Raw genomic sequence first — 144,179 nt, 5'->3', positions numbered from 1 at the left:
TAAATCTAGGATCGAGCACGGTGGCCAAAATGTAGTGCTCTGATTTCAACAGATTGACCACCCGTGAATCCTTGTTAAGCGAATTAAGGGCTGCATCCACAAGTCCCACATGCCTAGCGGAATCGCTCCCTTTTAGCTCCTTCTTCAATGCCTCCAGCTTCTTCTGCAAAAGCCTGATGAGGGGAATGACCTGACTCAGGCTGGCAGTGTCTGAACTGACTTCACGTGTGGCAAGTTCAAAGGGCATCAGAACCTTGCACAACGTTGAAATCATTCTCCACTGCACTTGAGACAGGTGCATTCCACCTCCTATATCGTGCTCAATTGTATAGGCTTGAATGGCCTTTTGCTGCTCCTCCAACCTCTGAAGCATATAGAGGGTTGAATTCCACCTCGTTACCACTTCTTGCTTCAGATGATGGCAGGGCAGGTTCAGTAGTTTTTGGTGGTGCTCCAGTCTTCTGTACGTGGTGCCTGTACGCCGAAAGTGTCCCGCAATTTTTCTGGCCACCGACAGCATCTCTTGCACGCCCCTGTCGTTTTTTAAAAAATTCTGCACCACCAAATTCAAGGTATGTGCAAAACATGGGACGTGCTGGAATTTGCCCATATTTAATGCACACACAATATTGCTGGCGTTGTCCGATGCCACAAATCCACAGGAGAGTCCAATTGGGGTAAGCCATTCCGCGATGATCTTCCTCAGTTGCCGTAAGAGGTTTTCAGCTGTGTGCGTATTCTGGAAAGCGGTGATACAAAGCGTAGCCTGCCTAGGAAAGAGTTGGCGTTTGCGAGATGCTGCTACTGGTGCCGCCGCTGCTGTTCTTGCGGCGGGAGTCCATACATCTACCCAGTGGGCTGTCACAGTCATATAGTCCTGACCCTGCCCTGCTCCACTTGTCCACATGTCCGTGGTTAAGTGGACATTGGGTACAACTGCATTTTTTAGGACACTGGTGAGTCTTTTTCTGACGTCCGTGTACATTCTCGGTATCGCCTGCCTAGAGAAGTGGAACCTAGATGGTATTTGGTAACGGGGGCACACTGCCTCAATAAATTGTCTAGTTCCCTGTGAACTAACGGCGGATACCGGACGCACGTCTAACACCAACATAGTTGTCAAGGACTCAGTTATCCGCTTTGCAGTAGGATGACTGCTGTGATATTTCATCTTCCTCGCAAAGGACTGTTGAACAGTCAATTGCTTACTGGAAGTAGTACAAGTGGGCTTACGACTTCCCCTCTGGGATGACCATCGACTCCCAGCGGCAACAACAGCAGCGCCAGCAGCAGTAGGCGTTACACGCAAGGATGCATCGGAGGAATCCCAGGCAGGAGAGGACTCGTCAGAATTGCCAGTGACATGGCCTGCAGGACTATTGGCATTCCTGGGGAAGGAGGAAATTGACACTGAGGGAGTTGGTGGGGTGGTTTGCGTGAGCTTGGTTACAAGAGGAAGGGATTTACTGGTCAGTGGACTGCTTCCGCTGTCACCCAAAGTTTTTGAACTTGTCACTGACTTATTATGAATGCGCTGCAGGTGACGTATAAGGGAGGATGTTCCGAGGTGGTTAACGTCCTTACCCCTACTTATTACAGCTTGACAAAGGGAACACACGGCTTGACACCTGTTGTCCGCATTTCTGGTGAAATACCTCCACACCGAAGAGCTGATTTTTTTGGTATTTTCACCTGGCATGTCAACGGCCATATTCCTCCCACGGACAACAGGTGTCTCCCCGGGTGCCTGACTTAAACAAACCACCTCACCATCAGAATCCTCCTGGTCAATTTCCTCCCCAGCGCCAGCAACACCCATATCCTCCTCATCCTGGTGTACTTCAACACTGACATCTTCAATCTGACTATCAGGAACTGGACTGCGGGTGCTCCTTCCAGCACTTGCAGGGGGCGTGCAAATGGTGGAAGGCGCATGCTCTTCACGTCCAGTGTTGGGAAGGTCAGGCATCGCAACCGACACAATTGGACTCTCCTTGTGGATTTGGGATTTCGAAGAATGCACAGTTCTTTGCTGTGCTGCTTTTGCCAGCTTGAGTCTTTTCATTTTTCTAGCGAGAGGCTGAGTGCTTCCATCCTCATGTGAAGCTGAACCACTAGCCATGAACATAGGCCAGGGCCTCAGCCGTTCCTTGCCACTCCGTGTGGTAAATGGCATATTGGCAAGTTTACGCTTCTCCTCCGACAATTTTATTTTAGGTTTTGGAGTCCTTTTTTTACTGATATTTGGTGTTTTGGATTTGACATGCTCTGTACTATGACATTGGGCATCGGCCTTGGCAGACGACGTTGCTGGCATTTCATCGTCTCGGCCATGACTAGTGGCAGCAGCTTCAGCACGAGGTGGAAGTGGATCTTGATCTTTCCCTAATTTTGGAACCTCAACATTTTTGTTCTCCATATTTTAATAGGCACAACTAAAAGGCACCTCAGGTAAACAATGGAGATGGATGGATTGGATACTAGTATACAATTATGGACGGGCTGCCGAGTGCCGACACAGAGGTAGCCACAGCCATGAACTACCGCACTGTACTGTGTCTGCTGCTAATATATAGACTGGTTGATAAAGAGATAGTATACTCGTAACTAGTATGTATGTATAAAGAAAGAAAAAAAAACCACGGTTAGGTGATATATACAATTATAGACGGGCTGCCGAGTGCCGACACAGAGGTAGCCACAGCCGTGAACTACCGCACTGTACTGTGTCTGCTGCTAATATATAGACTGGTTGATAAAGAGATAGTATACTCGTAACTAGTATGTATGTATAAAGAAAGAAAAAAAAACCACGGTTAGGTGGTATATACAATTATGGACGGGCTGCCGAGTGCCGACACAGAGGTAGCCACAGCCGTGAACTACCGCACTGTACTGTGTCTGCTGCTAATATAGACTGGTTGATAAAGAGATAGTATACTCGTAACTAGTATGTATGTATAAAGAAAGAAAAAAAAACCACGGTTAGGTGGTATATACAATTATGGACGGGCTGCCGAGTGCCGACACAGAGGTAGCCACAGCCGTGAACTACCGCACTGTACTGTGTCTGCTGCTAATATATAGACTGGTTGATAAAGAGATAGTATACTCGTAACTAGTATGTATGTATAAAGAAAGAAAAAAAAACCACGGTTAGGTGGTATATACAATTATGGACGGGCTGCCGAGTGCCGACACAGAGGTAGCCACAGCCGTGAACTACCGCACTGTACTGTGTCTGCTGCTAATATATAGACTGGTTGATAAAGAGATAGTATACTCGTAACTAGTATGTATGTATAAAGAAAGAAAAAAAAACCACGGTTAGGTGGTATATACAATTATGGACGGGCTGCCGAGTGCCGACACAGAGGTAGCCACAGCCGTGAACTACCGCACTGTACTGTGTCTGCTGCTAATATATAGACTGGTTGATAAAGAGATAGTATACTCGTAACTAGTATGTATGTATAAAGAAAGAAAAAAAAACCACGGTTAGGTGGTATATACAATTATGGACGGGCTGCCGAGTGCCGACACAGAGGTAGCCACAGCCGTGAACTACCGCACTGTACTGTGTCTGCTGCTAATATATAGACTGGTTGATAAAGAGATAGTATACTCGTAACTAGTATGTATGTATAAAGAAAGAAAAAAAAACCACGGTTAGGTGGTATATACAATTATGGACGGGCTGCCGAGTGCCGACACAGAGGTAGCCACAGCCGTGAACTACCGCACTGTACTGTGTCTGCTGCTAATATATAGACTGGTTGATAAAGAGATAGTATACTCGTAACTAGTATGTATGTATAAAGAAAGAAAAAAAAACCACGGTTAGGTGGTATATACAATTATGGACGGGCTGCCGAGTGCCGACACAGAGGTAGCCACAGCCGTGAACTACCGCACTGTACTGTGTCTGCTGCTAATATATAGACTGGTTGATAAAGAGATAGTATACTCGTAACTAGTATGTATGTATAAAGAAAGAAAAAAAAACCACGGTTAGGTGGTATATACAATTATGGACGGGCTGCCGAGTGCCGACACAGAGGTAGCCACAGCCGTGAACTACCGCACTGTACTGTGTCTGCTGCTAATATATAGACTGGTTGATAAAGAGATAGTATACTCGTAACTAGTATGTATGTATAAAGAAAGAAAAAAAAACCACGGTTAGGTGGTATATACAATTATGGACGGGCTGCCGAGTGCCGACACAGAGGTAGCCACAGCCGTGAACTACCGCACTGTACTGTGTCTGCTGCTAATATAGACTGGTTGATAAAGAGATAGTATACTCGTAACTAGTATGTATGTATAAAGAAAGAAAAAAAAACCACGGTTAGGTGGTATATACAATTATGGATGGGCTGCCGAGTGCCGACACAGAGGTAGCCACAGCCGTGAACTACCGCACTGTACTGTGTCTGCTGCTAATATAGACTGGTTGTTGATAAAGAGATAGTATACTACTAATATTATATATACTGGTGGTCAGGTCACTGGTCACTAGTCACACTGGCAGTGGCACTCCTGCAGCAAAAGTGTGCACTGTTTAATTTTAATATAATATTATGTACTCCTGGCTCCTGCTATAACCTATAACTGGCACTGCAGTAGTGCTCCCCAGTCTCCCCCACAATTATAAGCTGTGTGAGCTGAGCAGTCAGACAGATATATAATATATATAGAATGATGCAGCACACTGGCCTGAGCCTGAGCAGTGCACACAGATATGGTATGTGACTGAGTCACTGTGTGCTGTGTATCGCTTTTTTCAGGCAGAGAACGGATTATAAAGTAAACTGCACTGTCCTCACTAGTAAACTCTCTCCACTCAGTCTCTACACTTCTACAGTAACAGTACTCCTCCTAGTCAGCTCCAGTAAATCTCTCTCAGTCTCTTATAATCTAAATGGAGAGGACGCCAGCCACGTCCTCTCCCTATCAATCTCAATGCACGTGTGAAAATGGCGGCGACGCGCGGCTCCTTATATAGAATCCGAGTCTCGCGATAGAATCCGAGCCTCGCGAGAATCCGACAGCGTCATGATGACGTTCGGGCGCGCTCGGGTTAACCGAGCAAGGCGGGAAGATCCGAGTCGCTCGGACCCTTGAAAAAAAACATGAAGTTCTGGCGGGTTCGGATTCAGAGAAACCGAACCAGCTCATCTCTAACACACACACACACACTATATATAGCACACATGCATATGACCCCCCACACACATATGCACTACAGAAAATATAGGCTGCTGCAATCATAATAGCCCACCAACCCTGCAAATATTGACTGTTGCTATAATTTATTATAGATCCCCCCCCATCCCCAGAACTCCCGTCCCAGCAAATATAGACAACAGTCATCTATTGTAGATCCCATCTCTCCACCCACACATATACATACTTCCACCAATCCCCCTCCCTCATCTAGTAAATATAAGCTGCCACAATCATTTATAATAGACACATCCCCCCCCCCTCCCCGCACATACACAAGCAACCTACCCGGGCTCCAGCACCACTGCATGTACCATACAGTTTGAGCGCTGTCTTACCTGCGGACCAGTATGGAGAAAGAGCCCCATAGGAAGTTACTGCAGGAGAAGAGCTGCGGCTCTCCCTGCATTAGATTCAGGCAGCCGTCTCAGTCGAGCTCCACTTGGTCAGCTGCGCCAATGCTTCGGCGGGCAGGAAGGGGGGTTCAAGGTACTCAGAAACCCCTGTGGGCGCGTATGCGGTGCCTCGCATGTGTCGCCCCCTCCCGCAGCAGTGGCAGCAGCAACAACTCCTCTTCCAACTCCTACAGCCACTGCAACCGCGCAGAAGGGGTGAGCGCTGGAGGGACATCGTGGCCGACAGGCATATAGGCATGAGTCAGTCTGACTCATTATGGCCGGCACAGACATGAGACAACGGAGGCGAGATGCCCCCTTTAGGCCAGGAGCCCGGCGGCAGCCGACTCCGTTGCCTCCCGGAGTTCCGCCTCTGACGAGAAACCTTATTTAACATGCATGTAGCCATAGGGATCATTGGGGCAGATGTATTAACCTGGAGAAGGCATAAGGAAGTGACAAACCAGTGATAAATGCAAGGTGATAAACACACCAGCCTATCCACTCTCATATGTAAATTAACAGTTAGGAGCTGGTGCATTATCACCTTGCACTTAACACTGCTTTATCACTGGTTTATTACTTCCTTATGCCTTCTCCAGGTTAATACATCTACCCTGTGCCTTATAACCACTGCAGGGAAATGGCACTGATGAGCCCATTTGAATGAACAGTATGTATCTCTGATTTTTATTTTTTTTCCCCCAAGAATGTAACAGCTGCATAATGGGGATAAGGTGGAATCAGGGAGATTGATGGATTATTCAGGGAGTGAGGGAGATTACTACTATTTCAGGGAGTCTCCTGCAGAATGAGGGAGGGTAGGTAACTATGCAGTGCAGGTCATACACAGTGCTAGTTACAGTGCAGGTCAGATAGAGTGCGGTTCAGATACAGTACGAGTCGGATACAGTGAAGGTTACAGTGCGGGGTGGATACAGTACAGGTTGGATACTGTGTGAGTCAGATACAGTGCGGGTTATATACAGTGCAAGTTACAGTGCAGGTTAAATACAGAGTGGGTCAGATACAGTGCAAGTCAGATACAGTGCAGGTTACAGTGCATGGGGTAAATTTACTAAGATTCATAATTGTCGGGATTTGGAGGGAGATTAAACACGAATGACATCGGTAGTGTGAATTCGCAACTTTTTGTTTTTTTTACGTCTCATTTACTATGCAGTCGTATTCTGCATTTTCGTATTTTCCGATGTCATTCGTAATTTTGGGCAGTGTTTTACGGGAGTGATTAGTAACACTGCCTGACAAAACACAATGAATCCCGGCCGGATCTGTGAGACCCGTGCAGGGCTTCATTGTGTATATTATGATAAGTGTGTAAAGTGTTAAAATGTAAAAAAAAAAATTGTGTGGGGTCCCCCTCCTAAGCATAACCAGCCTCGGGCTCTTTGAGCCAGTCCTGGTTGTAAAAATACAGGGTGTGTGTCTCTTGTTTTTATTTGGGGTTTTTTTTGTAGTAGAACTACAGGTACCAGCGGTACCATTTCCCCCCCATGCTGGTACTTGTGGTTCTCCAAGTACCAGCTTGCATGGGGAGGCTTGCTGGGACTTGCAGTTCTTTCTTTACACAAAAGGCTATCAGCCTCCCATCCACCGCCCACGGAGGGGGGGCACAGACTCGGGCTTCACCCCTGGCCCTTGGGTGGCTGGAGGGGGGGACCCCTTCATTTAAGGGGTCCCCACTCCTCCAGGGTACCCCGGCCAGGGGTGACTAGTTAGGGATTTAATGCCAGGGCCGCAGGGACCAATATAAAATTGTCCCCCGGCTGTGGCATTATCTCTCTGACTAGTGGAGCCCGCTGCTGGTGTTAAAAATACGGGGGGACCCCTACGTTTTTTGTCCCCCGTATTTTTTGCACCAGGACCAGGTGCAGAGCCCGGTGCTGGTTGTTTAAATATGGGGGAACCCCAGTAATTTTTTTCCCTTGTCAAAGTCGAAAAATATTGCAGTACACACATCACGTACAAACAACACACAGATGGCCTCCGCGCGTGTACTTGTTCTGCTGTGCAAGCACATATTCGCAATTTGCGTATGGTCACTCCCGCGGTCGTGCGCATCAGTGCGTGGTATAGTTATTTACGGTAGAGTTTGAGAATGCATGGAGAGCTATCAAAATACATTACATATTTTATCCAAATAGTGCACAATGTACACATAGTCCCCCTGCACCACACCAGAAATTAACATCAGTTTAAATGGTAACAGAACAAAGGGATTCACCTTTACAGGATAGGAGGGGACAGAACAAGGTTACAAGGTGGTGTTTGGTATCCAGGTGTAGAGTATTTTAAGGGAAACATTCCGGTGTTGGTTTGAGGAAGATCGCATGTTCCTGCGGATAGTTATGTGCAGGAGCAGAATATAGATATAAACTGTATTTACTGTACATTATGTATGCGGTGGGAATCCAGAGGAGACCACCCACAAGAGCAGTTGGGAAAGACATCGCCTACCTTTTCAAATCGACCTATGATCTCTCCTGTACTGTAAAAGTGCATTCCTGTGTCCAATAGACAAAGGGATTACAGTATCCATTGTATTGCCTTTGGAAGAATTGTATAAATAAAGCCTGTTGCAGCCTGGCCGGGCACAAGACTCACAACGCAATCAACCTGATAGCGGAGGACCGGGCCGGGTTGCGCAAGCGAATATTCTCATGTATGTACATTGACTGTAGCCATTTACTCTGTTGTATTGTAATGAATAATTTGTATTGTTAACCCCCTTTCAGAAATATTACTCTGTGGTGTCGGAACCCAGTGATTAACTACAAATCGGTGTTGTGTCCTCTTTTCCCTGCTAAGGTTTAAAGTGTATTGCATTGCCTAACTGTATAAGGTTTAAAAGCGTATTAATTGGGTGTGTACGCGCTGCGAGTACTTTGTATCGTCAGAGCGGCGTGTGTACGCAAAGTCCGTACATTGTACGGGACTCATTACGCAAATTGCGTAAAAGGTACGTAGAGTGCATATTAAGTCTAGCGGCCGCAGCGGCTCCATGGTAAAAGTGTGTTTAAAGGTATAGCTTTATGTTTTAATATAAAATCGACATTATCAATTGGGGGCATCGTCCGGTTTTTCCTCATACCCGCAGCCTAGCAGGTTAAAGCAGACTGTATCTATCAGCAAAGGGCGGACAGGTATCCTACGTAAACCTTTTTCTGGTCGGTGGATACACTGGAAACCCTATTTTATTGCTGATTAGATGGCATCTGCTCTGCATGCTGGTAGGACCCGTAAAGTAAATACGCAAAGCTATTTGAAAAGTCTGTGAATTTCTGTTTGGCGCCAAATGCGCCAAATGCGCACACAACACAATCGTACACCCATACTCTTTGTATACCCGCTCACATTGTTTCCATAAGTACGGATTACTAGATTCATTTAGACCTGCGTAAAGGCCGGAGAAATTTGTTGCTATTTAGTTAAAATATAGAATAAATATTAAAGGAGTAAACGTAAAACACAAACACAGTCTGGCCTAGTTAAAAAGGTTTATACAGAAAGACACTGTGTTGTGTTAAGTGAGCGATTATAGGTAATATCCCTTACATTTATAGAAGTGTGGGATTTGTACTATTGCGGACGTACGGTTTTTGTACACGTGTCTCGGACAAAGTACGGGACTGCGTATGCAACGTAAAGACGTACGCACGGTCGCGTGTTTACGCAACGTGCATAAGGGTACGGCCGCTAAGTACAAATTACACAATAGTATCATTTAGTTTAAAGGCGGGACAGTAGCCACGCTACATTAGCACAAATTGCTCGGTTTCCAAGATTTAGTTTAAATAAAACCTTTTTTACTGTATTGCCTCTGGGAATAAAGCTGTTTTATCTGAATGAAAGATCATTTTCTGTACAGAAAAACCAAAGTGTATTTGAGTGAGCGAACGTGAGTGAGCGAACGTAACATTGAACGTAGTGTACCCCAGGAATTCGGGATCCCGTCGAAGTGGTACACCGAGTGAGTGGAGGCTTGGTGGCGTGAGGCAGCTGACTCATGTTAATATAGATTGAAGTACAAAGGAGCAAGGTAGTAGAGTTCCGCGGTCCAGGAGGTCAGCGTGGTTTAGAGTACCGCGGCCCAGGGGGTCAGCGAGGTTTACCCATATAGTTTTTGATACGCTCCGGCTGAGTTTTCGCAGCTTGTGATTCGATTCCAGTGGTCGTACGGCGGATAAGTAACAAGTACCTATACGCTGTGCGATTGGACCGTGCGTTCGAGGGTGCAATATTTAGCGCAACGTGATACCATTTTTACGAGCTTTGCGTAAAATCGCGGTATCATTAGCGCTGTATATAGCATACGCAAGCATGATTTATGTATAATAAAGGTTTAGGGAGTTTTCGCTGGCCTCTCTCAGAAACGGCCTATATTTACTGGAAAGGGTAAGTTATTCCCATAAACTTCCAGTAAATAGAGGTTACATGGGGGCCCTAGGTTGGGTACATTGCCTTCGCTATCAACAGTGTATGGTAGTACTGGCCAACGTGGGCGTGAGTGGGTGAAAGCACTCGGAGAACTTTAACCGTTGCCTTATATTGAGTATTTTGTTTTTTTGTGGGATTAGCCGAAAGGGCAATACCTGCAAATTATGGGGGCCAGTTGCTCAAGTAAGGGACGTGCAACCAGGGTTGACATACCGCGGCCCAGGGGGTCAGCGAGGTTCATTATGTGTGAAAAGTATGGTTCACACACAGAAGTTTTATGCAATGAATGGGAACGTATGACTGCGGAAGATAGGGAACCATTCCCTAAGGTAGGCAGTTTTGAACCAGAGGTATTGCAAAATTTAAGGATTAGGATATGTCTAATAAAATCCAGAAAACAAAGGATTAGACATACAGATTGTTTGAATTTATGGCAACAAGAAGGGGATATGCAAGGGAAATTAACATACGCAGCAGGTTCCAAACCTAGCGGGAATGAGAACACAAACACACCATTGTCGACACAGGTTGAAGGGGAACAGAAGGCTACAGTCAATGATACATCCGTAAATGATAGTAATATGAAAGAGCAATGTATTAACCCTAACTTTTGCAAAATGTAACCTGTTTTGAAGTCTCTCCAAGGTTTTAGGTCACGGGAAGATGAAGGATTCAGCCAAATCGCAGCTCTCCTCCAAGCAGTCACCTTGCAGGAAACTCAGGTGGGGCCTGTCCAACCAGGTAGTGCAGTAACAATATTCCCCAATGAAAGAAAGAGTGAGGTCACAGCTACCGGTAAGTGTGAGACAGTTCATTGCACAGAGACAACAACACCTCACTGTAAACAGATTAGGAACGGAATGGTAGAATTAGACCCTGTCTTGGAAATAGTAACTCCCAATGGGGGAACCGATAGTCAGGGAGTAATCCTCACCAGGAATAATGCAATATATTGCTCGTGGCCCAGAGATGAGCTGCGGTCAATCATTTCAGAATTCCCGACCCTCGGAAGCATTTAGCCAGATGTCAAAAGTTTATCAGAGATCTGGGTAATGCGTATGAACCGACAAACCAACATTGGCGGACATTTTTAAAAGCGTGCCTACCCCCTAATATTGACACCCAAAAATGTATCACTGATTGTAGGTTAGTGTCGGATAGTCTTATGACTGACGAAAACAATCAGGAGAACTTAGAACAAATTAATAGACAACTAGAGTTGTGTTTTCCCATTCACGTTAAGTGGAGAAGAATTTTCTCCATAAAACAGAGGGAAAAATGAAACGACATCTGAATATTTCCATCGGGCCCTGCAAATAATGGATAGATACATTGGGGTATCAGATACAGGGAACGATACGAATTACAGGGAGGTGGCTGTCTCTGTGCTAATGGACGGACTCGATAAGACAGTAAGGGACAGAGTACAAACATCTTTGCCTAATTGGAGAGGGGTCACAGTAGCTTGCCTTAGAGAGTGCGCAATTGTACACCACAAGAATATTGTTAGGCATAGAAAACAACAGGAGGAGAGGCTGAGGATTGAAAGTATACAGGCTCTTACACCAAAGTCTCATCAGCCTAAACCCCAGACCCCTGCTGTTTGGAAAAGACAGAGAATATGTTACAGTTGTAAAAAGGAAGGGCATTTTGCCAGAGATTGTAGGTATAGTAGAACACATAGCCAATATAGACCCCTAGACAGAGAAAACAAGCCACGTTATTAAACACAGAGGGGTAAATTTACTAACATTCGTATTTTCCCGTTTCAGGTCAAAGTTCAATCACGAATGACATCGAAAGTGTAAAACTGCAACTTTTTGAATTTGTTACGACGGATTTACTAAGCTGTCGTATTCGGGTTTTTCTTTTGTTCCGATGTCGATGTCATTCGTGTTTTTATTTTTATTTTTACGGCAGTGATTAGCAAAACACTGCCGACTTTTTTACAATGAATCTCGGCCGGATCTGTGTGATCCGTGCTGGGGTTCATATTTTTTTTTTTTTTTAAATTAAACACTGTAAAATCCAAAAAAAAAATTGCGTGGGGTCCCCTCTCCTAAGCATAACCAGCCTCGGGCTCTTTGAGCCGATCCTGGTTGCAAAAATATGGGAAAAAAATTGACAGGGGTTCCCCCATATTTAAGCAACCAGCATCGGGCTCTGCGCCTGGTCCTGGTTCCAAAAATACGGGGGACAAAAAGAGTAGGGGTCCCCCGTATTTTTAAAACCAGCACCGGGCTCCACTAGCTGGACAGATAATGCCACAGCCGGGGGTCACTTTGATATAGTGCCCTGCGGCCGTGGCATCAAAAATCCAACTAGTCACCCCTGGCCGGGGTACCCTGGGGGAGTGGGGACCCCTTCAATCAAGGGGTCCCCCCCCCCAGCCACCCAAGGGCCAGGGGTGAAGCCCGAGGCTGTCCCCCCCCCATCCAATGGGCTGCGGATGGGGGGGCTGATAGCCTTTTGTGATAATGAAAAGATATTGTTTTTAGTAGCAGTACTACAAGGCCCAGCAAGCCTCCCCCGCATGCTGGTACTTGGAGAACCACAAGTACCAGCATGCAGCGGAAAAACTGGCCCGCTGGTACCTGTAGTACTACTACTAAAAAAATACCCAAAAAAAGACAAGACACACACACCGTGAAAGTAAAGATTTATTACATACATCCACACAAACATACATACATACTTACCTTATGTTCACACGAGGGTCTGTCCTCTTCTCCAGTAGAATCCAAGGGGTACCTGTTGAATAAATTCTACTCACCAGATTCCGGGTCCCAGGGTCCTCGGGGCAACCATTTGTAATCCAGGTACTTGCATAAAATAACAAAACGGAAAGCCGAGCCACGAACTGAAAGGGGCCCCATGTTTTCACATGGGACTCCTTTCCCCGAATGCCAGAAACCCACTCTGACTGATGTCTAAGTGGGTTTCTTCAGCCAATCAGGGAGCGCTACGTTGTAGCACCCTCCTGATCGGCTGTGTGCTCCTGTACTGAGTGACAGGCGGCACACGGCAGTGTTACAATGTAGCGCCTATGCGCTCCATTGTAACCAATGGTGGGAACTTTCTGCCCTGCGGTTGACCTAAAGTGACGTCACCGCTGAGCAGAAAGTTCCCACCATTGGTTACAATGGAGCGCATAGGCGCTACATTGTAACACTGCCGTGTGCCGCCTGTCAGACAGTACAGGAGCACACAGCCGATCAGGAGGGTGCTACAACGTAGCGCTCCCTGATTGGCTGAAGAAACCCACTTAGACATCAGTCAGAGTGGGTTTCTGGCATTCGGGGAAAGGAGTCCCATGTGAAAACATGGGGCCCCTTTCAGTTCGTGGCTCGGCTTTCCGTTTTGTTATTTTATGCAAGTACCTGGATTACAAATGGTTGCCCCGAGGACCCTGGGACCCGGAATCTGGTGAGTAGAATTTATTCAACAGGTACCCCTTGGATTCTACTGGAGAAGAGGACAGACCCTCGTGTGAACATAAGGTAAGTATGTATGTATGTATGTTTGTGTGGATGTATGTAATAAATCTTTACTTTCACGGTGTGTGTGTCTTGTGTTTATTTGGGTATTTTTTTAGTAATAGTACTACAGGTACCAGCGGGCCCGTTTTTCCGCTGCATGCTGGTACTTGTGGTTCTCCAAGTACCAGCATGCGGGGGAGGCTTGCTGGGACTTGTAGTACTGCTACTAAAAACAATATCTTTTCATTTACAACAAAGGCTATCAGCCCCCCCATCCGCAGCCCATTGGATGGGGGGGGACAGCCTCGGGCTTCACCCCTGGCCCTTGGGTGGCTGGGGGGGGGGACCCCTTGATTGAAGTGGTCCCCACTCCCCCAGGGTACCCCGGCCAGGGGTGACTAGTTGGATTTTTGATGCCACGGCCGCAGGGCACTATATCAAAGTGACCCCCGGCTGTGGCATTATCTGTCCAGCTAGTGGAGCCCGGTGCTGGTTTTAAAAATACGGGGGACCCCTACTCTTTTTGTCCCCCGTATTTTTGGAACCAGGACCAGGCGCAGAGCCCGATGCTGGTTGCTTAAATATGGGGGAACCCCTGTCAATTTTTTTCCCATATTTCTGCAACCAGGATCGGCTCAAAGAGCCCGAGGCTGGTTATGCTTAGGAGGGGGGACCCCACGCAATTTTTTTTGAGAAAATAATCACTTTCCCACCCCTTCCCACTGATATACATGCACGGATCTCATGGATCCGTGCATGCCTATCCAATCACGGATTAAAAAAGCAGGTCTGTTTTTTTTTAGCACTTTTTTACGAGTTGTAATTTTTCACGGCAGTGTTTGTGTTTTTTTTGCTTTGCACTTCTTAGTAAATTACCGAGATTCATACTTAAACAGCCGCGTTTTGACCGATGGTGTATTCATTTGTATTTTTTTTGTTGGACTTCCAAGAAATTACGAATGCCCTCATCACTGCCGTGATTATTGCTTAGTAAATTACCGAGATGACACTTTGATGAAAAAACGGCATCTCGGTCAAAATCGGGACCTTAGTAAATTTACCCCATAGACGGGATCAAGGGACATATAGTAAGGGGTTCACTACGGCTGGCCGGCGGTCGGGCTCCCGGCGACCAGCATCCCGGCGCCGGGAGCCCGACCGCCGGCTTACCGACAGCTTGGCGAGCGCAAATGAGCCCCTTGTGGGCTCGCTGCGCTCGCCACGCTACGGGCACGGTGGCGCGCTACGCGCGCCACACTATTTTATTCTCCCTCTATGGGGGTCGTGGACCCCCACGAGGGAAAATAATTGTCAGTATTCCGGCTGTCGGGCTCCCGGCGCCGGTATACTGAGCGCCGGGAGCCCGACCGCCGGCAAACAGAAGACCACCCATAGTAAGGAATCACGATACTGTATAGAAAAACACAGATTTGGTTAATGGGAAGAACAGAATAAATGCAACTTTACCCTTTTGACAGAACTTACTAAACTTCTGCTTCTCTTTCTAGCAGAAGTGACCTCTAAGTAACTTAACTGGAGTTTTGTTAGAGATGGTAAACATATTGAGTGCTCCCACCCAGGAAGCACAAAATATGTTAGATACCCACGAAGACTAATGTTGCATTTCACTGTTCTAGATGCATGTCCATCACAGGTAGAGGAAATTATCTCAAAGATACCGGGTTCCCTATGAACTTAGAATGGACAAGACACTGAATTGATGGCTGGGATAGTCCCAGTAGAGATATAACACACATAAATTTTTTTTTAGGGGAACAGACCGATTAGGGAATCATTCCCCGTAGTGCCCAATCCAGATGTCAAACTTTGTAAAATCTTCTTTGCCTCTACAAACTTATCTGTTACTAAACTCTGTGATTTGTCTTCAAAGTTTCCTCTTCATCCTCTTACGTTCACCGACAGGATTACAGTTCAAACGTCACATGCCTACTCGGTCTTTTCAGAGTTCTGCCCAAACCCAGTATATCTCACCAGCATAGGGACACCAGTATCAGTGTGCCTGGTCATGCACAAAGGGTGGAGAATGGGAATACTGGTGAAGGGAGACTGTGCATAGATACCGATATAAATGATGGTGTGACAGCCTGATAGTGAACGCAAATCTGACAAATTTTCTTTTTATTATTTCCCCTCGCTTTTCACTTTCCACAGATGGCTTACTTCACACAACTGATAATACACAACAGTTAAACACATTGAAATGCAAGATTTATGTTCCCTACAGAAAGGTCGCTGACCCGGAGAGAACCCGTGACAAAGAGCAGAGTGTAGAGAACATCGTATCACTGGAGTGTCTGTTCCGGGAAGGTTGAGAGGCAGGACTGTTGAGACGGCACCTGAGCGCGGAGAACAACAAGACCAGAGGCGGTTGTCGCACCAGTTTTTATTTTTTTTATTTTCTCCATCTACCACTACCCTCTGTTATGCACACCAGTGCCAGCAGGAATGTACTGGTGTCTGAACGGTGAGGGATGCAAAACAAATGAACTCACAGACAGACTGGGGAATATGACATTACATACACAGAAGGTGATAGGGTAACAAAATAAACACAAAGTGAACAGAGAAGCCCAAAGGCTAAGAAACTGGGTGTCTCCCTAGTATTAGGAATGCTCAGATGGAAAGAAGCGAGATGTAGTGATTTAATACGTAGAGAACCCGAAATGCTGTTGCTAAGGGCAACAGCAAAACCCTAAAGGGTTACCAACGGGTGTGGCAGTAAACTCCTTGGTCAGAGATGGAATAATAGACACAAGGAGAGTCTCCACAATCCTAGTCCTCACTTGCAGTGCACTGGTTCAGCTTACTGCCACTAAACTGACACCTGAACACCTTGCACAGTGAGAAAGAATTTTGGCAGGCAAGTCTGAGAATACAGCCGCAAACTTGCTAGGTTCACAGAGTAGCAAAAGAACCCCAGCAGGTTAAACGACTGACTCCAGTCTTACTGCTAGGTCTGGATTGGCAGAGTGTAATACCAAATCCCAAGGCCTACTTGCAGTAAGCAACAAACAAATACAAAGTTTACACAGTACTAGCTAGCTTTCAGGAACTGACTAACCAACAAAGATTCAGCAGCATCTGCTTAACCTGAGAAGAGGGTTTATATAGCAGGTGCTGTCCACGCCCCACTCAGACCTCACAGACTGTGAGCACAAAAACCAGCACCGGATCCCCTGCCGTGCACAGAGCCTGTAACCACTGCACAGCAAAAGACCCGAACCGGAGTATCAGCTACGCTCAGGTTACTCCGCTAGCACTTGTCTCCCGGTTGCCATGACGTCGTGGCAGCACAGAGCAGGAGACCCTAACAGTACCCCCCCCCCTCTGACGAGGGGTCAAAGAACCCCTACCACCGGGTTTATCGGGAAACTGCGAGAAGAAAGAGCGTAACAGTCTGGGGGCATGAAGATCACAACTGCGCACCCACGACCGCTCCTCCGGGCCATACCCCTTCCAGTGCACCAAAAATGACAGCCGACCCCGAACCATCTTGGAGTCAAGAATCCTTTCAACAACAAACTCCCTCTGGCCACGTATCAGAAGAGGGGAAGGTCTTCCACTGGAAGAAGGATTACTAATCGCCCGTTTTAAAAGGGAACAATGAAATGTTTTATTGATACCCAAAGAACGGGGTAGATGTAACTGAAATGCCACCGGATTGATAACCCTGGTGATCTTATAAAGACCGATGAACCGGGGGCCTAACTTATGAGATGGCTGTCTCAACTTCAAATTCTTGGTAGACAACCAGACGAAGTCTCCTAATTTGAAGCTGCAGGGTCTTCTCCGCTTATCAAAAACCCTTTTGGTCACTAATGACACAGACACAAGGGCTTTCTTCACTTTCCTCCAAATACCTCTAAGGACCGGAACCACCAGGCGTGGAGTCCAGGGGGTCAAAAGAATTGGCCTTAGGATGATGCCCATACACACAAAGGAAGGGAGAGATCCCTGTAGCAGAGTGAGCCGCGTTGTTATAGGCAAACTCCGCCATGGACAGATGAGCAACCCAGTCAGTCTGACACTTGGAGACATAACATCTGAGGAACTGCTCCAAGGACTGGTTCACCCTTTCAGTCTGCCCATTAGACTGCGGATGGTAGCCTGACGACAAGCTGAAAGAAATCTGGAGATCGGAACAAAATGCCCTCCAGAATTTGGCCACAAACTGGGATCCGCGGTCAGAGACCACATCAAGTGGCAACCCGTGGAGGCGCACAACATGCAGCATAAATAATTCAGACAGGCGTCTGGCCAATGGCAGCCCAACCAATGGAACAAAGTGCGCCATCTTCGAAAACCTGTCAACGACAACCCAGATGGCTGTCATCCCCGAGGATTTGGGCAAGTCCACCACAAAATCCATTGAAATGTGGGTCCATGGCTTAGCTGGAATAGAGAGTGGATGTAATGGGCCAACAGGAACCCCTCTAGGAGTCTTATTTCGGGCACAGATGTCACATGCCCGAACCCACTGATCCACATCCCTAGCCACCGAGGGCCACCACACCGCCCTAGATAGCAACTCCCGAGTTCTGGCAATACCCGGGTGACCTGCCGACTTCTTGGCATGGAATTCCAGGAACACTCGCTGTCTTAACCTAGGAGGCACAAACAAAAGACCTACCGGAAGGTCTGGAGGAGCCTGCTCCTGTGCTTTAAGGACTAATGACAAGAGGTCCTGGGTAATGCCCACTTTAATACATGATGGGGACACAATGGGCAATGGCTCCTCGGTGGTCTCCTGGATTGGAGCAAAACTCTGCGAGAGCGCATCAGCCCTGATGTTTTTTGACCCAGGGCGATATGTTATCAAAAAATTAAAGCAAGCAAAAAACAAAGCCCATCGTGCCTGCTTGGCATTGAGGCGCTTCGCTGACTCTAAATATGCCAAATTCTTATGGTCGGTGAGAATTGAGACCACAAACTTAGCCCCCTCAAGCCAGTGTCTCCACTCCTCGAGTGCATCCTTAATAGCCAACAATTCCCGGTTACCCACGTCATAATTCATCTCGGCAGGCGAAAATTTACGGGAAAAGTAAGCACAGGGATGAAGGCGATTATCAGACACCCCCATCTGAGAGAGCACTGCCCCAATACCCATCTCAGAGGCATCCACCTCCACCACAAAAGGACGCTCTGGATCTGGGTGTCACAGCACCTTGGCCAAGACAAATGCCCTTTTGAGACGGGCAAAAGCCGCTTTGGCCTCACAAGACCAGTGAGCAACATCCGCCCCTTTCTTAGTGAGTGCCACCAAGGGCGCCACTATAGACGAAAATCCAGCGATAAATCGTCTATAAAAATTCGCAAAGCCCAGAAAACGCTGAAGCGCCTTCAAACTAGTGGGCTGCACCCAATCCAGGACTGCCTGTACCTTGGAACCCTCCATTTGGAAACCCTCTGGGGAGATAATATATCCTAGAAATGCGATTTGCTGAACTTCAAATTCGTACTTCTCCAGCTTCGCCCCAAGCCGGTGGTCTCTGAGTTTCTGGAGGACTAAGCGTACATGCTTCCGATGTTCCTCCAGGGAATGGGAGAAGATTAGGATGTCATCTAAGTATACAACTAAGAATCTATCCAAATATTCCCTGAGCACATCGTTCATGAAGTCCTGGAAGACTGCCGGGGCATTACAGAGCCCAAAAGGCATCACCAAATATTCATAATGCCCTGAGTGGGTATTAAAGGCAGTCTTCCATTCATCCCCCTTTCTTATTCGGATTAGATTGTACGCACCGCGTAGGTCAATCTTAGAAAAAATGGTGGCAGTACGAAGCTGGTCAAACAAGACCGAAATGAGAGGCAGTGGGTATGAGTTTTTAATCGTGATACGGTTCAATTCCCTGAAGTCGATGCAGGGTCGCAACGAACCATCCTTTTTACCCACGAAGAAGAACCCCGACCCAACTGGAGACTGTTAAGGTCTGATAAATCCCTTAGCCAAGTTCTCCTGAATGTACTCTGCCATAGCCTGAGTCTCAGGACGTGACAGGGAGTACAACCTGCTCTTGGGAAGCTTAGCATTCGGCAACAAATCAATGGCACAGTCATAGGGGCAATGGGGAGGTAGTACCTCTGCAACTCTTTTGGAGAACACGTCCGCAAAATCTGCATAACATCCTGGCAATCCTGGCAAACTTAGCTGCGAAAGCCTGACTGGAAGGCTCAAGCAACTCCTGAAACAATCAGTACCCCAACTAAGAATCTCCCCAGAGACCCAGTCAAATTGAGGATTGTGGGCCCTTAACCAGGGTAACCCCAACACCAATGGGGCAAAAGTACAGACAGTCACATAAAAGGACAATTTTTCAGAGTGTGTGGCTCCAATAAACAAAGAAATCTGGCTAGTGCAAGAGGTAATTTTACCCTGGGATAATGGTTCCCCGTTTAACCCACAAATCTCAATTTCCGATGCCAAGGGTACTAAGGGAACAGAGTGTTTCAGGGCGAATTGGCGGTCCATAAAAACCCCGTCGGCCCCACTGTCCACAAAGGCCTCAGTCTTGACAGTTTGACCGAGGATCTTCAAAGTCACCGGAATGATAAAAGTCTTCTTGGGAAATTCTGACTTCTGGCCTGACAGGATATTTTCCATCACCCTCAGGCCCTGAAGTTTTCCGGCTTTTCTGGGCATGATACTACCACATGACCTTTATTCCCACAGTACAAACATAACCCCTGCTGTCTCCTCCGCGTCTTCTCACGCGAGGAGAGGCGGGTAGCCCCAATCTGCATAGGCTCCTCGGAAAATTCCTCAGAGTCTGAGGTTCCCTTGGGAAAGAAGGAAACCTCGGTCTCCCTTTCAAGCCTGCGCTCTCTCAGCCATCTATCCACCCGAATGGATAACTGCATGAGCTGATCTAAGCTATCAGGCAAGGGATATTGTACCAGTTGGTCTTTTAACTGGTTAGAAAGACCTCTTCGGTACTGGTGTCTCAGGGCTGGGTCATTCCACTGGGTATCATGGGCCAACCTCCGAAACTCTGTACAATAAACCTCAACTGGCCTTCGCCCTTGCTTAAGGATCGAAATCTGAGCCTCGGCTGAGGCCGTCTTGTCAGGGTCATCATACAACATGCCCAGTGCCGTAAAAAAAGCATCAACACTTTTAAGCGACGGACAGTCAGGCTGCAACCCATATGCCCAGACCTGTGGGTCTCCTTGTAGCAAGGAAATCACTATGCCCACCCGCTGAATCTCCGACCCAGAAGACTGAGGCCTAAGCTGGAAATATAGCTTGCAGCTCTCCTTGAAACAAAAGAACTGCGAGCGATCTCCAGAAAAACGATCCGGGAGATTTACTTTCGGCTCCTTAACCCCTGAAGGTACTGCTGCTGCGGGAGCTCCGCCAGCGGCCTGCGAGGTGTGCATTTTAATGGACAAATCATTAAATTGTCGAGTCAGGACCTGCACCTGATCGACCACCTGTTGCAAAGTATTTTGAGGGGTATGCTCCATATTCCCACAAAATTTCAACAGGAATATTAGGCTGCTGAATATGTTATGCACACCAGTGCCAGCAGGAATGTACTGGTGTCTGAACGGTGAAGGATGCAAAACAAATGAACTCACAGACAGACTGGGGAATATGACATTACATACACAGAAGGTGATAGGGTAACAAAATAAACACAAAGTGAACAGAGAAGCCCAAAGGCTAAGAAACTGGGTGTCTCCCTAGTATTAGGAATGCTCAGATGGAAAGAAGCGAGATGTAGTGATTTAATACGTAGAGAACCCGAAATGCTGCTGCTAAGGGCAACAGCAAAACCCTAAAGGGTTACCAACAGGTGTGGCAGTAAACTCCTTGGTCAGAGATGGAATAATAGACACAAGGAGAGTCTCCAGAATCCTAGTCCTCACTTGCAGTGCACTGGTTCAGCTTACTGCCACTAAACTGACACCTGAACACCTTGCACAGTGAGAAAGGATTTTGGCAGGCAAGTCTGAGAATACAGCCGCAAACTTGCTAGGTTCACAGAGTAGCAAAAGAACCCCAGCAGGTTAAACGACTGACTCCAGTCTTACTGCTAGGTCTGGATTGGCAGAGTGTAATACCAAATCCCAAGGCCTATTTGCAGTAAGCAACAAACAAATACAAAGTTTACACAGTACTAGCTAGCTTTCAGGAACTGACTAACCAACAAAGATTCAGCAGCATCTGCCTAACCTGAGAAGAGGGTTTATATAGCAGGTGCTGTCCACGCCCCACTCAGACCTCACAGACTGTGAGCACAAAAACCAGCACCGGATCCCCTGCCGTGCACAGAGCCTGTAACCACTGCACAGCAAAAGACCCGAACCGGAGTATCAGCTACGCTCAGGTTACTCCGCTAGCACTTGTCTCCTGGTTGCCATGACGACGTGGCAGCACAGAGCAGGAGACCCTAACACCCTCCTTCTCTCTTCTCCCCCTTTCTGTTTCCCTTCTCTTCCTGGTGTTAAAAATACGGGGGACCCCTACGTTTTTTGTCCCCCGTATTTTTTGCACCAGGACCAGGTGCAGAGCCCGGTGCTGGTTGTTTAAATATGGGTGAACCCCAGTAATTTTTTTCCCTTGTCAAAGTCGTAAAATATTGCAGTACACACATCACGTACAAACAACACACAGATGGCCTCCGTGCGTGTACTTGTTCTGCTGTGCGTGCACATATTCGCAATTTGCGTATGGTCGCTCCCGCGGTCGTGCGCATCAGTGCGTGGTATGGGTATTTACGGTAGAGTTTGTGAATGCATGGAGAGCTATCAAAACACATTACATATTTTATCCAAATAGTGCACAATGTACACAAAGTCCCCCTGCACCACACCAGAAATTAACATCAGTTTAAATGGTAACAGAACAAAGGGATTCACCTTTACAGGATAGGAGGGGACAGAACAAGGTTACAAGGTGGTGTTTGGTATCCAGCTGTAGAGTATTTTAAGGGAAACATTCCGGTGTTGGTTTGAGGAAGATCGCATGTTCCTGCGGATAGTTATGTGCAGGAGCAGAATATAGATATAAACTGTATTTACTGTACATTATGTATGCGGTGGGAATCCAGAGGAGACCACCCACAAGAGCAGTTGGGAAAGACATCGCCTACCTTTTCAAATCGACCTATGATCTCTCCTGTACTGTAAAAGTGCATTCCTGTGTCCAATGGACAAAGGGATTACAGTATCCATTGTATTGCCTTTGGAAGAATTGTATAAATAAAGCCTGTTGCAGCCTGGCCGGGCACAAGACTCACAACGCAATCAACCTGATAGCGGAGGACCGGGCCGGGTTGCGCAAGCGAATATTCTCATGTATGTACATTGACTGTAGCCATTTACTCTGTTGTATTGTAGTGCATAATTTGTATTGTTAACCCCCTTTCAGAAATATTACTCTGTGGTGTCGGAACCCAGTGATTAACTACAAATCGGTGTTGTGTCCTCTTTTCCCTGCTAAGGTTTAAAGTGTATTGCATTGCCTAACTGTATAAGGTTTAAAAGCGTATTAATTGGGTGTGTACGCGCTGCGAGTACTTTGTATCGTCAGAGCGGCGTGTGTACGCAAAGTCCGTACTTTGTACGGGACTCATTACGCAAATTGCGTAAAAGGTACGTAGAGTGCATATTAAGTCTAGCGGCCGCAGCGGCTCCATGGTAAAAGTGTGTTTAAAGGTATAGCTTTATGTTTTAATATAAAATCGACATTATCAATTGGGGGCATTGTCCGGTTTTTCCTCATACCCGCAGCCTAGCAGGTTAAAGCAGACTTTATCTATCAGCAAAGGGCGGACAGGTATCCTACGTAAACCTTTTTCTGGTCGGTGGATACACTGGAAACCCTATTTTATTGCTGATTAGATGGCATCTGCTCTGCATGGTTTGTAGGGATGCTCTCCTTCTCTCTTCTCCCCCTTTCTGTTTCCCTTCTCTTCCCTTAACAAGATGGACTTACCCCAAGAGACTGCGTTCCAGGTTTTCCTGTTAATCCTGTTGTTGACCAGGACAGTCTGTTTCGGTGAGGGTCCCAGAGAGGTCGAGAAAGGATCTGGAATGGGTTCTGATGGCGAGGATGGATTTGTAGAATCTCAAGAGCAACACATCACTATAGCAAAGGCGGGTATCAGAAAGCGCTCTGGTAGTCAGGGAGCTCAGAGGCACTGTGAAGGGTTATTGTCTGAGGAAAATTGCATCTGTAGGAATTGTGAGAACATAGTCGAGGATGGGTGCATCCAAAGATGCCAGTCCAGCCTTAATATCAACATGGACCGTCATCCATTGAGTGATTACCACTCACTAGTGGGTAAGGTCTTAAACCAGACAGAATGCTGGGTGTGCTCACAAGTACCTCAAGGTCAGAGCAAGTCAGGATTAGTACCATCGCCTTTAGCAATAGATGAGGTACTCGAATTACGGGGTGGGAGACCGGTGGACAAGAAATTTAATATTTCTAGGCCCCCTAGCTTGAAGCTCCACCAGTACCATGTAGATAGATCCTTATTATGTTTCAATATTTCCAATTACCGAAAACCGGGAAATTGGGAAGTGACGTGGAATAACCAGACAATGACCTTTTCACACAGAACTGATAGGATACCCATAGACTCGCAACTTGTACGCCAAATAGCCAACAGTGGAAGGTATTTCCGGTATAGGTATACTCGAGGAAGCAAGACCATGTGGGTTGGAGAAGTATCACCAGGGTACTGTGCTCATATCATCCAGCCCGATACTTGTACAGAGCAGATGGGAGAACTAGGGATTGGGTTTTTCACTTGGAAAGTTTGCAATATGGTGATGTCATATTTTGTCCCCTATGTTCTCCCCGATGATGCCTATTTCATATGTGGGAGGAAGGCGTACAAGTGGCTTGCCCCGAGCTCAGAGGGATTGTGTTATATTGGAAGAGTGTTGCCAGAGGTCATGACCATAACCCATGATAGGATGAAAGATGTTCACCGCAGTGCTCAGGCTCCTTATACTCATACTCACTATGAACACATCATCAAGAGACACCTCATAGCCTCGTAGCCTCTGATTTGATCCACGAATCCACCGGGATTCAATTCTTTCTTGCATTAGACATCACCCGTACTGCCAGAGGAATTACAAATTATAGGTATATCCATGCGCTAGCGAACTTGATAGATAATATCACTGAGATGTATGACGACACCTTCAGGTATACGGGAAGGGAGTTATAAGCTTACAAGACGGAACTGATCCAGCACAGGATGGTCCTTAATTATATCACAGCCGTGACGGGTGGGTACTGTGTCACTTTGGCAACTCAGTATGGTGTGAAGTGCTGTACGTATATTACAAACAGCACTGACAACCCCACAGAGATTATCGATCAAAAGATGGATGATATATTGCAGTTAAAGTGGGAGTTCCGGAGGAGACACAACCTTACCCTGACTGCTGTGTGTAATGAGCTGACCGGCTGGATCTCATGGTTGAACCCACGAAATTGGTTCTCAGGATTAGGAGAGTGGGCTCAAAATGTTATTATGAGTGCAGGGAAGTTTCTCTTTTGTATCCTGGAAGTCGTCATAATTATTGGCTTGATATTTAGCTGTGTTCAAATTCTGACGCGGCGCAAGCACGGCACAAATTTGATGAGTCTAAGGAGCGAGGGCATTGTTATAGCAGCAGATTTAATTTACGACCCATCCATAGAGACAGTGTTATGATAAGGATTGCAAATGAATTCCATGGCCTGTTTCTTTCACCCGTTTTTCCTTTGTCTCCCCCTCTGCCCAGATACACCCATCCGGAAAAGACATCAGCCCTACCCAAGAATGTTTATGAAAATGTTATGTGAATGTATTTTAGATATGTGTCTTATCTTCATCTCTACAACCTTCAGTTAATGACACACATAGTCGACAGGTGATATCCACATATACAAACCCTCACATATGTTCCCCCTCCATGTATCATCAACTAAATGTGCACCCCATTTGTTGGAACAAGAAGCCGAAAAGAGCTCGGTAGTGTTTGTTGGCCCACTTACAGACCCTTAATACGGGATGAGAAGGATTTAATGTATACTTCGCAATACCTCGAAGCTTATTTAAAACATATACGACACGACGATACATGCCCCTCAGACATGGATTCATACATACATGCTTTTTACTATCCCACTAGGTCATACATTTTCTACCTACCACTCTGCCCTGACCATCCAAAACTTCTGTAGATATTGTGTAGATATTTTTCTGTTTAGTGATTAGATAGTGGCAGTTATTGGTGACTGCCAAAGGTGGACTGTCAAAGTCGAAAAATATTGCAGTACACACATCACGTACAAACAACACACAGATGGCCTCCGTGCGTGTACTTGTTCTGCTGTGCGTGCACATATTCGCAATTTGCGTATGGTCGCTCCCGCGGTCGTGCGCATCAGTGCGCAGTATGGGTATTTACGGTAGAGTTTGTGAACGCATGGAGAGTTATCAAAACACATTACATATTTTATCCAAATAGTGCACAATGTACACATATTCCCCCTGCACCACACCAGAAATTAACATCAGTTTAAATGATAACAGAACAAAGGGATTCGCCTTTACAGGATAGGAGGGGACAGAACAAGGTTACAAGGTGGTGTTTGGTATCCAGCTGTAGGGTATTTTAAGGGAAACTTTCCGGTGTTGGTTTGAGGAAGATCGCATGTCCCTGCGGATAGTTATGTGCAGGAGCAGAATATAGATATAAACTGTATTTACTGTACATTATGTATGCGGCGGGAATCCAGAGGAGACCACCCACAAGAGCAGTTGGGAAAGACATCGCCTACCTTTTCAAATCGACCTATGACCTCTCCTGTACTGTAAAAGTGCATTCCTGTGTCCAATGGACAAAGGGATTACAGTATCCATTGTATTGCTTTTGGAAGAATTGTATAAATAAAGCCTGTTGCAGCCTGGCCGGGCACAAGACTCACAACGCAATCAACCTGATAGCGGAGGACCGGGCCGGGTTGCGCAAGCAAATATTCTCACGTATGTACATTGACTGTAGCCATTTACTCTGTTGTATTGTAGTGCATAATTTGTATTGTTAACCCCCTTTCAGAAATATTACTCTGTGGTGTCGGAACCCAGTGATTAACTACAAATCGGTGTCCTCTTTTCCCTGCTAAGGTTTAAAGTGTATTGGATTGCCTAACTGTATAAGGTTTAAAAGCGTATTAATTGGGTGTGTACGCGCTGCGAGTACTTTGTATCGTCAGATCGGCGTGTGTACGCAAAGTCCGTACATTGTACGGGACTCATTACGCAAATTGCGTAAAAGGTACGTAGAGTGCATATTAAGTCTAGCGGCCGCAGCGGCTCCATGGTAAAAGTGTGTTTAAAGGTATAGCTTTATGTTTTAATATAAAATTGACATTATCACCCTGTATTTATACAACCAGGACCGGCTCAAAGAGCCCGAGGCTGGTTATGCTTTGCCACGCAATTTTTTTTTAATGATTTTTAACTCTTTCACACCCCTTCCCACTGATAAACATGCACGGATCTCACTGATCCGTGCATGCCTATCAGAATACGGTAAAAAAAAGCAGGTCTATTTGAAAACTGCTTTTTTTTATGATTTGTACTTTTTCACGGCAGTGTTTGGCTATTGCCGGCAGTGTTTGTGAATACGAATTTTTAGTAAATTACCGCGTTGTATAAAATAACAGGCGTGTTTGACCGATGGTGTATTCATTCGTATTTTTTTCTCTGCCTTCAAAAAAAATACGAATGCCCTCATCACTGCCGAGATTTTAATTTAGTAAATTCCCTAGATGACACTTTGTAAAAAAAACACAAAATCGGTCAAAATCAGGACCTTAGTAAATATACCCCCATGTCTGATACAGTGCAAGTTTGATACAGCGCAGGTTTGATACAGTGTGGGTTGGATACAGATACACTGCAGGTTACAGTGCCGGTTGGATACAGTACAGTGCAGGTTACAGAGCGGGTTGAATACACTGCTGGTTACATTGCAGGTCGGATTCAGTGCAGCTTTGCAGGTTGCAGTGTGAGTGGATACTGTACATTGCAGGTTGGATACAATGAGGGTCAGATACAGTGTTGGTTACAGTGCTGGTTGGATACACCAATAGTGCACTTAGTGTGACAGTAGGCAGGAGGGTCCCCCAAATGGTAAATGTGAGGTTAATGATGGTCCGAGTGCTACAATGTACACAGCACTCTCTTAGTGAGCAGTCTCTGGGTGACGCAGCAGAAGCCTCCAGTAGCAGCCTGTTGGTTGACAAGAATGCAGGAAGCCTATTGGCTGAGAGCCGTGAGCGGTCAGCCAATTGATTTCAATGGGACTTTAAAATTTGGTGCCAAATCCAAAACCTACGAGAACAGACAGCGGGAAGATTACATTTTTCCTCGTTTTGGGATCCGAGACAGGCTGGAAGTTTGGGTGGGCTCGGTTCTTTAAGAACCGAGCCTGCTTATCTCATGTTTAGCTACTGGCTCACTGGCTTAAGGAAACAGAACCACCCCCAAGCATATCAATTACTGAGCACCTGGGGAATAATTTGACAAATATATAAAATATAAAGGTAAATAATTCCTGCACCAAACTTGTTCCAACTTCTGCAGCCTTGTTGTTGCTTCCAGTATTTTCTTTTAGGTGATGAGCCCCGACGCTCTCAATTTGGATTCACATGAAAAGAAATCACACATAACAATTTGTCAGTCACACATATACTGTAGTAGGTGTACATTTCTTTCCAAACCCGTAGGTAGTGTAGAAAACAACAAATTTGAATCTCTAACACCCTTAGTGGAAGAGATACAGTAGATGCTCACTTTTGTGCTTATATGCAGTAAGGATGTTAAAGATACCATAATGGGAGTACAAACTTTTAGGTTGAAGTAAGATTATGTAGAATTGTATCCTGCACATTGGTGTGTGTGTTTCGCTACTGGGAATCTGGAAAAGGATGCCTTGATAGGAAAGCACATCACTTACTGCATGTAAGCACAAAAGTGAGCATCTATCTCTTCCACTAAGAGTGTTAGAGATTCAAATTTGTTTTTTGAATCACAGGAGGTGTGGCCATGCACCCATAGATAAAAATACAGAAAAAAATAATATATTAAGTGCCTCCTTGGCTACACTCATAGGCTTGTGCAGAAGCTAACACGGGACCTCCTCCCTCCGCTGGTTATGGAATACCTCCTCCATCCCTTGCTCTCTCTGGGACATAGACTGCTCACCTTGCCTGCCCAGGTATGCAGTCTGTGCCCCGGACAGGGAAGTAGATCATAATGCGGCGGAGGGGGGAAGTCCAGGAGCAGCACATCCGTGTCGGCTTCTGCATGCACCTATGGCCACACTGATGCCCATCACACAGCAGCGTGTGCTGGGCTGAGGAGAAAAGCTGCAGCTGCTGCTGCCAGTTAAGAAGGGGGGGGACCTGGGCCCCACTCGCCCCCTCCATCAGACCTGGGTCCGAGTAATTAGTATCCTCTCCCCCCTTCCTCTCGGCGCCACTCCTGGGACCACAGGAGGATACTCAGGTGAGCTAGTCCCAAAATGAGCTTTTCACTTTAATTGTAAAGGAAACATCTCTGCCACTCAAATGAACACCATCTGTATCCTGTATAACCAGGCCAAGTTTCACTACTTTAAAAGTCAGAGGTTTCAGCACCTACTGTAGGTTGGGCAAAGCTAGTATATTTATGTTACCTGGGTAGGCTAGTGTTTTTGTATGTGACCCGTTTTTGGCATAAAGTTTAATGGGCATCGGAAAACAAGAAGCAATGGTAACAGAAATTTTTGCCAACTACAGATTTATTTTACTTACTATTGACAGCTACACACTACATTGATAAATAGGCCCCTAAATGTGCAAAACATAAACAAGTCATGATGAACTGTGACTGTTCTTGCATGGAATTTCAATAAAAAGAAATAGAAGCAGAAGTAGAAATATATTTACTGCATAACGAGTAACCTAAATCAAGCAAAAAAAACAATGGCATACATAAGAGCAAAACATAAGACACAGTTGTAAACACGATGATTGCTTTTTTTTTATACTGTTTCCATACAGGTTTTTAGTATTCCTTCTTTTTGCTCTTCAGGCACCATATTGATATTCATCCCATATTTATCTCAACTCGCCTGGATTTTTTCTGGCTGTGGAGTTTGGCTTCATTGTGAAAGCAGGTTTCAATGAAAGAGCTAGAAAATTTTTCAGTTTGCTCCTGTCCATCTGGCACTTAGTCGCACAGGGATTGCATAGATCTTTCTCATTCACCAGATAAAGGTCTTTCATTCTTTGTATACTCTCCTGTTGCTCTGCCTCCATTTCATCTTCTGGGGGTGGAATAGGGTTTCTCTTTGTATTTAGCTTCTTCAGTTTAGGCAGTTTGTGTATGCTAGGGGGTACTGCAGTCAGATGATTGTCAAAAAGACCTACCTCAGTGAGCTCTTTCAGTGCCCCTATTGTAGAAGGCAGTGCATCAATGGTATTGAGTCCTAGGTTAAGCTGGCGGAGGTTCTTCAACTGACTCAGTTCCATAGGGACACCATTTGCTGTTAACTTGTTGTTGCTAACATTAAGATACAGGAGGCTTTGGAGCTGCCCTATGGATGCTGGAACCTTATCTATTTGATTGCTGTGCAAGTCAAGCCAGCGCAGATTCTTAAAACGGTGTATCCAATCAGGTACCTTGTGTATCAAGTTTCTGCTAAGGTCTAACTCCTCCACATCACTTAGCTTTAACAAGCACTTGGGTATAACTGCAATGCCCATCTTAGAGAGGTCCAGTCTCCGCTTGCCATCTAATGTTATCCTGATGGAGTTCTTTGCCACTTTGAGGGTTATTTTCTTGCCCTTGGGGCCACCTTTCTTTTTAGCCATTTTCCTAAAGCAAAAGTGTTAGAGAAATTAAATTAGAATGTATATACCTTAAATCAATACAGTAAAAGTCAGTTAAACACATTACAGTGATTACGAGGTAATTAAAACGGGAAAAGAACATTCAGAAAATATCAAAAACCTAGAACTTTTCATCTACATCTTCCCATTTTTCTTATCTGATGCTACTTTACAGCTGTCAAACTGCACATATTTCTCAGGGCTTCTCTGAACCCAACATTATCTTTTTAATGCACAGATATAAGAGAAACGATAGGCTGAAAATCCACCTGGAGGATTATTACTTTACTAGCTTGTTTTTTTTATTTGACAACAATTTGTGCAGGTATGTAGTTATTCTGTTGACATTCAGATTGTAAACATGAATATTATGCAACCATTTTATCTACGCTTTTGGTTCACTTCAAACTAAATTTAGACCCATTGAGCTTACACTGCTTTTCTCACCTGCATTTCTGCAATTCTTCTGCTCTGATTTCCTAACAGCCTCCACTCCTAATTTCAGTTTCCCTCAATCTATTTACATATTCCACACTATGTCAAGGTTTTCTTCTACTCCCCACATCACTCAGTGGGGTACATTTACTAAGATTCGTATTTTCCAAATTCATGTCCAAGTTCAATCACGAATGACATCGACAGTGTAAAATTGCAACTTTTTGAATTGATTACGATGGATTTACTAAACTGTCGTATTCGGGTTTTTCTTTTCTTCCGATGTCGATGTCATTCGAGGTTTTTTACCTATTTTTACGGCAGTGATTAGCAAAACACTGCCGACTTTTTTTACAATCAATCTCGGCCGGATCTGTGTGATCCGTGCTGGGGTTTATTTTTTATTTATTTTTTTAATTAAACACTGTAAAATAATAAAAAAAAATGCGTGGGGTCCCCCCTCCTAAGCATAACCAGCCTCGGGCTCTTTGAGCCGATCCTGGTTGCAAAAATATGGTGAAAAAAATGACAGGGGTTCCCCCATATTTAAGCAACCAGCATCGGGCTCTGCGCCTGGTCCTGGTCCCAAAAATACGGGGGACAAAAAGAGTAGGGGTCCCCCGTATTTTTAAAACCAGCACCGGGCTCCACTAGCTGGACAGATAATGCCACAGCCGGGGGTCACTTTTATATAGTGCCCTGCGGCCGTGGCATCAAAAATCCAACTAGTCACCCCTGGCCGGGGTACCCTGGGGGAGTGGGGACCCCTTCAATCAAGGGGTCCCCCCCCCCCAGCCACCCAAGGGCCAGGGGTGAAGCCCGAGGCTGTCCCCCCCCCATCCAATGGGCTGCGGATGGGGAGGCTGATAGCCTTTGTTGTAAAAGAAAAGATATTGTTTTTAGTAGCAGTACTACAAGGCCCAGCAAGCCTCCCCCGCATGCTGGTACTTGGAGAACCACAAGTACCAGCATGCGACGGAAAAACGGGCCCGCTGGTACCTGTAGTACTACTACTAAAAAATACCCAAAAAAAGACAAGACACACACACCGTGAAAGTATAATTTTATTACATACATACACACATACATACATACTTACCTTAAGTTCCCACGCAGGTCGGTCCTCTTCTCCAGTAGAATCCAAGGGGTACCTGTTGAAGAAATTATACTCACGAGATCCAGGGGTCCAGGCTCCTCGGGAAATCCAGGGGTAATCCACGTACTTGACAAAAAAAACAAAACGGTGTCCCGACCACGAACTGAAAGGGGACCCATGTTTGCACATGGGTCACCTTTCCACGAATGCCAGAAAGCCACTCTGACTTCTGTCTAAGTGGGTTTCTTCAGCCAATCAGGGAGCGCCACGTTGTAGCACTCTCCTGATCAGCTGTGTGGTCCTGTCCTCACTGACAGGCAGCACACGGCAGTGTTACAATGTAGCGCCTATGCGCTCCATTGTAACCAATGATGGGAACTTTCTGCTCAGCGGTGACGTCACTTTAGGTCAACCGCAGGGCAGAAAGTTCCCATCATTGGTTACAATGTAGCGCATAGGCGCTACATTGTAACACTGCCGTGTGCTGCCTGTCAGTTAGGACAGGACCACACAGCTGATCAGGAGAGTGCTACAACGTGGCGCTCCCTGATTGGCTGAAGAAACCCACTTAGACAGAAGTCAGAGTGGCATTCTGGCATTCGTGGAAAGGTGACCCATGTGCAAACATGGGTCCCCTTTCAGTTCGTGGTCGGGACACCGTTTTGTTTTTTTTGTCAAGTACGTGGATTACCCCTGGATTTCCAGAGGAGCCTGGACCCCTGGATCTCGTGAGTATAATTTCTTCAACAGGTACCCCTTGGATTCTACTGGAGAAGAGGACCGACCTGCGTGGGAACTTAAGGTAAGTATGTATGTATGTGTGTATGTATGTAATAAAATTATACTTTCACGGTGTGTGTCTTGTCTTTTTTTGGGTATTTTTTTAGTAGTAGTACTACAGGTACCAGCGGGCCCGTTTTTCCGTCGCATGCTGGTACTTGTGGTTCTCCAAGTACCAGCATGCGGGGGAGGCTTGCTGGGCCTTGTAGTACTGCTACTAAAAACAATATCTTTTCTTTTACAACAAAGGCTATCAGCCTCCCCATCCGCAGCCCATTGGATGGGGGGGGACAGCCTCGGGCTTCACCCCTGGCCCTTGGGTGGCTGGGGGGGGGACCCCTTGATTGAAGGGGTCCCCACTCCCCCAGGGTACCCCAGCCAGGGGTGACTAGTTGGATTTTTGATGCCACGGCCGCAGGGCACTATATAAAAGTGACCCCCGGCTGTGGCATTATCTGTCCAGCTAGTGGAGCCCGGTGCTGGTTTTAAAAATACGGGGGACCCCTACTCTTTTTGTCCCCCGTATTTTTGGGACCAGGACCAGGCGCAGAGCCCGATGCTGGTTGCTTAAATATGGGGGAACCCCTGTCATTTTTTTTCCCATATTTCTGCAACCAGGATCGGCTCAAAGAGCCCGAGGCTGGTTATGCTTAGGAGGGGGGACCCCACGCAATTTTTTTTGAAAAAATAAGCACTTTCCCACCCCTTCCCACTGATATACATGCACGGATCTCATGGATCCGTGCATGCCTATCCAATCACGAATAAAAAAAAAAGGTCTGGTTTTTTTTAGCACTTTTTTACGAGTTGTAATTTTTCACGGCAGTGTTTGTTCTTTTTTTGCTTTGCACTTCTTAGTAAATGACCGAGATTCATACTTAAACAGCCGCGTTTTGACCGATGGTGTATTCATTCGTAATTTTTTACCTGAACTTGCAAAAAATTACGAATGCCCTCATCACTGCCGTGATTAGTGCTTAGTAAATTACCGAGATGACACTTTGATGAAAAAACGGCATCTCGGTCAAAATCGGGAGCTTAGTAAATTTCCCCCAGTGTCTAGCTAATCATTTATCTTCCCCTGTCATACCTTTCTTTATACTTCCAGCTTTTGGGGTCTATTTATTAACATTATTTTTACTAAAATAATGTGAAAAAGGGTGTTTTCACACCCTTTTCACATTATTTAGTATCACCTGAATGTATTAAAGGGCATTTGGGTAGAGATGAGCGGGTTCGGTTTCTCTGAATCCGAACCCGCCAGAACTTCATGTTTTTTTTCACGGGTCCGAGCGACTCGGATCTTCCCGCCTTGCTCGGTTAACCCGAGCGCGCCCGAACGTCATCATGACGCTGTCGGATTCTCGCGAGGCTCGGATTCTATCGCGAGACTCGGATTCTATATAAGGAGCCGCGCGTCGCCGCCATTTTCACACGTGCATTGAGATTGATAGGGAGAGGACGTGGCTGGCGTCCTCTCCGTTTAGAATAGATTAGAGAGACACTTGATTTACTAATTTTGGGGAGCATTAGGAGTACTCAGTACAGTGCAGAGTTTTGCTGATAGTGACCAGTGACCACCAGTTTTATTTATAATCCGTTCTCTGCCTGAAAAAAGCGATACACAGCACACAGTGACTCAGTCACATACCATATCTGTGTGCACTGCTCAGGCTCAGGCCAGTGTGCTGCATCATCTATTATCTATATATAAATAATATTATATATATCTGTCTGACTGCTCAGCTCACACAGCTTATAATTGTGGGGGAGACTGGGGAGCACTACTGCAGTGCCAGTTATAGGTTATAGCAGGAGCCAGGAGTACATAATATATTATATAGTGAGTGACCACCAGACACACAGTGCAGTTTATTTAATATATCCGTTCTCTGCCTGAAAAAAGCGATACACACAGTGACTCAGTCAGTCACATACCATATCTGTGTGCACTGCTCAGGCTCAGGCCAGTGTGCTGCATCATCTATATATATTATATATCTGTCTGACTGCTCAGCTCACACAGCTTATAATTGTGGGGGAGACTGGGGAGCACTACTGCAGTGCCAGTTATAGGTTATAGCAGGAGCCAGGAGTACATAATATTATATTAAAATTAAACAGTGCACACTTTTGCTGCAGGAGTGCCACTGCCAGTGTGACTAGTGACCAGTGACCTGACCACCAGTATATATAATATTAGTAGTATACTATCTCTTTATCAACCAGTCTATATTAGCAGCAGACACAGTACAGTGCGGTAGTTCACGGCTGTGGCTACCTCTGTGTCGGCACTCGGCAGCCCGTCCATAATTGTATATACCACCTAACCGTGGTTTTTTTTTCTTTCTTTATACATACATACTAGTTACGAGTATACTATCTCTTTATCAACCAGTCTATATATTAGCAGCAGACACAGTACAGTGCGGTAGTTCACGGCTGTGGCTACCTCTGTGTCGGCACTCGGCAGCCCGTCCATAATTGTATATACCACCTAACCGTGGTTTTTTTTTCTTTCTTTATACATACATACTAGTTACGAGTATACTATCTCTTTATCAACCAGTCTATATATTAGCAGCAGACACAGTACAGTGCGGTAGTTCACGGCTGTGGCTACCTCTGTGTCGGCACTCGGCAGCCCGTCCATAATTGTATATACCACCTAACCGTGGTTTTTTTTTCTTTCTTTATACATACATACTAGTTACGAGTATACTATCTCTTTATCAACCAGTCTATATTAGCAGCAGACACAGTACAGTGCGGTAGTTCACGGCTGTGGCTACCTCTGTGTCGGCACTCGGCAGCCCGTCCATAATTGTATATACCACCTAACCGTGGTTTTTTTTTCTTTCTTTATACATACATACTAGTTACGAGTATACTATCTCTTTATCAACCAGTCTATATATTAGCAGCAGACACAGTACAGTGCGGTAGTTCACGGCTGTGGCTACCTCTGTGTCGGCACTCGGCAGCCCGTCCATAATTGTATATACCACCTAACCGTGGTTTTTTTTTCTTTCTTTATACATACATACTAGTTACGAGTATACTATCTCTTTATCAACCAGTCTATATATTAGCAGCAGACACAGTACAGTGCGGTAGTTCACGGCTGTGGCTACCTCTGTGTCGGCACTCGGCAGCCCGTCCATAATTGTATATACCACCTAACCGTGGTTTTTTTTTCTTTCTTTATACATACATACTAGTTACGAGTATACTATCTCTTTATCAACCAGTCTATATATTAGCAGCAGACACAGTACAGTGCGGTAGTTCACGGCTGTGGCTACCTCTGTGTCGGCACTCGGCAGCCCGTCCATAATTGTATATACCACCTAACCGTGGTTTTTTTTTTCTTTCTTTATACATACATACTAGTTACGAGTATACTATCTCTTTATCAACCAGTCTATATATTAGCAGCAGACACAGTACAGTGCGGTAGTTCACGGCTGTGGCTACCTCTGTGTCGGCACTCGGCAGCCCGTCCATAATTGTATATACCACCTAACCGTGGTTTTTTTTTCTTTCTTTATACATACATACTAGTTACGAGTATACTATCTCTTTATCAACCAGTCTATATATTAGCAGCAGACACAGTACAGTGCGGTAGTTCACGGCTGTGGCTACCTCTGTGTCGGCACTCGGCAGCCCGTCCATAATTGTATATACCACCTAACCGTGGTTTTTTTTTTCTTTCTTTATACATACATACTAGTTACGAGTATACTATCTCTTTATCAACCAGTCTATATTAGCAGCAGACACAGTACAGTGCGGTAGTTCACGGCTGTGGCTACCTCTGTGTCGGCACTCGGCAGCCCGTCCATAATTGTATATACCACCTAACCGTGGTTTTTTTTTCTTTCTTTATACATACATACTAGTTACGAGTATACTATCTCTTTATCAACCAGTCTATATATTAGCAGCAGACACAGTACAGTGCGGTAGTTCACGGCTGTGGCTACCTCTGTGTCGGCACTCGGCAGCCCGTCCATAATTGTATATACCACCTAACCGTGGTTTTTTTTTCTTTCTTTATACATACATACTAGTTACGAGTATACTATCTCTTTATCAACCAGTCTATATATTAGCAGCAGACACAGTACAGTGCGGTAGTTCACGGCTGTGGCTACCTCTGTGTCGGCACTCGGCAGCCCGTCCATAATTGTATATACCACCTAACCGTGGTTTTTTTTTCTTTCTTTATACATACATACTAGTTACGAGTATACTATCTCTTTATCAACCAGTCTATATATTAGCAGCAGACACAGTACAGTGCGGTAGTTCACGGCTGTGGCTACCTCTGTGTCGGCACTCGGCAGCCCGTCCATAATTGTATACTAGTATCCAATCCATCCATCTCCATTGTTTACCTGAGGTGCCTTTTAGTTGTGCCTATTAAAATATGGAGAACAAAAATGTTGAGGTTCCAAAATTAGGGAAAGATCAAGATCCACTTCCACCTCGTGCTGAAGCTGCTGCCACTAGTCATGGCCGAGACGATGAAATGCCAGCAACGTCGTCTGCCAAGGCCGATGCCCAATGTCATAGTACAGAGCATGTCAAATCCAAAACACCAAATATCAGTAAAAAAAGGACTCCAAAACCTAAAATAAAATTGTCGGAGGAGAAGCGTAAACTTGCCAATATGCCATTTACCACACGGAGTGGCAAGGAACGGCTGAGGCCCTGGCCTATGTTCATGGCTAGTGGTTCAGCTTCACATGAGGATGGAAGCTCTCAGCCTCTCGCTAGAAAAATGAAAAGACTCAAGCTGGCAAAAGCAGCACAGCAAAGAACTGTGCATTCTTCGAAATCCCAAATCCACAAGGAGAGTCCAATTGTGTCGGTTGCGATGCCTGACCTTCCCAACACTGGACGTGAAGAGCATGCGCCTTCCACCATTTGCACGCCCCCTGCAAGTGCTGGAAGGAGCACCCGCAGTCCAGTTCCTGATAGTCAGATTGAAGATGTCAGTGTTGAAGTACACCAGGATGAGGAGGATATGGGTGTTGCTGGCGCTGGGGAGGAAATTGACCAGGAGGATTCTGATGGTGAGGTGGTTTGTTTAAGTCAGGCACCCGGGGAGACACCTGTTGTCCGTGGGAGGAATATGGCCGTTGACATGCCAGGTGAAAATACCAAAAAAATCAGCTCTTCGGTGTGGAGGTATGTCACCAGAAATGCGGACAACAGGTGTCAAGCCGTGTGTTCCCTTTGTCAAGCTGTAATAAGTAGGGGTAAGGACGTTAACCACCTCGGAACATCCTCCCTTATACGTCACCTGCAGCGCATTCATAATAAGTCAGTGACAAGTTCAAAAACTTTGGGTGACAGCGGAAGCAGTCCACTGACCAGTAAATCCCTTCCTCTTGTAACCAAGCTCACGCAAACCACCCCACCAACTCCCTCAGTGTCAATTTCCTCCTTCCCCAGGAATGCCAATAGTCCTGCAGGCCATGTCACTGGCAATTCTGACGAGTCCTCTCCTGCCTGGGATTCCTCCGATGCATCCTTGCGTGTAACGCCTACTGCTGCTGGCGCTGCTGTTGTTGCCGCTGGGAGTCGATGGTCATCCCAGAGGGGAAGTCGTAAGCCCACTTGTACTACTTCCAGTAAGCAATTGACTGTTCAACAGTCCTTTGCGAGGAAGATGAAATATCACAGCAGTCATCCTACTGCAAAGCGGATAACTGAGTCCTTGACAACTATGTTGGTGTTAGACGTGCGTCCGGTATCCGCCGTTAGTTCACAGGGAACTAGACAATTTATTGAGGCAGTGTGCCCCCGTTACCAAATACCATCTAGGTTCCACTTCTCTAGGCAGGCGATACCGAGAATGTACACGGACGTCAGAAAAAGACTCACCAGTGTCCTAAAAAATGCAGTTGTACCCAATGTCCACTTAACCACGGACATGTGGACAAGTGGAGCAGGGCAGGGTCAGGACTATATGACTGTGACAGCCCACTGGGTAGATGTATGGACTCCCGCCGCAAGAACAGCAGCGGCGGCACCAGTAGCAGCATCTCGCAAACGCCAACTCTTTCCTAGGCAGGCTACGCTTTGTATCACCGCTTTCCAGAATACGCACACAGCTGAAAACCTCTTACGGCAACTGAGGAAGATCATCGCGGAATGGCTTACCCCAATTGGACTCTCCTGTGGATTTGTGGCATCGGACAACGCCAGCAATATTGTGTGTGCATTAAATATGGGCAAATTCCAGCACGTCCCATGTTTTGCACATACCTTGAATTTGGTGGTGCAGAATTTTTTAAAAAACGACAGGGGCGTGCAAGAGATGCTGTCGGTGGCCAGAAAAATTGCGGGACACTTTCGGCGTACAGGCACCACGTACAGAAGACTGGAGCACCACCAAAAACTACTGAACCTGCCCTGCCATCATCTGAAGCAAGAAGTGGTAACGAGGTGGAATTCAACCCTCTATATGCTTCAGAGGTTGGAGGAGCAGCAAAAGGCCATTCAAGCCTATACAATTGAGCACGATATAGTAGGTGGAATGCACCTGTCTCAAGTGCAGTGGAGAATGATTTCAACGTTGTGCAAGGTTCTGATGCCCTTTGAACTTGCCACACGTGAAGTCAGTTCAGACACTGCCAGCCTGAGTCAGGTCATTCCCCTCATCAGGCTTTTGCAGAAGAAGCTGGAGGCATTGAAGAAGGAGCTAAAAGGGAGCGATTCCGCTAGGCATGTGGGACTTGTGGATGCAGCCCTTAATTCGCTTAACAAGGATTCACGGGTGGTCAATCTGTTGAAATCAGAGCACTACATTTTGGCCACCGTGCTCGATCCTAGATTTAAAGCCTACCTTGGATCTCTCTTTCCGGCAGACACAGGTCTGCTGGGGTTGAAAGACCTGCTGGTGACAAAATTGTCAAGTCAAGCGGAACGCGACCTGTCAACATCTCCTCCTTCACATTCTCCCGCAACTGGGGGTGCGAGGAAAAGGCTCAGAATTCCGAGCCCACCCGCTGGCGGTGATGCAGGGCAGTCGGGAGCGACTGCTGATGCTGACATCTGGTCCGGACTGAAGGACCTGACAACGATTACGGACATGTCGTCTACTGTCACTGCATATGATTCTCTCAACATTGATAGAATGGTGGAGGATTATATGAGTGACCGCATCCAAGTAGGCACGTCACACAGTCCGTACTTATACTGGCAGGAAAAAGAGGCAATTTGGAGGCCCTTGCACAAACTGGCTTTATTCTACCTAAGTTGCCCTCCCACAAGTGTGTACTCCGAAAGAGTGTTTAGTGCCGCCGCTCACCTTGTCAGCAATCGGCGTACGAGGTTACATCCAGAAAATGTGGAGAAGATGATGTTCATTAAAATGAATTATAATCAATTCCTCCGCGGAGACATTGACCAGCAGCAATTGCCTCCACAAAGTACACAGGGAGCTGAGATGGTGGATTCCAGTGGGGACGAATTGATAATCTGTGAGGAGGGGGATGTACACGGTGATATATCGGAGGGTGAAGATGAGGTGGACATCTTGCCTCTGTAGAGCCAGTTTGTGCAAGGAGAGATTAATTGCTTCTTTTTTGGGGGGGGTCCAAACCAACCCGTCATATCAGTCACAGTCGTGTGGCAGACCCTGTCACTGAAATGATGGGTTGGTTAAAGTGTGCATGTCCTGTTTTGTTTATACAACATAAGGGTGGGTGGGAGGGCCCAAGGACAATTCCATCTTGCACCTCTTTTTTCTTTGCATCATGTGCTGATTGGGGAGGGTTTTTTGGAAGGGACATCCTGCGTGACACTGCAGTGCCACTCCTAGATGGGCCCGGTGTTTGTGTCGGCCACTAGGGTCGCTAATCTTACTCACACAGTCAGCTACCTCATTGCGCCTCTTTTTTTCTTTGCGTCATGTGCTGTTTGGGGAGGGTTTTTTGGAAGGGACATCCTGCGTGACACTGCAGTGCCACTCCTAGATGGGCCCGGTGTTTGTGTCGGCCACTAGGGTCGCTAATCTTACTCACACAGCTACCTCATTGCGCCTCTTTTTTTCTTTGCGTCATGTGCTGTTTGGGGAGGGTTTTTTGGAAGGGACATCCTGCGTGACACTGCAGTGCCACTCCTAGATGGGCCCGGTGTTTGTGTCGGCCACTAGGGTCGCTAATCTTACTCACACAGCTACCTCATTGCGCCTCTTTTTTTCTTTGCGTCATGTGCTGTTTGGGGAGGGTTTTTTGGAAGGGCCATCCTGCGTGACACTGCAGTGCCACTCCTAGATGGGCCCGGTGTTTGTGTCGGCCACTAGGGTCGCTAATCTTACTCACACAGCTACCTCATTGCGCCTCTTTTTTTCTTTGCGTCATGTGCTGTTTGGGGAGGGTTTTTTGGAAGGGACATCCTGCGTGACACTGCAGTGCCACTCCTAGATGGGCCCGGTGTTTGTGTCGGCCACTAGGGTCGCTTATCTTACTCACACAGCGACCTCGGTGCAAATTTTAGGACTAAAAATAATATTGTGAGGTGTGAGGTATTCAGAATAGACTGAAAATGAGTGTAAATTATGGTTTTTGAGGTTAATAATACTTTGGGATCAAAATGACCCCCAAACTCTATGATTTAAGCTGTTTTTTAGTGTTTTTTGAAAAAAACACCCGAATCCAAAACACGCCCGAATCCGACAAAAAAAATTCGGTGAGGTTTTGCCAAAACGCGTTCGAACCCAAAACACGGCCGCGGAACCGAACCCAAAACCAAAACACAAAACCCGAAAAATTTCAGGCGCTCATCTCTAATTTGGAGCAGTTTTCATGAAAAACTGCTCCAAACCCTTTTTTCACTTTTTTTTTTATTAACCCACATCGCATTCCCCATACTTATAATGGGAAATGTGATGTGGCCAAATTTACTAAAAAATAAAAATGTGAAAAAATACCGCAGTGTGCCCTGTGATAATCTCGCCAGCTCAGACTGGCGAGTTCACAGGGCAGCACTGTGAAAAGCACCATTTTGCCCAGCTTTCTCTGCCCCTGGCAGAGAAAGCTGAGTGGGGACCCGGCAGAGTGATCAGCTATGTGTGTCCGATGGACACACAAGCTGATCACAGTGTAAAAAGTAAAATAAAAAGTCCCCCATGTGCTGTCGGGTCCCCCATGTGCTGCAAAGTGACCCCGGTGCAGTAAAGTGATGCTGCAAAGTGGCAGTGCACTTTACAGCACCGGGGGTCACTGCAGCGCACAGGATCCGGCGCTTGGGCAGCCCAGCAGAAGCAGCGAGGACCGGCTCCGTGGACAGGTGAGTATATTTATCCTCTTGGGGGAGTCCGCATCGCGTGGGGGTAGTCGCGACGGGGGGCTTGACCGGGCGGCAGCGGTAGTGGCACGGTGCATGCGCAGCAGGAAATCGGGGTATTTTATCCGAAAAATACCTCAATGATGCTGCGGAGTGTCATCACAGGGACAGAGCTTGACCGCAAGCTCTGTCCCTGCATGCAATAATTGATACATCCCCGCGATGTAATCAATTATTGCAGTGGGAGTTTGGGTGATTTTATCACCTGTCATCCGCATCCTGGATGCGGATGGTGATAAATGGGCCCCTTAGTCTCCTACACCCAGGGGCAGATTGGGATGGAAAACCAGCCTGGGAAATTAATGGAAGCATCCCTAATGGGGGTGCAGTCTGATGAGGGGTGTGATCTGTTGAGGAGGAAGCGGGATCCCTCCTCATAGGGCCTGATTGCACACTGTTGTGTCTTTTGCAGCAGTTGTGTCTGAGATAAGGGACAGAATTGGAAGTAAAAGTGGCCATGTACAATCTTGCAGAAGTGGCCCGACACAGGCTGCACAAGAGGTATAACATACCATGTAGGCATGGCAGCATCACTGGATGGCAACGTTACTGTACTGCAGATATGGAATAACAGAATGAATGGAGACAATGCAGTGTAATGAGTGTGGTGGGCTGCCTGTCAAGTGTGTGTGTTGGGGGGGGGGCACATGACAACACACAAAACAGGCCCCACAGACATGTCATCCTACCATGAATCTTCCTGGTGATCTCTATGGGAAATCCACCCCTGCCTACACCTCCTCCTTCTCCCCTCCTCTGTCTCCTGCCAGCCCTCTGTTTCCTTCCCGCTTCTCTCCTGTTACCCCACTTTCATTCACCTCTGCCCCATGGTCATACTATCCCACTACTGAGCCCTGCTCCCTCCCTCCTCTCCCTGTCATATCCCCACACCTCCATCCACATTACACTGAACTCCTTCCCTGCCCACCTCCTGTAGTTTCCCTTCCTAGCTCAGGCACCCGCACCATCACTACTCTCTCATTATCGCTACCCTCAAAGTTAATCTCACCTCAACGCTACAGCAAACATAATAATCTCATTCACATCTCTCCCACAAACTCACACCCCCTATCCTGTGCCCTCTGGAATGCCAGATTTATTTGTAACAAACTGGTCTCCACTCATGACCTTTTCATCTCCAAATCCCTGCATCTATTAACTATTACTGAAACCTGGATTACTCCCTCTGACACTACTTCCCCTGCTGCTCTCTCTGCTAGGGGCCTCACATTCACACACACCCACCGCTGCGGGTCACCATGATGGTGGGGTTGGGGTCTTTTTACCTTCTAGTTACTCCTACCAACTCATACCCCCAGAAACGTCCCATACATTCTCTACATTTGAGGTCCATGTTATATGTGCCTCTTCCAACCTGTCCATCTTAAAGTAGCTGTCACTTACCCTCCCCCCCCCCCCAGCATTGCCTCCAAATTCCTCGCCAACTTTGCTTCCTGGCTTCCTCACTTCTGACATTCCCTCCATTATCATAGGTGATTTCAACATCCATATCGATATCCCCACAAAATCCCCTGCCTCTAAACTCCTTAACCTCACATCTTCACTTGGCCTCTGCCAGTGGACCTCTTCACCCTCCCATGTGAATGGGAGCTCACAGGATCTGGTCTTCCCTTACCGTTGTGATATTTCTGATTTCTCCAACTCCCCTCTCTGACAACCACCTGCTCTCCTTTAACTTATCTCTCTGCTTCCCTATCTCTATCTCCTAAGGCTACCATCAAATGCACCAGATATCTGCCAAAATGCTCACGTACTGCTGAGAGACACTGGAGGAAATCACACTCTAAGGCAGACTGCCTCCATTTCAGAGTTATGTTATCATCCTTCAGTGCTGCTCTTTCCCACACTAAACAGTCAGAATTCAAGAACCTCATCTCCTCCCAGTCTGACTTCAAGAACCTCATCTCCTCCCAGTCTTCGAACCCCTGGCACCTCTTTGCCACTCTCCACCTACTCCTTTGCCCACCTCCACCTCGTCTCCCCTCCTCACTCTCTGCTCTTGACTTTGCCTCTTCCTTCACATCCATAATTGACTCCATACATCAGAACATCACTTCACACCAGACCATCAGCAACCAGCCTTCTCCCATCCCTTACCAACCCTCCCCAACCCACTCACCAACTCTGACATCTTTCTCCCGTGTATCTGGTGAGGAAGTCATGGTCCTTATCTGTTCCTCCCGCCACTACCACCTCCCCACTTAACTCTATCCCCACCCGTCTCCTCTGCTACCTCTCTCTTTCTGCCTGTTCCCATCTTTCCCACTTTTGCAATCTCTCCCTCTCATCAGGCACTGAACTTCAAGCATGCACTCGTCTCTCCAATTCTTAAAAAACTCACCCTTGATCCAAACACTGTCTCCAACTACCAACCCATCTCTCTCCTCCCTTTTGCCTACAAACTCCTTTAGTATATTGGGGGTCATTTCGAGTTGATCGCTCCCTAGCAGGTTTTAGCAGCCATGCAAACGCATTGTTGCCGCCCACTGGGGAGTGTATTTTTGCTTTGCAGAAGTGCGAACGCCTGTGCAGCAGAGCGCCTGCAAAAACATTTTGTGCAAAACAAGACCAGCCCTGCGCTTACTCTTCGTGTGCGTTGATTCTAACATTGGAGGGTTGGCTTTTGACGTCACCCACCCACCCAGTGTTCGCCCAGCCACGCCTGCGTTTTCCCTGGCACGCCTGCGTTTTTCTAAGCACTCCCTGAAAACGGTCAGTTGACACACAGAAACGACCTTTCCTGTCAATCTTCTTGCGGCCGCCAGTGCGAATGAAAACGTCACTAGAACCTGTGCAAAGCCACAAAAGCCTTTGTACCCGTACGTCGCGCGTGCGCATTGCAGTGCATACGCATGAGCAGAAATGCAGATTTTTAGCCTGATTGATGCGCTGCGAACAACGGCAGCTAGCGATCAACTCGGAATGACCCCCATTGTCTACAACCGCTTACTTACTTTCATTCCTCACACTCACTGATTGACCCAATCCAGTCTTGCTTCTGTCCTCTCCATTCCACTGAAACTGCCCTCACAAAATTCTGCAGTGACCTCAATGCTGCTAAATCTAAGGACCACTATTCTCTGCTTATTCTTGACCAATCTGCTGCTTTTGACACTGTGGACCACCTTCTCCTTCGCAAATCCTTCACTCCATTGGTCTGCGTGATACTTCCCACTCTTGGCTGTCTTCCTATCTCTCTAAACGTTCATTCGCAGTCGCTGTCTCCTCTCATCATTCCACCTCCCCTACCACTTCCACTAACTGTAGATGTCGCCCTAGGTTCAGTTCTTGGTCCTCTCCTCTCTCTATACGTCCTCTTTAGGTGAACTCAGTTCTTTTGACTTCCAATATCGTCTCTATTCTGATGATGCTCAAATCTACCCTTCCTCCCCAGATCTTTCCCCCACTCTCCTCACTCCTATCTCCAACTGTCTCTCTGCTATCTCTTCTTGGATGTCCCAGGGCTTTCTTGAACTTAATATGTCTAAGAATGAGCTGATCATCTTCCCACCTTCCCGCACAAACTCACCTCCCACAATTTAATTATGTATTGATGGCACAACTATCTCCTCTAGCCCCCAAGTGCGCTGTCTTGGCGTAATTCTTGACTTCTCACACCACTACAAACCACACATTCAGCACCTCTCACAAACCTGCCATTTTCATCTAAAAAATATTTCCAGGATCAGACCCTTTCTGACCCAGGATCAGGGCCGGATTAACAATGGGGCGGATGGAGCTGCAGCTCCAGGCCCCCCACTGAAAATAGGCCCACAGGATCCCCTGCAGTGCTGCCAGTGTTGACAGGGAAAAGTTTTTCCTGTCACCACCAGCAGCTCACTCCCTTCCCTCACCTCAGCCAGCCGACAAAACTCCTTCCTATCTCACAGTCAGACTCTGGGCCACCCGACCTGTAAGAAGCTCCGCCCCCGTTTTTGCGAAAGCTCCACCTCGCACACCAGACAAGCGGCGCCTCCCTCACCTGACAGAGACTCCACCTCCCGCAGCAGAAGCTCCCCCACAGCCGTCAGAAGCTCCGCCCACAGTACCCGACAGAAGCTCCGCCTCCCGCAGCCGTCAGAAGCTCCGCCCCTGCCCCCCTTCCAGAAGCTCCCGCTCCCCGACAGAAGCTTCTCCTCCAGCAGCCGTCAGAAACTCCACAGCCATCAGTAGCTCCGCCTCCTGCACCCGTCAGAAACTCTGCCTCCCGCACCTGTCACAAGCCCGCCTCCTGTACCAGTTGGAAGTTTGGAAGCTCCGCAGTCACGATGTCCGGGTAAGAACTTGAAGTTCAGAACTTTTGAAGCTAGATCGGCAGCACGTGAGTAGAGCTGGGGGTCATTGGGGATGCTAGGGGGGTGGTGGTGAGTAATTGACTGCTTAGGACAGAGGTTTAATACTTGGTTGTCAGGAATTTCACAATGCAGCCAATATCACAGGGTTCACAGCTCTTCCTGTGGATATGCTCCGCCCCATGACACCATTTTTGCTCCTACCCTGCTGCTCTTCCACCAGTATCTATGCTTTCTAGGGATCGGGATTGGCCTGATTGGTAGCCGCCTAATAGTAAGTAGTATTACTTACACCCACCCTCCCTCCGTGCAGTGCTCTCTAACAGCCTCCCTTCCGCGCCGCTACCTACACCCTCCTGAACCACTACCTACACCATCTCTCCCGTGCCGCTAACTACACCTTCCCTCCGCGCTAACTACACCCTCCCTCCCGCACCGCTACCTACACCCTCCCGCACCGCTACCTACACCCTCCCTCACGCGCTGCTCCCTACACCCTCCCTCCCGCACCGCTACCTACACCCTCCCTCCCGCACCGCTACCTACACCCTCCCGCACCGCTACCTACACCCTCCCTCCCGCGCTGATACCTACACCTTCCCTCCCGCGCCGCTACCTACACATTCCCTCCCGCGCCGCTACCTACACCCTCCCGCGCCGCTACCTACACCCTCCCTCCCGCATCGCTACCTACACCCTCCCTCCCGCGCCGCTATTTAGACTCTCCCTCCCGCGCCGCTACCTACACCCTCCCTCCCCTGCCGCTACCTACACCCTCCCGCACCGCTACCTACACCCTCCCTCACGCGCTGCTCCCTACACCCTTCCTCCCGCACCGCTACCTACACCCTCCCTCCCGCGCTGATACCTACACCTTCCCTCCCGCACCGCTACCTACACATTCCCTCCCGCGCCGCTACCTACACCCTCCCGTGCCGCTACCTACACCCTCCCTCACGCGCTGCTCCCTACACCCTTCACTGATCCCTACTGCAATCCCGAGATTGAGCGTTTTTCAATCCCGAATCCCGGGAATGAAAAACAGCCCAGGATTGGCCTCCCTAATGCTTTCCTCTCCAGCTGTATCTCTGCCCCCTCCCCACCTGTATCTCTGCTCCCTCTCCACCTGTATCTCTGCCCCCTCCCCACCTGTATCTCTGCCCCCTCCCCACCTGTATCTCTGCTCCCTCTCCACCTGTATCTCTGCCCCCTCCCCACCTGTATCGTTGCTCCCTCTTCACCTGTTCCTGCTCCCTCCCCACATGTATCTCTGCCCCCTCCCCACCTGTATCTCTGCCCCCTCTCCACCTGTATCCCTGCTCCCTCCCCACCTGTATCTCTGCCCCCTCCCCACCTGTATCCCTGCTCCCTCTCCACCTGTATCCCTGCTCCCTCCCCACCTGTATCTCTGCCCCCTCCCCACCTGTATCCCTGCTCCCTCTCCACCTGTATCTCTGATCCCTCTCCACCTGTATCTCTGCCCCCTCCCCACCTGTATCGTTGCTCCATTTCCACTTGTATCCCTGCTCCCTCTTCACCTGTTCCTGCTCTCTCTCCACCTGTATCTCTACCCCCTCCCCACCTGTGTCTCTGTCTCCCTCTCCACCTGTATCTCTACCTCCTCCCCACCTGTATCTCTGCCCCCTCTCCACCCGTGTCTCTGCCCCCTCTCCACCTGTATCTCTACCTCCTCCCCACCTGTATCTCTGCCCCCTCTCCACCCGTGTCTCTGCCCCCTCTCCACCTGTATCTCTACCCCCTCCCCACCTGTATCTCTACCCCCTCCCCACCTGTATCTCTACCCCCTCCCCATCTGTCTCTGTCTCCCTCCCCACCTTATCTCTACCCCCTTCCCACCTGTGTCTCTGCCCCCTCTCCACACATGTTTCTGCCTTCTCTCAACCCGTGCTTCCGCCTACCTCTCACACTTGTGTCTCTGCCACCTTCACTACTTGTCTCTCTGCCACCTTAACTGCCTGTGTGTCCACCCCTCTTCTCACCTGTGCCTTCCTACTTGCGGCTCTGCTTCGTTCCCCACTTGGGTCTTTGCCCCCTCCTTACTTGTTTCTCTGCACTCTCCCCACTGTGTCCCTTCCCCCTTCACCACCTGTGCTTATGGCCCCGTTTACACATGTGACTCTGTCCCCCTATCCAGCTGTATCTCTGCCTTCCACCCCACCTGTGGTTCTACCTTCTCTCTACCTGTGCTTCCACCTCCCTCTCCACCTCTCCAAAAGCATCTCTGTCTCCCTTCACACCTGTATCTTTCCCCCCCTCTCCACCTGTATCTCTATCTTCCTCTCCACCTATCCATCTACTATTCTGCCTCACTCTCCACCTGTGGCACTACTCCCTTCGACCCATGCTTCCGCCCATCTCACTGTAACCAGTTTCGCAGGGACAGAGCTCTCTCACAAGCTCTGTCTCTGAATATGATAATTGATACATCCTTGTGATGTATTCAGTCATCTCAATGTGATTTTGGTCGAATTTATCACATTCTATTCACATCTGAGATGTGGATTGTAATAAATATGCCCCATAGTGCAGAGATGTAGTGTAGTAGTAATTGTACTAAGCAGTGATAAGAGCGGAGAAGTGAGCCAATGGAGAAGTTGTCCCATCAACCAATCAGCATTGACGTAACATTTATCATTTGCAAACTATAAAAGTATACAGAGCAGTTCCACTGGCTCACTTCTCCACTTTTATCACTGCTTAATACATCTCCACCATAGTTAAGAGATGTAGTATGAGGAGGAAGTGCAGTGATGTAGTATGCCACCACACACCCCTACCCTCCCAGGGAGAAATTCAGTGACGCTAATCACACCCACTGCGTGGCGCGCAATAGGCCCTTCATAAATTTCAGCTCCAGGCCCATGTGAACCTTAATCTGGCACTGCCCAGGATGCTACTAAAGACCATTATCCACTCACTGGTCATCTCCAGACTGGACTACTGTAATCTCCTTCTGACTGGCATTCCTGACAAATGCCTTCCTTCACTTAAATCTATCCTCAATATTGCAGCCAGGCTCATCTTCCTCACCAAATGCACCATGTGCACCTCCCCTCTCCTACAAGTCCTTCACTAGCTTCCCTTCACTTTCAGTCTCAGAATCCAATTCAAGCTTCTCGCACTCGCCTACAAAGCCCTCATTCACTCCTCTCCTGTTTACATCTCTGACTTTATCTCCCTTTACACTATCACCCGTTCTCTTCACTAATGCTCGCAGACTCTCCTGCCTACTGATTACTTCCTCCCACTCCTAACTTCAGGATTTTTCACGTGCTGCTCCCTTTCTCTCAGCCAAATCTCATCCTAACCCTCTTTTCCATTCTTTGTCTTCCCTGTCTGTGTAACCACTGTCTGTCTACCCCTCCCCTTTAGAATGTAAGCTCTCACGAGTAGGGCCCTCTTCCCTCATGTGCTTATACTTTTCTTACTTTAATAATCTTCGACTGCACCAAATCCTGCGGTTTTCTGCCACCTGATACTTATTTCAGTGTCATCTGCTGATGTAGCTATGTTTATATACCCTGTACTTGTCCTATATTGTCTTCAACTGTTAGTTGCTGTTTTCCTGTTTTGATTATTTGTTTATGTACTCTGTAACTGGGCACTGCAGAACCCTTGTGGCACCATATAAATAAAGGATGATAATAAAAATAATAATAATTTTTTTTTATTATGATTACTTTGACAGAGAACATGTTGACTCAATGTTGATGATGGATAATGCTGACATGGCCATAAAGTCAGCACGGTTGTTACTGGATGTCAACATGGTGAATGTCATTAGTCTCTATATTGATATTTACAGATTTAGGGTTAGGTTTAGATTGCTGTTAGGGTTAGGCTAAAGTTAGAGTTACCATAGTGTTAGTGCTAAAACAGTAGAAAACAAGATAGTTTCCGGTGCTTTTAGATCTCCATTTGACCCACCTACAATGGCATACCTCCCAACTGTCCCGATTTTCGCGGGACAGTCCCGGTTTTTGGGGACTGTCCCGCTGTCCCACCCGCGGGCCGCAGTGTCCCGCGGTGGGGGGGCAGTCGGGAGGCTCCTGTCATTGCTGCCCTGCTTAGCAGAGCAACGGTGAAAAGACGCTGTGCGCATGCGCACAGCGTCTATTCACTGGAGATAGGAGGAGAGGAGGCATGCCAGCAGCTCACGGAGCGCTGGGCATGCCCCCTCAGTGACCAAAACGGGGCGTGGCTCGCGATCGCGGTCCTCTGTGAAGCCACGCCCCATCTTCAATAAGCCACACCCCTTTTCAGGAGCGCACACACGACTTCCCGCGCGAGCTTCCCTCTTTCGCTATTTAGAAAGTTGGGAGGTATGCAATGGAAGTATTACTTCCTGTTCCTTGTGAATTTAGATTGCTGGAAGCCGAACTGTCCACACTATGTATACTTTATAACCCCACAACCCGATACTCAGTTTTCACAAGAGTTACCCCTTTTCTTCTGTCTTTCTTACTAATTTCTTGCTTTTCTTTCTTTTTTTTCTCTTCGACTTCCTTCTTTTGACTGTTACGGAATTGAGTTACGACAATGGATATTGGGGGTCATTCTGAGTTGTTCGCTCGCTAGCAGTTTTTAGCAGCCGTGCAAATGCTATGCCTCCTTCCACTGGGAGTGTATTTTAGCTTAGCAGAAGTGCGAACGAAAGGATCGCAGAGCGGCTACAAAATTATTTTGTGCAGGTTCAGAGTAGCTTCAGACCTACTCAGCGCTTGCGATCGCTTCAGACTGTTCAGTTCCTGTTTTGACGTCACAAACACGCCCTGCGTTCGCCCAGCCACGCCTGCGTTTTTTCGAACACTCCCTGAAAACGGTCAGTTGAAACCCAGAAATGCCCTCTTCCTGTCAATCACTCTGCGGCCAGCAGTGCGACTGAAAAGCTTCGCTAGACCTTGTGTGAAACTACAACGTTCGTTGTAATAATACGACACGCATGCGCAGAAGTGCCGTTTTTTTGCCTGATCGTGGCACAGCTAACGAAAGCAGCTAGTGATCAACTCGGAATGACCCCCATTGTTATGTTGATATATATTTGTATCAGCTATTTCTGGAATACACTGAACAATGTATTGGTATGTTTACAGTTGTGCCTTGTCAATCTTCTCTCTTATTGATGTTTCCATACCTGTGTATAATGCTCAATTTGTATGTCCATTGTTTCAATAAAAACAGTTTACATAAAAAGAAAACGTGTCGACATGCAGACTGCCGATATGCAGTGTAGACATTATTGTGTATTTTGACATGCCATACTGTATGTCGACATAACATCCATATCATCATTCTGACTGTCGATATTTAGACCATGTTGATATTCTGGTGTCCACAGTCTGAATGTAGAAATTTTGTACCACACTCGTTTCAGCATGATATACCTTCATTTTCTTCTCGAACATACAGAAATGTATGCTATTTGAAGAGTTCTGTAAAACTAAGAAACAGTTTGCTTACTAAAAGCTAATCAATGTGTTGCTCAGTGACAAAGCACAAAGTACTTAGGCATCAGTGATGCTTTTGCATTTTCTTTGAGGCCCATTCTGATTATTTTACAGAAATGCACACATTTCACTGGGTAGATTAGGTGCAAGGCCATCTTAAAGCATGGGCACACTGTGCAGCTACTCAGGGCCCCACAATTCTAGCAGAGGTGGGTGGAGGTCACACAATGAGAGCCCCAAGGCAGCATTCTCTACCTGCCACCCAGCCTGCAGAGAGACAGTGAATGTTTATCAGCATGCTGATTGGTGGATGGCTGGAGCTATCCACCAACAGTGTGCTGACAGTCATTCACTGTATGGAAGTATGTGGAGAGATGTTGCAGGACCACAGGAGGAGTAAGTTATGATTCTTTTTAACTGGTTCCCATGAATGGGTGGGTAGGGGCCCCTGTGCATTGTTTTGCCCAGGGTCTACAATAATGTTAAGATGGCCCTCATTAGGTTGTCTTAAGTATAAAAAGATAATTACACTTGTGGCACCTAGAGCAGTGATATAATGTGTGATGAATTTGCAGGCCTACAATAAGGGTAAGTTTGATGCAGCCATACATTTTCGAATGAGTGTAAAGGGGGCCCAATTACCGTGGGAGCAGGTGTTGAGGCTGCTACGGGGCCTGAACACCCCCCCCCCTCCACTTATCTTACCTCAGTCACAGTTACTAGCAGGGAGACCAGTGCAGCACCACAACCATAGTTCCGTGTGGCAGTGATGAAGTGTGCACAGGTACACCACATCTTCAAGAAATTAATTGCAGGCACCCCCTTACTGTACGTACAAAAGGGCAAGGATTGGTCGCCCCCCACAACCTTTTAAAGGTGTGCCATGGCAACAACAGGAGTAGCCACCGGTCAGAGAGTGCCGCTGACACACCAGAGATGACAGGAAGTTCCAGTGCCAGCACTCAATGCTGTCCAGGACAAGATTTGCATATGGGACCCCCCTCTTGCTGGATACGGAAAAAAGTGCAAGCCATGGCGCGGAGGTGAGAAGGGAGCAGGGAAATACTGTGCTAGCAATCTGTGAGATTGAGACGTTGTACTAGCATGAAGGGAAGGAGAATTGTGAAACAGTTGTGAAAAAAAAAGATTGAGATATTGGGTGAGATGTACTAAGCATTGCATGTGCAATGCGGTACATCCTGCTTCTTATAGGACACATACCAGCGTAAATAACACCTGTATGTACCTAGAAAATGTGATTAAAATAAGAATTTACTTACCGATAATTCTATTTCTCGTAGTCCGTAGTGGATGCTGCGAACTCCGTAAGGACCATGGGGAATAGCGGCTCCGCAGGAGACTGGGCACAAAAGTAAAGCTTTAGGACTACCTGGTGTGCACTGGCTCCTCCCCCCATGACCCTCCTCCAAGCCTCAGTTAGGATACTGTGCCCGGACGAGCGTACACAATAAGGAAGGATTTATGAATCCCGGGTAAGTCTCATACCAGCCACACCAATCACACCGTACAACTTGTGATCTGAACCCAGTTAACAGCATGATAACAGAGGAGCCTCTGGATAGATGGCTCACAACAATAACCCGATTTAGTTGACAATAACTATGTACAAGTATTGCAGACAATCCGCACTTGGGATGGGCGCCCAGCATCCACTACGGACTACGAGAAATAGAATTATCGGTAAGTAAATTCTTATTTTCTCTGACGTCCTAGTGGATGCTGGGAACTCCGTAAGGACCATGGGGATTATACCAAAGCTCCCAAACGGGCGGGAGAGTGCGGATGACTCTGCAGCACCGAATGAGAGAACTCCAGGTCCTCCTCAGCCAGGGTATCAAATTTGTAGAATTTAGCAAACGTGTTTTCCCCTGACCAAGTAGCTGCTCGGCAAAGTTGTAAAGCCGAGACCCCTCGGGCAGCCGCCCAAGATGAGCCCACCTTGTGGAATGGGCTTTTACAGATTTTGGCTGTGGCAGGCCTGCCACAGAATGTGCAAGCTGAATTGTATTACAAATCCAACGAGCAATAGTCTGCTTAGAAGCAGGAGCACCCAGCTTGTTGGGTGCATACAGGATAAACAGCGAGTCAGATTTTCTGACTCCAGCCGTCCTGGAAACATATATTTTCAAGGCCCTGACTACGTCCAACAACTTGGAGTCCTCCAAGTCACTTGTAGCTGCAGGTACCACAATAGGTTGGTTCAGATGAAACACTGAAACCACCTTAGGGAGAAAATGAGGACGAGTCCTCAATTCCGCCCTGTCTGAATGGAAGATCAGATAAGGGCTTTTACAGGATAAAGCCCGCCAATTCTGACACGCGCCTGGCCGAGGCCAGGGCCAACAACATGACCACTTTCCATGTGAGATATTTTAACTCCACAGATTCAAGTGGTTCAAACCAATGTGACTTTAGGAACCCCAAAACTACATTGAGATCCCAAGGTGCCACTGGAGGCACAAAAGGAGGCTGTATATGCAGTACCCCTTTTACAAACGTCTGAACTTCAGGAACTGAAGCTAGTTCTTTCTGGAAGAAAATTGACAGGGCCGAAATTTGAACCTTAATGGACCCCAATTTTAGGCCCATAGACACTCCTGTTTACAGGAAATGCAGGAATCGACCTAGTTGAAATTCCTCCATCGGGGCCTTACTGACCTCGCACCACGCAACATATTTTCGCCAAATGCGGTGATAATGCTTTGCGGTTACATCCTTCCTGGCTTGATCAGGGTAGGGATGACTTAATCCGGAATGCCTTTTTCCTTCAGGATCCGGCGTTCAACCGCCCTGCCGTCAAACGCAGCCGCGGTAAGTCTTGGAATAGACAGGGTCCTTGCTGGAGCAGGTCCCTTCTTAGAGGTAGAGGCCACGGGTCCTCCGTGAGCATCTCTTGAAGTTCCGGGTACCAAGTCCTTCTTGGCCAATCCAGAGCCACAAATATAGTTCTTACTCCCCTCCGTCTTATAATTCTCAGTACTTTTGGTATGAGAGGAAGAGGAGGGAACACATACACTGACTGGTACACCCACGGTGTTACCAGAGCGTCCACAGCTATTGCCTGAGGGTCCCTTGACCTGGCGCAATACCTGTCCAATTTTTTGTTTAGGCGGGATGCCATCATGTCCACCTTTGGTTTTTCCCAACCGTTTACAATCATGTGGAAGACTTCTGGGTGAAGTCCCCACTCTCCCGGGTGGAGGTCGTGCCTGCTGAGGAAGTCTGCTTCCCAGTTGTCCACTCCCGGAATGAACACTGCTGACAATGCTATCACATGATTTTCCGCCCAGCGAAAAATTCTTGTAGCTTCTGCCATTGCCCTCCTGCTTCTTGTGCCGCCCTGTCTGTTTACGTGGGCGACTGCCGTGATGTTGTCCGACTGGATCAGCACCGGCTGACCTTGAAGCAGAGGTCTTGCTTGGCTGAGGGCATTGTAAATGGCCCTTAGCTCCAAAATATTTATGTGAAGTGATGTCTCCAGGCTTGACCACAAGCCCTGGAAATTTCTTCCCTGTGTGACTGCTCCCCAGCCTCGCAGGCTGGCATCTGTGGTCACCAGGACCCAGTCCTGAATGCCGAATCTGCGGCCCTCTAGAAGATGAGCACTCTGCAACCACCACAGGAGAGACACCCTTGTCTTTGGTGACAGGGTTATCCGCTGATGCATCTGAAGATGCGATCCGGACCATTTGTCCAGCAGGTCCCACTGGAAAGTTCTTGCGTGGAATTTGCCGAATGGAATTGCTTCGTAGGAAGCCACCATTTTTCCCAGGACCCTTGTGCACTGATGCACTGACACTTGGCCTGGTTTTAGGAGGTTTCTGACTAGTTCGGATAACTCCCTGGCTTTCTCCTCCGGGAGAAACACCTTTTTCTGGACTGTGTCCAGGATCATCCCTAGGAATAGAAGACGTGTCGTCGGGATCAGCTGCGATTTTGAAATATTGAGAATCCAACCGTGCTGCCGCAACACTACTTGAGATAGTGCTACCCCGACTACCAACTGTTCCCTGGATCTTGTCCTTATCAGGAGATCGTCCAAGTAAGGGATAACTAAAACTCCCTTCCTTCGAAGGAGTATCATCATTTCGGCCATTACTTTGGTAAAGACCCGGGGTGCCGTGGACAAACCAAACGGCAGCGTCTGAAACTGATAGTGACAGTTCTGTACCACAAACCTGAGGTACCCTTGGTGAGAAGGGTAAATTGGGACATGGAGATAAGCATCCTTGATGTCCAGAGACACCATATAATCCCCTTCTTCCAGGTTCGCAATCACCGCTCTGAGTGACTCCATCTTGAATTTGAACCTTTGTATGTAAGTGTTCAAGGATTTCAGATTTAAAATAAGTCTCACCGAGCCGTCCGGCTTCGGTACCACAAACAGCGTGGAATAATACCCCTTTCCCTGTTGTAGGAGGGGTACCTTGATTATCACCTGCTGGGAATACAGCTTGTGAATGGCTTCTGCTGCAGCCTTTTTCCTCTCCCTCTGCCACGGGGCAGAAATGAGGAGTCTTTTGCCCGCTTGCCCTTATGGGGCCTAAAGGACTGCGCCTGATAATACGGCGTCTTCTTATGTTGAGAGGCTACCTGGGGTAAAAATGTGGATTTCCCAGCCGTTGCCGTGGCCACCAGGTCTGTTAGACCTACCCCCAAATAACTCCTCCCTTTTATAAGGCGATACTTCCATATGCCTTTTGGAATCAGCATCACCTGACCACTGTCTTGTCCATAACCCTCTTCTGGCAGAAATGGACAGCGCACTTACTCTTGATGCCAGTCGGCAAATATCCCTCTGTGCATCACGCATATATAGAAATGCATCTTTTAAATGCTCTATAGTCAGTAATATACTGTCCCTATCTAGGGTATCAATATTGTCAGTCAGGGAATCCGACCAAGCCACCCCAGCACTGCACATCCAGGCTGAGGCGATTGCTGGTCGCAGTATCACACCCGTGTGAGTGTATATAAATTTTTAGGATATTTTCCTGCTTTCTGTCAGCAGGTTCCTTAAGGGCGGCCGTATCCGGGGACGGTAGTGCCACCTGTTTAGACAAGCGTGTGAGCGCTTTATCCAACCTAGGGGGTGTTTCCCAACGTGCCCTATCCTCTGGCGGGAAGGGGTATGATGCTAATAACTTTTTAGGAATTAACAGTTTTTATCGGAGGAAACCCACGCATCATCACACACTTCATTTAATTCCTCAGATGCAGGAAAAACTACAGGCAGTTTTTTCTCACCCAACATAATACCCTTTTTAGTGGTACTGGTATTATCAGAAATATGTAAAACATTTTCCATAGCCTCAATCATGTAACGTGTGGCCCTACTGGAAGTCACATTCGTCTCTTAATCGTCGACACTGGAGTCAGTATCTGTGTCGGCGTCTGTATCTGCCATCTGAGGTAACGGGCGTTTTAGAGCCCCTGATGGCTTTTGAGACACCTGGACAGGCACAGGCTGAGTAGCCGGCTGTCTCATGTCATCAATCTATTGTAAAGAGCTGACACTGTCACGTAATTCCTTCCATAAGCTCAGCCACTCAGGTGTCGACCCCCTAGGGGGTGACATCTCCATTACAGGCAATTGCTCCGCCTCCACACCATTTTCCTCCTCATACATGTCGACACAATCGTACCGACACACAGCACACACACAGGGAATGCTCTGATAGAGGACAGGACCCCACTAGCCCTTTGGGGAGACAGAGAGAGAGTATGCCAGCACACACCAGAGCGCTATATATATACAGGGATAACCTTATAGAAGTGTTTTTCCCCTTATAGCTGCTGTTTTATTAATACTGCGCCTAATTAGTGCCCCCCTCTCTTTTTTAACCCCTTTCTGTAGTGTAGTAACTGCAGGGGAGAGCCAGGGAGCTTCCCTCCAACGGAGCTGTGAGAGAAAATGGCGCCAGTGTGCTGAGGAGATAGGCTCCGCCCCTTTTTCGCGGACTTTTCTCCCGCATTTTTATGGATTCTGGCAGGGGTTAAAATACATCCATATAGCCCTGGGGGTTATATGTGATGTATGTTTGCCAGCCAAGGTGTTTTTATTGCTGCTCAGGGCGCCCCCCCCCCCAGCGCCCTGCACCCTCAGTGACTGCAGTGTGAGGTGTGTATGAGGAGCAATGGCGCACAGCTGCAGTGCTGTGCGCTACCTTGGTGAAGACTGATGTCTTCTGCCGCCGATTTTCCGGACCTCTTCTTGCTTCTGGCTCTGTAAGGGGGCCGGCGGCGCGGCTCTGGGACCGGACTCCGAGGCTGGGCCTGTGTTCGGTCCCTCTGGAGCTAATGGTGTCCGGTTCGCTTCTTCTCCCCTTAGTCCCTCGATGCAGTGAGCCTGTTGCCAGCAGGTCTCACTGAAAATAAAAAACCTAAAACTAAAGTTTCACTAAGAAGCTCAGGAGAGCCCCACTGTGCACCCTTCTCGGCCGGGCACAAAAATCTAACTGAGGCTTGGAGGAGGGTCATGGGGGGAGGAGCCAGTGCACACCAGGTAGTCCTAAAGCTTTACTTTTGTGCCCAGTCTCCTGCGGAGCCGCTATTCCCCATGGTCCTTACGGAGTTCCCAGCATCCACTAGGACGTCAGAGAAAATAAGAAAGGATAGCTCTCCCTATAAGAGCTATCCTTTGCTATAGAAGGACTTCCGGGTTGAGGACCCAGGAACCCTTCTTTGCACGTGCAGAGTGGTGCAGAGTGATGCAGCAGCCATGGGGGAGGGTTGGGTGAGTGCTGGGATTGGATTCCTCTCAGAGAAAATTGTGAAGAGATGTCCATAGGCTTCTACTGGGTAATGCCACATAAAGATGATGTAACCAACTGCATACAAGCTCTGGTATGCATCACATTCTGGAGGTAGGGTCACATGGAAAATGTGGCCAAGTTCCAAAATGGCAGTTTTGGGAATTTTGGCCACATTTTACCATTAGTACATATGGCCCAGTGTGAGGAAGGAGAAAGATTTGAATAAATAAATAAATAAATAAATAAATAGGATAAAATGTAGAGAGAAAATTGAGGGAAAGAGAAGGATGAATCAAAAGGTGAAAAGAAGGAACTTGTTTATGAGGACAGCACTAGTGATCCTTGGAGGAAAAAACTTCCTATCAGGAAAATGACAGAGCTGCTCCAATTCCACAAATAGCGTTCTGTAGCTAGGAAAAATAAGATTTTACTCACCGGTAAATCTATTTCTCGTAGTCCGTAGTGGATGCTGGGAACTCCGTAAGGACCATGGGGAATAGACGGGCTCCGCAGGAGACTGGGCACTCTAAAAGAAAGATTAGGTACTATCTGGTGTGCACTGGCTCCTCCCACTATGACCCTCCTCCAGACCTCAGTTAGGATACTGTGCCCGGAAGAGCTGACACAATAAGGAAGGATTTTGAATCCCGGGTAAGACTCATACCAGCCACACCAATCACACCGTATAACTCGTGATACTACACCCAGTTAACAGTATGAAATATAACTGAGCCTCTCAACAGATGGCTCAACAATAACCCTTAGTTAGGCAATAACTACATACAAGTATTGCAGACAATCCGCACTTGGGATGGGCGCCCAGCATCCACTACGGACTACGAGAAATAGATTTACCGGTGAGTAAAATCTTATTTTCTCTGACGTCCTAGTGGATGCTGGGAACTCCGTAAGGACCATGGGGATTATACCAAAGCTCCCAAACGGGCGGGAGAGTGCGGATGACTCTGCAGCACCGAATGAGAGAACTCAAGGTCCTCCTCAGCCAGGGTATCAATTTTGTAGAATTTAGCAAACGTGTTTGCCCCTGACCAAGTTGCAGCTCGGCAAAATTGTAAAGCCGAGACCCCTCGGGCAGCCGCCCAAGATGAGCCCACTTTCCTCGTGGAATGGGCTTTTACTGATTTAGGCTGCGGCAATCCAGCCGCAGAATGCTCCAGCTGAATTGTGCTACAAATTCAGCGAGCAATAGTCTGCTTAGAAGCAGGAGCACCTATTTTGTTGGGTGCCTACAGGATAAAAAGCGAGTCAGTTTTCCTGACTCCAGACGTCCTGGAAATATACATTTTTAAGGCCCTGACTACGTCCAGTAACTTGGAATCTTCCAAGTCCCTAGTAGCCGCAGGCACTACAATAGGTTGGTTCAAGTGAAAAGCTGATACCCCCTTAGGGAGAAACTGGGGACGAGTCCTCAATTCTGCCCTATCCATATGGAAAATCAGATAAGGGCTTTTACATGACAAAGCCGCCAATTCTGACACACGCCTGGCCGAAGCCAAGGCCAATAACATGACCACTTTCCACGTGAGATATTTCAAATCCACAGTTTTAAGTGGCTCAAACCAATGTGATTTTAAGAAACTCAACACCACGTTGAGATCCCAAGGTGCCACAGGAGGCACAAAAGGGGGCTGAATATGTAGCACTCCCTTTACAAATGTCTGAACTCCAGGCAGTGAAGCCAGTTCTTTCTGGAAGAAAATCGACAGAGCCGAAATCTGGACCTTAATGGAACCCAATTTTAGGCCCATAGTCACCCCTGACTGTAGGAAGTGCAGAAAACGACCCAGCTGAAATTCCTCTGTTGGGGCCTTCCTGGCCTCACACCACGCAACATATTTTCGCCAAATACGGTGATAATGGTTTGCGGTTACTTCTTTCCTGGCTTTTATCAGCGTAGGAATGACTTCTTCCGGAATGCCCTTTTCCTTTAGGATCCGGAATTCAACCGCCATGCCGTCAAACGCAGCCACGGTAAGTCTTGGAACAGACAGGGCCCCTGCTGTAGCAGATCCTGTCTGAGCGGTAGAGGCCATGGGTCCTCTGATATCATTTCTTGAAGTTCTGGGTACCAAGCTCTTCTTGGCCCATCCGGAACCACGAGTATCGTTCTTACTCCTCGTTTTCTTATTATTCTCAGTACCTTTGGTATGAGAGGCAGAGGAGGGAATACATAAACCGACTGGTACACCCACGGTGTCACTAGAACGTCCACAGCTATTGCCTGAGGGTCCCTTGACCTGGCGCAATATCTAGTTTTTTGTTTAGGCGGGACGCCATCATGTCCACCTGTGGCCTTTCCCAACGGTTTACCAACAGTTGGAAGACTTCTGGATGAAGTCCCCACTCTCCCGGGTGTAGGTCGTGTCTGCTGAGGAAGTCTGCTTCCCAGTTGTCCACTCCCGGAATGAACACTGCTGACAGTGCTAAGACGTGATTTTCCGCCCATCGGAGAATCCTTGTGGCTTCTGTCATCGCCATCTTGCTTCTTGTGCCGCCCTGTCGGTTTACATGGGCGACTGCCGTGATGTTGTCTGATTGGATCAGTACCGGCTGGTTTTGAAGCAGAGGCCTTGCCAGACTTAGGGCATTGTAAATGGCCCTCAGTTCCAGAATATTTATGTGTAGGGACGACTCCTGACTTGACCAAAGTCCTTGGAAATTTCTTCCCTGTGTGACTGCCCCCCAGCCTCGAAGGCTGGCATCCGTGGTTACCAGGACCCAGTCCTGTATGCCGAATCTGCGGCCCTCTTGAAGATGAGCACTCTGCAGCCACCACAGTAGAGATACCCTGGTCCTTGGAGACAGGGTTATCAGCCGATGCATCTGAAGATGCGATCCCGACCACTTGTCCAAGAGGTCCCACTGAAAGGTTCTTGCATGGAACCTGCCGAATGGAATTTTGCTTCGTAAGAAGCTACCATTTTTCCCAGGACTCGTGTGCAGTGATGCACCGCTACCTGTTTTGGTTTCAGGAGGTCTCTGACTAGAGATGACAGCTCCTTGGCTTTCTCCTGCGGGAGAAACACTTTTTTCTGTTCTGTGTCCAGAACCATCCCCAGGAACAGTAGGCGTGTGGTAGGAACCAGCTGTGACTTTGGAATGTATAGAATCCATCCGTGCTGTTGTAGCACTTCCCGAGATAGTGCTACTCCGACCAACAACTGCTCCTTGGACCTCGCCTTTATAAGGAGATCGTCCAAGTACGGGATAATTAAAACTCCCTTTTTTCGAAGGAGTATCATCATTTCTGCCATTACCTTGGTAAAGACCCTCGGTGCCGTGGACAGTCCAAACGGCAGTGTTTGGAATTGGTAATGGCATTCCTGTACCACAAATCTGAGGTACTCCTGGTGAGGATGGTAAATGGGGACATGTAGGTAAGCATCCTTGATGTCCAGGGATACCATGTAATCCCCCTCCTCCAGGCTTGCAATAACCGCCCTGAGCGATTCCATCTTGAACTTGAATTTTTTTATGTATGTGTTCAAGGATTTCAAATTTAAAATGGGTCTCACCGAACCGTCCGGTTTCGGTACCACAAACAGTGTGGAATAGTAACCCCGTCCTTGTTGAAGTAGGGGCACCTTGACTATCACCTGCTGGGAATACAGCTTGTGAATTGCCTCTAGCACAGCCTCCCTGCCTGAGGGAGTTGTCGGCAAGGCAGATTTGAGGAAACGGCGGGGGGGAGATGCCTCAAATTCCAGCTTGTACCCCTGAGATACTACTTGAAGGATCCAGGGATCCACCTGTGAGCGAGCCCACTGATCGCTGAAATTTTTGAGGCGGCCCCCCACCGTACCTGGCTACGCCTGTGGAGCCCCCGCGTCATGCGGTGGACTCAGAGGAAGCGGGGGAAGAATTTTGATTCTGGGAACTGGCTGACTGGTGCAGCTTTTTCCCTCTTCCCTCGTCTCTGTGCAGAAAGGAAGCGCCTTTGACCCGCTTGCTTTTCTGAAGCCGAAAGGACTGTACCTGATAATACAGTGCTTTCTTAGGCTGTGAGGAAACCTGAGGTAAAAAAATTTCTTCCCAGCTGTTGCTGTGGATACGAGGTCCCAGAGACCATCCCCAAACAATTCCTCACCCTTATAAGGCTCTATGTGCCTTTTAAAGTCAGAATCACCTGTCCAGTGTCGGGTCTCTAATACCCTCCTGACAGAATGGACATTGCATTAATTCTGGATGCCAGCCGGCAAAATATCCCTCTGTGCATCCCTCATATATAAGACGACGTCTTATGTTCGCAAAATAGTATCCCTGTTTGACAGGGTTACAGACCACGCTGCAGCAGCACTACCTGCAGGTCTCAGTCTAGTACCTGAGTGTGTAAATACAGACTTCAGGATAGCCTCCTGCTTTTTATCAGCAGGTACCTTCAAAGTGGCCGTATCCTAAGACGGCAGTGCCACCTTTTTTGACAAACGTGTGAGCGCCTTATCCACCCTAGGGGATATCTCCCAGCGTAACTTATCCTCTGGCGGGAAAGGGTACGCCATCAGTAACTTTTTAGAAATTACCAGTTTCTTATCGGGGGAACCCACGCTTTTTCACACTTCATTCACTCATTTGATGGGGGAACAAAACACTGCCTGCTTTTTCTCCCCAAACATAAAACCCTTTTTTAGTGGTACTTGGGTTAATGTCAGAAATGTGTAACACATTTTTTATTGCCGGGATCATGTAACGGATGTTCCTAGTGGATTGTGTATATGTCTCAACCTCGTCGACACTGGAGTCAGACTCCGTGTCGACATCTGTGTCTGCCATCTGAGGGAGCGGGCGTTTTTGAGCCCCTGATGGCCTTTGAGACGCCTGGGCAGGCGCGGGCTGAGAAGCCGGCTGTCCCATAGCTGTTACGTCATCCAGCCTTTTATGTAAGGAGTTGACACTGTCGGTTTATACCTTCCACCTATCCATCCACTCTGGTGTCGGCCCCACAGGGGACGACATCACATTTATCGGCATCTGCTCTGCCATCACATAAGCCTCCTCATCAAACGTGTCGACACAGCCGTACCGACACACCGCACACACACACAGGGAATGCTCTGACTGAGGACAGGACCCACACAGCCCTCTGGGGAGACAGAGATAGAGTATGCCAGCACACACCAGAGCGCTATATAATTTTGGGATTAACACTATATTGAGTGAATTTTTCCCAATAGCTGCTTGTATATACAATATTGCGCCTAAATTTTGTGCCCCCCCCCCCCTCTCTTTTTAACCCTTTGAGCCTGAAAACTACAGGGGAGAGCCTGGGGAGCTGTCTTCCAGCTGCACTGTGAAGAGAAAATGGCGCCAGTGTGCTGAGGGAGAAGCCCCGCCCCTTTTTCAACTGACTTTCTCCCGCTTTTTCTGGAATACTGGCAGGGGTAATTTTACATCTATATAGCCTGTAGGACTATATATGATGTAGATTTGCCAGCCAAGGTGTCATATATTGCCCTCAGTGCGCCCCCCCCCCGAGCGCCCTGCACCCTCAGTGACCGGAGTGTGAAGTGTGCATGAGGAGCAATGGCGCACAGCTACAGTGCTGTGCGCTACCTTGGTGAAGACCGAAGTCTTCTGCCGCCGATTTTCCGGACCTCTTCTTGCTTCTGGCTCTGTAAGGGGGACGGCGGCGCGGCTCCGGGAACGAACACCAAAGCCAGTTCCATGCGGTCGATCCCTCTGGAGCTAATGGTGTCCAGTAGCCTAAGAAGCCCAAGCTAGCTGCAAGCAGGTAGGTTCGCTTCTTCTCCCCTTAGTCCCTCGATGCAGTGAGCCTGTTGCCAGCAGGTCTCACTGTAAAATAAAAAACCTAAAATAAACTTTCTTTCTAGGAGCTCAGGAGAGCCCCTAGTGTGCATCCAGCTCGGCCGGGCACAGAAATCCAACTGAGGTCTGGAGGAGGGGCATAGAGGGAGGAGCCAGTGCACACCAGATAGTACCTAATCTTTCTTTTAGAGTGCCCAGTCTCCTGCAGAGCCCGTCTATTCCCCATGGTCCTTACGGAGTTCCCAGCATCCACTAGGACGTCAGAGAAAAACTAGTTACTATCAGGAGCAACTGAAACATCCTGAGAGAGACAGCAATTGTTACTGCAACATAGCTTAGCGAAAGGGAGCCCACTAATAAAGCAGATCATACCCCTGTCAATGTGAGACGTGTTTTAGCAATAAAGCTGAGACTTACTGCACCTCAGAGACTACCAGTGTCCACACACTCTTAAAGACCCAAACTGGAGACCAGGAGAGCAGAGAATTTGCTCAGCATAAGTCATTATCCTGTTGCTATATACAGTACATTGCTATAAAGTGGAATTGCATCATAGGATTTAGTGAAAGTTGCATGAGAAGGCTCTGATGGCATATACAGGGTATGTGGCAGGTTCTAATGGCATACAAAGAGCACATGCAGGGGTCTGATGGCCTGTACTGGGCATGTGGAGGGGAGTGGCAACATGCCCCTGTTTCCAGCAATGCAAATGCCCCAGCCCCCGTCTCTCCTCCCTGAACACCTCTGCCTGTTAATCCAGCGCATGCGCATTTTCCCGACCATCTGGAAACTGCAGGTTGGATCGCGATTGCAAACCAACCTGAATTAGGCGCATAGTTTGCAGAATGTGTTTTATTGTAACAGGGCTAATGGCAAAACACAATTGTACCCTGTCACCTACTGTATAATGTCCAGTCCAAAAAAAGCCCTGTACACACTGTGCGATCTCCCCTAATTAGCAATCAGTGCTATATCGCTGATTGCTAATTAGAGGAGATTGCCAGTGCATACACAATAAATTATATAGTTCAGTGACGTCATCCTCCGCATTCCCTGAACAAGCAGCTCAACGACATAGAGCTTCGCTATTATGTATATAGTCTAGTGCACAGGTTCTCAAACTCGGTCCTCAGGACCCCACACAGTGCATGTTTTGCAGGTCTCCTCACAGAATCGAAGTAAAATTATTAGCTCCACCTGTGGACCTTTTGAAATGTGCTAGTGAGTAATGAATACACCTGTGCTCCTACTGGGTTACCTGCAAAACATGCACTGTGTGGGGTCCTGAGGACCGAGTTTGAGAACCTGTGGTCTAGTGTCATCACCCAGCATGTACGGGGCTTAAGACTCAACATTCAATTTATAACTAAGAAGGACATTTACTACTAGTAAGAATTTTGGCTAGGTCGCTGGAAAAGAAAAAGCATCCCCTTGCTTAAATGAGTTAGCCAAAATCGACCATAGTCAAAATCGCTGGTAAAGTTAGTCAAAATCTCCTGCTGCCAGTTCAAGGGAAAACGCTTAGTAAGCAGTGATAAGAGCGGAGAAGTGAGCCAGTGGAGAAGTTGCCCCATCAATCAGATGTTCTGTATAATTTTATAGTATGCAAATTATAGATGTTACTTCAGTGCTGATTGGTTGCCACAGGCACTTCTCCACTGGCTCACTTCTCCGCTCTTATCACGGCTTAGTAAATATCCCCCTAAGGCTCCAAGATCTTGGGCTAGATGCATTATCGCTTGGAAGGTGCATACACACGGAGAGATTTTAACTATGAGAGATTTTGACTGAGCGTTTTCCCTTGAACTGGCAGCAGGAGATTTTGACTAACTTTACCAGCGATTTTGACTATGGGCGATTTTGGCTAACTCATTTAAGCAAGGGGATGCTTTTTCTTTTCCAGCGACCTAGCCAAAATTGACTTGCCTGCACAGTCTATTTTTAGCAGCAATAGCGACCTGGCGGGGACGTGCATCGCTATCGCTGGCTGTGTACACACAGAGCGATATGCACTAACTTTCTGAGCGATTTTGATTGTATGGACCTGGAGAGTGATAAAATGGAAAGTGACCAGCTGACCAGCTCCTAACTGTCATTTTTCAAAAAGGGCCTGTGACATGGCAGTTAGGAGCTGTTGGCTGGTACTTTTTCCCTCTCCATTTTATCACTCTCCAAGCGATAATGAATCTAGCATCTTTATTTCTCTAACGTCCTAAGTGGATGCTGGGGACTCCGTAAGGACCATGGGGAATAGCGGCTCCGCAGGAGACTGGGCACATCTAAAGAAAGCTTTAGGACTATCTGGTGTGCACTGGCTCCTCCCCCTATGACCCTCCACCAAGCCTCAGTTAGATCTTTGTGCCCGAACGAGAAGGGTGCACACTAGGGGCTCTCCTGAGCTTCTTAGTGAAAGTTTTAGTTTAGGTTTTTTATTTTCAGTGAGACCTGCTGGCAACAGGCTCATTGCATCGAGGGACTAAGGGGAGAAGAAGCGAACTCACCTGCGTGCAGAGTGGATTGGGCTTCTTAGGCTACTGGACATTAGCTCCAGAGGGACGATCACAGGCCCAGCCATGGATGGGTCCCAGAGCCGCGCCGCCGGCCCCCTTACAGAGCCAGAAGACAGAAGAGGTCCGGAAAATCGGCGGCAGAAGACATCCTGTCTTCACCAAGGTAGCGCACAGCACTGCAGCTGTGCGCCATTGCTCCTCAGCACACTTCACACTTCGGTCACTGAGGGTGCAGGGCGCTAGGGGGGGGCGCCCTGAGCAGCAATAAAAACACCTTGGCTGGCGAAAATACATCACATATAGCCCCCAGGGCTATATGGATGAATTTTAACCCCTGCCAGAATCCATAAAAAAGCAGGAGAAAAGTCCGCGAAAAAGGGGCGGAGCCTATCTCCTCAGCACACTGGCGCCATTTTCCCTCACAGCTCCGTTGGAGGGAAGCTCCCCTGGCTCTCCCCTGCAGTCACTACACTACAGAAAGGGTTAAAAAAAGAGAGGGGGGCACTAATTAGGCGCAGTATTAACAATACAGCAGCTATAAGGGGAAAAACACTTATATAAGGTTATCCCTGTATATATATAGCGCTTTGGTGTGTGCTGGCAAACTCTCCCTCTGTCTCCCCAAAGGGCTAGTGGGGTCCTGTCCTCTATCAGAGCATTCCCTGTGTGTGTGCTGTATGTCGGTACGTTTGTGTCGACATGTATGAGGAGAAAAATGATGTGGAGACGGAGCAGATTGCCTGTAATAGTGATGTCACCCCCTAGGGGGTCGACACCTGAGTGGATGAACTGTTGGAAGGAATTACGTGACAGTGTCAGCTCTGTATAAAAGACAGTGGTTGACATGAGACAGCCGGCTACTCAGCTTGTGCCTGTCCAGACGTCTCATAGGCCGTCAGGGGCTCTAAAGCGCCCGTTACCTCAGATGGCAGATATAGACGCCGACACGGATACTGACTCCAGTGTCGACGGTGAAGAGACAAATGTGACTTCCAGTAGGGCCACACGTTACATGATTGAGGCAATGAAAAATGCTTTACACATTTCTGATAATACGAGTACCACCAAAAAGGGGTATTATGTTCGGTGAGGAAAAACTACCTGTAGTTTTCCTGAATCTGAGAAATTAAATGAGGTGTGTGATGATGCGTGGTTTTCCCCCGATAACAACTGATAATTTCTAAAATGTTATTGGCATTATATCCTTTCCCGCCAGAGGTTAGGGTGCGTTGGGAAACACCCCCTAGGGTGGATAAAGCGCTCACACGCTTGTAAGGGCTCTACCCTCTCCTGAGATGGCCGCCCTTAAGGATCCTGCTGATAGAAAGCAGGAGGGTATCCTAAAATGTATTTACACACATACTGGTGTTATACTGCGACCAGCAATCGCCTCAGCCTGGATGTGGTCGGATTCCCTGACTGAAAATATTGATACCCTAGATAGGGACAGTATATTTTGCCTATAGAGCATTTAAAAGATGCATTTCTATATATGCGTGATGCACAGCGGAATATTTGCCGACTGGCATCAAGTCTAAGTGCGTTGTCCATTTCTACCAGTAGAGGGTTATGGACACGTCAGTGGTCAGGTGATGCGTATTCCAAACGGCATTTGGAAGTATTGCCTTAATAAGGGGAGGAGTTATTTGGGGTCGGTCTTTCAGACCTGGTGGCCACGGCAACAGCTGGGAAATCCACGTTTGTACCCCAGGTCGCCTCTCAACATGATCATGACCATTATCAGGCGCAGTCTTTTCGTGGACAAGCGGGCAAAATGTTCCTCATTTCTGCCCCGTGACAGAGGGAGAGGAAAAAGGCTGCAGAAATCAGCCAGTTCCCAGGAACAGAAACCCTCTCCCGCCTCTGCCAAGCCCTCAGTATGACGCTGGGGCTTTACAAGCAGAATCAGGCACGGTGGGGGGCCCGTCTCAATGAATTTCAGCGCGCAGTGGGCTCACTCGCAAGTAGACCCCTGGATCCTTCAGGTGATATCTCAGGGGTACAAATTAGAATTCGAGACGTCTCCCCCTCGCCGTTTTCCTAAAGTCGGCTTTACCGATGTCTCCTTCTGACAGGGAGACAGTTTTGGAAGCCATTCACAAGCTGTATTCCCAGCAGGTGATAATCAAGGTACCCCTCCTGCAACAGGGAACGGGGTATTATTCCACACTGTTGTGGTACCGAAGCCGGACGGCTCGGTGAGACCGATTCTAAATCTAAAATCTTTGAACACTTACATACAGAGGTTCAAATTCAAGATTGAGTCACTCAGAGCAGTGATTGCGAACCTGGAAGAAGGGGACTACATGATGTCTCGGGACATCAAGGATGCTTACCTTCATGTCAAAATTTACCCTTCTCACCAAGGGTACCTCAGGTTTATGGTACAGAACTGTCACTATCAGTTCAGACGCTGCCGTATGGATGGTCCACGGCACCCCGGGTCTTTACCAAGGTAATGGCCGAAATGATGATATTCCTTCGAATGAAGGGAATTTTAGTTATCCCTTACTTGGACGATTCCCTGATAAGGGTAAGATCCAGGGAACAGTTGGAGGTCGGTGTAGCACTATCTCAGGTAGTGTTGCGGCAGCACGATTGGATTCTCAATATTCCAAAATCGCAGCTGGTTCCGACGACTTGTCTTCTGTTCCTAGGGATGATCCTGGACACAGTCCAGAAAAAGGTGTTTCTCCCGGAGGGGAAAGCCAGGGAGTTATCCGAGCTAGTCAGGAAACTCCTAAAACCGAGCCAAGTCTCAGTGCATCAATGCACAAGGGTTCTGGGTAAAAGGGTGGCTTCCTACGAAGCAATCCCATTCGGCAGATTCCACGCAAGAACTTTCCAGTGGGACCTGCTGGACAAATGGTCCGGGTCGCATCTTCAGATGCATCAGCGGATAACCCTGTCACCAAGGACAAGGGTGTCCCTCCTGTGGTGGTTGCAGAGTGCTCATCTTCTAGAGGGCCGCAGATTCGGCATTCAGGACTGGGTCCTGGTGACCACGGATGCCAGCCTGCGAGGCTGGGGAGCAGTCACACAGGGAAGGAATATCCAGGGCTTATGGTCAAGCCTGGAGACATCACTTCACATAAATATCCTGAAGCTAAGGGCCATTTACAATGCTCTAAGCTTAGCAAGACCTCTGCTTCAAGGTCAGCCGGTGTTGATCCAGTCGGACAACATCACGGCAGTCACCCACGTAAACAGACAGGGTGGCACAAGAAGCAGGAGGGCAATGGCAGAAGCTGCAAGGATTCTTCGCTGGGCGGAAAATCATGTGATAGCACTGTCAGCAGTATTCATTCCGGGAGTGGACAACTTGGAAGCAGACTTCCTCAGCAGGCACGACCTCCACCCGGGAGAGTGGGGACTTCACCCAGAAGTCTTCCACATGATTATAAACCGTTGGGAAAAACTTGACAGGTATTGCGCCAGGTCAAGGGACCCTCAGGCAATAGCTGTAGACGCTCTGGTAACACCGTGGGTGTACAAGTCAGTGTATGTGTTCCCTCCTCTGCCTCTCATACCCAAGGTACTGAGATTGATAAGATGGAGAGGAGTAAGCACTATATTCGTGGCTCCGGATTGGCCAAGAAGGACTTGGTAACCGGAACTTCAAGAGATGCTCACGGAGGATCCGTGGCCTCTACCTCTAAGAAGGGACCTGCTCCAACAAGGACCCTGTCTGTTCCAAGACTTACCGCGGCTGCGTTTGACGGCATGGCGGTTGAACGCCGGATCCTGAAGGAAAAAAGGCATTCCGGATGAAGTCATCCCTATCCTGATCAAAGCCAGGAAGGATGTAACCGCAAAACATTATCACCGCATTTGGCGAAAATATGTTGCGTGGTGCGAGGCCAGTAAGGCCCGACGGAGGAAATTCAACTGGGTCGATTCCTACATTTCCTGCAAACAGGAGTGTCTATGGGCCTGAAATTGGGGTCCATTAAGGTTCAAATTTCGGCCCTGTCAATTTTCTTCCAAAAAGAACTAGCTTTAGTCCCTGAAGTTCAGACGTTTGTAAAAGGGGTACTGCATATACAGCCTCCTTTTGGGCCTCCAGTGGCACTTTGGGATCTCAATGTAGTTTTTTGGGTTCCAAAAGTCACATTGGTTTGAACCACTTAAATCTGTGGAGTTAAAATATCTCACATGGAAAGTGGTCATGCTGTTGGCCCTGGCCTGGGCCAGGCGCGTGTCAGAATTGGCGGCTTTATCCTGTAAAAGCCCTTATCTGATTTTCCATTCGGACAGGGCGGAATTGAGGACTCGTCCTCAGTTTCTCCCTAAGGTGGTTTCAGCGTTTCACCTGAACCAACCTATTGTGGTGCCTGCGGCTACTAGGGACTTGGAGGACTCCAAGTTGCTAGACGTTGTTAGGGCCCTGAAAATATATGTTTCCAGGACGGCTGGAGTCAGAAAATCTGACTCGCTGTTTATCCTGTATGCACCCAACAAGCTGGGTGCTCCTGCTTCTAAGCAGACTATTGCTCGTTGGATGTGTAGTACAATTCAGCTTGCACATTCTGTGGCAGACCTGCCACAGCCAAAAATCTGTAAATGCCTACTCCACAAGGAAGGTGGGCTCATCTTGGGCGGCTGCCCGAGGGGTCTCGGCTTTACAACTTTGCCGAGCAGCTACTTGGTCAGGAGCAAATACGTTTGTAAAATTCTACAAAATTGATACCCTGGCTGAGGAGGACCTGGAGTTCTCTCAATTGGTGCTGCAGAGTCATCCGCACTCTCCCGCCCGTTTGTGAGCTTTGGTATAATCCCCATGGTCCTTACGGAGTCCCCAGCATCCACTTAGGACGTTAGAGAAAATAAGAATTTACTTACCGATAATTCTATTTCTCGTAGTCCGTAGTGGATGCTGGGCGCCCATCCCAAGTGCGGATTGTCTGCAATACTGGTACATAGTTATTGTTACCAAAAAATCGGGTTATTGCTGTAGTGAGCCATCTTTTCAGAGGCTCCTCTGTTATCATGCTGTTAACTGGGTTCAGATCACAGGTTGTACGGTGTGATTGGTGTGGCTGGTATGAGTCTTACCCGGGATTCAAAATCCTTCCTTATTGTGTACGCTCGTCCGGGCACAGTATCCTAACTGAGGCTTGGAGGAGGGTCATAGGGGGAGGAGCCAGTGCACACCAGATAGTCCTAAAGCTTTCTTTAGATGTGCCCAGTCTCCTGCGGAGCCGCTATTCCCCATGGTCCTTACGGAGTCCCCAGCATCCACTACGGACTACGAGAAATAGAATTATCGGTAAGTAAATTCTTATTTTAAGCTCACATAGTACATGCACGGCATACACAATGGAATAAAACTGCAAATAGAAATGTGCATTTTGCACATACTGTGGTTACATAACCCTAAGAGTTAATGAATCACTTATTATTATTATTATTATTAATATTATTATTATTATTATTATTATTATTATATGTGTCAATTTTGGTATATGTTAATAACATTTTTTTTATTGCTACCTCCTCTATTATTTTAAAACTATTGAAAGCAATCATGCCCACTAAACTAAAGATTTTAAATACTGTCAGATGGATTCAGTATGATTTACCAGCGTCCGGCATGCCGGCTGTCAATATACCGACAGCGGAATCTCTGCCGCCAGTATGCCGGCAGTGGGGTGAGCACAAAGAGTCCCCTTGCATGCTCGCTGTGCTCACTACTCTGTGGGCTCAGTGGCTCACCACAGGATCTTTCCCACTCTATGAGTGTCGTGGACATCCACGAGTGGGAATAGTCCTGTAGCGCCGGTATTCCAGCTGGCGGCACTGACAGTTATCGGGATTCCGGCGTCGGTATCCTGACCGCCGGGATCCTGAAAGCCGGCAAATTAAATGTATCACTGTCAGATAAACTAGAAATGTATTTTGACAATTCCAACTACAATTGGATAAGCTGGTAAGCAGACAAAGAGGTGACACAGCCTCTAAACTGAGGGTCTTTACAGTGCTCCACCTGAATAGATATATGCCTGAGCCAAGCATCCTCACATATAGCATACTGAGTACTTACATCACCCTCAGGGTGTTAAGAGAGATCATTAATCATCTAGCAGACAGTAGCGAGTAGAGAGTGATTTAGAGCGGTAAGCATAAACCCTGTAAATAATACACATACGCATTTTTGCATTCAACACTTGGCTAGTGTATTAAATGAATGCCAGTGCCTCATGTCCTGCATCCCAGGACTGTGACTGCAATCACCAAACATGTAGAGCAATTTCATAGACTAGAGCATAATACAGGCATGCCATCACAATTCCACTGTGTTAGAAGCCTGGTATTAGGCTCTCGTGCAGAAGCCACAAAACAAACATCCATTTAAAAAAATAGTTTAAAATAGAGGAAACAAAGGTTAAATATGTTGCAGAGGCAAAAAAATGCTGCATTTAATTAAATCACTTTTTACTGTATAACAAATTTCGCTTGCCATTTTGATATAGAGATAGCTATCAGAGGATTGTGACATTACATGTATTGCGGTAATCTTTGATACATAGGCTTCCAGGGTCAGTAAATAAATAGGGAGAAGCCCTACTTGTTGCTGAATTTAAAGGCCTTCTCCTTATGATAAACAGACCCCTCAATCTCAGCTTTTTTTTTGTTACAGCAGCCAAATTTCCTTATTAGCATAGTCAATGTTAATAATCCAGACTGCAATGGATTCTGATTCTGTATGTTAATGTCCCGCTATATACTAAATTTAGCTTGCAGGGACAGTGGTATAACTAACACTGTCCCCGCAAGTTACTTCCCTGGCATTTTGGAGGAGTCATTCACAATTGTGAAAGTCACCTCCAGTAGAATCTGACCCTGCGCATGCACAAATGTCAGTTTCTGCCACAGGATGGAGGCTGTATGAGAGCAATCGGAAGATCTCTCTCCTGAAGTAAGCCTTCATGGCAGGTGTGTAGCCAGAACTTTGTGGGCCCCATATAAACATATTGAGGAGGCTCTATCTCAATGATTCTTGAGAGACACCTCTCCTCAGCACTTCTTCATTTTATGCCCCATAATAGTGCCCTAGTTAATAAAATATTATGCCCCATAGTAGTGCCCCAGTTTATTTTATGAACCATCTTAGTTTGCTAGTTGACAATATGTCACATTGTAGGACTGCCAATACATATTATGCCACACAGTGTCCCCAATTCACATGCTATACAGTGTCCCTGTTCATACTTTGCCACAATAGAGTGCCCTCCATTTGATATTGTGCCACATTGCAGTGGCCCAGTTCTCATTATGTAACATTATAGTGCCCTCCACATATACAATGAGCAGATCAGACTATGAAATATTACAGTGCCCTCCAGTTCATATAATGCCACATTATAGTGCCCCCTTGCCATTATAACGTTCACTACACACAACAGTCACTGAAGGCTGGGCAAAGGATCAGACCCAGTTGCTTAGCAGGCAAATCTGGGAAATTGTTACGCCAATACTCTATGGGCTTGAAGCAGTTTACGACATCTGAAGACAGTGTAAGCTAATCAGGCCATACTGCTCTTTAGGTGTATGAAGATGGCTGAAGGTGTCGGTGAATAGGTTGAGTTCGGTAACCCTTTCATAAATGGCAAGAAGCACTGAAGAGACAGTTTTCTGGAGGTATGGTTGGAAAATAGTCTCTTTGTTCATAAACAGGCCAATTATTTTGTAAAAAGAACAAAAATATGAATAAAAGTGACAAAAATATGAAATAACTGTACTCTCTAAGTTACTGTCAGTACTGATGTAGAGATGTTTTGAATGGAGTAATCCTTAAAATATGTTTATGTTGAACAGTTTAATCATTTAAACATTAAAAATTAGCAATGGATAATGTCAATGTTAAGGGCCACATACACTACAGCGGCATGTCCGACCCTCATGTTGCATAAGATTTCCCCTGAATCACCCTGGCAGCCTTCCGGGCGGCAGGATCGCATAAGATACATTGTATGCGGTCCTTTTGCATAAGATGTATCTTATGCGATCCCAGCCATGCCGGTGGGATCCGAGATATCGCGAGTGCAGCACTAACGACCTAGGGGCTCCGATCCGATGCTCACGGGACCGCGCATCGGATCGGATCAGATGTAAAACACATCCAATTTTCTACTTTCCATCCGATTTATCCACCCGAAAGGTTGAAATTGGATGAAATCGGGTATTATCGTTGTAGTGCATGGGGCCCTTTAGATTTGTATTTTCAGAAATTTCTAAATTTATTCTTTTGTCACCTTAGGAACAGTGCATGAGAGGTTGCTGTTTGTTTAAGGCATTCTTCTCTGCAATTAAATAGTTAAGTGTAACAGAACTATACTAAGCTTTTAATAATTGCTCTGGGCTCCAGAACCATACTTGCCTACTTTTGAAAAAGCATTTCAGGGAGATTGTGAAAGTAACACCTATCAGTGCGTACGTGTACTGCTACATCTGAGAGGCGTGTCATAAAACTGACTGACAACCAAATGTAAATGAGCCCCAAAGTTAGTAAGATCTACTTGTTGAAGAAAAGACACTGATATTTTTTAGGAATTGTCTGTGTATTGTGTTTTAGAAGAGCTTCCATATACTGTAAGTGGCCAAGAGAAACCTTATTTAAAATGCATGTAGCCATAGGGATCATTGTGCCTTATAACAATGCCGGGAAAAGGCACTGATGAACTCATTTGAATGTATGTATCTCTGATTTATTTTTATACCCCAAGAATGTAAAGTGAAATCAGGGAGATTGCTGGTCTTTTCAGGGAGGGAGATTGCTACTATTTCAGGGAGTCTCCTGCAGAATGAGGGAGGGTAGGCAACTCTGCTCCAGAACATATATAGTGAACTGTGCTGGGCAGATGCATATTAAGTTTAAAGTGACACTCCTCCACTTGTGATATAGTCCTGATTTACATTTTAAAGGAAGAAATGCAGTACATTATAAATGCAGTTGCCACAGAGACCAAATCAACATTTATTACATACTGATCAGCTTTTACAGTGGGATATTACGCTGCTATCCACAAGCAAAACCACCAATACTGTGATTATTAGTTGAAGTTAAAGACATTTTTTGAAAATCAAATTCATCTCAGGAGGGTGAAAAACATGCATTTAGAAACATGCATTTGCAGACTGCATTAAGCTGAATTGTAACAGTAGGAAGTAGAGTAGTATAACGCCCTTACTGCTTACTTGCCAACTCGCCCTGAATGTCAGGGAGACTCCCTGAAAAAGTATCAATCTTCCTGACTCCCTGAAGAGTTTAGCAATATCCTTGATTGCACCTTGCCCCCATTATGTATCTGTTATATACTTAAAAAAAAAAAAAAAAGCAGAAATATTGGGTTAATTTCCCTGCATTAGTTATAAGGAACTATAGCTACGTTCATTTTCAAATTAGGATTTCCATGGCCACTTGAGAGTATATAGCCCAACTCTAACTGCCTAGGGGCTCGTTTACGTTTGGATATAAGGTATTTTGTGACACACCTCTCAGGCAGTGTACATCCACTTTAATGCTGCTCTCATAGGTGTTGTTTTCACATTCTCCTGGAAATGCTTTTCAAAAGGAAGACAAGTATGCCTTACTGACCTGTACATTTACTTGGTAATAGTAAAGATTTCAATATCATGCAGAAAACAGATAAAATCAACAGCAGTTATTTCATCACCATTATCTCTACCTTGTTCTCGCACTTCCTTTCCCCAGGTAAAGTAGCTGCAGAATACAGATCTCTTTCTTAGCACTATACTTGTGCCTGACTCTGTAGCAATGTCTGTAACCAAGTAACAGGTTTGGAACACTGATAACAAAAAGCAATAAATAAATAGTGTTGAGAGAGGACTTGAGGAAACGTGCACGTTTCCCATACTCCCAGCTTGTGCATAATACAACCCCAAGGGGCACCACTGTGATCTAGCAATAGCCCTAGGGTGACATCATAACAATATTTTCTGCCACATACTCTTTGGTCATTGCTTGTAATGCATTACTGAAATTAATAACAATTTAGAGGTACATGAATAACATAGGACTGCTAATGTATCAGACAGTAACTTTTTGTTAAAATATAGTAGCTGTAAATTTCCAGATGTTTAATTCCCTTTTTCTTTCATTATCAACAAGTTCTAGATGAATAGTGTATATTCTGAGAGGTTTAAGTAGTCTATGGCCTCGAAAGTGTGTGTGTGTGTGTGTGTGTGTGTGTGTGGGGGGGGGGGGGGGGGGGAAGGGGGGAGGTTGTACACACCTTGCCCTTAGCCTGCACACACTGATGCGGAATTAGGGGCCTATTTATAAAATTGTCCTGAAAAGACAGATTTTTTTTTCTACCCATTCATTGCAGAAGAATACAGTGATATTTACTTCCCTCGCGACACTGGCTGGTAGAGGTAAAAGTAGTTTAACTGATTTCCAGGCTAATTAGGTGTCAAAGTGCGCATGTGTAAGAAGGCATATTGATATTTTTACAAAGAAAATAAATAAAAATATATAAAAAAATAAAATAATGAAAAACATTAAAATAAGAAAAGAAAAATTATTTACTTGATTAATAAAGCATGTCTCCATGTAGGCACCCCCCAGCTAGCAGTATACTGAGAAGGCAATAGCACTAAAGGACAGGTACCTTTACAGTCCATGAAAATTATGAGGTATAGAGATTACCCATATTATTGGATATACAGTATCTATCTCAAGACAGCTCCTGTGGTGGCCATCGGGCTGTGGAATGACAAATAGAATCCCCAAATCCTTTAAAAACTGATGTCAATCCTTATAGAGAAGGGTTGGAGTTGGAAAGGGTAGGAGCAATAAAATAGGAGAGATTCTGGTAACAAGTGACTTCAAATGACAGCACAATAAACATTATAAGATAGAACTTTAAAATCCTTCAGGTAGTTTTCAGGGTATGGTTGTCTATACAGCAATCAGTGGCCAGGATGCTGTGAGCCAAAGTTCACCCCCAAGTAAATTTGAAAGTTACAGGATTCTTATTTCAGTATTCAGGCTGCCAGTATGCAACTACTGTATGTTCTCTTTCTTTGTGCATTTCCAAAGTCTATGTGAACCTTTGTCTGACTTCCACAAGACCCGCCTGCTATTTTGCAGTCTTTTCTGCTCTGTTGCTATAAACACTGGTTGTCAAGACAAGAGGCTCTTTCAGAAGTGTAAATGCAATGTGATTGTAATCACTGTCATTTAAATAACCACGCGTATTTTCCTCATTTCTCTCATAGCATAGAATAACATACAGGCAGAAGTGTGTACATTGGTACTGTAGATGCATTTTTATCCATGCCATGATCAACACTTCTGTACTTGTCCCATTTTTATAGTTATTATAATAATGTGTCTGTTTCACCTGAATTTACTTATTATTTCCTTAAGTTCATTTTGATTGTGATTTGTTATATTGGTTTATGTGTCATTTGACCAGGCAGATGTGATGTTTCCATTAGTCATCTTTGTTAAAAGGTTAAGTGGGCCTCAAAATAATTACTTCTATATTTAAACAAAGGCTGGTATACAAACAGTGGAACATTGAGCTGTTGCAGTACTGTACATCTCATTTCTACTGTTTTGCTGGCTGCAGGGACTGACAGGATTCAGGTAACAGTACTGTGCATCCAAACAGAAGAGAAACCGATACCCCTTTCAGGCATCCTACAAAATCCCGGGTTCTTGCACATGAACACACATCAACCCAGGATTTTGTTATGTCTGAAATGCACGTTCTCAGTTCGACAACCCTGCAATTGACCTGAGTTTTTACTGGATCTTTCGTCCCGGGTAAAAAACCCGGGTTAAGTGTGAATAGTGCGACCCGGGAATTTACTGCCAGGTTGCACCTAGATGCCTCTGATTGGTGTTTACTGCCTGAAGGGGGTGGGACTGCCTGAAGGGGGCGTGCGCCAGCTGCTGCTATCCATGCTGCAGTGTGTAGTAGAATTAGCCGGCTCAGCCTAGCACCAGAGACATCACCGTTGTGGTGAGGTCTGGTGGCTGGTGTGTAACATGTGTGTGTGTGTGTGTGTGTGTGTATGAGTTTGGCATGTGTGTGTATATGACATGTATCTGTGTGTTTGAGTGTGACATGTGTATGTGTAAGGTGTGTGTGACTGTGTGTGTGTGTGTGTGTGTGTTTGAGCATGCCTCCCAACTGTCCCAATTTTTGCGGGCAGTCCTGATTTTTTGGGACTGTCCCGCTGTCCCACCCACGGGTTGCAGTGTTCCGCGGTGGGGGGGGGGGGAGTTGGGAGGCTCTTTCACGCAGAGCGTCTATTCAGTGGAGATAGAGGGAGAGGGGGCATGTCAGCAGCTCCCTGAGCGCTGGGCATGCCCCTTCAGTGACGTAAACAAGCCATGCCTCGCGATCGCGGGTCCTCCATGAAGCCACACCCCCTTTCAGTGGGCCACACACCCTTTTTGGCGCTGCGCACTACGCGCGCATGAAGATGTCCCTCTTTCCCTCAGTCAAATGTTGGGAGGTATGGTTTGAGTGTGACATGTGTATGTGTGCGTATGTGCGTGTGCGTGTGTGTGTGTGTGTGTGTGTGTGTGTATATGACATCTGACATGAGAGTAGCCTGCAGAATGCCAGGGCAGACCAGGCTTATGTCTGAAAGGGGTCAACCCGGTCTCAAGCAAAAACCCGGGATTTTTTAGAGGTATAAAACCCAGGACTGAGCATTGAAATTCCCGGGTCGTATGTCTGAAAGGGGTATAAGTCAAGCCGCCAGGGAAAGCTATGAGGAGATGAAGGGGGCCACCCTGCAGCTCTCACTATGCTTGTGCAAAACCCGGATTGTGAGGGTGGGGGTGGTTTCCATGTACCACTACGCCAGAATGTCTAGGGTTAAGTGGCAGCCCTACAGCAGCCTATTTTCAAAGTACAGTGGGGCATTCCTCAGCAGATGACTGGAGATTTGGAGTGTGGGAGGAAACCAGAGCACAGAGAGGAAACCCAGAATCGACGCTACCCGTTCAGCGTGTTCTGCGATGCAGTGAGGCGCCAGTCTGGATAGGTGCTCTCCCCACTCCGCTGCTTGCTGCACCTGTCAAACTACTGACAGGCAGTGGCAAGCTATGGCAGTGTAGGAGGGAGCACTTCAGCATGATCCCCTGGCTGTGTCTTCTCTCCCCTTCCCTCAGAGGCAGACAGCGCAATGTGAGGCAAGGAGGGTAGATATTTATTAAGCCAGCTGGTGAATGCTGAGGGCCTGGGCTAGTTGAAAAGGCAGGCTGAGGGGGTTATGTGAAGACTAAGCTGTGCCCCCCCCCCCCCCCTTTGAAGGGAACCAGACGCGTAGCGTCTAGTTTCCCTTCATTGAGAAGACCTTAGTTGTGCGCTGCGCGATGACGTCATCGCGCACCACACAGCATAGTGGCACAGACACTAGGGGTCATAATTGACCTCTAGTGTCTATGCTGTTCTATGGGAGAGACGTAATAACGTCTCTCCCATAGATCGAAGAGAAGAGAGGAGAGGAGAAGAGCGGCGCCGCCGGCGGAGGGGGTCTGCAGCGGTCTGGATCAGAAACGGGGATGGTAAGTATACTTTTTTTTTATTTAATTTTTTCTTTCAGCGTCGTGGCCACGCCCCCATTTGAAGCCACGCCCCTATATTTTGCCCGGGGCGCCACAAAGCTAAGAACCGGCCCTGCTGGGGGGGGGGGTGTGTGTGTGTTACAGAAAGTAAAGTGCCTTCAGGGGCCCCGCTGGTGCTGATGATCGCGGATGCAGGCAGATGACTGTGAGTGGGAAGCAGCAGCTTGGGGAAGCAGCAGCTTGGATCATCAGTGCCAGCAGCCATCTCTGGCAGCATTTTATCATTAGATCCAGGATGTAGTTACCAGCATGGGGGTTGTGTGCCCCCCTCCCTCACTCTGGAGTCACTGCTCTGTATGTTGCCCTGCCCCCAGGCCGCAGCGCCCCGGGCGCAGGCACTGCTTGCCCGCACCAATAACCGCTCCTGCTCTTCCGTTCTCCTCCTCCCCCTGCTTCCACTAGCTGGACTGGACAGAGGCTCTCAGAAGTTCCCCAGCTGTGCCTCTTTCTCTATCGTCCTAGTGGATACTGGGATGACATTAGTACCATGGGGTATAGATCGGGTCCAATGGAGCCTGGCACTTTAAGAAATCATTAGTGTGTGCTGGCTCCTCCCCTCTATGCCCCTCCTAGCAGACTCAGTTTAGAAAAATGTGCCCAAGAAGCCGGGTGCATTCCTCTGAAGCAGGGCCGGTGCTAGGGTGTTTGGCGCCTCCCTGCAAACTATAAATTTGCGCCCTCTCTCCAATACTTAATAAAGGGAAAGCACACACTGAAGGCAAGTGAGGTCTCACAAGGAAGGGGTGTGCCCACACAATTGTACCCCAAATTCTAATTACACCACACAGTAGCACAAAAGTATCGTCAGTATGTAGTGCCCCTATTTCATATTACGTCACACAGTACTGCCCCATATTCACGTTATGCTACACAGTAGTGCCCCATATACACAATTCCCATGATAGCACATAATAATGCCCACGGTATCAGTGCCACGTATACAGTTACACATAATAATGCTCACAGTATCCGTGCCGCTTACACATAATAATGCCCACGGTAGCAGTGCCGCTTATACAAACAATAATGCCCACGGTATCAGTGCCGCTTATACACATAATAATGCCCATGATATCAGTGCTGCTTATATACATAATAATGCCCATGATATCAGTGCCGCTTACACACACACTAATGCCCACGGTAGCAGTGCCGCTTATACACATAATAATGCCCATGATATCAGTGCCGCTTATACACATAATAATGCCCATGATATCAGTGCCGCTTACACACACAATAATGCCCACGGTATCAGTGCCGCTTACACACACAATAATGCCCACGGTAGCAGTGCCGCTTACACACATAATAATGCCCACGGTAGCAGTGCCGCTTACACACATAATAATGCCCACGGTAGCAGTGCCGCTTACACACATAATAATTAGAGATGAGCGCCTGAAATTTTTCGGGTTTTGTGTTTTGGTTTTGGGTTCGGTTCCGCGGCCGTGTTTTGGGTTCGACCGCGTTTTGGCAAAACCTCACCGAATTTTTTTTGTCGGATTCGGGTGTGTTTTGGATTCGGGTGTTTTTTTTAAAAAAACACTAAAAAACAGCTTAAATCATAGAATTTGGGGGTCATTTTGATCCCATATTATTATTAACCTCAAAAACCATAATTTCCACTCATTTTCAGTCTATTCTGAATACCTCACACCTCACAATATTATTTTTAGTCCTAAAATTTGCACCAAGGTCGCTGGATGACTAAGCTAAGCGACACTAGTGGCCGACACAAACACCTGGCCCATCTAGGAGTGGCACTGCAGTGTCACGCAGGATGTCCCTTCCAAAAAACCCTCCCCAATCAGCACATGACGCAAAGAAAAAAAGAGGCGCAATGAGGTAGCTGACTGTGTGAGTAAGATAAGCGACCCTAGTGGCCGACACAAACACCGGGCCCATTTAGGAGTGGCACTGCAGTGTCACGCAGGATGTCCCTTCCAAAAAACCCTCCCCAATCAGCACATGACGCAAAGAAAAAAAGAGGCGCAATGAGGTAGCTGACTGTGTGAGTAAGATTAGCGACCCTAGTGGCCGACACAAACACCGGGCCCATTTAGGAGTGGCACTGCAGTGTCACGTAGTATGTCCCTTCCAAAAAACCCTCCCCAATCAGCACATGACGCAAAGAAAAAAAGAGGCGCAATGAGGTAGCTGACTGTGTGAGTAAGATTAGCGACCCTAGTGGCCGACACAAACACCGGGCCCATTTAGGAGTGGCACTGCAGTGTCACGCAGGATGTCCCTTCCAAAAAACCCTCCCCAATCAGCACATGACGCAAAGAAAAAAAGAGGCGCAATGAGGTAGCTGACTGTGTGAGTAAGATTAGCGACCCTAGTGGCCGACACAAACACCGGGCCCATTTAGGAGTGGCACTGCAGTGTCACGCAGGATGTCCCTTCCAAAAAACCCTCCCCAATCAGCACATGACGCAAAGAAAAAAAGAGGCGCAATGAGGTAGCTGACTGTGTGAGTAAGATTAGCGACCCTAGTGGCCGACACAAACACCGGGCCCATTTAGGAGTGGCACTGCAGTGTCACGCAGGATGTCCCTTCCAAAAAACCCTCCCCAAACAGCACATGACGCAAAGAAAAATAAAAGAAAAAAGAGGTGCAAGATGGAATTGTCCTTGGGCCCTCCCACCCACCCTTATGTTGTATAAACAAAACAGGACATGCACACTTTAACCAACCCATCATTTCAGTGACAGGGTCTGCCACACGACTGTGACTGATATGACGGGTTGGTTTGGACCCCCCCCAAAAAAGAAGCAATTAATCTCTCCTTGCACAAACTGGCTCTACAGAGGCAAGATGTCCACCTCATCATCACCCTCCGATATATCACCGTGTACATCCCCCTCCTCACAGATTATCAATTCGTCCCCACTGGAATCCACCATCTCAGCTCCCTGTGTACTTTGTGGAGGCAATTGCTGCTGGTCAATGTCTCCGCGGAGGAATTGATTATAATTCATTTTAATGAACATCATCTTCTCCACATTTTCTGGATGTAACCTCGTACGCCGATTGCTGACAAGGTGAGCGGCGGCACTAAACACTCTTTCGGAGTACACACTTGTGGGAGGGCAACTTAGGTAGAATAAAGCCAGTTTGTGCAATGGCCTCCAAATTGCCTCTTTTTCCTGCCAGTATAAGTATGGACTGTGTGACGTGCCTACTTGGATGCGGTCACTCATATAATACTCCACCATTCTTTCAATGGTGAGAGAATCATATGCAGTGACAGTAGACGACATGTCCGTAATCGTTGTCAGGTCCTTCAGTCCGGACCAGATGTCAGCATCAGCAGTCGCTCCAGACTGCCCTGCATCACCGCCAGCGGGTGGGCTCGGAATTCTGAGCCTTTTCCTCGCACCCCCAGTTGCGGGAGAATGTGAAGGAGGAGATGTTGACAGGTCGCGTTCCGCTTGACTTGACAATTTTCTCACCAGCAGGTCTTTCAACCCCAGCAGACTTGTGTCTGCCGGAAAGAGAGATCCAAGGTAGGCTTTAAATCTAGGATCGAGCACGGTGGCCAAAATGTAGTGCTCTGATTTCAACAGATTGACCACCCGTGAATCCTTGTTAAGCGAATTAAGGGCTCCATCCACAAGTCCCACATGCCTAGCGGAATCGCTCCGTGTTAGCTCCTCCTTCAATGTCTCCAGCTTCTTCTGCAAAAGCCTGATGAGGGGAATGACCTGACTCAGGCTGGCAGTGTCTGAACTGACTTCACGTGTGGCAAGTTCAAAGGGCATCAGAACCTTGCACAACGTTGAAATCATTCTCCACTGCGCTTGAGACAGGTGCATTCCACCTCCTATATCGTGCTCAATTGTATAGGCTTGAATGGCCTTTTGCTGCTCCTCCAACCTCTGAAGCATATAGAGGGTTGAATTCCACCTCGTTACCACTTCTTGCTTCAGATGATGGCAGGGCAGGTTCAGTAGTTTTTGGTGGTGCTCCAGTCTTCTGTACGTGGTGCCTGTACGCCGAAAGTGTCCCGCAATTTTTCTGGCCACCGACAGCATCTCTTGCACGCCCCTGTCGTTTTTTAAATAATTCTGCACCACCAAATTCAAGGTATGTGCAAAACATGGGACGTGCTGGAATTTGCCCATATTTAATGCACACACAATATTGCTGGCGTTGTCCGATGCCACAAATCCACAGGAGAGTCCAATTGGGGTAAGCCATTCCGCGATGATCTTCCTCAGTTGCCGTAAGAGGTTTTCAGCTGTGTGCGTATTCTGGAAACCGGTGATACAAAGCGTAGCCTGCCTAGGAAAGAGTTGGCGTTTGCGAGATGCTGCTACTGGTGCCGCCGCTGCTGTTCTTGCGGCGGGAGTCCATACATCTACCCAGTGGGCTGTCACAGTCATATAGTCCTGACCCTGCCCTGCTCCACTTGTCCACATGTCCGTGGTTAAGTGGACATTGGGTACAACTGCATTTTTTAGGACACTGGTGAGTCTTTTTCTGACGTCCGTGTACATTCTCGGTATCGCCTGCCTAGAGAAGTGGAACCTAGATGGTATTTGGTAACGGGGGCACACTGCCTCAATAAATTGTCTAGTTCCCTGTGAACTAACGGCGGATACCGGACGCATGTCTAACACCAACATAGTTGTCAAGGCCTCAGTTATCCGCTTTGCAGCAGGATGACTGCTGTGATATTTCATCTTCCTCGCAAAGGACTGTTGAACAGTCAATTGCTTACTGGAAGTAGTACAAGTGGGCTTACGACTTCCCCTCTGGGATGACCATCGACTCCCAGCAGCAACAACAGCAGCGCCAGCAGCAGTAGGCGTTACACACAAGGATGCATCGGAGGAATCCCAGGCAGGAGAGGACTCGTCAGAATTGCCAGTGACATTGCCTGCAGGACTATTGGCATTCCTGGGGAAGGAGGAAATTGACACTGAGGGAGTTGGTGGGGTGGTTTGCCTGAGCTTGGTTACAAGAGGAAGGGATTTACTGGTCAGTGGACTGCTTCCGCTGTCACCCAAAGTTTTTGAACTTGTCACTGACTTATTATGAATGCGCTGCAGGTGACGTATAAGGGAGGATGTTCCGAGGTGGTTAACGTCCTTACCCCTACTTATTACAGCTTGACAAAGGGAACACACGGCTTGACACCTGTTGTCCGCATTTCTGTTAAAATAGTTCCACACCGAAGAGCTGATTTTTTTTGTATTTTCACCAGGCATGTCAACGGCCATATTCCTCCCACGGACAACAGGTGTCTCCCCGGGTGCCTGACTTAAACAAACCACCTCACCATCAGAATCCTCCTGGTCAATTTCCTCCCCAGCGCCAGCAACACCCATATCCTCCTCATCCTGGTGTACTTCAACACTGACATCTTCAATCTGACTATCAGGAACTGGACTGCGGGTGCTCCTTCCAGCACTTGCAGGGGGCGTGCAAATGGTGGAAGGCGCATGCTCTTCACGTCCAGTGTTGGGAAGGTCAGGCATCGCAACCGACACAATTGGACTCTCCTTGTGGATTTGGGATTTCGAAGAACGCACAGTTCTTTGCGGTGCTACTGCTTTTGCCAGCTTGAGTCTTTTCATTTTTCTAGCGAGAGGCTGAGTGCCTCCATCCTCATGTGAAGCTGAACCACTAGCCATGAACATAGGCCAGGGCCTCAGCCGTTCCTTGCCACTCCGTGTGGTAAATGGCATATTGGCAAGTTTACGCTTCTCCTCCGACAATTTTATTTTAGGTTTTGGAGTCCTTTTTTTACTGATATTTGGTGTTTTGGATTTGACATGCTCTGTACTATGACATTGGGCATCGGCCTTGGCAGACGACGTTGCTGGCATTTCATCGTCTCGGCCATGACTAGTGGCAGCAGCTTCAGCACGAGGTGGAAGTGGATCTTGATCTTTCCCTAATTTTGGAACCTCAACATTTTTGTTCTCCATATTTTAATAGGCACAACTAAAAGGCACCTCAGGTAAACAATGGAGATGGATGGATACTAGTATACAATTATGGACGGACTGCCGAGTGCCGACACAGAGGTAGCTACAGCCGTGAACTACCGTACTGTGTCTGCTGCTAATATAGACTGGTTGATAAAGAGATGTCGTAGTATGTATGTATGAAGAAGAAAGAAAAAAAAACCACGGTTAGGTGGTATACAATTATGGACGGACTGCCGAGTGCCGACACAGAGGTAGCCACAGCCGTGAACTACCGTACTGTACTGTGTCTGCTGCTAATATAGACTGGTTGATAAAGAGATGTCGTAGTATGTATGTATGAAGAAGAAAGGAAAAAAAAACCACGGGTAGGTGGTATACAATTATGGACGGACTGCCGAGTGCCGACACAGAGGTAGCCACAGCCGTGAACTACCGTACTGTACTGTGTCTGCTGCTAATATAGACTGGTTGATAAAGAGATGTAGTAGTATGTATGTATAAAGAAGAAAGAAAAAAAAACCACGGGTAGGTGGTATACAATTATGGACGGACTGCCGAGTGCCGACACAGAGGTAGCCACAGCCGTGAACTACCGTACTGTACTGTGTCTGCTGCTAATATAGACTGGTTGATAAAGAGATGTCGTAGTATGTATGTATGAAGAAGAAAGAAAAAAAAACCACGGTTAGGTGGTATACAATTATGGACGGACTGCCGAGTGCCGACACAGAGGTAGCCACAGCCGTGAACTACCGTACTGTACTGTGTCTGCTGCTAATATAGACTGGTTGATAAAGAGATGTCGTAGTATGTATGTATAAAGAAGAAAGAAAAAAAAACCACGGTTAGGTGGTATACAATTATGGACGGACTGCCGAGTGCCGACACAGAGGTAGCCACAGCCGTGAACTACCGTACTGTACTGTGTCTGCTGCTAATATAGACTGGTTGATAAAGAGATGTAGTAGTATGTATGTATAAAGAAGAAAGAAAAAAAAACCACGGGTAGGTGGTATACAATTATGGATGTACTGCCGAGTGCCGACACAGAGGTAGCTACAGCCGTGAACTACCGTACTGTGTCTGCTGCGACTGGATGATAAATAATGATATAAAAAATATATATATATCACTACTGCAGCCGGACAGGTATATATATTATATAATGACGGACCTGCTGGACACTGTCTGTCAGCAGAATGAGTTTTTTATAGAATAAAAAAAAAAACACCACACAAGTGAAGTCACACGACGAGTGTTTAACTTTTTCAGGCAATCACAATATAGTATACTACTAACTATACTGGTGGTCAGTGTGGTCAGGTCACTGGTCAGTCACACTGGCAGTGGCACTCCTGCAGCAAAAGTGTGCACTGTTTAATTTTAATATAATATGTACTCCTGGCTCCTGCTATAACCTATAACTGGCACTGCAGTGCTCCCCAGTCTCCCCCACAATTATAAGCTGTGTGAGCTGAGCACAGTCAGATATATAATATATATACATAGATGATGCAGCACACTGGGCTGAGCAGTGCACACAGATATGGTATGTGACTGTCTTGTACTCCTGGCTCCTGCTATAACCTATAACTGGCACTGCAGTGCTCCCCAGTCTCCCCCACAATTATAAGCTGTGTGAGCTGAGCACAGTCAGATATATAATATATACATAGATGATGCAGGCATGCAGCACACTGGGCTGAGCAGTGCACACAGATATGGTATGTGACTGAGTCACTGTGTACCGTTTTTTTCAGGCAGAGAACGGATATATTAAATAAAACAACTGCACTGCTGGTGGTCACTGTGGTCAGTCACTAAACTCTGCACTCTCTTCTACAGTATCAGCCTCAGGTCAATCTCTCTCTCTCCTAATCTAAATGGAGAGGACGCCAGCCACGTCCTCTCCCTATCAATCTCAATGCACGTGTGAAAATGGCGGCGACGCGCGGCTCCTTATATAGAATCCGAGTCTCGCGAGAATCCGACAGCGTCATGATGACGTTCGGGCGCGCTCGGGTTAACCGAGCAAGGCGGGAAGATCCGAGTCGCTCGGACCCGTGAAAAAAAACATGAAGTTCGTGCGGGTTCGGATTCAGAGAAACCGAACCCGCTCATCTCTAATAATAATGCCCACGGTAGCAGTGCCGCTTACACACACAATAATGCCCAAGGTAGCAGTGCCGTTTACACACACAATAATGCCCACGGTAGCAGTGCCGCTTACACACACAATAATGCCCACGGTAGCAGTGCCGCTTACACACATAATAATGCCCACGGTATCAGTGCCGCTTACACACATAATAATGCCCACGGTAGCAGTGTCACGTATACAGTTACACATATACGTGTGTGCTACTTATACACATGCCCACAGTTTCAGTGCCACTTATACATATAATAATTGCTCTCTTCCCCTCACCCCCTAGATAGATAGAGCTCTGGTAACAAAAAAAATATATAGAAAGCACACACTTACAGCAGCAGCATTCTTCAATACATTAGAAAACAGGTTTCAAAGAGTTAAACTCGGCCTGCTCTGACCACACTCAAGCCCCTGCATCAGCATGTTGTAGAGGGGGAGGGCTGGAGAGCAGGGAGAACGGAGAACAGCTTCATGTCATAAATCACAAGCAGGCTGCCGCTGCAGCCAGGACGTGGAATAGAAAGTGAAAGTGGCCAGCCTGTGCGGACGATGGAGTGAATCCCCCCCCCCCCCCCCCCCCCTGCGTGTTCTGCTGGTAGGAGGAGGGAGGGAAGATCTGCTGGTGGACTGGTCTCGAGCCTCTTGTTGCTGTGGCAGCCGGCAGCAGCAGCGCACAGCAGCGGAGTCTCAGAGCAGGGAGAGCGCCTCTCTTGGCCAGCGCCTCCCTGCTTTGCAGACTCTGCTGAGCGGGTTGCGCCGGCTCTGCTCTGAAGCTCCAGAGAGTTTTCATCAAAACTTTTATTTAGTTTGTTATTTTCAGGCAGTACTTGTTGGCAACCAGTCTGCCTGCATCGTGGGACTCAGGGGGAAACCGACCCAACTTCCTATAGAGTTAATGGTTCGTAGCCCTGCTGACAGGACACTAAGCTCCTGAGGCGCTGTTTCTCATGCCCCCAGGGTGTGAGCCCACGCCGGCTGCATGCCTCCACCACTAACAGATGCCAAAGACACAGTGCGGTGAGTACAGACACCGGGGTCCTGGTTAGCGGGTCCCCGGTGAACATGGCGGTATAAGGGCATGGCGGTCACCTGGCTATGAACTGTGGACCCCAGACTGGCACTGAGGTAAAGGGGGTTATTAAACTCCTTGTTTTACACAAATTTCATATATACAGCCAGTATAAACTGAGAGGAACCGCGCGCCATGGAGCGGGCGGGGCTTCCCGGAGAGCGAGACCAGACACTGAAAGGCGCCATTTCCAGCTGCTGCTGACCTCCAGGCTGCATGCAAGCGCTGCTCCTCCACTGACCCTGATAAATCACAATTGTACTGATACAGGTGGTTTTATATAAGTGGGGGAGCATATAGGTTAATATTAATATACAACAATCTGCCTTTCTAAGGCTCTGTTTATACCCAGCAGAGTGCTGCTTTAACTGCTCTTCTGCCCCCCCCCACCCCTCCCCGGTGCATACTTGCCTACTCTCCCGGAGTGGCCGGGAGGCTGCCGAAAATCGGGTGGCGCTCCCGGCCTCCCAGAAGGGTGGGCAAGTCTCCCGGCCGAGCGCCCACAACCTGCAACCCCCCGCGTCCCCCCGAATCTCCCCCGCATCTCCTAACAAACCTCCTCGGCTGTGCAGTTCAAAGTGGGCGGTCTGGGGGTCAGATGACGCGATGGCTCGCCCCCTGCCTTGCAATGCCAATATTATTGGCATTGCTAGATAGGGGGCGGGGCTATGATAACGTGAGCATGCGGCCACGCCCCCAATCCCACCCCTAAACGTCAGCCTCCACCATCGCCACGCCCCTGCTGCTCCGACCTGGCTGCCTCCTTCCGGAGGGGGCAGCCAGATTGTCGGTAAGTATGCCCTGGTGGTCTCTCATACACACAAGTTCTCCAGTCTGTCTCTGATACTGACATACCAGATCTGGATGTAGGAGAGGTGGATGTGGTAGGTGACAATACTCTATCTCTGGGTGTTGAGGCTATGGTTTATTCTATTAGAGAAGTCCTCAACACACCGTATAAGGAGACAGAACCTGAAGAAGAATTGTTCTATTGTGTTACCAAATTCCTCTGCCACCATTCCTATCTCCGGGAATTAAACGCCCTCTTAAAGAGGCATGGGTCAATACTGACAAAAAAAAAAGTGAGGCCATTAAGGAAGTATGTCTCATCAATGGCGTGCCACGGCTAGGGCAGTCTCGGCTCGCAGCGCTCTGTGGATGCGACAAAGGTCAGCGGATGCTAATTCCAAGAAAGGTGTGAAGATTCTTCCTTTTACCGGAGAGGCCTTGTTTGGAGAAGAACCGAACAAGTGGATTTCTCAGGCAACGGCGGGTAAGTCAACATATGTGCAGTTGCTGCGCCTCCTGGTAGATGCCTCTATCCTGGGCCCTCTCTGCAGTCCTTTCGTGTGGCCAGATTCAGAGGCAGAGCTAGAGGTGCCTCAAATGCTGCTAGAGGATATTGAGGTAAGTCCGGTAAACCAGTGGCTGCTGGATCTCTGGACCAAGCCTCCGGATCATCATCCACTAGGCCCTCCGCGTGATGGTTGGCCCCAGCAACAAGGCGACTTTCAAGTAGGTGCTCACCTTCAGCACTTCGCCCATGTGTGAGCAAAGTCCTGCCGGGATCCTTGGGTGAGGGATCTCATATCCCAAGGATACCAGTTGAAATTTCTAATACTACCTCCTCTCAGATACTTCAGGTCAGGCTTAACAGATTCACATGCAGAAAGAGTTACATTGCAAAAAGCTGTTCACAAACTGCTTATAACAGGAGTTATTGTTCCAGTACCTCCTCTGCTGCACAACAAGAGATTTTACTTGAGTCTATTTGTAGTTCCGAAGCCGGACAGCTCGGTATGACCAATGTTGAACCTCAAATCTCTGAACCCATATCTTCGTTTGTTCGAATTCAAGATGGAATCATTAAGGACAGTGATCTCCGGTCTGGAGGAGGGGGAGTTTCTGGTATCCCTGGATTTCAAGGATGCATACCTGCATGTCCCAATATAGCCTCCTCATCAGGCTTACCTCTGGTTCGCTATACTGGACCACCTCTACCAGTTTCAGGCCTTACCCTTTGGTCTCTCCACAGCTCCAAGGGTGTTCACAAAGGTGATGGCGGAGATGATGCTGCAATTGCGCATGATGGGAATCAACATAGCCCCCTACTTGGACGATGTCCTGTTAAAAGTGGTGTCTGGGGAGCGTCTGCTACACAGCATCGACTTTGCTACTCGCCTTCTTACAGAACATAGCCATATTCATTCCAGGAGTGGACAACTGGTAAGCGGACTTCCTCAGCAGGCACGACCTCCATCTGGGAAAATGGGGCCTGAGGGTTTCAACAGCTGGTTCACCAGTGGGGCTGTCCGAAGATAGACCTGATGGCTTCTCGACTTAACAAGAAACTCCATCGTTACTGTTCCAGAACGATGAATCCGCAGGCGGCAGCTGTGGACGCTATGATGGCACCATGAACTTACCAGTTTGTGTACCTTTTTCCTCCAAACCCTCTCATTCAAAGAGTTCTACAAAGACTCAAAAGGGAAAGCATTCAGGCAATTCTAATTGACCAGATTGGCCTCAACGGGCCTGGTATGCAGACCTCCTGACCATGTCTCTGGAGGAGCCCTGGCCTCTGCCGCTCCTCAAGGACCTTCTTCAACAAAAGCTGTTCATCTATCCAGACTTACTGTGGCTACGTTTGACAGCTTGGAGGTTGAGAGGGAGATTCTAGCCAGAACAGGGACTTCTCTCCAAGGTTATTTCAACTAGGGTCCAGGCCCATAAGGTGGTCACGTCAAAACATTACCACCGTATCTGGAAGAAATATGTTTCTTGGTGTGAGGGAAGAAAATACTATCCTATGGAATTTCAACTTGGCCGTTTTCTGCTCTTCCTGCAAACAGGTATAGATATGGGCCTAATGTTAGGCTCCATCAAAGTTCAGATTTCGGTTCTCTCCATCTTCTTCCAGAAACAGCTGGCGGTATTTCCGGAAGTACAGACATTCCTAAAGGGTGTTCTTTGCATTCACTCACCCTTTGTCCCTCCCACGGCTCCATGGGGTCTCACTGTGGTATTGACCTTTCTCCAGTCGTACTCGGATGAACTCTTACACAGGGTGGCATTGAAATATCTTACTTGGAAGACTGTTCTGTTGCTGGCTTTAGCCTTAGCAAAGCCATGTGTCAGAGTTGGGGGCCTTATCCTGTAAGAGCCCATATTTGATATTTGACAAAGATAGGGCGGAGCTCAGGACTCACCCACAGTTTTTGCCAAAAGTGGTGTCGGCCATTCACATCAATCTGCCAATAGTAGTTCCGGTGCTGGCTGACACATCGGTTGCTCCAAAGTCCTTGGACATTGTGAGAGCTTTGCGGATTTACGTGAACAGGACAGCTCATCACTGGAAATCTGACTCACTTTCTGTCCTTTATGACACTACCAAAATTGGATGTCCTGCTTCTAAGCAGTCCATTGTTCGTTGGCTCAGGTTGACTATTCAACAAGACTATTCTTTGGCAGCATTGCCGCTGCTGAGTTCTATCCAGGCCCACCCCACAAGGTCAGTGGGTTCTTCCAGGGCGGCTGCCCGGGGCGTCTCAGCCTTACAGTTGTGCCGTGCAGCTACTTGGTCTGGGTCGAACACATTCGTGAAGTTCTATAGGTTCAACACCTTGGCCAGAGATGACCTTAAGTTTGGTCAGGCGGTTTTGCAGGGGTCTCAGCACTCTCACACCCGTTCTGGGAGCTTTGGGACTTCCCCATGGTACTAATGTCATCCCAGTATCCACTAGGACGTTAGAGAAAATAGTAATTTAATACCTACCTGTAATTCCTTTTCTCGTAGTCCGTAGTGGATACTGGGCACCCACCTCAGTGCTTCGTGTTCCTGCTTACCTTGTTGTAAGTGTTCTTGGTTGAGTCTGCTGTTGCTGTCCCTATTCCAGGTTTGGTTAGCGTTGATATCCTTAGTTATGGTTAGCGTTGCATTCCTCTGTTCTGGTTAGCACTGCTACCCTTCTTGTTGTTGTGTGTTGGTTCGTTACGTCACCACTTTTGTGTATTTTTCTCTCAAAGTATGTCCGTCTCCTCGGGCACAGTTTTCTTAGACTGAGTCTGCTAGGAGGAGCATAGAGGAGAGGAGCAAGCACATACTAATGATTTCTTAAAGTGCTAGGCTCCATTGGACCCTATCTATACCCCATGGTATTAATGTCATCCCAGTATCCACTACGGACTACAAGAAAAGGAATTACCGGTAGGTATTAAATTCCTATTTTCCCCTATATCCCATGTTTGCCTATTTCCCCTATATCCCATGTGTGCCTCTTTCCCCTACATCCTCATGTTGTGTGCCTCTTTCCTTATATCCCCTTATGCACCTCTGCTCCTACCCACCCATGTGTGCCTCTTTCCCTTTATCCCCATGTGGGGATCTGGTTAGGATCCCGGCTGTTGGGATACCTGCAGTCATAATTCAGATGCCGGAATCCTGACACTATTCGGAATTCCTACACCGGCATACCAAATAGGTTCACCATCCCGGTGTCGGAATCTTGACAGCCAAGATGCCAAATGACCATCCACTGGGATGCAGAACAGGTAAGCCATGGGGGTGGGGGAGAGGTTAGCTTTAGGCTGCGGAAAGAGGTGGTTGGGACTAGGCACCCCCCCCCCTTCCACCCCGGGAAGGATAGGGGTATGCAGGGGGGGGGGGGGGGCTAAGTTTAGGCAGCAACGCAGAGGGTTATGTTTTGGCTGACCACCTGCATCCCAAATGCTGGCAAATCTAACCCCACTCCCAGCCCCATTTATGCCTCTGCTCCTACTCACCCCATGTGTGCCTCATTCACCTATATCAGCTGTGTTTCTGCCACCCCTCCAACTGTGCCTCTGCCCCTCCCCCTTTTATACATTCTGTATATCTGCTTTATGTTTTCCATCCATGCCAATATCCCACTATCTGTGTCTGATACCTCCCCCCCTGCCCTCTTTGCCTCTGTCCCCCCTCCCCCAGGTGTCCCTCTACCCGCCCTCCCCTCCATTCCTCAGCTCCTTTCCCCTTGTGTACCTCAGCTACCGCCTCATGTGTGCCTATGCCCCTCCCCCCCCCCTCACCCCCTCTCCATGGCTGGCAGCTGCCATCAGAAGAGGCACAGACTAACAGAAGCAAGACCACGTACAGCGCCACATAAATATTCTGAAGCATTTTTTATTAATAATATTTTATATGTCTATTTCATGTGTGTTTTTGTGTCTGTGTGTATATCTATCTATCTATCTTTGCATATGTTTGTGTTTATTTTATGTGTGTGTGTATATCTATATATCTAGAATAGATAGATGATAGATAGATAGATAGATAGATAGATAGATAGATAGATAGATAGATAGATAGATAGATAGATAGATAGATAGATAGACAGACACACAGATCCTCAACGTTTCGGTGCTGGCATGGACCTTTTTCAAGAGGCACAATATATATGTGAATGCACAGTGGTTTGTGGAGACATATGAGGTTGTCCAAGTGGTATGTGCGGCCTGTGGTGTTGTCTTAGTGGCATGTGGAGGTCTGCGGTGTGGTCTGAGTGGCATGTAGTGGACTGTGGTGTGGTCTGAGTGGCATGTAGAGGACTGTGGTATGGTCTGAGTGGCATGTGGAGGCCTGTGGTATGGTCTGAGTGGCATGTGGAGGCCTATCGTGTGGTCTGAGTGGCATGTGGAGGCCTGTGGTATGGTCTGAGTGGCATGTGGAGGCCTATCGTGTGGTCTGAGTGGCATGTAGAGGACTGTGGTGTGGTCTGAGTGGCAATGAGAGTGTGTTTAGATTTGTTAGCAAAATATTTAAAACAAAACAGATAATAGAAGATGAGCATGTCAAGAATGTTTGCTTGCAGGAGGAAGAACAGTTTTCAAAGGGGTGACATTTTTTAATTGCCGTGGCCCCCTTTCAAATCTAGTTATGCCGCTGTGCATGTGACATCAAAATAATTGTCCGCTGTGGCTCCCAGTGCCTTATGTGAGCCTTGATGGAATGATTTCCTGGCTAGCCAAGTCTCCTAACAGGCGACTGGTTCAGGTACCATGTCATGATTCTGACATACTGTATTTAATCTGTGGAGGGAGCAGCAGGCAGGGGTACTGTATAGTACCATATAGTTTGCGGCCAGCCCCTGATCCCATATCTCCTCCTCCAACAGGTCAGTTTCTTCCCGTCTTTTTTCTTCTTCATTCTCCTCTATCTGTCCTTGCCTATGTCAGCCTCTCAGTCCTTTTCTCAACTATTCTTCTATATACTATTCTGCCCTTCTTCTTTCAGTGGCAGCTTTTCTGCCCATCCTCTATGCCAGCTTTTCTTTACTTCCTCTGTGCCAGCCTCTCTGTACATCATCTGTCTGCACCAGCCCATCATCTCTTCCTCTGCACCAGCCTCTTTGCACTGTCTGCACCAGCCACTCTGCCCCTTTTCTCTCTGCACCAGCCTTTCTTCATATCCTCTGTGTCAGCCTCACTGCCAATACTCTCCACCAGTCCCTCTTCCTTTCCTCTGCACCAGCCTCTCTACCCATCCCCTGTCTGCACCAGCATCTCTTCTAGTTTTTTTGTGTCAGCCTCTCTGTCCATCCGCTGTCTGCACCACCCTCTCTTCCTGTCCTTTGTGTCAGCCTCTCTGCCCATCCTCTGCTTGCACTAGCCCCTCTTCCCTTCCTCTGCACCAGCCTCTCTGCCCATCCCGTCTGCACTAGCCTCTCTTCCTGTCCTTTGTGCCAGCCTTTCTGCACATCCTCTGTCTGTACCAGCCTCTCTTCCCTTCCATGCCAACCTTTCTGAACATCCTTTGTCTGCACCAGCCTCTCTTACCATCCTCTGTCTGTGCCAGCCTTTCGGTACACCTCTTTCTACTCATCCGCTGTTTGCACCAGCATCTCTTCCCACTGTCTCTCACCATCACTAACTGCCTGTCACCCTCTCCCACCCACTGATTCTCCCTGTCACCTCTCCCCATCACCCACTGCCTGTCACCCATGTGGCTCTGACCACACCCACACAGTACTGGCCACAGCTACTCCCCTTCTCAGTATAGACCCTTGAACATTTGCAGCATTGGCATCGCTAATCATTGCCAATGCTGCATGTGGTCCTTAATCTGACTCTGGTCTCTCCCGCCCTCTGTGCGCAACTTCTGTCTCTCACCTTTTTCACATCAAACAATTTACACAGAGAGTATGTCCAAATTCACCATTTACAATGAACCATTTTCAATGGAATTGTTCATCTCACTGGTCAGTTAGAAGTTCCTTAAACTTCTCTAACAAAGTACCTTTATAACAATATTCTACAGTATAACACATATTCCTCAGAGTAATACATACAACTTACATTATTAAAATACTTATATTATACCTAGTAATGGAATAACTCTTTTCCTTATCTTTTATAGTGCAGCATAAAACAACTCTAAAAGTGTATAAATCTCTCATGGGCTTAATGATGGGTAAAGTGTACTTATTACAATATGTTTGCTGCCTACTAATGCAAATACCACTACTTATATTCCCAAGATGCAGTGAGGATACCGATGGACACCGGAATCCCACCCGCAGCTGGAACACTGACATCGACATCCAGACAGGACTCGGGACCCTGGGGTCTAAATACCGACGCCTGGAATCCCGATACTTCTCTCACCGAGTTTAGGCATCAAAAGGGAGGTTAGGGTTCAGGGATGGGAAGGTTACGGTTAGGTACTGAGCAGGGAGAGTTAGGGTTAGGTACCGGGCAGGGAGAGTTAGGGTTAGGTACCAGGCAGGGAGAGTTAGGGTTAGGCACCACCGGGGAGGGTTAGGGTTAGGCACCCACAAGGGAGGGTTAGGGTTAGAGTAGGGTAAAGGTGATGGTTAGCGGCTTAAAGGAGGGCTGTCGGGATTTTGATGGACGGGATACCATTGTCGGTATACTGACAGCCGGCATCCCGTCCTTCGGCAAATCATACTGATCCCATATTCCCTACTATGTTTTACAATATATCTAAATATCTAAGGACAAAATGACACAATTTGGAACGTATCAACACGGATCAACACTTGGAATACTTGTGAATAAAACTAGACCTAAAAATTCAAACAATCATATACATAAAAGTGCAAATCAAAAATATAAACTACAAATGGGTACTTTCAAAATTAAATAAATACTAATCAATTAGTACAATCATGAAATGTAGCATTTACTGGGCCTCTGACAATCACCAGAAATACAGTGTGCTTAAATGTATTGACAATAATATAAAACACACTTCAGGATTATTTAAAAAAATTACTCATCACATGGTTCATTGCAACATGTGTAATCATTGACTAAGATCAGCTGTATAAATGGTGGCACTTTCTCTTTAGACCTACTTCATGATCAAAAAGGCAACCTACAGATGTGTCCTAATACATTGCTGATGCCAAACAGCCCCTCTTAGGGCACCAAGTCCCGTGTGACTCTTCTAGTGCCAGATGTACTTTTCATATCTTTTTACCAGAAAACTCTCTCTTAGGGCTGATTCAGAGATGGACGCAGCCGCACGTTCGTATGCAGTGGCCACATCTATCTGGTTTGTGCATGCGCACAATCATCCTTGTGGCTGCAAGATAATTGACAGTGGCTGCCATTCATGGGGCGGCAATGCAGAGTTGGGGTGGCAAGGAGATCTGAATGGGGACATGCCATGACCGTTTTTGGGGCTACTGCGTGACGTCACAATGCAGCTCTGATTAAAAAAATGGCGGTTGACCATCTGACAGCGCAGCCAAGTTGCAGTGCCAGGGGTCAACCTTAGTTTGATGAATCCACAATCTAATTGTTGACGTATCGGGAGGCGGCCCATCTTACATGCTGAGCGGCCTTGCCCTGTGCTGGGTGGCAGGATTTATTCAGGGGTGTTTCCGTGGGTGTGTATGTGGGTGTGTATGTATGTATACATATATATATATATATACGGCAAAGTACTCTCCTGGCAGAGAGAGTAAGACATGGCACTGCAGGATTTGTACATAGCAGAAAGTTTTTGAAGTAAACTTACTGCTATTTACAAATCCCAAATCCGACAGGGCCGTGTCTTACTCTCTCTGCCAGGAGAGTACTTTGCCGTCTAAAAATTTTCATAATGGCACACAGGTATCATTAATCTATTATAAGAGTGCCGATCCAGCTGCATATCTATATCTATATATATATATATCTATATATATATATATATATATATATATATAGAACATATGGAGAAAAGGGCACAATTAGTGTCTGAAGAAATTATAAGTGGACCAAGTGTAAGTATATGGACACTACTTATCTGATGCAAACAGTATCTTCGGTCACATGACCAAGGTAGGTATATAAAAATAGATAAGACAGAAAAAATTACATAGCGCGTACAGTTTTTACATCATTATTTCACCATTAAAATTAGTTGTATCTAAAAAACCTTTTAAGGACAAACATATCCTATTATTTGAAATCCACAAGCAGGGATAATTAAGGTTTTTCACACAATTTTAATACAACATATAAAAGACAAATGGTAAAATTGGAAGCGTACAAAATAAAAGGAAATTCAAGCTTATCAGTCCATATAGGCAATCGGGTATATCATGTTTCCCACAGATTTCCACGAAATAGTAAAAATGCAAACGTACAAAAACATAAATTAAAAAGGCTTATCTGTCCATAAAGAGGTTCAGGTGCAGCAGTACCAACGCGTTTCGTCAGTAGTTTGACTTCATCATGGGGATAGGGTCAGTGTAACAAAAGAGCCATATTTATACCTACAGATAATGTAGAGGTCTAGCACATGGCTATATATGGGATGCAGTTAAAATGCCAGGTGTCAGAATCCCGCCGTTCAGGAGACTTAAATACAAAATCCCGACATCCACAGGGTATTCCACTCGGTTGGTGGGTCCAAGCCACCAACCAAGTGGGAATATAACATGTGGCGGGCGAAGTGAGCCACTGGGTCCGAAGCGGTATTTATACACATGTATAAATACACACACATATATATTAGACACATATATAAATACACACACCGATATTAGAGATGTGCGGCGGGCACTTTTCGTGTTTTGGTTTTGGTTCTAATTCCATTTTCATGTTTTGGTTTTGGCTTGGTTTTGGTTTTAGATCTGGATGATTTTTGGGGGGAAAAACATGAAAACAGCTAAAATCACAGAATTTGGGAGTAATTTTGCTCCTACAGTATTATTAACCTCAATAAAAATGATTTCCACCGAGGTGGCTGTATGACTAAGCTAAGCGACACAAGTGTGCGGCACAATCACCTGGTAGTAGTCCGGGAGAGACTAAGTGAAATTAAGATTAATAAATCACCTGGTCCTGATGGACTTCATCCGAGGGTTCTTATGGAGCTTAGTTTACAACTAGCATGACCCCTATACTTGATTTTCAATAGTTCAATTAGATCAGGCATGGTACCGAAGGATTGGCGTATAGCTGATGTAGTGCCATTATTTAAAAAGGGATCCAAAAATCTTCCAGGAAACAACAGACCAGTTAGTTTAACATCTATAGTGGGGAATATTGGAAGGAATTCTAAGGGATGGCATACAGGAGTATCTACAGTCCGCTAGGATTAGTAGCAAGAACCAGCATGGGTTTGTGAGGGACAGGTCATGTCAGACTAACTTTATTAGCTTCTACGAGGAAGTGAGCAATAATCTTGATCAAGGAAAAGCAGTGGATGTGGTTTTCCTAGATTTTGCTAAAGCCTTCGATACAGTTCCTCACAGGAGACTGATGATCAAATTAAAGGAGCTTGGCCTAGGAAAAACTATTTGCACATGGATAAGCAGCTGGTTGGATAGCAGGGTACAGTGAGTAGTGGTCAACGGGAAGTCCTCAACCTGGTCCCCAGTAGTCAGCGGAACACCACAAGGGTCCGTACTCGGACCACTACTGTTTAACATATTTATCAATGACCTAGAAATAGGCCTGGAAAGCACAGTGTCAATCTTTGCAGATGATACTAAACTGTGTAAGGTAAATAATTCAGAATTGGATGTGGAGTCCTTGCAGAATGAGCTATCTAAACTTGAACTCTGGGCGTCTAAATGGAAAATGAGGTTCAATACAGACAAATGGAAGTTTATGCATTTTGGGACTAAAAACAAACTTGCATCCTACATATTAAATGGGGAATCCCTAGGGGAAACAGAGTTGGAAAAAAATTTGGGGGTATTCATTAATAATAGGCTTAATAACCATACACAATTTCAAAACGCAGTAAAGAAGGCAAGTAAGGTGCTAGCGTGCATAAAAAGGGGAATTGAGACAAGGGACTTGGATGTAATCATGCCACTGTAAAAGGCATTGGTACGTCCGCACCTGGAATATTGTGTTCAGTTTTGGGCACCATTGTATAAAAAAGACATCAGTGAACTCGAAAGTGTTCAAAGGCGAGCTACTAAATTGATTAAAGGCCTAGAAGGACTGGACTATAAGGAAAGACTTACTAGGCTGAATATGTATAAACTAGAAAAGAGGCACCTAAGAGGAGATATTATTAATATCTTCAAATATGTAAAGGGACATCACAAAGAGTTATCAGAGGAATTATTTATTAAAAGAACACAGTTTAGGACACGTGGGCACTCACTGCGACCAGAGGAGAGAAAGTTCCGAACGCAACGGAGGAAAGGGTTCTTCAATGTTAGGGCAATCAGGATGTGGAATTCCCTGCCAGGGAAGGTGGTAATGGCGGACTCTGTAATTGGATTTAAAAAAGGAATGGATAAATTTCGGAATGAACAAGCTATCCAAGGTTATAATACTTAAAATATCAACGTGGTTAATCCGGGGGTAACATGAGTTATAGTAGCTAATCATAAAACATTATTCAGCAAGTATGTAGAATCATCACAACTTAAAACAGGTTGAACACGATGGGCAATTTGCCTCTATTCAACCTCAAATACTATGTTACTATGTTATGTATATCTAGGAGTGGCACTGCAGTGGCAGACAGGATGGCAGATTTAAAAATTAGGCCCCAAACAGCACATGATGCAAAGAAGAAAAAGTGTTATGATTCCAGCACTCAGGTCTGAGGAGATTTTATAACAAGGACCTGAGCACTGGAACGTAATGCTGGGAAAGGAAGCGGGAATGGAAAATAGCCCCTGGCACCCCAACTCCGTTGTCTCGCCCGTGCTGTCAGAAATCCCTTGCGAGACTATGGTTGCTAGAGCCCATGGCAGCCGCGTTTGAAGGGCGGATTACGTCTGCCCAACTCCGATGCCCCCTCAGGTCTTAATGGGAGACAAAGGGAAATCCGAGACAGGGTGATAACAAGGGGCCCTCTAACTCAGCAACAAGGCCAGGGGCTACAAGGTAACTTAAAACTAGAATATGTGCGGAAATTCCGCCAGGGAAAAGGACAACCAAAATACCACTTGTCCACTCTCCTACCCGGCACCGCCGAGTTCCGGAGAGGACTTGTGGAAGCGGAACCCTCCGCAAATGCTCCGAAACATAATACAAAAATATAGCGGGCTGAGCCTCAGCACACGGCAGAGCCGCAACTAACGAACACCACACGAGATTCTCTGGCGACCGTGGCGGACAATAGAGGACCAGAGACTTCTTGGGATGAGATGATAACTCCAAGATTCGGGAACTCTGAAGACAGGAATGACCGGACACAGCAGGACAGGAACTGACGTTCAGCAAACCTAAGCAGCATGCAGGAAGCTATTACCGGCGTCTGTGTGGAGAACTGAGAAAGTATTTAACAAGGAGTCCTCCAATCAGATGTTACAGAGCCAGATTATCAACATGCCGTGCAGCTGCCAGGCTGCACGAGCAAAGACAAGTGTGTGTGATTATTTGATTGACCCTGCAACGGGGAACGTGGTCCGCCCATGGCGTCCCTGTTGCTAGGGTCTGGGCGGCTAAGCACGCCTGGCGTCCCTGCGTTGCTAGGGAGCCGGCGGCTACGCACGCACGGCGTCCCAGCGTTGATAGGGACCCGGCGGCTAGCCCGCTTGGCGTCCCTAGTAGCTAGGCGCCGGGCCGCGAGGACATCGCGGACCCCGGCGCCTAACAGTACCCCCCCCTTGAGGAGGGGTCAAGGAACCCCTAAAGCCATGTTTCTGAGGAAATTCTCGAAAAAATGCCCTCTTGAGCCTAGGGGCATGAAGATCCTTGTCCAGGACCCAAGACCTTTCCTCCGGACCATAGCCTTTCCAGTGAACTAAAAAATAAAGCCGACCCCGGGACAATTTAGAGTCAAGAACTTTCTCTACCAAGAATTCCTGTTGTCCCTGTACCTCCACTGGAGATCTACCCTGAGAGATCCTCCGAGGAAATCTACTGGAAGAAACGTATTGTTTCAACAGGGAACAATGAAAAGTATTTCCAATTTTAAGAGATCTTGGTAGATGTAGCCGAAAGGCAACTGGGTTGACCTTCTTACTAATAAGAAACGGTCCAATAAATTTGGGTCCCAGTCTAGCCTAGGATTGTCGAAGCCTGATGTTGCGAGTCGACAACCACACCTTATCTCCCACCTTAAAAGTGCAAGGACGTCGGAGCCTGTCAGAAAATTTCTTCTCTCGGAAGGCCGCTTTCCTGAGAGCAAGGTGCACTTTTTTCCAAATTGCTCTGAGATGGGAGGTCAAGGTTAGCGAGGAGACTGGAGAATTATGAAAAAAAGTATTGGCTCTGGGGTGAAAACCAAAAACTGAAAAGAACGGAGACTCTTTGGTGGAGGAATGACAAGAGTTATTGTAAGCAAATTCAGCCAAAGGGAGAAACTCAGACCAATCATTCTGGAGTTTGGCTGAATACAGACGCAAATATTGTTTTAATGACTGGTTGACTCGTTCGGTTTGCCTGTTAGACTGTGGGTGGTAACCAGATGTTAAAGACAGTGTCATCTTCAATGAGGCACAAAAACATTTCCAGAAGTGTGCGATGAATTGTGGACCCCGATCAGAAACAATATCAGTGGGCAACTTATGAAGCCTGAACACATGGCGGAGGAACAAAACTGCCAACCCTTGAGCAGAAGGTAATCGGGGAAGAGCGACAAAATGAGCCATTTTACTAAAACGGTCCACTACCACCCAAATGACTCGGAATCCGGCTGAAAGGGGAAGATCAACCACAAAATCCATGGAAATATGAGACCACGGCCTGAGAGGAACAGCTAGAGGCATGAGTTGCCCGATAGGCAACGAACGAGGAACCTTATGCTGTGCACAAACCTGACATGAATGAACGAATTCCTTAACGTCTTTAGAAAGACTAGGCCACCACACTGAGCGAGAGACTAATTCCAATGTCTTAGTGATTCCCGGATGCCCTGAGACTTTGCTGTCATGAAATTCAGTTAAAACAGTGGCTCTCAAAAATTCAGGGACATAAAGACGACCAGCAGGAGTAAGTCTAGGAGCTTGGTGTTGAAGCTGGTTTAACTGGGTAAATAAATCCTGAGTGAGGCCTGCCCGGATGACTGAAGATGGAAGTATGGAGGCAACAACAGGATTGCTATTGTGAACCGGAAGAAAGCTACGTGACAGGGCATCAGCTTTTGTATTCTTGGAACCAGGCCTGAAAGTAATTATAAACCTGAAACGAGTAAAAAATAATGCCCAACGTGCCTGCCGAGCATTAAGCCGTTTAGCTGACTCAATATATTGCAGGTTCTTATGGTCAGTCAAAACCGAAATAGTATGTTTAGCTCCCTCCAGCCAATGCCTCCACTCCTCGAAAGCCCATTTCACCGCCAGTAACTCCCGATTACCAACATCATAGTTGGATTCAGCGGAGGAGAATTTCCTGGACATAAAGGCACAAGGATGTAACTCCAGAGACTCCGGATCCTCTTGAGAAAGGACAGCCCCCACTCCAACCTCTGAGGCATCAACCTCCACAACAAAAGGCAATTCTGGATTAGGATGTCTGAGGACTGGAGCCGAGACAAAGGCTTGTTTCAAGGCCTGGAAGGACAATTCGGCTTCATGTGACCAGTTGGTAGGATCCGCCCCTTTTTTTTATAAGAGCTACTATGGGAGCAACCACGTCAGAAAAAGAATGAATGAACCGCCTATAATAATTCGCAAACCCTGAAAAGCGCTGAATTGCTTTTAAATTAGTGGGTTGCGCCCAATTAAGGATGGCCTGGAGCTTCTTTGGTTCCATGGAAAATCCCTGAGGAGAAATTATGTACCCTAAAAAAGATACTTCCGTGACGTGAAAATCACACTTCTCCAGCTTGGCATACAAATGATTCTCACGTAACTTTTGAAGAACCAGCTGCACCTGGGTAACATGTTGTTCCATAGATTCAGAAAAAATCAAGATGTCGTCTAAATAAACGACCACAAATTTCCCTAGGAAGTCACGGAGAACATCGTTAATAAGGTCTTGAAAAACCGCTGGAGCGTTAGACAGGCCGAACGGCATCACCAGGTATTCGTAGTGACCTGACTGAGTGCTGAAAGCCGTCTTCCACTCATCCCCAGATTTAATTCGGATGAGGTTGTAAGCTCCTCTAAGGTCAATTTTAGAAAAAATCACAGCAGAACGTAACTGATCAAAAAGTACAGAAATCAACGGCAAAGGATAGGTGTTTTTAACGGAGATCTTATTCAGGGCTCTAAAATCAATGCATGGTCTAAGCGAGCCATCTTTTTTCTCCACAAAGAAAAAACCTGCACTTAAAGGAGATTTTGATGGTCTAATAAATCCCTTCTTTAAGCTTTCCTGAATATAAATATTCATGGCCGTAGTTTCTGGCCCGGACAAAGCATATAATCTCCCCTTTGGCAAAGTGGCACCTGGAACTAGCTCAATTGTACAATCATAAGGCCGATGGGGAGGCAGAATATCCGCATTGCCTTTATAGAAGACATCGGCAAACTCTTGGTATACCACAGGAATGAGCTTTGGAATGATTGCTGCAACTCTGACTGGATACGAAATACATTCCTTAGCACAAAATGTACCCCATTGGGAAATCTCCCCGGACCGCCAATCAATGGTGGGATTATGAAAGGCCAGCCAGGGGTGACCCAGAACAACAGGAACTGCCGGGCAATGTGTAAGGTAAAATTCAATATTTTCGGAATGTAAGGCTCCTACGGTAAGTACTACTGGAGGTGTACGGTGAGTAATTATCCCATTAGAAAGCGGACCCCCATCTAAGCCATGCATGGTGATACATCCATCTAATGGTAACTGCGGAATGCCTAAGGCCTTAGCCCAAGTTAAATCCATAAAGTTTCCTGCAGCTCCACTGTCGACAAAAGCCGACACCAAAGAACTGAGGCTGCCAAAGGAAACCTTAACGGGGACTAAGAGAGAGTTGTTCGAGGAGATAAGCTGCAGACCTAAGTGAACCCCCTCACAATTCACTTGGTCAAAGCGTTTCCCGACTTGTTCGGGCAATTACGAGCAAAATGTCCCTTACAACCACAGTATAAACAAAGCCCGGAATTTTGTCTTCTGGTTTTTTCTTCAGGAGACAGCCGGGAGAGACCCATCTGCATGGGCTCCTCGACGTCCTCTGGAATGGAATATACACATGGACTAGACCTTACAGATGCTCCTCTTTCAGCCCTCCGCTCACGGAGACGACGATCAATCTTTATAGCAAGCTCCATAAGTTTATCGAGAGTCTCAGGAGCGGGGTACTGGAGGAGACTGTCTTTTATAGATTCAGATAAACCGAGGCGAAACTGACTGCGCAGGGCAGGGTCATTCCAGCCACAGTCGTTCGACCAACGGCGAAATTCGGTACAATAAACCTCTGCAGGATCTTTTCCTTGTTTGAGAGCGCGCAGCTGACTCTCAGCGGATGCCTCTCTATCTGGGTCATCATACAAGAGCCCTAAAGACTTAAAAAAGGCGTCTACAGATAACAACGCAGGATCCTCTGCTCTTAAACCAAATGCCCAGAACTGAGGATCCCCCTGGAGTAAAGAAATAATAATCCCAACCCGCTGAGATTCATTACCAGAGGATGTTGGTTTTAAACGAAAATAAAGTTTACAGGATTCTTTAAAATTAAAAAAAATTTTTCTATCACCAGAAAAACGGTCGGGCAAATGCATCTTTGGTTCAGAGACCACCTTCGGGGAGGCTCGCAAGAGATCTTCCTGCGATCTCACCCGAAGAGAAAGATCCTGAACCATCTGAGTAAATTCTTGAATCTGGTTTACTAAGAGCTGACCGGGATTCGGCCCTAAACCTGACGGATTCATGAGGCCGATAAACTATCACAAAAACTGAATGAGAAAAAATTAAACCCAGTTTAATTTTAAGTTTTGGTTGGGCCGGTAATAATGTTATGATTCCAGCACTCAGGTCTGAGGAGATTTTATAACAAGGATCTGAGCACTGGAACGTAATGCTGGGAAAGGAAGCGGGAATGGAAAATAGCCCCTGGCGCCCTAACTCCGTTGTCTCGCCCGTGCTGTCAGAAATCCCTTGCAAGACTATGGTTGCTTGAGCCCATGGCAGCCGCGTTTGAAGGGCCGATTACGTCTGCCCAACTCCGATGCCCCCTCAGGTCTTAATGGGAGACAAAGGGAAATCTGAGACAGGGTGATAACAAGGGGCCCTCTAACTCAGCAACAAGGCCAGGGGCTACAAGGTAACTTAAAACTAGAATATGTGCGGAAATTCCGCCAGGAAAAAGGACAACCAAAATACCACTTGTCCACTCTCCTACCCGGCACCGCCGAGTTCCGGAGAGGACTTGTGGAAGCGGAACCCTCCGCAAATGCTCCAAAACAGAATACAAAAATATAGCGGGCTGAGCCGCAGCACACGGCAGAGCCGCAACTCACGAACACCACACGAGATTCTCTGGCGACCGTGGCGGACAATAGAGGACCAGAGACTTCTTGGGATGAGATGATAACTCCAAGATTCGGGAACTCTGAAGACAGGAATGACCGGACACAGCAGGACAGGAACTGACGTTCAGCAAACCTAAGCAGCATGCAGGAAGCTATTACCGGCGTCTGTGTGGAGAACTGAGAAAGTATTTAACAAGGAGTCCTCCAATCAGATGTTACAGAGCCAGATTATCAACATGCCGTGCAGCTGCCAGGCTGCACGAGCAAAGACAAGTGTGTGTGATTATTTGATTGACCCTGCAACGGGGAACGCGGTCCGCCCGTGGCGTCCCCGTTGCTAGGGTCCGGGCGGTTAAGCACGCCTGGCGTCCCTGCGTTGCTAGGGAGCCGGCGGCTACGCACGCACGGCGTCCCAGCGTTGCTAGGGACCCGGCGGCTAGCCCGCTCGGCGTCTCTAGTAGCCAGGCGCCGGGCCGCGAGGACATCGCGGACCCCGGCGCCTAACAAAAAGAGGTGCAATGAGGTAGCTGGTTGGCCCAGCTAAGCGACACAAGTGTGCGGCACAAACACCTGGACCATCTAGGAGTGGCACTGCAGTTACGGACAGGATGGCACTTAAAAAAATTGTCCCCAAATAGCACATGATGCAAAGAAGAAAAAGAGGTGCAAGATGGAATTGTCCTTGGGTCCTCCCACCAACCCTTATGTTGTATAAACAGGGCATGTACACTTTAACAAACCAATCATTTCAGCGACAGGGTCTGCAACACGACTGTGGTTGAAATGACTGGTTTGTTTGTGCCCCCAACAAAAAAGATGCAATCAATCTCTCCTTGCACAAACTGACTCCACAGAGGCAAGATGTCCACCTCATCATCATCCTCTGATTCCTCACCCCTTTCACCGTGTACATCCTCCTCACAGATTATTAATTTGTCCCCACTGGAATCCACCATAACAGGTCCCTGTGTACTTTCTGGATTCAATTGCTGGTAAAGGTCTTCCCGGAGAACTTTATAATTCATTTTGATGAACATCATCTTCTCCACATTTAGTGGAAGTAAACTCCTATGCCGATAGCTGGCAAGGTGACCGGCTGCACTAAACACTCTTTCGGAATACACACTGGAGGGGGGCAAATTAGGTAAAATAAAGCCAGTTTGTGCAAGGGCCTTCAAATTGCCTCTTTTTTCCTGCCAGTATACGTACGGACTGTCTGACATGCCTACTTGGATGCTGTCACTCATATAATCCTCCACCATTCTTTCAATGGTGACAGAATCATATGCAGTGACAGTAGACATGTCACTAATCATTGGCAGGTCCTTCAGTCCGGACCAGATGTCAGCTTTCGCTCCTGACTTCCCTGCATCACCGCCAGCGGGTGGGCTAGGAAATGTTATCCTTTTCCTTGCAGCCCCAGTGGCGGGAGACATTGAAGGAGGAGCTGTTGACGGGTCACGTACCGCTTGAGTTGACAATTTACTAACCAGCAGGTCTTTGCACACTTGTGTCTGCTTGAAAGAGAGATACAACGTAGGCTTTAAACCTAGGATCGAGCACGGTGGCCAAAATGTAGTGCTCTGATTTCAACAGATTGACCACCCTTGAATTCTGGCAAAGCAAATGAAGGGCTCCATCCACAAGTCCCACATACTTTGTGGAATCAGTTCATCTTAGCTCCTCCTTCAATTTATCCAGCTGCTTCTGCAAAAGCCTGATGAGGGGAATGACCTGACTCAAGCTGGCAGTGTCTGAACTGACTTCAAGTGTGGCAAGTTCGAAAGGTTGGAGAACCTTGGACAACACGGAAATCATTCTCCACTGCGCTTGAGTCAGGTGCATTACACTCCTTTGCCTATATCGTAGGTGGATGTATAGGCTTGAATGGCCCTTTGCTGCTCCTCCATCAAGCATATAGAGTGTTTAATTCCACCTCGTTACCACCTCTTGCTTCAGTTGATGACGGGGCAGGTTCAGGAGTGTTTGCTGGCGCTCCAGTCTTTGGCACGCAGTGGCAGAATGCCGAAAGTGGCCCGCAATTTTTCGGGCCACCGACATCGTTTCCTGCACACCCCTGTCATTTTTGTAAAAATTCTGTACCACCAAATTAATTGTATGTGCAAAACATGGGACATGCTGGAATTTGCCCACATGTAATGCACGCACGATATTGGTGGCGTTGTCCGATATCACAAATCCCCAGGAGAGTCCAGTTGGGGTAAACCATTCTGCGATGATGTTCCTCAGTTTCCGTAAGAGGTTGTCAGCCTCTTATGGAAAGCGGTGATACATAGCGTAGCCTGCCTAGGAACGAGTTGGCGTTTGCAAGATGCTGCTACTGGTGCCACTGCGGGAGGCCATACATCTACCCAGTGGGCTGCTACAGTCATATAGTCTTTAGTCTGCCCTGTTCCACTTGTCCACATGTCCGCAGTTAAGTTGACACTGTATACAACCACATTTTTTAGGACACTGGTGACTCTTTTTCTGACGTCTGTGTACATTCTCGGTATCGCCTGCCTAGAGAAGTGGAACCTAGATGGGATTTGATACCGGGGACACACTATCTCCATCAAATCTTTAAGTGACTCTGAACTAATGGTGTATACCGGACGCACCTCAAACACCCACATAGCTGTCAAGGCCTCAGTAATCCACTTTGCAAAAGGATGACTGCTGTCATATTTCATCTTCCTCACAAAGGACCGTTGGACAGTCAATTGCTTACTGGAAGTAGTTCAAGTGGTCTTCTGACTTCCCCTCTGGGATGATGATCGACTCCCAGCAGCAGCAACAACAGCAGCGGCAGCAACAGCAGATGTAACACTCAAGGATCCTACGGAATAATCTCGGTTAGGAGAGGACTCCTTAGTCTTGACAGTGACATGGCCTGCAGGACTACGGACGTTCCTGACTGAGGAGAAAGTTGACGTTGAGGGAGTTGGTGGTGTGGCTTGCAGGAGCTTGGGTACAGGAGGAAGAAGGGTTTAGGTGTCAGTGGACTGCTTACGCTCTTACCCAAAGTTTATGAACTTGACAGTGACTTCTGATGAATGCGCAGCAGGTGACGTATAAGGGAAGATGTTCCTAGGTGGTTAACATCCTTACCCCTACTTATTACAGATTGACAGAGGCAACAGATGGCTTGACACCTGTTGTCCGGATTTGTGGAGATATAATTCCACACCGAAGAGGTGGCTTTTTTGGTAGTTTGCCCAGGCATCACAATGGGCTTCTTCGTCCCAAGAACAACAGGTGTGTCTCCCCCCGTGCCTGACTTAAACAAACCACATCACCATCAGAATCCTCATCGTCAACTTCCTCCTCAGTGCCAGCAACACCCATATCTTCATCCTGGTGTACTTCAACAGTGACATCTTCAATTTGAATATCAGAAACTGGACTGTGGGTGCTCCTTCCAGCACTTGCAGGGGTGTGCAAATGGTGGAAGGAGCCACCTCTTCCCATCCAGTGTTGGGAAGGTCAGGCATCGCAACCGCCGACACACTTGGACTCTGCTTGGGGATTTGTGATACCATCTCAGAGCGCACAGTTCTTTTCTGTGCTCTTTCTAGCTTAACTCTTTTAATTTTTCTAACGGGAGGATGAGAGCTTCCATCGTCATGTGAAGCTGAACCACTATCCATGAACATAGGCCAAGGCCTCAGCCGTTCCTTGCCACTCCGTGTCGTAAATGGCATATTGGCAAGTTTTCATTTCTCCTCAGACGATTTACATTTCTTTTTTTGGTTCTTTTTACTGAACTTTGGCTTTTTGGATTTTACACGCCCTCTACTATCACATTGGGCATCGGCCTTGGCAGACGACGTTGATGGCATTTCATCGTCTATGTCATGGCTAGTGGCAGCAGGTTCAGCACTAGGAGGAAGTGGTTCTTCTTGATCTTTCCCTATTTTCTCCTCAAAATTTTTGTTCTCCATTATTTTTTGAGAGTTATATGAGACAATATGCATCACAGGAATGACTGGAATTACTGATGACACAGGACACTACCACTGGTCTGATGCAGCACAACACATTGTTGTTATAATTATTATACTGCAGCAGTGGACATATAGCAGCAGCGTATATCATCACTGGAATTACTGATGACACAGGACACTACCACTGGTCTGATGCAGCCCAACAGGTTGTTATAATTGTTATACTGCAGCAGTGGACATATAGCAGCAGCGTATATTGTCACTGGAGTTACTGATGACACAGGACACTACCACTGGTCTGCACAACACAGCACCACTTTATACAGCTACACTGAATATATGGCAGCAGAGAACACCAACACTGTGAATGGCTGGACTGATACAGCACAATACACTGACTACACTGGACTGGTCTGCACAACACAGCACCACTTTACAGCTACACTGGATATATCTGCCCGGACTGATACAGCACAATACACTGACTACACCGGACTGGTCTGCACAACACAGCACCACTTTACAGCTACACTGGATATATGGAAGCAGAGAACACCAACACTGTAACTGCCTGGACTGACACTGCACAATACACTGAGTGATTACACTGGACTGGACTGAGCAGCACAACACTTGCCACCCCACTTTCCCGCCCCAACACACAGACATTGAACACTGAGGACACGTCCTCTCTATGCACTCTCTGATACTGGAGTGAAAATGGCAGGGACGCGCGGCTCCTTATATGGAATCCAAATCCCGCGAGAATCCGACAGTGGGATGATGACGTTTTACCGCGTTCGGGTTTCCGAGTCAAGAGGGAAAATCTGACCCTGGCTCGGATCCGGACTCGAAAGGCAAAGTTCGGTAGGGTTCGGTTCTCTGAGAACCGAACCCGCTCATCTCATATATATATGCACCCCTGTGTAATCTCATTTGTTCTAAACCTGTGTCAGCTGCTCCTTAGTAATTTATCAGCCAGAGTCAGGTGACCAGTGTACCTTTAAAAGCCATAAGATGTTTGGCAGATACACGTTAAACCTAGTGGGCATGTGTGCAGTTATATTATGTGTGAAACAGTTGCCAGGTTTTAATTTTTGAGACTTTGATAGTGTAGGACCTGCATGAAGGTGGGGTACCGTGGAGCGGTATGCAGGCTTCCGTGCATTGGCCAATTCACTAATTAAATCCCCATCATTTATTTATTGATGTTGTGAGGATAAGTGAGCTTGCTATGGTGAGTGCTGAACTTTCTGTCTGTATGTATTTGGGTTGGTGGCCATGGGCTGCATGCACCCCACCTTGTGAGTGGTGAGTGCAGACACTGCACCCCGCTTCTGGGGTGGTGAGTGCTGTGGTTTTCCAGATTTGTTTGTATATTGTGGGGTTAATCTTTGGTTAACTCTTATTAACCGTGGTCACAGGCCTTTTCATGCACCCCTGTGTAATCTCATTTGTTCTAAACCTGTGTCAGCTGCTCCTTAGTAATTTATCAGCCAGAGTCAGGTGACCAGTGTACCTTTAAAAGCCATAAGATGTTTGGCAGATACACGTTAAACCTAGTGGGCATGTGTGCAGTTATATTATGTGTGAAACAGTTGCCAGGTTTTAATTTTTGAGACTTTGATAGTGTAGGACCTGCATGAAGGTGGGGTACCGTGGAGCGGTATGCAAGCTTCCGTGCATTGGCCAATTCACTAATTAAATCCCCATCATTTATTTATTGATGTTTTGAGGATAAGTGAGCTTGCTATGGTGAGTGCTGAACTTTCTGTCTGTATGTATTTGGGTTGGTGGCCATGGGCTGCATGCACCCCACCTTGTGAGTGGTGAGTGCAGACACTGCACCCCACTTCTGGGGTGGTGAGTGCTGTGGTTTTCCAGATTTGTTTGTATATATATATGTATATACTTCCAGTATATGCCGGCACTCAAATCACAACAGCTTGCTCTGGTGCCCGTTGAAGCAAAGAAATAGCAGTCCAATGGAAAACGGCACTCAGAGGCAAAAAAATCGTAGAAAAGAGGTTTAATTCATACCATTAACGTTTCGGGGCGACAAGCCCCGTCCTCAGAATGGACAGAAATGAAATACAAAGACACTTACCACTATAAATAGAGACCCACACCGACGGCGTCTCCTCCCCTCGCCTGCTCCCTCGCGTTCCGGTCGGTTATTATTTGCCCCTGTGGATTGTTTTATGTTGGGCAAACCATTCGTAAATTTTCTGAACGAATGGCTGCCCACAGATCAGCGATTAAACTGATCCTTGAAGGCAAGTTTGTTGACCAGCCGGTGGCTAAACATTTCAAACAGGCTGGCCACTCCTTAGAATCCCTCAGGTACTTCATGATTGATCATGTCCCCCTAGCAATCCGTGGGGGTGATAGATCTAAATCCCTACTTATTAAGGAAGCACGCTGGATTACACGATTAGGAACTATATCTCCAGGTGGCCTTAATGAGAAAATTAATTGGAGTACATTGATGTAGTCTTGAACTCTGAATATTTATTTGTGCTTGTCAACTGCGTTGAGAAGACACGTATATCCTGATATTTTGTGTGGTATTGTTTATGGCCATTAGTATGTTTTTTGCTACAGATGTCTGATAATGTATGTTTTTTCAATCTCAGCACATGTTCTTAACATAGCTTTGTTTTGTTATTTATATGTTTTCTGCTCCTGTACAATAGGTATGGGGACGTTATGGTTAAATTTTTACTTTTCGGTGCCTCCGACCCTCCCCTCTCCCTATGCAGAATCTCCCCTGCTTGACCCTCCTACTTCTTACCGAGGTGGATCCAGCGATTGGCTGACGGTGGAACGCACACCAAAGTGTTCCCTTAGCAACCATCAGCGGCGGATGCGGAAATGACGTCGCGGATAGAGCAGTGGGACCGGAACGCGAGGGAGCAGGCGAGGGGAGGAGACGCCGTCGGTGTGGGTCTCTATTTATAGTGGTAAGTGTCTTTGTATTTCATTTCTGTCCATTCTGAGGACGGGGCTTGTCGCCCCGAAACGTTAATGGTATGAATTAAACCTCTTTTCTACGATTTTTTTGCCTCTGAGTGCCGTTTTCCATTGGACTGCTATATATATGTATATATATTAGAGACGAGCGGGTTCGGTTCGTCGAGATACGAAACCCCCCGAACTTCACCTATTTTACACGGGTCCGAGGCAGCCTCGGATCTTCCCGCCTTGCACGGTTAACCCGAACGCGGCCGAGCGTCATCAGCCGGCTGTCGGATTCTCACGAGATTCGTAATCTATATAAAGAGCCACGCGGCGCCGCCATTTTCACTCGTGCATTGGAGATTGAACGGAGAGGACGTGGCTACGTTCTCTGCCTGAAAAGCTCCATATCTGTGCTCAGTGTGCTGCAAATATCTGTGCTCAGTGTGCTTCATTTTGGTGACCAACAGTATATAGTTGTACAGTACAGTAGGCCATTGCTGTATCTTGCAGCTCCGTGTCACTACAAGTATCCATTCCATATCTGTGCTGCATTTTTGTGAGCAGCATATATAGTAGTACAGTGCAGCATATTGGTGACCAAAAGTATATAGTTGTACAGTACAGTAGGCCATTGCTGTATCTTGCAGCTCCATGTCACTGCAAGTATCCATTCCATATCTGTGCTGCATTTTTGTGAGCAGTATACATAGTAGTACAGTGCAGCATTTTGGTGACCAACAGTATATAGTTGTACAGTACAGTAGGCCATTGCTATTGATATAATAATATTACTGGCATATAGTTCCACACATTAAAAAATGGAGAACAAAAATGTGGAGGGTGAAATAGGGAAAGATCAAGATCCACTTCCACCCAGGGCTGAAGCTGCTGCCACTGGTCATGGCAGAGACGATTCAATGCCATCAACGTCGTCTGCCAAGGCCGATGCCCAATGTCATAGTAGAGAGCATATAAAATCCAAAAACCTAAAGTTCAGTAAAATGACCCAAAAATCTAAATTAAAAGCGTCTGAGGAGAAGCGTAAACTTACCAATATGCCATTTACGACACGGAGTGGCAAGGAACGGCTGAGGCCCTGGCCTATGTTCATGGCTAGTGGTTTAGCTTCACATGAGGATGGAAGCCCTCATCCTCTCGCTAGAAAAATGAAAAGACTTAAGCTGGCAAAAGCACAGCAAAGAACTGTGCTTTCTTCTAAATCACAAATCCGCAAGGAGAGTCCAATTGTGTCGGTTGCGATGCCTGACCTTCCCAACACTGGACGGGAAGAGGTGGCTCCTTCCACCATTTGCACGCCCCCTGCAAGTGCTGGAAGGAGCACCCACAGTCCAGTTCAAATTGTAGATGTCACTGTTGAAGTACACCAGGATGAGGATATGGGTGTTGCTGGCGCTGAGGAGGAAATTGACAAGGAGAATTCTGATGGCGAGGTGGTTTGTTTAAGTCAGGCCTGGTCAAAATACAAAAAAAATCACCTCTTTGGTGTGGAATTATTTCAACAGAAATGCGGACTACTGGTGTCAAGCCGTGTGTTGCCTTTGTCAAGCTGTAATAAGTAGGGGTAAGGACGTTAACCACCTAGGAACATCCTCCCTTATACGTCACCTGGAGCGCATTCATCAGAAGTCATTGACAAGTTCAAAAACTTTGAGTGACAGCGGAAGCAGTCCACTGACAACTAAATCCCTTCTTCCTCTTGTACCCAAGCTCCCAGTGCAAACCACACCACCAACTCCCTCAGTGTCAATTTCCTCCTTAGACAGGAACGACAATAGTCCTGCAGGCCATGTCACTGGCAAGTCTGACGAGTCCTCTCCTGACAGGGATTCCTCCGATGGATCCTTCAGTGTAACGCCTACTGCTGTTGACGCTGCTGTTGTTGCTGCTGGGAGTCGATCATCATCCCAGAGGGGAAGTCGGAAGACCACTTGTACTACTTCCAGTAAGCAATTGATTGTCCAACAGTCCTTTGCGAGGAAGATGAAATATCACAGCAGTCATCCTGTTGCAAAGCGGATAACTCAGGCCTTGGCAGCTGTGTTGATGTTAGACGTGCGTCCGGTGTCCGGCGTTAGTTCACAGGGACTTAAAAAATGTCTTGAGGTAGTGTGTCCCCGGTACCAAATACCATCTAGGTTCACTTCTCTAGGCAGGCGATACCGAGAATGTACACAGACATCAGAAAAAGACTCACCAGTGTCCTAAAAAATGTAGTTGTACCCAATGTCCGCTTAACATCTGGACAAGTGGAGCAGGGCAGACTCAGGACTATATGACTGTGACAGCCCACTGGGTAGATGTATTGCCTCCCGCAGCAAGAACAGCAGCGGCGGCACCAGTAGCAGCATCTCGCAAACGCCAACTCGTTCCTAGGCAGGCTACGCTTTGTATCACCACTTTCCATAAGAGGCACACAGCTGACAACCTCTTACGGAAACTGAGGAACATCATCGCAGAATGGCTTACCCCAATCGGACTCTCCTGGGGATTTGTGGCATCGGACAATGCCACCAATATTGTGCGTGCATTACATGTGGGCAAATTCCAGCATGTCCCATGTTTTGCACATACATTGAATTTGGTGGTGCAGAATTTTTCAAAAAAACGACAGGGGCATGCAAGAGATGCTGTCGGTGGCCAGAAGAATTGCAGGATGCTTTCGGCATTCAGCCACCGCGTGCTGAAGACTGGAGCACCAGCAAACACTCCTGAACCTGCCCCGCCATCATCTGAAGCAAGAGGTGGTAACGAGGTGGAATTCAACCCTCTATATGCTTCAGAGGATGGAGGAGCAGCAAAAGGCTATTCAAGCCTATACATCTGCCTATGATATAGGCAAAGGAGGGGGAATGCACCTGACTCAAGCGCAGTGGAGCATGATTTCAACGTTGTGCAAGGTTCTGCAACCCTTTGAACTTACCCACATGTGAAGTCAGCTCAGACACTGCCAGCCTAAGTCAGGTCCTTCCCCTCATCAGGCTTTTGCAGAAGCAGCTGGAGAGATTGAAGGAGGAGCTAAAACGGAGCGATTCCGCTATGTATGTGGTACTTGTGGATGGAGCAATTCATTCGCTTAACCAGGATTCACGGGTGGTCATTCTGTTGAAATCAGAGCACTACATTTTGGCCACCGTGCTCGATCCTAGGTTTAAAGCCTACGTTGTATCACTCTTTCCGGCAGACACAAGTCTGCAGAGGTTCAAAGACCTGCTGGTGAGACACTTGTCAACTCAAGCGGAACGTGACCCGTCAACAGCTCCACCTTTACATTCTCCCGCAACTGGGGCTGCGAGGAAAAGGCTAAGAATTCCGAGCCCGCCCGTTGGTGGTGATGCAGGGTAGTCTGGAGCGAGTGCTGACATCTGGTCCGGACTAAAGGACCTGCCAATGATTACTGACATGTCGTCCACTGTCACTGCATATGATTCTGTCACCATTGAAAGAATGGTGGAGGATTATATGAGTGACAGCATCCAAGTAGGCACGTCAGACAGTCCGTACGTATACTGGAAGGAAAAAGAGGCAATTTGGAGGCCTTTGCACAAACTGGCTTTATTTTACCTAAGTTGCCCCCCCTCCAGTGTGTACTCCGAAAGAGTGTTTAGTGCAGCCGGTCACCTTGTCAGCGATCGGCGTACGAGGTTACTTCCACAAAATGTGGAGAAGATGATGTTCATCAAAATGAATTATAATCAATTCCTCCGTGGAGACATTCACCATCAATTGCCTCCAGAAAGTACACGGGGACCTGAGATGGTGGATTCCAGTGGGGACGAATTAATACTATGTGAGGAGGGGGATGTACACAATGAAAGGGGTGAGGAATCGGAGGATGATGATGAGGTGGACATCTTGCCTCTGTAGAGCCAGTTTGAGCAAGGAGAGATTGATTGCTTCTTTTTTTTGGTGGGGGCCCAAACCAACCAGTCATTTCAGCCACAGTCGTGTGGCAGACCCTGCGGCTGAAATGATGGGTTTGTTAAAGTGTGCATGTCCTGTTTATACAACATAAGGGTGGGTGGGCGGGCCTAAGGACAATTCCATCCTGCACCTCTTTTTTTAATTTTATTTATCTTTGCATCATGTGATGTTTGGGGCCAATTTTTTGAAGTGCCATCCTGTCTGACACTGCAGTGCCACTCCTAGATGGGCCAGGTGTTTGTGCCGCCCACTTGGGTCGCTTAGCTTAGTCATCCAGCGACCTAGGTGCAAATTTTAGGACTAAAAATAATATTGTGAGGTGTTCAGAATAGACTGGAAATTAGTGGAAATTATGGTTATTGAGGTTAATAATACTATAGGATCAAAATTACCCCCAAATTCTATGATTTAAGCAGTTTTCGGAAAAAAAAACCCGAATCCAAAACACACCAGAATCCGACAAAAAAATTTCCGGAAGGTTTTGCCAAAACGCGTCCGAATCCAAAACACGGCCGCGGAACCGAATCCAAATCCAGAACACAAAACCCGAAAAATTTCCGATGCACATCTCTAATATAAATATATATATATATATATATATATATATATATATATATATATATATACAGGTTGAGTATCCCTTATCCAAAATGCTTGGGACCAGAAGTATTTTGGATATCGTATTTTTCCATATATTAGAATAATTGCATACCACAATGAGATATCATGGCAATGGGACCTAAGTCTAAGCACAGAATACATTTATGGTTTATATACACCCTATACACACAGCCTGAAGGTAATTTAACCAATATTTTTAATAACTTTGTGCATTAAACAAAGTGTGTATACATAAACACAATTCATTTATGTTTCATATACACCTTATACACACAGCCTGAAGGTCATTTAATACAATATTTTTAATAACTTTGTGTATTAAACAAAGTTTGCTTATATTGTGCCATCAGAAACAAAGATTTCACTATCTCACTCTCACTCAAAAAAGTCCGTATTTCGGAATATTCCGTATTTCGGAATATTTGGATATGGGATACTCAACCTGTATATGTATATATATATATATATATATATATTAGACACATATATAAATACACACGCACATATATATATATATATGTATACTCACACATATATATATATATATATATATATATATATATATATAAATAAAGAGTAATGTCCCACACTCTCACCCAACCTAAAGACAGCCACTGGGGTGTCAGTCAAAGCCCCATCCCACTAGGGGATGGACCCATAGTACAGTGCAGAGTTTTCCACTATCCGTGGAAATGATAGCACTTTCCAGACAAAAAACGATGAAGTCAAAGTAATATCTTTACTAAAAAAAAAGGGGCAAAACAAATCAAAACAATTCCACATATAATGGTAATCTCTCACCAACGTTCCACTTGGACGTTCCTATCCAGTTCCACTTCATGTATATTGCACATTTCTGACTCTGTGACACAGCTGGATTGTTGGACACCTTGAGAAAGGTCCTGAATGAGGACTGAAACGTTGGTGAGAGATTACCATTATATGTGGAATTGTTTTGATTTGATTTGCCCCTTTTTTTTGAGTAAAGATATTACTTTGACTTTTTTTGTCTGGAGAGTGCTATAATTTCCACGGATAGTGGAAAACTCTGCACTATATATATATATATGTATATATATAAATATATATATATATAAAACAGACACATATATAAATACACACACACACACACACACACACACACACACATATATATATCATATATCATACAGATACATAGTACATACATACACACTTCATGTACAGTACAAATATATGCAAATGAAGGGGGGGGGGAATAACAAGTACACCAACTGCCCCAGCAACACAACCCCCCACCCCCTTACCCCGTCAGTTGGCCCGGTCCTGATGGTCCGTGCTGTGTTGCCGATATGGTGCTGGAGCTGGACACGGGCAGCATTCCCCTGGATTTTCTGGACGCAGTCCAGCCGCCACCTGCTATATGAGGAAGCTGCTGATGTCACTGTGTGCCCTCACATAATTATAAATGTATATATATATATAATTTCTCTATCGTCCTAGTGGATGCTGGGGTTCCTGAAAGGACCATGGGGAATAGCGGCTCCGCAGGAGACAGGGCACAAAAAGTAAAGCTTTAGGATCTGGTGGTGTGCACTGGCTCCTCCCCCTATGACCCTCCTCCAAGCCTCAGTTAGATTTTTGTGCCCGGCCGAGAAGGGTGCAATCTAGGTGGCTCTCCTAAAGAGCTGCTTAGAAAAGTTTAGCTTAGGTTTTTTATTTTACAGTGAGTCCTGCTGGCAACAGGATCACTGCAACGAGGGACTTAGGGGAGAAGAAGTGAACTCACCTGCGTGCAGGATGGATTGGCTTCTTTGGCTACTGGACATTAGCTCCAGAGGGACGATCACAGGTACAGCCTGGATGGTCACCGGAGCCTCGCCGCCGGCCCCCTTGCAGATGCTGAAACGAGAAGAGGTCCAGAATCGGCGGCAGAAGACTCCTCAGTCTTCTTAAGGTAGCGCACAGCACTGCAGCTGTGCGCCATTTCCTCTCAGCACACTTCACACGGCAGTCACTGAGGGTGCAGGGCGCTGGGAGGGGGGCGCCCTGGGAGGCAAATGAAAACCTTTTTTGGCTAAAAATACCTCACATATAGCCTCCGGGGGCTATATGGAGATATTTAACCCCTGCCAGAATCCATTAAAGAGCGGGAGACGAGCCCGCCGAAAAAGGGGCGGGGCCTATCTCCTCAGCACACAGCGCCATTTTCCCTCACAGAAAGGCTGGAGGGAAGGCTCCCAGGCTCTCCCCTGCACTGCACTACAGAAACAGGGTTACAACAGAGAGGGGGGGCACTAATTTGGCGTTAGAAATATATAAAAGATGCTATAAGGGAAAACACTTATATAAGGTTGTCCCTATATAATTATAGCGTTTTTGGTGTGTGCTGGCAAACTCTCCCTCTGTCTCTCCAAAGGGCTAGTGGGTCCTGTCCTCTATCAGAGCATTCCCTGTGTGTGTGCTGTGTGTCGGTACGTGTGTGTCGACATGTATGAGGACGATGTTGGTGAGGAGGCGGAGCAATTGCCTGTAATGGTGATGTCACTCTCTAGGGAGTCGACACCGGAATGGATGGCTTATTTAGGGAATTACGTGATAATGTCAACACGCTGCAAGGTCGGTTGACGACATGAGACGGCCGACAAACAATTAGTACCGGTCCAGACGTCTCAGAAACACCGTCAGGGGTTTTAAAACGCCCGTTTACTTTAGTCGGTCGACACAGACACAGACACGGACACTGAATCCAGTGTCGACGGTGAATAAACAAACGTATTCCTTATTAGGGCCACACGTTAAGGGCAATGAAGGAGGTGTTACATATTTCTGATACTACAAGTACCACAAAAGAGGGTATTATGTGGGATGTGAAAAAACTACCGTAGTTTTTCCTGAATCAGATAAATTAAATGAAGTGTGTGATGATGCGTGGGTTCCCCCCGATAGAAAATTATGGGCGGTATACCCTTTCCCGCCAGAAGTTAGGGCGCGTTGGGAAACACCCCTTAGGGTGGATAAGGCGCTCACACGCTTATCAAAACAAGTGGCGGTACCGTCTATAGATAGGGCCGTCCTCAAGGAGCCAGCTGACAGGAGGCTGGAAAATATCATAAAAAGTATATACACACATACTGGTGTTATACTGCGATCAGCGATCGCCTCAGCCTGGATGTGCAGAGCTGGGGTGGCTTGGTCGGATTCCCTGACTAAAAATATTGATACCCTTGACAGGGACAGTATTTTATTGACTATAGAGCATTTAAAGGATGCATTTTCTATATATGCGAGATGCACAGAGGGATATTTGCACTCTGGCATCAAGAGTAAGTGCGATGTCCATATCTGCCAGAAGATGTTTATGGACACGACAGTGGTCAGGTGATGCAGATTCCAAACGGCACAAAGGTGTATTGCCGTATAAAGGAAGAGGAGTTATTTGGGGTCGGTCCATCGGACCTGGTGGCCACGGCAACTGCTGGAAAATCCACCGTTTTTACCCTAAGTCACATCTCTGCAGAAAAAGACACCGTCTTTTCAGCCTCAGTCCTTTCGTCCCTAGAAGAGTCATATCTGCCCAGGGATAGAGGAAAGGGAAGAAGACTGCAGCAGGCAGCCCATTCCCAGGAACAGAAGCGTTCCACCGCTTCTGCCAAGCTCTCAGCATGACGCTGGGACCGTACAGGACCCCTGGATCCTACATGTAGTATCCCAGGGGTACAGATTGGAATGTCGAGACGTTTCCCCTTCGCAGGCTCCTGAAGTCTGGTTTACCAAGGTCTCCCTCCGACAAGGAGGCAGTATGGGAAACAATTCACAAGCTGTATTCCCAGCAGGTGATAATCAAATTACCCCTCCTACAACAAGAAAAGGGGTATTATTCCACATTATATTGTGGTACTGAAGCCAGAAGGCTAGGTGAGACCTATTCTAAATCTAAAAAAATTTGAACACTTACAAAGGTTCAAATCAAGATGGAGTCACTCAGAGCAGTGATAACGAACCAGGAAGAAGGGGACTATATAGTGTCCCGAGACATCAGGGATGCTTACCTCCATGTCCAAAATTTGCCCTTCTCACTAAGGGTACCTCAGGTTCGTGGTACAGAACTGTCACTATCAGTTTCAGACGCTGCCGTTTGGATTGTCCACGGCACCCCGGGTCTTTACCAAGGTAATGGCCGAAATGATGATTCTTCTTCGAAGAAAAGGCGTCTTAATTATCCCTTACTTGGACGATCTCCTGATAAGGGCAAAGTCCAGGGAACAGTTGGAGGTCGGAGTAGCACTATCTCGGATACTGCTACAACAGCACGGGTGGATTCTAAATATTCCAAAATCGCAGCTGATCCCGACGACAAGTCTGCTGTGCCTAGGGATGATTCTGGACACAGTCCAGAAAAAGGTGTTTCTCCCGGAAGAGAAAGCCAGGGAGTTATCCGAGCTAGTCAGGAACCTCCTAAAATCAGTGCATCATTGCACAAGGGTCCTGGTAAAGATGGTGACTTCCTACGAAGCAATTCCATTCGGCAGATTTCACGCAAGAATTTTTCAGTGGGATCTGCTGGACAAATGGTCCGGATCGCATCTTCAGATGCATCAGCGGATAACCCTATATCCAAGGACAAGGGTGTCTCTCCTGTGGTGGTTACAGAGTGCTCATCTTCTAGAGGGCCGCAGATTCGGCATTCAGGATTGGATGCTGGTGACCACGGAGGCCAGCCCGAGAGGCTGGGGAGCAGTCACACAAGGAAAAAATTTCCAGGGAGTGTGATCAAGTCTGGAGACTTTTCTCCACATAAATATACTGGAGCTAAGGGTAAATTTATAATACTCTAAGCTTAGCAAGACCTCTGCTTCAAGGTCAGCCGGTATTGATCCAGTGGGAAAAACATCACGGCAGTCGCCCACGTAAATAGCAAGAAAGTTTTTTTAACCAAGGTTAAAAATCGGGCGCAAGGTGGGCTGGTGTTCTAATTATAGCAGCTGCTAAAAAACAGGTCTAGTCAGTCCTGAAAACACTATACACAATAAACAACAAACAAAGTAGCAGCGCTTATAAAGTTGGATGTAAATATAACTATAAATCATTCATAAATCATAGTGGAGATAAACACACGTGGAGCTGTATGAACTGAAGGTGAAAAATTGGGTTAATTTATTGGGTTAAAAATTAATAAATAAATTAACCCAATTTTTCACCTTCAGTTCATACAGCTCCACGTGTGTTTATCTCCACTATGATTTATGAATGATTTATAGTTATATTTACATCCAACTTTATAAGCGCTGCTACTTTGTTTGTTGCCCACGTAAATAGACAGGGCGGCACAAGAAGCAGGAGGGCAATGGCAAAAACTGCAAGGACTTTTCGCTGGGCGGAAAATCATGTGATAGCACTGTCAGCAGTGTTTCATTCCGGGAATGGAAACTGGGAAGCAGACTTCCTCAGCAGGCACGACCTCCACCCGGCAGAGTGGAAACTTCATCGGGAAGTTTTCCACATGATTGTAAACCGTTGGGAAATACCAAAGGTGGACATGATGGCGTCCCGTCTGAACAAAAAACGGGACAGGTATTGCGCCAGGTTAAGAGACCCTCAGGCAATAGCTGTGGACGTTCTGGTAACACCATGGATGTACCAGTCGGTGTATGTGTTCCATCCTCTGCTTCTCATACCTAAGGTACTGAGACTTATAAGACGTAGAGGAGTAAGAACTATACTCATGGCTCCGGATTGGCCAAGAAGGACTTGGTACCCGGAACTTCAAGAGATGCTCACAGAGGACTTATGGCCTCTGCCGCTAAGAAGGGATTTGTTTCAGCAAGTACCATGTCTGTTCCAAGACTTACCGCAGCTGCGTTTGACGGCATGGCGGTGGAACGCCGGATCCTAAGGGAAAAAGGCATTCCGGAAGAGGTCATTCCTACCCTGGTCAAAGCCAGAAAGGAGGTGACCGCACAACATTATCACCACATGTGGCAAAAATATGTTGCGTGGTGTGAGGCCAGAAAGGCCCCACGAAGAAATTTCAACTCGGTCGATTCCTGCATTTCCTGCAAACAGGAGTGTCTATGGGCCTCAAATTGGGGTCCATTAAGGTTCAAAATTTCGGCCCTGTCGATTTTCTTCCAGAAAGAAGTGGCTTCAGTTCCTGAAGTCCAGAAGTTTGTCAAGGGAGTATTGCATATACAACCCCCTTTTGTGCCTCCAGTGGCACTGTGGGATCTCAACGTAGTTCTGGGATTCCTCAAATCACATTGGTTTAAAACCAGTCAAATCTGTGGATTTGAAGCATCTCACATGAAAAGTGACCATGCTCTTGGCCCTGGCCTGGACCAGGCGAGTGTCAAATTGGTGGTTTTTTTCTCAAAAAAGCCCATATCTGGTTGTCCATTTGGACAGGGCAGAGCTGCGGACTCGTCCCCAGTTCTCTCCCTAAGGTGGTGTCAGTGTTTCACCTGAACCAGCTTATTTTGGTGCCTTGCGCCTACTAGGGACTTGGAGGACTCCAGGTTGCTAGATGTTGTCAGGGCCCTGTAAATATAGGTTCCAGGACGGCTGGAGTCAGGAAAACTGACTTGCTGTTATCCTGTATGCACCCAACAAACTGGGTGCTCTTGCTTCTAAGCAGACTATTGCTAGTTGGATGTGTAATACAATTCAGCTTGCACATTCTGTGGCAGGCCTGCCACAGCCAAAATATGTAAATGCCCATTCCACAAGGAAGGTGGGCTTATCTTGGGCGGCTGCCCGAGGGGTCTCGGCTTTACAACTTTGCCGAGCGGCTATTTAGTCAGGGGCAAACACGTTGGTAAAATCCTACAAATTTGATACCCTGGCTAAGGAGGACCTGGAGTTCTCTCATTCGGTGCTGCAGAGTCATCCGCACTCTCCCGCCCGTTTGGGAGCTTTGGTATTATCCCCATGGTCCTTTCAGGAACCCCAGCATCCACTAGGACGATAGAGAAAATAAGAATTTACTTACCGATAATTCTATTTCTCGGAGTCCGTAGTGGATGCTGGGCGCCCATCCCAAGTGCGGATTATCTGCAATACTTGTACATAGTTACAAAAATCGGGTTATTATTGTTGTGAGCCATCTTTTCAGAGGCTCCGCTGTTATCATACTGTTAACTGGGTTCAGATCACAGGTTGTACAGTGTGATTGGTGTGGCTGGTATGAGTCTTACCCGGGATTCAAAATCCTTCCTTATTGTGTACGCTCGTCCGGGCACAGTATCCTAACTGAGGCTTGGAGGAGGGTCATAGGGGGAGGAGCCAGTGCACACCACCAGATCCTAAAGCTTTTCTTTTTGTGCCCTGTCTCCTGCGGAGCCGCTATTCCCCATGGTCCTTTCAGGAACCCCAGCATCCACTACGGACTCCGAGAAATAGAATTATCGGTAAGTAAATTCTTATTATAGACATCCACAACATAAGAGGCAGCACTCAGAGGCTTGCAATCAGTCTATTTGGATACACGTTTATTACTTGAGTGCAAGCCTTTGAGTGCCGCCTCTTATGTTCTGTATGTCTGGTGGGATGATGACCCTATTCCCCCTTGGGGAAGACAACAGGGCCAGGGAACCCTTTTAGGGATTCAGGAGTTCAGGGGACTGTGTGTCCTGTGAGGAGGGAGGGAGCTGCTGTGGCTGAGCTTCCATCAGCTCCCCCCGGACCTTCACTATTTACAATGCAGAGAGCTACGGTACTGTACCTCTCTGCTGCAGAAGCTCCGGCGGTCGCGATCGCAGCTTTTGCTGAGATGGAGACAATGCTGTCTCCTTCTCAGTAATAACACATTTGGCTCATCAGGGGGGGTTTCCAGGTACTCAGAACCCCCCCCCCCCCCCTGTGTGCGCTACTGCATAGCATGTGAGCAGATTGACGCAGATTTGGCTGCATATGCAGCGATCTGCATCCATCTCTGAATCAGCTCCTTATTTACAAAGAGATGCCACTGGAATGCACCAGGAGACTGTGATGGCTCCAGCCTGCAGTCTTCACGGGAGCTGCCGGCAGCTCACTCTGCTCTGCCCGCTAGAAGCACATCAGATTTGGCAGAACGGCTTCTCATTGAAAGCTATATCTGCCAATCACAGTCCAGCATGTGATTAGCAGATAGTGCTTCCAATAGGAAGCTACTGCAATCACTATGGACTTGCAGATGGTGGCAGAATTTTAACTGAAGGGCTGCAGCCCTGCAGCCACTAGGTAAAAAATGCCACTGGATCTGATTAATTTGATATGCGACACATATATCTGAGTCTGAATCTGAATACAAATTGCCACCATGCAGTGGCCATTTCATTTTTTTCCATGCAAAGTTCGGTTGTGCTACGTGTACAAACTTGGTTGCATACAGCTATACTGTATTGTGCAAGTGTGCATACTAAATTAATCAGCACAGTCTCCTTATGCATCCTACTGTGGCTGCATGAGCATCAGTCACCCGGGTCGACACTGCCAGTTCTGGTTGCCGCACTTTCATGATTTGTGTTCCGCTGTGGAACGGAAACTGGAAGCTCTACTGTACATCATTTACCTCTGTCACCTGTGCCACGTGGTGTCCCCTTACTCACTGTCTGCTGCCTGTCTACCCCCTTGTGTCTGTGGGATGTCGTTCCGTCCCCTGGGCGCTGCTGTAACAATGCAAGAAGGTCAGTGTTGCTGTCTGGGAGCCGGAAGACATGGTAACTTTCCCATCACACTAAATAACTCAGGCTGTCCGTCTTGTGAAATGCTGCTGTCAGCACTGTCTACAGAGGAGTGACAACAGCTGGGACCCAGGAGCTGCTGAGAGGTGAGATTCTTGTTCAGCTTACTCTGACTTATTCCAACTGAGTACCTTCCACTCCCATCTTTCCTGCTTCTTCCCACCACTACTTCCATCTTGCCCACCCCTACTGCCATTCTGCCCCCTCTTTACCACTACTACTCCTAACCTGCCCCTGGCTTCTCACTGCTACTACTCCCAGCCTGCCTCCTCTGCTCTGCACCACTACTGCTTCCATCATGCTTCTTGATCCACACTACAACTCCCATCCTGACTCCAATCCATACTACTGCTACTCCCATCCTGCCCCCTGCTTCACACTACTACCACAGTCTTGCCTCTTGCTTCACACTATTACTCCCATCCTGCCCCCAGTAGTGGTAGAACATATGGAGCTTGTGCTCCAGGCCGCACAGTACAGTACCCACCATAAACCACCACCCCTGCCCCCAGAACATAGCCATAATCAGCCCAACCCGTCTGGGCTCTAGAACTTACCCTACACCTCCAGCCCCATAGACATATAGTAACCCCCCCCCCCAGGCTAGGGACATACACTCCCCCCCCCCCTGTTTTTTTCCTGCAAAGGCCAATGTGTTTTATTGTTTTCTGTAGGGACCAATGTGTTTGTTTTCACTGTGCGGCAAATGTGTGTGTGTGTGGGGGGGGGTTCAGTGGGGCCAACATGGTTGTATTTTTCTGTGGGGGCCAATGTGTTTATTTGTATTTTTATTGAGGCTAATGTGTTGTTGTTTTTTCCTGTGGAGGCCAATCTGTTTTATTGTTTTCTGTGGGGGGCAATGTGTATTTTTTTTTGGTGGGGGCCAATGTGTTTGTTTATTCTGTAAGGGCTAATGTGTTTTATCTGTGGGCGCTAAAGTATTGTTTTTTTTCCATGGGGGCCAATATGTTTTATTTTTTTCCTATTGAGGCCTTTTTTTTTTTTCCCTGAGGGGGCCAATGTGTTTGGGGTTTTTTGTGGTGGCAATATGTTTTATTGTTTTCTGTGGGGGCAGATAAGTTTTATTTTTTCCTTTGGAGGCTGTCAGGTGTCAATGTGTTTATTTTTCTATGGGTGCCAGTGTGGTTTTTTTTTACTGTTGGGGCAATGCATTTATTTTTTTCTTGTGCAATGTTTTTTGTCTGCGCATGCACCCTGATTGTGTCCATACAGAAATGTAGTACAGATTCAGATGCATGCACCAAATAGTGTTTTAAGAATGTGTTAAGCTTTCCTAGGTGGTTACATAGGGTTGGCTAATCAGATGCAGATGTAACATAATACAGGCAAGTGGATGCGTATAGAGACACTGAATTGCTCACACTGGAGGCCATACTCAGGTCGATGATCTACACCTAGCATAGGGCTGGTGAAAGTTTCAATGGTACAACCGATGGTGGCATCTGAAGATGCACAAAGCATGATTGCAGTGTTGGTAGAATACAAAATAATGAGAGCCTGCCCATAATAATTGTTTTCATTCAGTGAACACATATAGTTTAAAGGGCCTTAATATGAAGTCCTACTGTAGGTCATAGATCAAAATTATTTTCCTCTGTTAGCAGAAAAGAGCACTTCACTGATTAATAATGTTCACATCTTGTAGCTGTGTTGACTTTTATGTTTTAGGTGGCAGTAGGGTCAGTGACACAGCTTAGCGACCCAATGCACACGCCATAGGTGCACATGCTCAAAAAGTAATCATAGATTCACGGACGGGTGTTTGACCTTGCGGAACCCCCACTGACATCACTGTAGGGGTGTGCAGCCCAGGCTCCTGTCACTGCGGAGTCAGACTTTTGCTGTCACCCTCTTGTGATGCCTCTGCTCTATGTCCATATTTTCATGGAATTGCCATAAACTGCAGCTCAAATCAGTAAGGAGAATATAATAATCTCTATCAGCTATCAAGTTTCAAAGTTGCAATTTAAACAATAACTACAATGTTGCAAATTCCGGCCTCCAAGCCATGAAGTAGTAATAGGTTACTAAATGAATGCAGGTGCATGGGCGTTTCTATAATGGGTGCAATGGGTGCGGTGCACACGGGCCCCTGGGTCCAGGGGGGCCCACACCGCACCCATTGCACCCATTTTAATACTTTCCTTTCCGGAGTCCAGCGCCGGGAGCTGTGATCGCACTGGAAATCGCAGCCAAAATGGCTTGGTCTCCCGATCATGGCGGGCGACCTCTCATTTCCGGAGACCTGCGCATGCGCAGTAGACTCCGGCACAATGCCAGAGTCTACAGCGCCAAGCAGAGGAGGGGGCCCACCCGGAGGTGCACATGGGCCCCCTCCTCTGTAGATTCAGACCTGATCGCTGCTGAGCATTTACGCACAGCGAGAGATCAGGTACTAACTACGCATGCATATGCATCGCAATGCGCACGCGCATCAGACACCAACAAAAAGCATCAACGGATAGCGATGGGATGGTGGGAAAATCCGATCGAACAGGCGTTTGCAAGGTGATGGAAAAGAGGAGGCCGTTTGTGGGTGGTAACTGGGCGTTTATTGGGAGTGTCTGGAAAAACACAGGCGTGTCCAAGCGTTTTCAGGGAGGGTGTCTGACATCAGCTCTGGCCCCGATTAGCCTGTTCTCATCGCACTGTAGGAGTAAGTCCTGGGGTGCACAGAGACTGCACACAGTGGATTTTTGCAGCCCGGCATACGCATGGGATCGCAGACTTGCACGGCAAATTTACACTCCCTCCGGAGGCGGCGACTATCTGAACGCAGGACAGCAAAGTTATCAGCCCACCGATCAGGTCTGAATCACCCCCAAAGGCTGTCTGACAAAACACTTTGATCACAAAGCTTCTTTTTTTTTCAGCACCACTCTCTTTAATGTCACTTTCTCAGAGAGTACAGTGGGGTTAACACTTGGTGTGGTAAATGAGGGTGTTGTCCTAAAACTTGTATTTGGTAGAGATGTGCACCGGACATTTTTCGGGTTTTGTGTTTTGGTTTTGGATTCGGTTCCGTGGCCGTGTTTTGGATTCGGACGCGTTTTGGCAAAACCTCCCTGAAAATTTTTTGTCGGATTCGGGTGTGTTTTGGATTCGGGTGTTTTTTTTCCAAAACCCTCAAAAACAGCTTAAATCATAGAATGTGGGGGTAATTTTGATCCTATAGTATTATTAACCTCAATAACCACAATTTCCACCCATTTCCAGACTATTCTGAACACCTCACAATACTATTTTTAGTCCTAAAATTTGCACCGAGGTCGCTGGATGACTAAGCAAAGCGACCCAAGAGGGCGGCACAAACACCTGGCCCATCTAGGAGTGGCACTGCAGTGTCAGACAGGATGGCACTTCAAAAAAATTGGCCCCAAACAGCACATGTTGCAAAGAAAAGAGGAAAAGAGGTGCACTGTGGTCACTGGACGGCTAAGCTAAGCGACACAAACACCTCAATATCACAGGAATTATTTGTTCTAATCAATGGTATTATTGGTCCAAATCACTGGAAGAAAATGTCAAAATCACTGGAATTATTCATTCTAATCAATGGTATTATTGGTCCAAATCACTGGAAGAAAATGACAAAATCACTGGAATTATTTGTTCTAATCAATGGTATTATTGGTCCAAATCACTGGAAGAAAATGACAAAATCACTGGAATTATTCGTTCTAATCAAAGGTATTATTGTTCCAAAACACTGGAAGAAAATGACAAAATCACTGGAATTATTCGTTCTAATCAATGGTATTATTGGTCCAAATCACTGGAAGAAAATGACAAAATCACTGGAATTATTCATTCTAATCAATGGTATTATTGGTCCAAATCATTGGAAGAAATGACAAAATCACTGGAATTATTCGTTCTAATCAATGGTATTATTGGTCCAAATCACTGGAAGAAAATGGCAAAATCACTGGAATTATTCGTTCTAATCAATGGTATTATTGGTCCAAATCACTGGAAGAAAATGACAAAATCACTGGAATTATTCGTTCTAATCAATGGTATTATTGGTACAAATCACTGGAAGAAAATGACAAAATCACTGGAATTATTCGTTCTAATCAATGGTATTATTGGTCCAAATCACTGGAAGAAAATGGAATGGATGGATACTTGCAGTGACACAGAGCTGCAAGATACAGCAATGGCCTACTGTACAACTATATACTGTTAGTCACCAAAATGCTGCACTGTAATACTAGAAGCTATAGAAAAGTATATATATTATTGTATATATCAGTACAGACAGAGCGGTGTAACTGTGACCCATGTGTCCTGACAAGCAGTATAGATGCTATAGAAAAGTATATATATTACTGTATATCAGTAGTAGTACAGAGCGGTGTAACTGTGACACATGTGTGTCCTGACAAGCAGTATAGAAGCTATAGAAAAGTATATATAATATTACTGTATATCAGTACAGAGCGGTGTAACTGTGACACATGTATCCTGACAAGCAGTATAGAAGCTATAGAAAAGTATATATAATATTACTGTATATCAGTACAGAGCGGTGTAACTGTGACACATGTGTCCTGACAAGCAGTATAGAAGCTATAGAAAAGTATATATAATATTACTGTATATCAGTACAGAGCAGTGTAACTGTGACACATGTGTCCTGAGAAGCAGTATAGAAGCTATAGAAAAGTATATATATTATTGTATATATCAGTACAGAGCGGTGTAACTGTGACCCATGTGTGTCCTGACAAGCAGTATAGAAGCTATAGAAAAGTATATATATTATTGTATATATCAGTACAGAGCTGTGTAACTGTGACCCATGTGTGTCCTAACAAGCAGTATAGAAGCTATAGAAAAGTATATATTATATACTGGTGGTCTCCAGTCCCCACAATGCAGCACACTGATCAGATATTTGCAGCACACTGAGCACAGATATGGAGCGTTTTCAGGCAGAGAACGTAGATATTTTCAGCACACTGAGCACAGATTATTTGCAGCACACTGAGCACAGATATTTTCAGCACACTGAGCACAGATTACAGAGCTTTTCAGGGAGAGAACGCTGCCACGTCCTCTCCGTTCAATCTCCAAAGCACGAGTGAAAATGGCGGCGACGTGCGGCTCCTTATATAGAATACGAATCTCGCGAGAATCCGACAGCGGGATGATGACGTTCGGGAGCGTTCTGGTTAACCGAGCAAGGCGGGAGGATCCGAGGCTGCCTCGGAACCGTGTAAAATAGGTGAAGTTCGGAGGGGTTCGGATCCCGAGGAACCGAACCCGCTCATCTCTAGTATTTGGAGATAGGACAATCTATTTCTCTCCTTTGCCTCACTATTTTTATTTGCTTAGTCTACTTTTGTACACAGTGGGGCTAGTACTAGGGAGGCCAATCCCGGGGCATTTTTTCAATCCCGGGAACCGGGATTGAACTGTGATTACATTTTTCTCCCACCCCAGCCCCGCCCATTTCAAGTTTAGATTAAAAAAATAATAATAACATACTCACTACAGGCATGAGCACAGTCTGGCAGTGTCCTCCTCCATTTAAGATCATAGAAGGCGGGCTGGATGGCAGCCACGATGCAGCCCAGATGCGGCGGGCCGCCGGAGGGAAGGTGTGCGGATGCGCAGCGTGACCTCGTTGACATCACGCCGCGCGCAGCCGGGCAGCCGGGGCTGGCCTCCTCCATTGATCAGGTGGGCTGGAAGGCAGCTGAAGAGTAGATGCTGCGGGCCACCGGAGGTAAGGTGTGAGATGCGCACGCCACGCACAGCCAATGCCGGGCAGCGTCTGAGGCTGAGCCGAGCGCTAGTGCTCAGCAGCGCTGCCCGGACAAAAAAAACACAATGCGCATGCGCAGTTTAATCCCGTGAATCCTGGGATTGGAGGCTCCAATCCCGGGATTCAAATCCCAGCATTTTTGGCCTCAAATCCCGGGATCCCGCCGATCCCGGGATTGGCCACCCTAGCTAGCACCTGGGCTACAGTTTAACTGTCACTTCACGTCCTCTGCTACCTGCTTTATGGGTGTCAGGGCTATTTTAGTGGACAAGCAGGCTCGTGGAGTTACTGCAGGTGTGTATTTCTTTACCTCTGGGCTCTTGCTGATCTTCCGCCTCCGGTTATGCCATCACTCTTTCTCTAGATTAGCTCTGCAAGTAACCGGGACAAGAGCAACCACAAGACACGGCTTCTCTGCTGCAGGTTCCTCTGGAAAAGCCATTTTAATGGAGGTCTCATCCCCTTTTTATGGCTAGTGGCCTGTTGCTGCCCAGAGTATTTAAAGTCTTTTAAGTGCCAAATGGCTGTCATGCATTTGCTTTTATTATAAATATTAATTTACATACATTTGTACATATTAAAGACCAGTATTAAACAGTGACATGCGGTGAGGTGAGGCAGGTGAGGCAGCACCTGTCATAAAAAAGTATACGTCAGAGTTGTGACTATATAAAGGGGATACATATGTATTACTGACAGAGGGGATGTCAGCTGTCATAATTCCGACAGCAGGATCCCGTGTGCCAGAATGCCGTTGGAGAAAGTTGGAGAAAGGGCCCCTGACCTTAGGGGAAGGAGCCATGACACCAGGTGTAGGAACTAGGCCAGCGGGATAGTTGTACTATCCACGCCACTAAGTACTCCCTTTAGTAACCAGGTGGCAAGCGAAGCGGAGCGAGCCACCGAGCCTGAAACTTGGCGAGCGTACATTTCAGGTACCCTGTTTGGGCATGGCTCCTCCCCCTGGTGATGTGTTTCTTCCCCCTGGTGACGGCAGAGGTCCTTTCTTCAACTTGATTTTAGCCATAACCCCCTTTACTACTTGAACTGTTTACAGTATAGTCTAAAGGGAGGAGCTCCCAAGCACAGTTACTCGAAAATGTACTCACTCTCATTCTGCTTCTATGTTACAATAAGTAACTGCCTTGCATGAACTTCTTCTATCTGCTGTTTTCATTATTTCCCACTCAACTGTGCAACTGCATGCAACTTGTAGGACTTTCTGCTTAACTGCATGACCTAACCGCAGAAACTGCTTTATTATCTGTGCTTGCTTTAATGCTGGAATGTGAAACTGTGGAGTACAACTTACTGCTACTGACTGCCTCATAGTATGGTTGCTCTTTCCTAAGGGTATAGACAGGAACAGTTAACTGTTTTATTAATCCACTGACTTTTCTCTGGGAGGGAACACTCATATTACAAGTTTCCCATTTAGCTTATAGAACATTAAGGTATATAGGGCCTAATTCAGTAAGGGTTTGCAATCCTTTGGATTGCATGCTGGGGACCGTCCATCGCTGGGCAAGGCAAGGCCGCCCAGTATGCTGACTGCCGCCTCCCACATTCAACAAGCAGAAATTGCGAACGCATCGCAATTTCTGCTTGTCAGCAGAAACTAAGGCTGGCTCCTGCCGGCGCAGCTTACCCTGTAGGAGTCCTGCCACCTTGTTCTCGATCGCGGCGGCTACCTGTTTGCCAAAAATGTTAGTATGTAAGTATAATAGGTTCAAAATGTGGTTAGGAATAGATAGATGGGAATTAAAAAGGACACTGCGCTATGAATAATCAAATGTTTGTCTTTCATGTGAAATACTAACCCACTGTACCCAAGAGTTCCTGCAAAGTAAACTGTTTTCTCTAACGTCCTAGTGGATGCTGGGGACTCCGTCAGGACCATGGGGAATAGCGGGCTCCGCAGGAGACAGGGCACATCTAAAAAAGCTTTTAGGTCACATGGTGCGTACTGGCTCCTCCCCCTATGACCCTCCTCCAAGCCTCAGTTAGGTTTTTGTGCCCGTCCGAGAGGGTGCAATCTAGGTGGCTCTCTTAAAGAGCTAGTTAGAAAAGTTTTTTTTAGGTTTCTAATCAGTGTCTCCTGCTGGCGACAGGAGCACTGCAACGAGGGACTTAGGGGAGAGACTTGCAACTCACCTGCCTGCAGGAGGATTGAAGTCTTAGGCTACTGGACACTGAGCTCCAGAGGGAGTCGGAACACAGGTCAGCCTGGGGTTCGTCCCGGAGCCGCGCCGCCGATCCCCCTTACAGACGCTGAAGAACGGCAGAACGGAGGTCCGGAAACAGGCGGCAGAAGACTTCAGTCTTCATAGAGGTAGCGCACAGCACTGCAGCTGTGCGCCATTGTTGCTACACGGCTCACGGATCTCGGTCACGGAGGGTGCAGGGCGCTGCTGGGGGCGCCCTGGGCAGCAATATAGAGTACCTTAGAGGCAAATAAATACATCACATATAGCCATTAAGGCTATATGTATGTATTTAACCCAGGCCAGTTTATTAGAAAAACCGGGAGAAAAGCCCGCCGGAAAAGGGGCGGAGCTTATTCTCCTCAGCACTCGGCGTCATTTTCCTGCACGGCTCCGCTGGTGAGGAAGGCTCCCACGACTCTCCCCTGCACTGCACTACAGAAACAGGGTAACAAAGAGAGGGGGGGCATAAATTGGCGATATAAATATATATTGAGAGCGCATATATAAAAACAACACCTTCTAGGGTTGTTATATACTGTATAGCGCTTTTGGTGTGTGCTGGCAAACTCTCCCTCTGTCTCCCCAAAGGGCTAGGAGGGTCCTGTCTTCAATAGAGCATTCACTGTGTGGCTGCTGTGTGTGTCGGTACGTGTGTGTCGACATGTATGAGGACGAAGTTGGTGTGGAGGCAGAGCAATTGCCGATGATGGTAATGTCACCCCCTAGGGAGTCGACACCGGAATGGATGGCTTTGGTTATGGAATTACTTGATAATGTCAGCACATTACAAAAGTCAGTTGACGAAATGAGACGCCCGGCAAACCAGTTAGTACCGGTTCAGGCATCTCAGACACCGTCAGGGGCTGTAAAACGTCCCTTACCTCAGTCAGTCGACACGGGTACCGACACAGATGAATCTAGTGTCGACGGTGAGGAAGTAAACGTATTTTCCAATAGGGCCACACGTTATATGATCACGGCAATGAAGGAGGCTTTGCAGCTCTCTGATACTACTGGTACCTCAAAAAGGGGTATTATGTGGGGGGTGAAAAAACTACCTGTATTTTTCCCAGAATCAGAGGAATTGAATGATGTGTGTGATGAAGCGTGGGTTACCCCCGATAGAAAAATGCTAATTTCAAAGAAGTTGTTGGCATTATACCCTTTCCCACCAGAGGTTAGGGCGCGCTGGGAATCACCCCCTAAGGTGGATAAGGCGCTCACACGTTTATCAAAGCAAGTGGCGTTGCCGTCTCCTGATACGGCCGCCCTCAAGGATCCAGCAGATAGGAGGCTGGAAACTACACTGAAGAGTATATACACACATACGGGTGTTATACTGCGACCGGCAATAGCCTCAGCCTGGATGTGCAGTGCTGGGGTAGTGTGGTTGGATTCTCTGACTGAAAATATTGAGACCCTGGATAGGGACAGTATTTTATTGACTCTAGAGCAATTAAAGGATGCTTTTCTTTATATGCGAGATGCTCAGAGGGATGTTTGTACTCTAGCATCAAGAGTAAGCGCGATGTCCATATCTGCTAGAAGAAGTTTATGGACGCGACAGTGGTCAGGTGATGCGGATTCCAAGAGGCATATGGAAGTATTGCCATATAAAGGAGAGGAATTGTTTGGGGTCGGTCTTTCGGACCTGGTGACCACGGCAACTGCCGGCAAATCCACCTTTTTACCTCAGACCCCTTCACAACAGAAAAAGACACCGTCTTTTCAGCCGCAGTCCTTTCGCTCCTATAAAAAGCGACCAAAAGGACAGTCTTATCTGCCGAGAGGCAGAGGAAAGGGTAAGAAAGGGCAGCACGCAGCCCCTGCCCAGGAACAGAAGCCCGCCCCGGCTTCTACAAAGCCATCAGCATGACGCTGGGGCTTTACAAGCGGACCCAGGAACGGTGGGGGGTCGACTCAAGATTTTCAGCAATCAATGGGCTCACTCACAAGTGGACCCGTGGGTCCTGCAGATAATATCTCAGGGTTACATGCTGGAGTTCGAAAGGTTTCCCCCTCGCCGGTTCCTAAAGTCTGCTTTACCAACGTCTCCCTCAGAAAGGACGTCGGTTTTGGAAGCCATTCACAAGCTGTATTCTCAGCAGGTGATAGTCAAGGTACCCCTCCTACAACAGGGAAAGGGGTATTATTCCACACTATTTGTGGTACCGAAGCCGGACGGTTCGGTAAGACCTATTCTAAATCTGAAATCCTTGAACCTGTACATACAGAAATTCAAGTTCAAAATGGAGTCACTCAGAGCAGTGATAGCGAATCTGGAAGACGGGGACTTCATGGTGTCCCTGGACATAAAGGATGCTTATCTGCATGTCCCAATTTACCCCTCACACCAAGGGTATCTCAGGTTCGTGATACAAGACTGTCATTATCAGTTTCAAACGATGCCGTTTGGTTTGTCTACGGCCCCTCGGGTCTTTACCAAGGTAATGACCGAAATGATGGTTCTTCTACGAAGAAAAGGCGTATTAATTATCCCTTACTTGGACGATCTCCTGATAAGGGCAAAGTCCAGAGAACAGCTGGAAGTCGGTGTAGCACTAACCCAGGTAGTGCTCCAGCAACACGGGTGGATTCTGAATCTTCCAAAATCTCAATTGACCCCGACAACTCGTCTGCTGTTCCTGGGAATGATTCTGGACACGGTTCAGAAAAAGGTGTTTCTCCCGGAGGAAAAAGCAAGGGAGTTATCCGAACTTGTCAGGAACCTCCTAAAACCAGGAACGGTGTCAGTACATCAATGCACAAGAGTCCTGGGAAAGATGGTGGCTTCGTACGAAGCGATTCCATTCGGCAGATTCCATGCACGGACATTTCAGTGGGATCTGCTGGACAAATGGTCCGGATCGCATCTGCACATGCATCAGCGGATAGCACTGTCACCAAGAACAAGGTTGTCTCTCCTGTGGTGGCTGCAGACTGCCCATCTGTTAGTGGGCCGCAGATTCGGCATACAGGACTGGGTCCTGGTGACTACGGATGCCAGCCTACGAGGTTGGGGAGCAGTCACAAAGGGAAGAAATTTCCAGGGCGTGTGGTCAAGCCTGGAGACGTCTCTTCACATAAATATACTGGAGCTAAGAGCGATCTACAATGCTCTAAGTCTGGCAAAACCGCTGCTTCAGGGTCAGCCGGTGTTGATCCAGTCCGACAACATCACGGCAGTCGCCCACGTAAACCGACAAGGCGGCACGAGAAGCAGGAGTGCAATGGCAGAAGCGGCAAGGATTCTGCGCGGGGCGGAGAATCATGTCATAGCACTGTCAGCAGTGTTCATCCCGGGAGTGGACAACTGGGAAGCAGATTTCCTCAGCAGACACGACCTTCACCCGGGAGAGTGGGGACTTCATCCAGAAGTTTTCCACATGATTGTGAACCGTTGGGAAAAACCAAAGGTAGACATGATGGCGTCTCGCCTCAACAAAAAATTGGACAGGTATTGCGCCAGGTCAAGAGACCCTCAGGCAATAGCTGTGGACGCTCTGGTAACACCGTGGGTGTACCAATCAGTGTATGTGTTCCCTCCTCTGCCTCTCATACCAAAGGTGCTGAGAATTATACGGAAAAGAGGAGTAAGAACGATACTGGTGGCTCCGGACTGGCCAAGGAGAACTTGGTATCCGGAACTTCAAGAGATGCTCACGGAGGATCCGTGGCCTCTACCTCTGAGAAGGGATCTGCTTCAGCAGGGACCTTGTATGTTCCAAGACTTACCGCGTCTGCGTTTGACGGCATGGCGGTTGAACGCCGGATTCTAAAAGAAAAGGGCATTCCAGAGGAAGTTATTCCTACCTTGATTAAGGCTAGGAAGGAAGTGACTGTACAACATTATCACCGCATTTGGCGAAAATATGTTGCGTGGTGTGAGGCCAAGAAGGCTCCAACGGAAGAATTTCAATTGGGTCGATTCTTACATTTCCTGCAAGCAGGATTGTCTATGGGCCTAAAATTGGGGTCTATTAAAGTTCAAATTTCGGCCTTATCAATTTTCTTCCAGAAGGAATTGGCGTCAGTGCCTGAAGTACAAACTTTTGTCAAAGGTGTACTACATATACAACCCCCAATAGTGCCTCCAGTGGCACCGTGGGATTTGAACGTGGTTCTAAATTTTCTCAAATCTCATTGGTTTGAGCCGTTAAAATCGGTAGAATTAAAATACCTTACATGGAAGGTAACCATGCTGTTGGCCCTGGCTTCTGCCAGGAGAGTTTCAGAGTTGGCAGCTTTGTCATACAAGAGCCCATATCTGATATTCCATTCGGACAGGGCAGAATTGAGGACGCGTCCTCAATTTCTCCCTAAGGTGGTTTCGGCATTTCACTTAAACCAGCCTATTGTGGTGCCTGCGGCTACTAGCGACTTGGAGGACTCCAAGTTACTGGACGTTGTCAGAGCATTAAAAATATATATTTCAAGGACAGCTGGAGTCAGAAAAACTGACTCGTTTACATTGTATGCACCCAACAAGATGGGTGCTCCTGCGTCTAAACAGACGATTGCACGTTGGATCTGTAGCACAATCCAACTTGCACATTCTGTGGCAGGCGTGCCACAGCCTAAATCTGTAAAGGCCCACTCCACAAGGAAGGTGGGCTCATCTTGGGCGGCTGCCCGAGGAGTCTCGGCATTACAACTTTGCCGAGCAGCTACGTGGTCAGGGGAGAACACGTTTGTAAAATTTTACAAATTTGATACTCTGGCTACAGAGGACCTGGAGTTTTCTCATTCGGTGCTGCAGAGTCATCCGCACTCTCCCGCCCGTTTGGGAGCTTTGGTATAATCCCCATGGTCCTGACGGAGTCCCCAGCATCCACTAGGACGTTAGAGAAAATAAGAATTTACTTACCGATAATTCTATTTCTCATAGTCCGTAGTGGATGCTGGGCGCCCATCCCAAGTGCGGATTGTCTGCAATACTTGTACATAGTTATTGTTACAAAAATCGGGTTATTATTGTTGTGAGCCATCTTTTTAGAGGCTACTTCGTTTTGTTATCATACTGTTAACTGGGTTCAGATCACAAGTTGTATGGTGTGATTGGTGTGGCTGGTATGAGTCTTACCCGGGATTCAAGATCCTTCCTTATTGTGTACGCTCGTCCGGGCACAGTACCTAACTGAGGCTTGGAGGAGGGTCATAGGGGGAGGAGCCAGTACGCACCATGTGACCTAAAAGCTTTTTTAGATGTGCCCTGTCTCCTGCGGAGCCCGCTATTCCCCATGGTCCTGACGGAGTCCCCAGCATCCACTACGGACTATGAGAAATAGAATTATCGGTAAGTAAATTCTTATTTTACTTATGTAGAAGTCGAAAATATTATACCCACATGCATCACACGCAAACACCACACAGAGTGGCCTCCGTGCGGGTGCTTGTTCTGCCGTGCGTGCGCATGCCTGCGCGCTACGTACATTGGCTCACGAAGCCCTGCGTATTAGCGCATGGTATGAGTAAATATGGTAGCATGCGCATTCGCATGGAAAAGCCACAAAGACATATCTGATATTTCATCCACATAGTGCATAATTTACACATAACCTACGCACACCACACCAGCAAGTTACATTTACTTTAGAAATGGAACAGTAGAGATATTCAACTTTACAGGATGAGACAGAATTAGGTTAGGATGTGGTGTTTGGTATCCAGATGTACAGTATCTCAAGTGCTACATTCCGATCGCAGTTTGCAGAATATAGCATGCTCCTGTGCATAGATATGCGCAGGAATACAATATTAATATCACACTGTAATTACTGTACTCCTGATATTCGGCGGGAACCCAGTGGAGGACATCTGCAAGTACACCTGGACCAGGCATCGCCCACCTTTTCAAACCGACCTATGACCCCTCACATACTGTAAATGACCAACCCTTTGACCTATGAAAGACGAGCTTACAGTTTCCTTTGTACTATGTTTTGGACATTTGTATAAAAGCCAGGCCTCCTGGCCGGTCCCAGTCTAATTCTCTGAAGATCATCTTGCTAGATTGACTGAGGACCGGATCCGGGTGGCGCAGGCGAACAAACGTATGCACTCTTGGTTGTAGCTTTTCTCTTGTATTATGTATTTCTGTGTGTATCCCCTTTTAAGTAAACATTTGTTGCTGCGTTGGACCACAACATAACATATACAATTGGTGTCGCATTCCATTCCTGTTAAGGGTCAAAAGTGTATTCAGCCACACGTGTAGCTGCATTGTGCTCACAGCGTGTCGGCGTGCCTACGCAACATGCACACTTTCCTTAGAGGGTTATAGCATACAGTTAGTGTCCGCAGCGGCCCGAACTCTTGTGTAATAAGGCACTGCTTTTTCCTGAAAGTAAAACGAACTTAACAGTTGGCGGCTTGTCCGGTTCACCACATACTTACAGACTTGCAGGGCATAACAGACTTTGGTCTACCAACAAAGGGTGGAGACGCATTTTAAGTAATTTTGTATTGTGTTTAAAACCATCCTGTGTTGTTAGACCACATCTGTTCTGTATAGTCTTAGAGGTGCTGGTGCAAACCGAGGGACAAACAGGAAAAAAGCCGTTTATTATTGTGTGTGTAACTTTTGGCGCAAAAGAGTGCACAAAGCGTACCGATAGTTTGCATATATTCTCAAATATTGTTGCCATAGGTTATAATAGTTATTTTTTATCTGTATAAAGTCGGATACGTTTTATTTGTTATATATTTGATATAGTTTGTTAAGGGAGTAATTTTAAATAACATGAAACACAGTTCCGGCCTAAACGTTTAGGTAAACACTCAAAACAGGATTACCTTTGGGGGTAACTTCCAGCAAGTGTAAGGAACAATCGGGTATTGTGTAAGTGGGCAGTAGCATTTTGTTGCTCACATTTATCGTGATAAGTGTGGTATATTTAGGCGTGAACGTAAAACACGTGGCACGTTGTGTGTGGTAAGCGTGCGGGAATGCGCACATAGCGCAGGAATGCGTGGTTGCGTGCATATGTGCGGTCACGTGAGGCAGCGAGCGCAAGTTATAACCACACGATAGCAGTTCAAGTTAAGGCGGGGTAAAGGATTTATAGTCATACCATAGCAAGTAGCTATCCGATTTTAAAAGCAGATTACTATAATATTTTGTTTAAAGTGTACTACCACTGGGGCAATCTATAAATCAAAGGGAGTGATACTTTTCTGTACAGAAAACATTGCGTGTTAGCGTGAGTTGAAAGTAGGAGTGGACGTATTGAACCCCGGAAACCGGGATCCCGTGGATAAACGCCTGAGTTAGAAGAGGCTCAGCAGTGTGAATGGGTCGCAACCTAGCGCATTAACGAAGTTGGCACGTACTACAACATGTTGGAGGAGCATAATAGATTGTGATTTGTGAAAGTGTTTTAGTGTTGAGGAGCGCAGCTTGAATTCGACTCCAGTGATCGTAGGGCTTATAGATAACAAGTATCTATAGGCTGTGCGATTGGACCGCACGTCCGTGTGTGTTATACGTGGCGCAGCGTGATACCATTTACGTTCTTTTGCGCAACTGTATCATCATAGGCGCTGTGTAGAGCATACGCAAACGTGATTTCTGTAAGAAAAGGGGTTTTTTGCTCCTCAGGAAATCTCCCTGGTGGGCATTCACTGGAAAGGGTGATCGTTAGTTGTTTCTCATCCTACAAAAATTCCAGTGGATAGATACCGAAAAAGGAATTTTTCGCTGACTCTCTCAGGAAAACATTCAAACAGAACCTCCACTGAAAGAAATTACGGTGCTGAAGGATCTGATAGGAGCCCAAGGTTGGGTACATCGCGATCCCACTATTGACAGTGGGTTGTAGTACAGGCCAGCGGGGGCAGGAGCGAGTGAAGAGTGCTCAAAGAACTTTTCACCGTCGTCTCGCGTGTACCATTTGGTATGTTGTGAAAAAAGCCCACAATGGGAGCAAAATGGGCATGCGAGAGGCATTCAGCAGCCAGGGTTCAGGCTGAAGAGTTGAGGCCAAGCGGGTCCGCGAGGTTGATAATGTGTGGGAAGTATGGTCCACACGCAGATGGCTTTTTGTGACGAACGGGTACGTATGACTGCTGAAGATAGGACATCATTTCCTAGGGTTGGTAGTTTTGAACCAGAGGTGCTGCAGAATGTTAGAAATAGAATATGTCTGATCAAATCTAAGAAACAAAGGATCAGACATAACGACTGTTTGAACATATGGCAACAAGAGGGAGACATGCAAAGGGAGCTTGCTCGCATAGCAAGTTCCAAACCTGACAGGAATGCGATTGCGAGCGCACCACCACCGCCATATGTCGATGGACAGAAAACAGCTACAACCAATGATATATTGGTAAATAATAGCAACATGTATAACAATTGTATTAACCCTAATCCCTGCAAGCTGTATCCTG

The 144,179-nt window shown here is 47.0% G+C and overlaps 1 protein-coding gene across 8 annotated transcripts; it reads right to left on the bottom strand.

The window, feature by feature from the left end:
* Window positions 1–29,513: 29,513 nt before the first annotated feature.
* Window positions 29,514–134,000, bottom strand: LRRC18 (leucine rich repeat containing 18). 8 transcript variants are annotated; one of them, XM_063958585.1, is made up of 3 exons: window positions 133,306–133,779; window positions 101,404–101,511; window positions 29,514–30,465 (listed from the first exon to the last, which is right to left on the bottom strand). In XM_063958585.1, the coding sequence occupies exon 3, from the start codon at window positions 30,459–30,461 to the stop codon at window positions 29,706–29,708; it is 756 nt and encodes a 251-aa protein (XP_063814655.1). In that variant the 5' UTR covers window positions 30,462–30,465; window positions 101,404–101,511; window positions 133,306–133,779; the 3' UTR covers window positions 29,514–29,705. The 8 variants fall into 8 exon arrangements, with proteins under 8 accessions (XP_063814655.1, XP_063814651.1, XP_063814654.1 ...); XM_063958581.1 differs by lacking the exon at window positions 101,404–101,511 and adding an exon at window positions 76,697–76,816 and having other exon boundaries at window positions 133,306–133,778; XM_063958584.1 differs by lacking the exon at window positions 101,404–101,511 and adding an exon at window positions 76,697–76,789 and having other exon boundaries at window positions 133,306–133,778.
* Between the last annotated feature and the right edge of the window lie 10,179 nt (window positions 134,001–144,179).

Source organism: Pseudophryne corroboree, chromosome 3 (assembly GCF_028390025.1).
Source record: "Pseudophryne corroboree isolate aPseCor3 chromosome 3, aPseCor3.hap2, whole genome shotgun sequence".
In the NCBI taxonomy this organism is placed as follows: domain Eukaryota; kingdom Metazoa; phylum Chordata; class Amphibia; order Anura; family Myobatrachidae; genus Pseudophryne; species Pseudophryne corroboree.
This window is presented reverse-complemented; position numbering and strand designations above follow the sequence as displayed.

Coding starts and splice junctions, on each gene's coding strand:
- LRRC18 (XM_063958581.1), bottom strand. CDS start 133,343: ATGGAGGAGGACACTGCCAGACTGTGCTCATGCCTGTA. Junction 76,817..133,305: donor AGACTGTGCTCATGCCTGTA/GTGAGTATGTTA, acceptor TTTTGTTATCAG/TGTTCCAAACCTGTTACTTG. Junction 30,466..76,696: donor AAAGGAAGTGCGAGAACAAG/GTAGAGATAATG, acceptor CTTTTGCTTTAG/GAAAATGGCTAAAAAGAAAG.